The sequence below is a fragment of the Bos javanicus genome, chromosome 6 (assembly GCF_032452875.1).
Source record: "Bos javanicus breed banteng chromosome 6, ARS-OSU_banteng_1.0, whole genome shotgun sequence".
NCBI lineage: Eukaryota > Metazoa > Chordata > Mammalia > Artiodactyla > Bovidae > Bos > Bos javanicus.
In genome coordinates this window covers 70,441,865-70,583,586 of record NC_083873.1, presented here as the reverse complement: position 1 = coordinate 70,583,586, position 141,722 = coordinate 70,441,865, and the positions used below count along the sequence as shown (strand labels likewise).

Sequence of the window (141,722 nt, the reverse complement as noted above, 5' to 3'; positions counted from 1 at the left end):
TGGACTTATGGTGTCCACTCCAGTATTCTGGCCTGGAGAATTCCATGGACTATATAGTCCATGGGGTCACAAAGAGCTGGACACAACTGAGTGACTTTCACTGGATGGTGCACGCTGTGAAGGCCTCTGTGTCAATATTAAAGGTCAATATTAAGGTCAATATTAAAACTGAGCATTGAAGAGTCAAATAGCTCCACTTTGAACTATTCAACATTAGCAGCACTGCAGAGATTGGAACTCGGGTGAAGAAAACCATTCACACAAGTAAGAAGGAAGCAGCCTGTTAGGGTGACATCCACATTTCACCTAGTATATAGTATCTGAAGAAGGAAGTCTCCCTATTATCTGTGCATATCCAACAGTCTGAACTCAGTTTCCTCATCTGTAAAATGGGTCTGCCCCACTGGTTCTTATCAATGCATTGTTCTGGAGGTTGAAATGGAAGTACTCTGCCCTCCGTTACTTACCCTTAGTCCTTTCCTTTTAATCCACCCTGAGGATTCATTTCTGCCTCTTCCAGAGATGTGAAACTATGGATGTAGCCATAGAAGTCGAAGTCAATTTTTTAAAAATGTTATCATTCTGTCCCTCATTTTCTCATTTGTGAAGGGAGGGGAAAAAAAATCTTTTTTGACTGTGCTGTGCAACTTGTGGGATCTTAGTTCTCCAACCAGGGATCAAACCTGAGACCTGGTAGTGAAAGCATGGAGTCCTAACTGCTGAACTGCCAGGGCATTCCTGAGGAGGAAAATTTTCTAGTAAAATCTCCAAAGTTTCTTCCAACCTCAAAGAAAAAAGAGCAGGCAGTCCATTCAAAAATATTGGTTGCATGCTTCAATGCCATTCTCCCAAATCATCCCACCCTTGCCTTTTCCCACAGAGTCCAAAAGACTGTTCTATACATTTGTGTCTCTTTTGCTGTCTCGCATACAGGGTTATCGTTACCATCTTTCCAAATTCCATATATATGCACTAGTTACTGTATTGGGGAGAAGGCAATGGCACCCCACTCCAGGACTCTTGCCTGGAAAATCCCGTGGTAGGCTGCAGTCCATGGGGTCACTAAGAGTTGGACACGACTGAGCGACTTCGCTTTCACTTTTCACTTTCATGCATTGGAGAAGGAAATGGCACTCCAGTGTTCTTGCCTGGAAATCCTAGGGACAGAAGAGCCTAGTGGGCTGCTGTCTATGGGGTCACAGAGAGTCGGACATGACTGAAGTGACTTAGCAGAAGCATACTGTATTGGTATTTTTCTTTCTGGCTTACTTCACTCTGTATAATAGGCTCCAGTTTCATCCACCTCATTAGAAACATGTATAAAATCATATGTAAAATGAATCACCAGTCCAGGTTCAATGCATGATACAGGTTGCTCAGGGCTGGTGCACTGGGATGACCCAGAGGAATGGTATGGGGAGGGAAGTGGGAGGGGGATTCAGGATGAGGAACACGTGTATACCCGTGGCGGATTCATGTTGATGTATGGCAAAACCAATACAGTATTGTAGAGTAATTAGCCTCCAATTAAAATAAATAAATTTATATTAAAAAAATTAAAAGAAAAGAGGCCAGGAGTTAACATCCCAATAAAAAGCCATGATGCCTTAAAAATAAATAAATAATAATTTTAAAACATTAAAAAAATATATATATTGGTTGCAGAGTCTTGACCACCTTTGGAATGAGAAACAATGTCTAAGTAAACTCAGCCTAGTATACTAATATAGTATATAGAAGCAGGTATTCTGGGGTTGGGTATCTCAGGAGTTGGGGCAGAGATCTTGGCATGTTTCTGAAGCATAATCAAATGGGTGTGGATAACAGAGAAGTCTGTCATCCTGCTCATTATCTGGGGCCATATTCCTAGGAGGCTGATTCAACTATTCACAGCCAAGAACATCTTTTATCACAGTCTCAAGTCTCCCATCAGAAACCTGCTCCTGGCATGTCACCTACACTGCTGTAATGCTTTCAATTCCCTGGATCATGAATCAAGTGACTACTGTCAAAAGCAATGAAGTTGCTCATTGTGTATTTTCTGGAAGGGTCCCTCACCTCTCTTTGCATCTAATTTCTTCTCTTCTCCCCTTCTTGCCTTACTCCCAGAACCCTCTACAATTTTCATCATCCCTTTTCTCCCCTACTTCTTTCTTTCCTCTCCATTTTTCCCTTCCTCAGCACATCTCCATTTTCTATACTTCAAAGCTTCCACTGGGATTGACACAGTCTGTTTCACTCATGTTTCCCTCCTCCTCTTCCTTCCCTGTCCCATTCCAGTTCCTCATCACGGAGGACAAGAGGACTGTGTCCAAACTGCGACTGAATATAATCTACAAAGAACTTAACAATCTAAGCCCCACAGCCACAATGCACTATATTCTAGTACAATATCAGCAGATCACAGGATCAAATATCATGCCCTTATTAGGGTACAGCATTGTTGTTCCCCATGGAGAATTGGCCTCTGTCAATGGAATCCTTTGATAGCCATAATACAGAACTGGATAATGGGCAAAGAGAAAGAAGATCACAAATTGGAGGTTACAGGAAAGAAGGCAGAGAGAAATCAAGTTACTCTAAAAAAATGTGAGGGAAGACAAAAAGCTAAATGAGATGAAGAAGAATTTTATGGGCAGAGAGGCTGTTGGTGACTGGACAATCAGAGTAATATGGGGTGCAAGAGACTCAGGTGGAGAAAAAAAGGGAGATGAGTAGTGTTGCTAAGTTATAAGTTGGATCCTCAAAATCTTTTTTTAAAAAGAGATGCAGTTTAGAAGCTGGGTTCCTTCTTGATTCCTTTCAGCTGTTTGATCTATAAATCCTTGAATGAAAGTCTCCCTAGAAGCTGAGACAGGCGGGTCAAAGAGCCATACAGGTTACACACCAGAGTTCATGGAAATATTGAAACTTCTGAGTTGTCTCTGAATAAAGTTTAGACCACTGAGGTTTAGAAAGAATGATATTTGCAGGAATTTCCCCTACTGTACTCACTCATCAGATTTTTCAAAGGGCAGTCATTTCAGCAGAATAAGAAAGAGATAAATGGCAGCCTGTGCATTTGATATTTGATACATTCTTCCTCCACTGAGAAGTTAATGCTTTAGTTCTAACTTACCTGAAGTCATCAGGAGACTTATCAGAGATGTCAAACTCCCATGCTATGCTGAAAGGAAGTAGGTTTTAGAGGCAAAAGGAGAATTGTGTCTCTCTCTGTAGTTCAAATGGCATTCGGAAATCCAATTAATGTTTGGTTTTTAAAACAGAATCAGTAACTGTGTTCAAAACTGCCGACTGTTCAGTTTGATAATAAAACAGGCTACTCTAAAGATGGCTTATAGTCATTAGGGAAAGTCTCGCTCTGTAGAATAAACTTTCTCTTTGGAATAATAATATTTTATGTTTTATGATTTCTTTCATCCAAGAATTTCAAAGCATTTTAAAATAGTTTGGGGTGATGGGAAATGTAATGCTTCATAACTTAAGCTACATATGTCAATACTTTGCCTGGGGACAGAAATTAATTATTCCATGGAAGTAACGTTGGTACCTAATTTTATTGCATTTATACTATAAAAGTATCATTATTAATAATTATGACAGCTATTATTTATTGAAAGGAGAATGCTTGTGTTAAATGTTTTACATGCATTATCTCATTTAATCTTCATATAGATCTAAATCTAAGGTCATTTCAGTATGATTCTTTGAGAAAAGTACTACTTTTATCCTTCTTTCACAGATAATGTAATTTGGGTTCAGGAGGTTAAGTAACTTGTTCATTGTCATAAAGCTAGTAAAAATGACAGTGTGTCATTAGTGGGTGAGGATTAGTTAGCAAAAGTTCTGGTGGTCAGTTTCCTTTCCAGTTGTCATCTGAATGGTATTTTATGCAGCTTCTTAGATCATGAAGAGATGGTTTTCTTAATCCTAGGACTGTGGCCACAGTCTTTGCTGATCCTTGAATGTGTCAAGAGTTCTGTTGTCCCTTGACACCTAGTAAGTAGAGAAAACTCAAGGGTGATTAAAAATATTGTAAATCACACCCCTTCTCAACTGTCAGCCAAGTCTCTAGAATTACAACTACAAAACGTACTGTAGCCAAAAATTCCAGGATTTCAAGATATAGGGCCTTTACCTTTCCCCTGGATTGTTGCAGTATTCTCCTCCTAATTGGTCTCTCTGCTTCTATGCTTGTCCCCTGCAACCTAATACTGATTGAGTATTCGGAATAATCACCTTAATATGCAAAACCAAGTCAAGTTCCCTGCTTCAGATTCCCCAAATGGTTTCTCATCATATTTAGAATAAAACCCATGGTTAAATGCTCTCCATGATCCATCCAAGCCAAGCAATAATCTGATCTCATCTTAACATCCCTGTCTTCCTGGCACACTCCATTTCAGCTTGATGCACTCAGCCTTTTTCAGATCTTCAGATACACCGAGTTTGTCCTGCCTAAGGGTCTTTATACAGGCTGCCACCTCCTACTGAAACCACTCATCCCTGCTCTTTTCCCAACTCCTCCCTCCTGTTTCTCAGGACTCAAACGTTACAGTGAGTCTTCAGTGATACATACATCCCTCCCCACCACCATCCACAGACACACACCACATCAAAATTTCATCCTTGCTACATTTTCTCCTAATACCCTGTGTTTTTCCTTCATACCTCTTATTCATATTTATCATTTTTTTAGTACTTCTGTATCGAATGAGTGTCTCCACAATTGGGCTATAAGCTTCATGAAGGAAAATTCCTTATTTCTTTGATGACCATTGTATTTGATCACCAGTGCCTGAGAACTTGTGTGATCATGTTAGGTACTGATGAAATATTTGATGTTGAGTAACTCTAAGTTTGATTCCTTATCAATCACCTAACTTCTATGTGACCTTTGGAAATATATTCAACCTCTTTTCTAAGTCTCAATCTTTTCATCTGCTAGATAGATTTCATAATAACCTTGTCACAGGATGTATAGGGAGTAGATACATGATAATATATACAAAATGCTTTGTAGACCATTACAACTTTTATTATAAAATTTCAAGCTTTAAATCCAGCACCATCTCTGTGGAACAAAGGGCATTCCCTCTAGTCTAGTAAGCTAAACTTGCAGGAGGAGGAAAGCTGTGGACAACACGTGGGCATTTTTCACAAGGCTTGTAACTGGGCCCCAGGGCACTCAGAGGCTCAGTAAAGAATGAAATTAATGCAGCTCTTCCTCCAAGGAATAAACTGGTCCCTTGACTGAGCCCGTGTGTTCATGTTGCTGACTTGGGCATCATAAACTCAGCCACCTCCTATCTGGCCTTTTGTCCTCTTTCCTAATTGACTTCTCCTCCAAAGCACACAGCCAAATGGAAACCCACAGGGGGACGTGTATGGACAGAGCACGTGCCCTTGCAGGATGAGAGTGCCTGGTGATTATTTTAAGGAACAGAAAAGTGAAGAAGCTCTGTGGGCACATAACACATGGTTCTCACCTGTGCTTAAGATAGACCTCACTCTCTTAAATGCTTAGGGAATGAAAGGCTGTGTTCAATGTAGGCTAAAACTTTTCCCAGGGGTTTTATGAAACTCTTCTTCTTTTTTGTTGATCTAGATTTTATAGAAGCAGTAGTATCAGTAACTATGTTAGGGGAAAGGTCAGGATGGCTAGAGTCCATCTTATATGGGAAGGATCAGAGTAGGTGGAGGTCACTTGGGGAGACCAAGCTATAGCGTATTTGTTTTCCTTTGGCTTCTTTCTTCTCAGCAGTGAGCAGATTAGTGACCTAGGTATAAGTATCCTTGGAACCTTTGAGAAGTTCTCTAATCTATTCTAGTATTTTGAGACAGAGTGTCTCAGAGCAGACTACATTCAGAGGTCTTTCATTTCCCATGGTTTGTCTTCTGAAACAGGTGAGAAAATAAGCCTCATTACAAGTGGTATTCCAAATAGCTATTTGGGATTCTTAACTGGTATTATGTGACTGATGATGGAAGTAAAGTCTGATGCTGTAAAGAGCAATATTGCATAGGAACCTGGAATGTTAGGTCCATGAATCAAGGCAAACTGGAAGTGGTCAAACAGGAAATAGCAAGAATGAACATCAACATTTTAGGAAACAGCTAACTAAATTTAACTCAGATGACCATTATATCTACTACTGTGGGCAAGAATCCCTTAAAAGAAATGGAGTAGCCATCATAGGCAACAAAAGAGTCTAAAATGCAGTACTTGGATGCAATCTCAAAAATGACAGAATGATCTCTGTTCGTTTCCAAGGTACACCATTCAATATCATGGTAATCCAAGTCTATGCCCTGACCAGTAATGCTGAAGAAGCTGAAGTTGAATGGTTCTGTGAAGATCTACAAGACCTTCTAGAACTAACACCCAAAAAAGATGTCCTTTTCATTAAGGAACTGGAATGCAAAAGTAGGAAGTCAAGAAATACCTGGAGTAACAGGCAAATTTGGCCTTGGAGTACAGAATGAAGCAGGGCAAAGGCTAACAGAGTTTTGGCAAGAGAACACACTGGTCATAGTAAACACCCTCTTCCAACAACACAAGAGAAGACTCTACACATGGACATCATCAGATGGTCACTACCAAAATCAGATTGATTATATTCTTTGTAGCCAAATGGAGAAGCTCTATACAGTCAGCAAAACAAGACCAGGAGCTGACTATGGCTCAGATCATGACTCCTTATTGCCAAATTCAGACTTATATTGAAGAAAGTGGGGAAAACCAGTAGACGATTCAGGTATGACCTAAATCAAACCCCTTCCAATTATACAGTGGTAGTGACAAATAGATTCAAGGGATTCGATCTGATAGAGTGCCTGAAGAACTATGGACAGAGGTTCATGACATTGTACAGGAGGCAGTGATCAAGACCATCCCTAAGAAAAAGAAATGCAAAAAGGCAAAAGGATCATCTGAGGAGGCCTTACAAATAGCTGAGAAAAGAAGAGAAGCGAAAGGCAAAGGAGAAAAGGAAAGATATAAGCATCTGAATGCAGAGTTCCAAAGACTAGCAAGGAGAGATAAGAAAGCCTCTCTCAGTGATCAATACAAAGAAATAGAGGAAAACAACAGAATGGGAAAGACTAGAGATCTCTTCAAGAAAATTAGAGGTACCAAGGGAACACTTCATGCAAAGATGGACTCAATAAAGGACAGAAATGGTATGGACCTAACAGAAGCAGGAGATATTAAGAAGAGGTAGCAAGAATACACAGAAGAACTCTACAAAAAAAGATCTTCATGACCCAGATAACCACGATGGTGTGATCACTCACCTAGAGCCAGACATCCTGGAATATGAAGTCAAGTGGGCCTTATGAAGCATCATTCTGAACAATGCTAGTGGAGGTAATGGAATTCCAGTTGAGCTATTTCAAATCCTCAAAGATGATGCTGTGAAAGTGCTGCACTCAATATGCCAGCAAATTTGGAAAACTCAGCAGTGGCCACAGGACTGGAAAAGGTCAGTTTTCATTCCAATCCCAAAGAAAGGCAATGCCAAAGAATGCTCAAACTACCACACAATTGCACTCATCTCACACGGTAGTAAAGTAATGCTCAAAATTCTCCAAGCCAGGCTTCAACAGCACGTGAACTGTGAACTTACAGATGTTCAAGCTGGATTAGAAAAGGCAGAGGAATCAGAGATCAAATTGCCAACATCCATTGGATAATCAAAAAAGCAAGAGAGTTCCAGAAAAACATCTACTTCTGCTTAATTGATTATGTCAAAGCCTTTGACTGTGCAGATCACAACAAACTGTGGAAAATTCTGAAAGAGATGGGAATACCAGACCACCTGACCTGCCTCTTAAGAAATCTGTATGCAGGTCAAGAAGCAACAGTTAGAACTGGACATGAAACAACAGACTGGTTCCAAATTAAGAAAGAAGTATGACAAGGCTGTTCATTGTCACCCTGCTTATTTAACTTATATGCAGAGTACATCATGAGACATGCTGGACTGGATGAAGCACAAGCTGGAATATAGATTGCTGGGAGAAATATCAATAACCTCAGATATGCGGATGACACCACACTTATGGCAGAAAGCGAAGAAGAACTAAAGAGCCTCTTGATAAAAGTGAAAGAGGAGAGTGAAAAAATTGGCTTAAAACTCAACATTCAGAAAACTAAAATCATGGCATCTAGCCCCATCACTTCATGGCAAATAGATGGGGAAACAGTGGAAACAGTGACAGACTTTATTTTGGGAGGCTCCAAAATCACTGCAGATGGTGACTGAAGCCATGAAGTGAAAAGATGCTTACTCCTTGGAAGAAAAGTTATGACCAACCTAGACAGCATATTAAAAAGCAAAGATATTACTTTGCCAACAAAGTTCTGTCTAGTCAAGCTATGGTTTTTGCAGTAGTCATGTATGGATGTGAGAGTTGGATTATAAAGAAAGTTGAGTGGTGACGAATGGATACTTTTAAACTGTGGTGTTGGAAAAGACTCTTGAGAGTCCCTTGGACTGCAAGGAGATCTAACAAGTCCATCCTAAAGAAAATCAGTCCTGAATGTTCATTGGAAGGACGGATGCTGAAGCTGAAACTCCAATACTTTGGCCACCTGATACGAAGAATTGACTCATTTGTAAAGACCCTCATGATGGGAAAGATTGAGGGTGGGAGGAGAAGGGGATGACAGAGGATGAGATGGTTGGATGTCATCACCCACTCAACGGCCATGAGTTTGAGTAAGCTCTGGAAGTTGGCGATGGACAGGGAAGCCTGGCGTGCTGCAGTCCATGGAGTCGCAAAGAGTTGGACACGACTGAGTGACTGGACTGAACTGAACTGGTATTAAAGGGGGAAAGGTATTTTTTCAACCTTATGAGGAACCCCAGTGTCTACTGGCCACTGGGAACACGTTCTTTCCTTTCTACCACCCTGCAACCCCATCCCAGGACTGTTCTGACCTAGGACCCCATCGTCTCCTGCCTGGGCCACTGTAACAGACTCCAAAGAGTGACATGACCCAATCCTGCAGGTGGCTCTTCTGCTTCAGGCACCTCTGCAGTGCCCCCTTGCCTTTGAGGTAGAATCCATGGCATCACTTGGCCTTCAAGGCCTGACTACCTCACCAGCATCAGCTCTTGTAATTCTTCTCTTCAATCACCAACTCCCCCCAACCACCACATCTGCCCACCTCAATTGCTAGCCATTTTTCTCGGCCAGTAGGTCCAAAACTGACCGGGTTCTCTCTCAGGACTCTGGGTTTTCACACATGCTATTGTCCATGAATTACAAAGTCCATCTTCTCACTGTTGTTTATTCCAAATATTTTCCGAGCCCCGACACTGTGCCTAGTATTGTCCTTGATAATGATAATGAATAAAGCAAAATTCCTGCCTGAAGAGATCGTAGTCCAGTAGGGCAGATAGGTGAGTAAACAAGTTAAGTAAGAGTCCAAATGCGATAAAGGGAAATAGGTACAGTCGAGGAAAATTTCCATCAGAAGGAAACTATAAGCAGAAGAATACAAATGATAATAGTTTGTTTTTATTGAACATTTCCTTAGCTCTGTGCTAAGTGCTTTGATGCTTTTGAACTGTGGTGTTGGAAAAGACTCTTGAGAGTCCCTTGGACTGCAAGGAGATCAACAGTCCATCCTAAAGGAAATCAGTCCTGAATATTCATTGAAGGACTGATGTTGAAGCTAAACTCCAATACTTTGGCTACCTGATGCGAAGAACTGACTCATTTGAAAAAACCCTGATGCTGGGAAAGATTGAAGGCAAGAGGAAAAGGGGACAACAGAGGATGAGATGGTTGGATGGCATCACCAACCCAATGGTCATGAGTTTGAGTAAGCTCCAGGAGTTAGCGATGGACAGGGAAGCCTGGCGTGCTGCAGTCCATGGGGTCGCAAAGAGTCAGACATAACTGAGCAACTGAACTGAACTGAACTGACCTGAAGTGCTTTAGGAATATTACCAAATTTACATAAGAATCCAATGAAAAGGATGCTATCAGGAGGCAGGGGAACATAATGGTTTAAACACATAAGCCAGACCTTGGTTCAAACTGCCTCTTTCATGTATAATGTTTAGGGCTTTGGGCAAGTTATTTAATGCCCAAGGCATTGCCATCATCTTTATAAAGAAGATGATAAGTTTAAAATACATCAATGTTGATTATGTATATTAAGAGAGAAGACTACATGTAAATAGCAGGGTGCCTGGCACTAACTAAGCAAGGATCCATTGAAAGTTGGCTATTACGAATATTCTTCTTCTTGGTCTACAGAGAGTTTAAGTAACTCTCCCAAGGTCACACAGCTAGTAAACGTCAGAGTCAGGATGCAAACCCAGAATTGTCTGAGTCCAGAGTGCAGGCTCTAATCCAGGATGCGAGCCTGTATAATGAGAGGAATTTGGGGATGAGTATTTGAAAGTCCTTGCCGAACTAGGAATCATGGAAAAAGGAAAAGGTTGTTGTATGGAAGAAATCAATACAATATTGTGAAGCAATTTTCCACCAATTAAAAAAATTTTTTTAAAATATCAAAAAACAAAAGATGGTGTTGACACAGCACCAGCTTGGGAAGAGTTACTTGGATCTGAAATCCGCAAACCGGTGCATCCTGCCTAGAGAAGAATGTGCTGAGGCTGATCCAGCTCAGGTACACAGTGCACATGCAGGGCAAGCAGCAGCAGTTCATACTGGGCCCAAGGCTAGCTGTGCCGGGCTGGGGTGGCCTCCAGGAATGCAAAACCAACTCTCTCCTCCCTCCTTCCCTTTACCCAGGCAGCTGCTGCTACTACGATCTACCTGACTGCAAAACAGTTGCCTCTTTAAGTACCAGCTGGGCCTCTCCCTGCTACTCTGACCTGCTGTAATAGGAGCTGGAGGGATGCATCAATGAAAGAGCAGAGCCAGACCTCCATTCAGCAAACTTTAATTGCTCCAAAGGAGTGGTTGTGGGGTGTCTATATAAAAAGCCCTAATTATCTGTTAACCCAATGAAACAAGTTTCAAAGGGCCCATGAAGACCTATTAACCAAATGTGTAATCTGTAATTACAAATCATCCATTGGGCAATCAATGGACATTTTAAGCCACCATTCGAAAGTTTATGCCCTTCCATGGAAAATGGTTTTCCTGAAGCCTTTTATGTTGTTTTTAAACTGAAATACACATAAAAAGTTGATCATGGGTATGGAACCATTTTTATGGAACTCACACATCAAGATGAAATACCTGATCTCTGATGAGTTTACTGAAATAGACTATGACGTTGATAACAGTCCCTGAATCATACTAAAGGCAATGGATTTGAGACCTTGAAAATTGAAATTGAGTCTATGGTAATAAAATGCTGGTTATGACCCAAGAACTAGCAGCTTTCAGTGTGTCCCAGCCATGAAACCAGACCACACAGTCCAGGCAAAATGACTCGGGTTCCTGGGCTGAGTGACACCCCTGTGAGGTGGTTTCATTCATATATTCATTCATTTGGCCAACAAGTTGCTCCCACTGTATTGTGTATTGGTGAGATTAGATGGACAAGGTCCTGCTCCCATGGAGGTTATATTTGGAAGTAGCAAGAGATAAGTAAATGGATATGATAATTTCAGAGAATGGTGGCTACTGAGAAACTAAAAAAGGTAATGGGACAGTTATTACCCAATAGGAGGCTGGAGAGGGCCTGATTTAAATGGAATAGAAGGCTGATTTTGAGAAAGTGATTTTTTTTTTTTTTAAGCTGGAGACAAAATGATGGGAAGGATCCAGAAACATCCAGATTGACAACAAGCTTGCCACGTAAGAGAAATAGAGGCCAATGTGCCTGAAACATAGAGAGCAAAGTGGTCTAGTATAGCAGTGGAGGGACCGGCAGGGACTAGCTCATCTGCAGATTTGTCATAGAAGGAGTTTGTATTTTGTTTTTCATGCAGTGAGAAACTATATGAGCATTCAAGTAGAGTGATGAGATGGAAATATACATTTTAAAAGAACATTCTGGCTGCTGAGTGGATAATAGATTATGTAAGAGCAAGAGTAAACAGGGAGACAGCTAGGAGGCTAATGCAATCATCCAGATAAGACCAAAAAAAAAAAAAATGTGCTTCAATTACAATGAGAACGGGGAGATGGTGAGAAGTGGCTGGATTTGGAATCTATTTTGGCATCAGACTCAAGAAGACTCAGTTTATATGGAAAATGAGGGAAGGTGACAGATGAAGACTAACTTCTGAGATTTTGATCAGAGCAACTGGGTGGATGATGAAGGTAGTCACTAAAATACGGGAAGATAGCTGAAGAGGAAATTTCAGGAATAGAGATGAGGCCGTCAACCGTTCTGTTTTGAAAATGAGTTGCAGTGCCTGTTGGACTTCTAAATGAACATGTCAAATTACACTGAATGACTTAGAGCCCAGAGGAGAGGTCAAGGTTGGAGCTTTAGTATATTGAAAATCATCTTCATTTTAAGAAAACTGAGGCTTCGGAAGGTCAAGGGACTTCCGTAGGACCACAGAGCTTATCGGCCCCCAGGATGTGGTCTCCTGCCGTCTCATCTGCCACATCCATAGCCCCCAGGCCTGTGCTGTCAAACCTCCAGCCACATAGACTTTCACTCCAGTTCTCAATGGTATACAGTTGTCTCCTGCCTTGGAAATTTATGCACAATCTATCTTCTGCATGTAGTTTTCCATCTACATCTACCACAATGTCACCTCTTGGGAAAGCTACTTCTGACCCCCTGAGATAGATAACGTACCCCTAAAAATATGCATTTATGGTTCCTTTTATGTGTTACATGTCATAATCTAATTTGAATATGCATGATTATTTGATTAACTTCTGCTTATGTACTACAATAACAAGCTTCATGAATGGTCTCTTACTAGTGTTTACCCAGGAGCTGGGTAATCAAGAAATCTAAGTTGAAATTGATTATTGATAAATAGTGGTAATCAATAAGTATATGTTGAAAGAATGAATTATTTTTTTAGAAAATTAATTATTAGATAGATGAATGATTTTATTATCTGGATAATGTTGGGAAATTATTTAGCTTATCTCCATCTTCTACCAGATGTGTAAAATTGAAATGAAATTTAAATTTTAGATTTTAGATTTAAATTTTAGATTTAAATCTATACAACAAAGATCTACTATATAGCATAGGGAACTATGCTCAATATCTTGTAATAATCTATAATAGAAAAGAATCTGAAAAAGGATATATATATATATATATACACATAACTGAATCATGTTGCTATACACCTGAAACTAACAAAACATTGTAAAAGAAATTAAAATGGACACATATTCTTTGTGCTTTTGGAGATGTTAAAAGGCTAAAGATAAAGCGCTTTGCTAGCTTAAAAATAAGACATATAAATACCGGGTATTTTTAAATCCAGAGCAAATACCAAAACATCAATTAGTTAATAGCCACTCTATTTTACCAAACCTTTGCTTAGAGTTGCAAGTAAATCCATTTCAGCGGATTCCCATTTTCCTTCCCTCTATTTCTTTGTTCATTCACTTTTAGGAGAGAGAAAAACTTTTAGAAAGTGTCCCAACTAAGAGCAGCCAGGAATGTCCCAAGTAATCCTCAAATAACTGTAAAATTAATCTCCAGCCAGAGGTTAGAAAAGCTAACTGCATTTTTCTCTCCTGTTACTTTTTTCGTTGATGACCAAATGACCTGGACCCAATAAAGCCTTCATAGAGCATCTGCGGGCCATGAGAAATAAAGTGTCATTTGTAACTGAGCCAACTGTAACTAGTCCAGCTACCCTGCTGCAAAGATCATGTGCAGAGGGAGAGATCCTGAAACTACATGAAGAGTGAGACAGTGGCCCAGCCATCCCAGCATTTCAGCTGAGCCAGGTCTTCCTGCCATCCCTACCAAGTTACCAAAAAGTGAGAGACCAAGGCTGGAGATGTCAGTCTACCAGCCCCTCAGGACTATAGGCACAGCTGACACTGTATATGAAGCAGAAAAACTGCCAAGTCAGGCCCCAGAATCATGAGAAATAAAAAACTGTTGTTGCTTTTAACCTTCAATTTGTGAAGGTATCTGTTAAACATCAATAGATAACAGAAATAGAAATTGCTACTGGGAATGGGATGCTCCATAACAAAAGCTTGAAATACATGGCTTTGAAACCAAATGGCAGGTTGATACTAGAAGCACTTTGAGAATACTTTTAGTAAAGGTTGTGTGGACACTAAGAGCATTTTTTATTAGAGCCTAAAGAAAAGGTGAACTGTGTTAATTAGTTGTAGAAATGTTGGTGAAACTGTTACCCACTGTCACAGGGAAGACAGGAAGGGTATGTAATTAATTAGTAGTTGGTCAAGGAAATTTCCAGGCAGAATGTTAAAAAGTGTCAGCTTGTTTTATCTAGCTGCCTATGATAACATAAGAAGAGAGAGTTTAACTGAAGAAGGTATCACGCAGTTTTCATGCGGAATTTAGAGGAAATACAGAGATCCCAAAACAGTTTTTTTCAATCTGAAAAAGGTTCTGAGAAATTAAAAAATGTTCTCAAGCAAAGATCAAATCCAAGTTACTGCCAGTTAAAAATGGCCTCAGGGTAAATTCAGATCAAACACAGGGTAAGACTTTTTGTTATGACTCTCAGGAAGATATAAGGTAGTCCCTCATAGATCCTCCCAGCTGGAAAAAAAAAACAACAAAAAGACTTTTATTTTTTGAGCACTGGGAAACAAAGGAAAATTTTTTTGTGTGTAAATGGTGAGAAGAAAGAGATACTTCATAGAAACTCATTTGGAAGTAGAAAGCAGGATGAAAATCCCTGAGAAATGAAGAGACCAAATAAGAAATAACCACCTAGGTGTTGGAGATTCCTTCTCAAAAATATTCTGTTCTTAACTCTAGAAGAATACAGAAGACTCAGCACCTATTGTAGTGTCTAACACACAGTAGACAAGCAAGAGCTTTTGCCAAATGAATGTATGAATGATTCAAAAATATTACAATATTAACTGCAAAGGATAAATGGGAATAGACTAACGCTCACAAAGACCTAGCTTCAAATCAGCTCATTGGATTAAGGTGATCCAACCCTAATCTAACTGCTTGCAGAAGCAAAGGCAAACCTTCAAAATATATAATGCAAAATCTGATACAACTAAAAGAGGAAACAGATTCACAAACACAGGGAAAGATTTTAACACATCTTCCTAGTTATTGACAAAATGAGTAGACAAATATAAATAAAGATATAAAAAGATTAACAATGCCACTAATAAAACTGACCTAATTTATAAATATGTGCTGTATTGTGCTTAGTCGCTCAGTCGTGTCCCACTCTTTATGATCCCATGGACTGTAGGCTGCCAGGCTCTTCTATCCACGGGGATTCTCCAGGCAACAATACTGAGTGGGTTGCTATGCCCCTCAAGAAAGTAGAAGAAAGAAAATGATAAAGATAAGAGCAGAAATTAATGAAAGAGAAATAATATAAAATACAAGAGATTAAAAGTTGAATCTTTGAAAAGACTAAAAAATTTTATAAACTTCTTGATGACTGATTAAGAAATAAGAGATGATGTTCAAACAAACAATACCAAGAATGAAAACGTGATGTCCCTTACATTTCACAGACACTGAAAATATAATAAAAGGATATTATGATCAATTTTTTGCCAATGAGTTCAAAAATTCAGATAAATTAGACAAGTAACTAGAAAAACAAAACCTACCAAAGCTGATCCTGAAATAAAGAGAAAATGTAAACAATCCTGTATCTGTTAAAATCACTGATTCTGTAGTAAAAACCTTCTAGATGGTGTCTTCAGTAAATGCTTACAAATATTTAAGATATTTAAGGAAGAAACAACATCAAATTTAAACTCTTCCTCTTCCCAACTTGTCTCGTTAGACCAACAAAGCTTGGATAGTAAGTCCTAATAAGCACATTACAGGGCAGGCCAGAGTGTTTCATAAATATAGACACAGAATCCAAAGAAGGTGATTAGCAAATTGAATGTAAAAAAGAAAATACATCAGGACCAAGCTGGGTACATTCCAAGAATGCAAAATTGATTTAATATTTGAAAATCAATAGATGCAATTTACCACATTAATAGAACAAAGGAAGAAATAATATAAATTATCTGAATAGAAGCAGAAAAGGCATTTCACAAAATTTAACAGTCATACATAATAAAAACCCTTGCAAACTACAAACAAAAGTACACTTCCATAATTTAGTGAAGTGTATCTATAAAAATCCTACAGAAAATATACCTTGAAATCAAGGGAGAGAAAAACTGCCCACTTTATTACTTTGATTCAACATTATATTGAAGGTTCTAGCCAATATCATATAATACATGCAATAATGTAATAAAACAAAATAAAAGGTAAAAGGATTGAAAGTCAAGAAATAGAACTGTCAGTATTTATAGATGATGTGATTTGTATTCTTACCCAAGAAATCTCCATATAAATTTATAAATAATAAGTTAAAAATTTAGTAAGATTAAAAAATAAAAGGTCAACATAAACAATTATTTGTATTTTTATATACCAGTCACAGTTTGCAAATGAATTTTTTTAAAGATCATTTACAAAAGGATCAGAACAAATACCTAGGTATAAATATAATAAAAACTGCTCAAGATATACATCCTGAAAATTATAAAAAGTTCCTGAGAGAAATTAAAGACATTCTAAAAAATTGAAGCATATGCCAATTTTCATGAACCAGAAGATCAATACTGTAATGATGTAAATCTCCACAAGTTGATCTGTAAATTTAATGCAATGTCAATCTAAATTCCCATAGGTCATCTCATTAAAATTGACATGCCAATTCTAAATTTTATATGAAAATACTAAAGATCATGAACAGCCCCTTGAAAAATTGTAAAGAAGATCAAATTTAGAAAACATGGATTATCAGGCACCCAGACTTACTATACGCTCTGGTAGTAAAGACTATGTAATATTTGCACAAGGATATACAAATAAACCAAAGGAACATAATTGAGAGCACAGAAGCAGATCTATACACATATGAATACTTTATTGACAATAAAATTGGCAAAGTAGAGCAGAGGGGAAAGGCAAGTTCCTTTCTGTAAATGGACCCTAGTCAATGAAATATCCATTCAGAAGAAAATGCTATTAATACTTGACTCTTACCTCACATAAGTATCATTTCCAGGTGAATTCTAGTTTTAACATGAAAGGTAAAAATTTTAGAAGATAAAATATGAAAATTTTTCACGGCCTTGAAAGAGAAAAAAAGCCTTAAACAGAACACAAAGAGTAATAATCATAAAGAAAACAATTACTGTATAGATTGTATTGAATCTCTGATTCATCAAAAGATACCATTAAGGGAATGACGAGGCAAGCAACAGAATAAAAGATATTTACAATATAGAAAACTGACAAATAACTTAGTCCAAAATAACCATAGTCCTCTTACCTGTCAATAAGAAAATCTCAGAAAAAACAATAGAACAATACCAAAAGACAAACAGAAATATTACAAAAGTGGAAGACCAAATAGCCAATAGGACTAAGGAAATGTCCTCAATAGGAAAGATGCATATTGAATCCATAATGAGGCTATATTATTAATGTACCAGATTGGTCAAATCTTTAAATTATAGTCAGTAAATTATAAGTTTTAGGTGATATGTGGAACAATGGGAGCTCTCACATACTCCTGGTGTGAGTTAAATTAATATAACCACTTTGCAAAAATATTTGGCAAAATCTACTTAAGTTGAACATACTCAAAGACTCTGATATAGAAATTTCACTTCTGGGAGTATGCCCAACAGAGGTGCATACTTTTGTTCAAACCTGTTCAAGGCTGTGCTTATTGTTAATAGTCCCAAACTACCAACTCAAATGTCAATCAATTATAAAATGGATATATTGTGGTTGCATTTTTATATGGAATATTTTACAGCAGTAAGAATGAATGCACTACATCAATAATGTGGATGAAACTTAAAATTGAGCTAAGATGGTTAAGAATTCGCCTGCAATGCAAGAGACCTGGGTTCTATATCTGGGTTCGGGAAGATCCCTTGGAGAACAGAATGGCTACCCACTCCAGTATTCCTGTCTGGAGAATTCTGTGGACAGAAGAGCCTGGTGGGCTGTAGTTCATGAGGTTGCAAAGAGTTGGACATGACTGAGTGACTTTCACTTTGCCAGCCTGGGACAGATGGCCTTCCTGTGCCTTCAGATGTGGGTCCTGAGATGAGCACATCACCACTCAGTAGCAGTCCAGTCTGGAATGCAATCATAAATCCAACCTTTGGGAAACATCACTCAAATCCCAAATGAGGAATAACCTACTAAAAAACAGGAGGGGAGATAATAGTATTCATCAACATCAGTGTCAGGCAAGACAAAGAAGGGCTTTGTGGAAACGTTCCAGATCAAAGGAGACCAACGAGTCACAATCAGTTCAGTTTAGTTCAGTTGCTCAGTCGTGTCCAACTCTGCAACCCCATAGACTGCAGCCTTCCAGGCTTCCCTGTCTAAATGCAATTCCTAATTCTATACAAAAGGGGTACAACTGTGAAAGGCATGAGGTCAAAGGAACTAATAATTGAAAAACAGACGGTAGTATTCTCATGAAAGCTGTATGAAAGTGTTTAGGTATAAAGAATCATAATGAACACAAATTACTTAACTAGTTCAATAAAAATTTTATATATGTATAATGTGTGTATATGTGTATATGGAGAGAGAGAAAGAGGCCATAGAAGGCAAATGGGGCCAGTATTAACAACAGGTGAATCCAGGTCAAGGATTGTTAATTGTGTTTTACATACTATTCTTATTCTTGCATATTTTCTCTAAATTTGTTTTGAAATAAAAATTTTCAAAATACATTGACTTATTGGACAACTTCATTGCACTGACACTAGTTGACACGGATACTGAAGTTACAAGTGTTATAAATAAATCAACAGTTGAGCAACCTGCACAGCCCATTCTATTCCATTCTGTGTTACTGAGACATGTACCACTTCTAATGGTACAACCAGATTTCTTTAAAAAAAACAAATATATATATATTTGTGACCCTATTAGACTCCTGCCAGGAGAATTAGCAACAACTTGCAAGTCCCTTTTAATATCCCTTAAGTCTGGAAAAGATGTAATGTCTGGGACACTTGAGAAATTTTCAACACCATTTATCAATTCGATCACTGAGAAAGTCCTATGCATGTGCTGACCCTGGTATTAGGCACCAAGGCTAGTGCTGAAAAATAAAGAACATATATGCTTCCTGAACTCAAAAAGGGAACTTAAGAATATAACAGGGAGAACAAGATGGTGGAGGAGTAGGTGGATGTGGAGTATATCTCTCTCCACAGATACATCAGAAATATACCTTCAGACACAGAAGTGCATGCAGAACGCCAACTGACAGTGGACAGGGGTACCTGACCAGTGGAAAGGAACATATAAAACATGTAAAACTTGGTAGGATGAAGGAACTAGGGAGAAAAACAGGAGTGTTAGCAGGGCTGGACCTGCCCTCGGTGGGTGGGGGAACTGAAGCAGGGGTCTGATCCCCACATCAGGGCAATTGTCTGAGTCAGAGGAGAAACATTTAAGGCTGAGAGTAAAACAGCTGATCTGTGGCGGCCTAAATGGAATGAGAATGACAGTCCTTGCCACAGCCATACCCCCTGGAAGGCGCAGCAGCTGGGAGCTGGAGTTTAGGGATTGTGGAGCAATCCCAGGGTGAGGTCTGCTGTTGACTGTGGACAGACAGATCAAGGGGATATGAGGGAGGAGATTGTGGTGGGAAGTGCTGGTGGAGGAAAGCCAGGCAGCCATGGAAGCAAGGTGATACTGTTGAGTCGCAGGTAGAGGGTGGAGACATCACCATAGCCTCTCATCCCACACACCAGCACCGGCAGCTGAACAATAGAGAGGCTGGCCCATCAAACACCTGACATACTGAACTACAGAGTAGGGCCCCACCCAGGGTGCTCCTGAACTACAGAGTAGGACCCCAGCCAGGGGGGCCCTCCATGTGCCTGGCATGCCAAACAACAGAGAAGGACCCCAGGCAAAGGAGCCCTCTAAGTGCCCAAACAGGAGGAGCTATGGAGAAAAACTGGCCAAAGAGGCCTTCTGATTGCCAGCTACAAGAGGCTTGAAAAAAGACTCTGAAAGGGCCTTAACACCTGTGGTAGAGGCAGTCCATGTCCTTGGCACACTTGGCACAGCCAGGGTCCCTGCAAGCCAAGCATCTGTGCCACCTTCATGCCTAACTCTCACTGGGGCACAGCTGCTACAGGCAAAAAAAAGTCTTGTGTCTACTCGTGCAGGGTCACTTCGGTCATGTCCAGCTCTTTGTAATCCTGAAGACTGTGGCCTGCCAGGCTTCTCTGTCAGGGAAGGGGGGTTCTCCAGGCAAGAATCCTGGAGTGTATTGCCCAATACCTGGTGCTGCCAGAAGCCCTGCTACCCAAGCAGCTGCACCACCTCCACACCGGGCCCTCACAGGGACAAACCCAAGCCCTCCAGGACAGCCTCAGGAGCAAACCCCAGTGGATGGCCCACATACACAGGTGGAAATAAAACCACAATGGAAACCCAGGGGCAATGTGGCTAAGGAAGAAGACCCAAAACCTTTCCACCACTTGTACAAACTGCAAATTAAATCCACACGATCAATTAGGCAGACTCTGTATCTATGGAATACATAAAAGGACATTGAGAGCTCCCACAAAAGAGAAGGCACTAGTTCTGATAGCTGTGGACATTGGAGGGAAGAACACACAGGAGTAGGACCAGATTAGAATATAGCTGCCCGCACAACAGGTCCAGAGATCAGCACAGAGTTGGAGGGCATCCTAGGGAGGCAAGGTGGACTGTGACTCCCGGCAAGGGAAAGGACTCTGACAGCAGTGACAGCAGAAAAACGTTTATTATTCTTATGTTTTGACTTGGTTCACAGATTCTTTTGTACTTTTTTTTTCCCCTCAGTCACATTTTTTATTGTTGTTAGAAACCTCTGCCCCTGAATTGGACTTTAGCAGTTCTGTGGAGTTCTCCTTTTTTTTTTTTTTTTCTTTTTTTAATTTTTTAAACCTATTATTATTTTTTCGACATTTATTCCTTTGCTTTTCCTACTATTCTTTTCTCCTTTCAGTTAATCTTTAACATATATAAATCTTCTTTATCTACCTCTATTTAACTTTGCATATCTCTTCTTTCTTTCCTTTCCTCTCAACATGCTTGTTAGTTTTATTTTCATTGCTTTATTCCCCACTTGGCACCTTGCTTTAGTTTTGTTTTCTAGTTTGTGCTTTAGTTAGTTTTGTTCTTAACTGGTAGATAAAAATTTTGGCTTCCTTTGTTTGTTGGGTCAATCTATTGTACTTTATGTTTGTTGGACTGTTTTGATTTTGCTTATGGGTGTATATGTGTATATTCAGTCACATTTTTTATTGTTGTTATAAACCTCTGCCTCTATGTTGGGCTTTTGCAGTTCTGTGGAGTTTTCCTTTTTTTTTTTCATTTGCTCTTTTTTTCATTTTAATCTTTTAAACCTGTTATTATTTTTTCTACCTTTATTCCTTTGCTTGCTTTTCCTACTGTTCTTCTCCCCTTGCAGTTAATCTTTAACGTATATAAATCTTCTTTATCTATCTCTATTTAACTTTGCACATCTATTCTTTCTTTCTTTCCTCTCCTCTCAACATATTTGTTAGTTTTGTTTTCATTGCTTTATTCCCCACTTGGCACCTTGCTTTAGTTTTGTTTTCTAGTTTGTGCTTTAGTTAGTTTTGTTCTTAACTGGTAAATATAATTTTTGATTTCCTTTGTTCGCCAGGTCAGTCTACTGTACTTTATTTTAGTTGGACTGTTTTGACTTTGCTTGTATATGTGTGTATTCCATTATTTGAATTATTATTTGCCTGATTTTGCTACTGCCATTTGTCTGGGGTTCATCTTTGGTTTCTCATTTTTGGGTATTTGTTTTAATCTCACTTAATGCAATAACAAACCACTTGTGGAATCGTCATACCTTACCAGAAATCAAGACCTGAGCCTCTGGAGTGGGGGCACTGACTCTAAGACCCTAGACTACCAGAGAACCAACCCTAGGGAATATCAAATAGTGAGAATTCACACATAGAAAACCACTTGAATACAAGACCCTGTATCATCCAACCACCAGTAGCACTCTATGCAGGATGCCTCTTCTAAACAACAAACAAAACAAAAATACAAACCAAATCATCAGCAGACAGGATTACCACCTCACTCAGCCTTGCCCATCAGAGGAAAAACAAACAAACAAACAAAAAAACTCAGCACAAATCTCACCCTATATGAAGCTTACACAAATCACTGGACCAATCTTAGGAGGGCAGAAACCAAAAGGAAGAAAGAATTCAACCTTGAAGTCTGGGAAGAGGAGACCTTAAACACAATAAGCTAAAAAAATAATGAAAAGGCAGAGAAATACTACACAAATGAAGGAACAAATTAGAAACACACAAGTCCAAATAAATGAAGAGGAAATAGGCAAACTACCTGAAAAAGAATTCAGAATAATGATAGTGAAGATGATCAAAAACCTTGAAAACAAAATGGATAAAATGCAAGAATAAATTAACAAAGGCCTAGAAGAATTAAAGAATAAACATACAGAGACAAACAATACAATTACTGAAATTTAAAATACTCTGGAAGGAATCGGCCGAATATCTGAAGCAGAAGAACAAATCAGTGAACTGGAAGGTAAAATGGTGGAAATAACTTCTGAAGAGCAGAATAAAGTGAAAAGAATGAAAAGAACTGAGGATAGTCTCAGAGACCTCTGGGACAATATCAAACACACCAACATTTGAATTATAGGGGTCCCAGAAGAAGAAGAAAAAAAGAAAGGGTATGCAAAAATTTTTGAAGAGATTATAGTTGAAAATTTCCCCAACATGGAAAAGGAAATAGTCAATCAAGTCCAAGAGGGACAAAGAGTCCCATACAGGATAAACCCAAGGAGAAACATGCCAAGACACATACTACTCAAACTAACAAAGACTAAACACAAATAAAGAATATTAAAAGCAGCAAGGAAAAAGCAACAAGTAACATACAAGGGAAACCCCAAGCACTTAATAGCTGATATTTCAGCAGAAACTCTGCAGGCCAGAAGGGAATGACAGGATATGTTTAAAGTACTGAAAGGGAAAAATTTACAACCAAGATTACTCATTCAAATTCAAAGGATCTCATTCAAAATTGATGGAGAAATAAAAGGCTTTTCTGACGAGCAAAAGTTAAGATAATTCAGTACCACCAAACCAGTTTTACAACAAATGTTGAAGGGATTTATATAGTTAAGAAATACAAGAGAAGAAAAAAAAAATCTACAAAATCAACCCCAAATAATTAAGAAAATGGCAATAGGAACATATATATCAATAATTACTTTAAATGTAAATATATTAAATGCTCCAACCAAAAGACATAGACTGGCTGAAGAGATTCAAAAACAAGACCTATATATATGCTGTCTACAAGAAACCCACTTCAGACCTCAAGACACATATAGACTGAAAGTGAGAAGATGGAAAAATACATTCCATGTAAATGGGAAGCGAAAGAAAGCTGGAGTAGCAATCCTCATATTAGACAAAATAGACCTTAAAATAAAGAAGATTACAAGAGATAAGGAAGGACACATAATGATCAAGGGATCAAACCAAGAGGAAGACATAACAATTTTAAGTATCTATGCACCCAACATAGGAGCAATACATAAGACAATACATAAGTCTCAATACATAAGACAAACACTTTGCGACCCCATGGACTGTAGCCTACCAGGCTCCTCCCTCCATGGGATTCTCCAAGCAAGAGTACTGGAGTGGGTTGCCATTTCCTTCTCCAGGGGATCTTCCCGACCCAGGGATCAAACCCAGGTCTCCTGCATTCCAGGCAGACGCTTTAACCTCTGAGCCACCAGGGAAGCCCAAGACAAACACTAACAGACATTAAATGAGAAATTGAGAGCAACGCAATAATAGTAGGAGACTTTAACACCCCACTCACACCAATATCAAAATAGATCATCAAAACAGAAAATTAGTAAGGAAACACAAGTCTTAAATGATACATTAGATGAGATGGATCTCATTGATATCTTCAGGACATTCCATCCAAATGCAGAAGAATACACCTTCTTCTCAATGCACCTTATGCAGAAGACTACACCTTCTTCTCAATGCACATGGAATATTCTCCAGGATAGACCACATCCTGGGTCACAAATCAAACCTCAGTAAATTTAAGAAAATTGAAATCGTATCAAGCATCTTTTCTGACAACAATGCTATCAGACTAGATACCAATTACAAGAAAAAAACTGTGAAAAAATACAAACACATGGAGATTAAACAATGCATTTCTAAATAACCAACAGGTTACTGAAGAAATCAAAAGGGAAATCAGAAAATTTCTATAAACAAATGACAACAAAAACATGATAACTCAAAACCTATGGGATGCAGCAAAAGCAATTCTAAGAGGGAAGTTTATAGCAATACAATCCTACCTCAAGAAAAAAAAAAAAACATTGAATAAACAATCTAACTTTATACCTAAAACAACTGGGAAAAGAGAAACAAAAAAACAACAAAATTAGTAGAAGGAAAGAAATCATAAAGATCTGAGCAGAAATAAACACACAGTAAATGAAAGAAACAATCAGATCAGATCAGATCAGTCGCTCAGTCGTGTCCGACTCTTTGTGACCCCATGAATCACAGCACGCCAGGCCTCCCTGTCCATCACCAACTCCCGGAGTTCACCCAGACTCACGTCCATCGAGTCAGTGATGCCATCCAGCCATCTCATCCTCTGTCATCCCCTTCTCCTCTTGCCCCCAATCCCTCCCAGCATCAGAGTCTTTTCCAATGAGTCAACTCTCCGCATGAGGTGGCCCAAAGTACTGGAGTTTCAGCTTTAGCATCATTCCTTCCAAAGAAATCCCAGGGCTGATCTCCTTCAGAATGGATTGGTTGGATCTCCTTGTAGTCCAAGGGACTCTCAAGAGTCTTCTCCAACACCACAGTTCAAAAGCATCAATTCTTCGGTGCTCAGCCTTCTTCACAGTCCAACTCTCTCCTCCATACATGACCACAGGAAAAACCATAGCCTTGACTAGACGGACTTTGTTGGCAAAGTAATGTCTCTGCTTTTGAATATGCTATCTAGGTTGGTCATGACTTTCCTTCCAAGGAGTAAGCGTCTTTTGATTTCATGGCTGCAGTCACCATCTGCAGTGATTTTGGAGCCCAGAAAAATAAAGTCTGACACTGTTTCCACTGTTTCCCCATCTATTTCCCATGAAGTGATGGGACCAGATGCCATGATCTTCATTTTCTGAATGTTGAGCTTTAAGCCAACTTTTTCACTCTCCACTTTCACTTTCATCAAGAGGCTTTTGAGTTCCTCTTCACTTTCTGCCATAAGGGTGGTGTCATCTGCATATCTGAGGTTATTGATATTTCTCCCGGCAATCTTGATTCCAGCTTGTGTTTCTTCCAGTCCAGCGTTTCTCATGATGTACTCTGCATATAAGTTAAATAAACAGGGTGACAATATACAGCCTTGACATACTCCTTTTCCTATTTGGAAGCAGTCTGTTGTTCCATGTCCAGTTCTAACTGTTGCTTCCTGACCTGCATACAAATTTCTCAAGAGGCAGATCAGGTGGTCTGGTATTCCCATCTCTTTCAGAATTTTCCACAGTTTATTGTGATCCACACAGTCAAAGGCTTTGGCATAGTCAATAAAGCAGAAATAGATGCTTTTCTGGAACTCTCTTGCTTTTTCTATGATCAGCGGATGTTGGCAATTTGATCTCTGGTTCCTCTGCCTTTTCTAAAACCAGCTTGAACATCAGGAAGTTCACGGTTCACATATTGCTGAAGCCTGGCTTGGAGAATTTTGAGCATTACTTTACTAGCATGTGAGATGAGTGCAATTGTGTGGTAGTTTGAGCATTCTTTGGCATTGCCTTTCTTTGGGATTGGAATGAAAACTGACCTTTTCCAGTCCTGTGGCCACTGCTGAGTTTTCCAAATTTGCAAACTAAAAGCTGGTTCTATGAGAAGATAAAAAAATTGTCAAACCTTTAAGCCAGATTCATCAAGAAAAAAAGAGAATAATCAAGTCAACAAAATTTGAAATGTAAAAGGAAAGGTTAGAATAGACAATGGATTATAAGAGACTATTATGAACAACTATATAGCAACAAAATGGATAACCTGGAAGAAATGGATAGATTCTTAGAAAAGCTCAATTTTCTAAGACTGAACCAGGAAGAAATAGAAATTATGAACAACCCAGTTACAAGCACTGAAACTGAAGTTCTGATAAAAAATTTCCCAAAAAACAAAAGCCCAGGACCAGATGGCTTCACAGGAGAATTCTATCAAACATTTAGAGAAGAGCTAATGCCTATCCTTCTAAAACTCTTTCAAAAAACTGCAGAGGAAGGAATACTTCCAAACTCATTCTATGAGGCCACCATCACCCTGATACCCAAACCAAAGATAACACACAAAAAAGAAGAATACAGGCCAATACCACTGATGAACATAGATGCAAAAATCCTCAACAAAATTTTAGCAAATAGAATTCAGCAACACATCAAAAAGCTCATACATCATGATCAAGTTGGGTTTATTCCAGGGATGCAAAGATTCTTCAATATATGCAAATCAATCAATGTGATACACCATATTAACAAATTGAAAGATAAGAACCATATGATAATCTCAATAGATGCAGGAAAAGCCTTTGAAAAATTCACCCATTTAGGCACCCATTTATTCACCCACAAAAGCACCCATTTATGATTAAAACTAAGCCTTTGACTGTGTGGATCACAATAAACTGTGGAAAATTCTGAAAGAGATGGGAATACCAGATCATCTGACCTGCCTCTTGAGAAACCTATATGCAGGTCAGGAAGCAACAGTTAGAACTGGACATGGAACAACAGACTGGTTCCAAATAGGAAAAGGAGTATGTCAAGGCTGTATATTGTCACCCTGCTTATTTAACTTATATGCAGAGTACATCATGAGAAACGCTGGGCTAGAAGAGGCACAAGCTGGAATCAAGATTGCCAGGAGAAATATCAATAACCTCAGATATGCAGATGACACCACCCTTATGGCAGAAAGTGAAGAGGAGCTAAAGAACCTCTTGATGAAAGTGAAAGAGAAGAGTGAAAAAATTGGCTTAAGGCTCAACATTCAGAAAACTAAGATCATGGCATCTAGTCCCATCACTTCATGGGAAATAGATGGGGAAACAGTGTCAGACTTTATTTTTGGGGGCTCCAAAATCACTGCAGATGGTGACTGCAGCCATGAAATCAAAAGACGCTTACTCCTTGGAAGGAAAGTCATGACTAACTTAGATAGCATATTCAAAAGCAGAGACATTACTTTGCCAACAAAGGACCATCTAGTCAAGGCTATGGTTTTTCCAGTGGTCATGTATGGAGGTGAGAGTTGGACTGTGAAGAAAGCTGAGCACCGAAGAATTGATGCCTTTGAACTGTGGTGTTGGAGAAGACTCTTGAGAGTCCCTTGGACTGCAAGGAGATCCAACCAGTCCATTCTGAAGGAAATCAGCCCTGGGATTTCTTTGGAAGGAATGATGCTAAAGCTGAAACTCCAATACTTTGACCACCTCATGTGAAGAGTTGACTCATTAGAAAAGACTCTGATGCTGGGATGGATTGGGGGCAGGAGGAGAAGGGGACGACAGAGGATGAGATGGCTGGATGGCATCACCAACTCGATGGACGTGAGTCTGAGTGAACTCCAGGACAGGGAGGCCTGGCGTGCTGCAATTCATGGAGTCTCAAAGATTCCGACATAACTGAGCGACTGAACTGATTCAGGAAATAGTCATAAAAGGAACCTACCTCAACATAGTAAAGGCCATATATGATAAGCATAGAGCAAACATTCTTCTCAATAGTGAAAAACTGAAAGCATTCCCCCTAAGTTCAGGAACAAGTCAAGGGTGTCCACTTTCACTGTTATTATTCAACATAGTTCTGGAAGCCCTAGCTACACCAATCAGAAAAGAAAAAGAAATAAAAGGAATCCAAATCAGAAAGAAGTAAAACTCTCACTCTTGGCAGATGACATTATACTGAACACAGAAAACCCTAAAGATAGTATCAAAAAATTACTAGAGCTAATCAGTGAATTTAGCAAAGTTGCAGGATACAAAATCAATACGCAGAAATCACTTGTACTTCTATATACTAACAATGAAAAATCAGAAAGAGAAATTAAGGTATCAATCCCATTCACCATTGCAATAAAAAGAATAAAATACCTAGGGATAAACTTACCTAAGGAGACAAAAGAACTGTACACAGAAAATAAGACACTAATGAAAGAAGTCAAAGATGACAAAAACAGATGGAGTGATATTTCATGCTCCTGGGTAGAAAGAATCAATATTGTGAAAATGACTATACTACCAAACACAATCTACAAATTCAATGTGATCCCTATCAAATTACCAGTGACATTTTTCATAGAACCAAGACAAAAAATTTCACTATTCATATGGAAACACAAAAGACCCTGAATAGCCAAAGCAGTCTTGAGAAAGAATGGAGCTGGAGGAATCAACCTTCCTGACTTCAGATTATACTACAAAGCTACAGTCACCAAGACAGCATGGTACTGGCACAAAATCAGAAATATAGACCAATGTAACAAGATAGAAAACCCAGAAATAAACCCATGGCTACCTTACTTTTGACAAAGGAGGCAAGAATATACAATGGGGCAAAGACAGCCTCTTCAATAAATGGCGCTGGGAAAACTGGACAGCTACATGTGAAAGAATGAAATTAGAACACTGCCTAACACCATATACAAAGATAAACTCAAAATGGATTAAAGACCTAAATGTAAGACCAGAAACTATAAAACTCTTAGAGGAAAACTATAGGCAGAACACTTGATAACATAAATCAAAGCAAGATCCTCTATGACCCACCTCCTAGAGTAATGGAAATAAAAACAAAAGTAAACAAGTGGGATCTGATTAAACTTAAAAACTTTTGCATGGCAAAGGAAATTGTAAGCAAGGTGAAAAGACAACCCTCAGAATTGGAGAAAATAATAGCAAATGAAACTACTGACAAAGGATTAATTTCCAAAATATATAAGCAGCTCACACAACTCAATACCATAAAAACAAACAACCTAATCCAAAACGGGGGGGAAAGACCTAAATAGACATTTCTCCAAAGAAGACATACAGATGGCTAACAAACACATGGAAAAATGCTCAGCATTGCTCATTATTAGAAAAATGCAAATCAAAACCTCAGTGAGATATCACCTCACACCAGTCAGAATGGCCATCATCAAAAAGTCTACAAACAATAAATGCTGTTGAGCCTGTGAAGAAAAGGGAATGCTCTTGCACTGTTGATGGGAATGTAAACTGATACAGCCACTATGGAAGACGGTATGGAGATTCCTTAAAAAACTAGGAATAAAACCACCATATGACCCAGCAATCCCACTCCTGGGCAGATACACTGAGGAAACCAAAATCGACAAAGACACATGTATCCATTGTTCATTGTACCACTATTTACAATAGCTAGAACATGGAAGCAACGTAGATGTCCACTGACAGATGAATGGATAAAGAAGGTGTGGTACGTATACACAATGGAATATTACTCAGCCATAGAAAGGAACGCATTTGAGTCCATTCTAAATAGTTGGATGAACCTAGAACCCATTATATACAGTGAAGTAAGTCAGAAATGAAAAGATAAATATCATATTCTAATGCATATATACAGAATCTAGAAAAATGGTACTGAAGTATTTATTTACAGGGCAGCAATGGACAAACAGACATAGAGAATAGACTTATGGACATGGGGAGAGGGGAGGAAAGGCTGAAATGTATGGAAAGAGTAAAATGGAAACTTACATTACCATATGTAAAATAGACAGCCAACGGGAATTTGCTGTATGGCTCAGGAAACTCAAACAGGGGCTCTGTATCAACCTAGAGGGATAGGATGGGGAGGGAGATGGGAGGGAGGTTCAAAAGGGAGGGGATATATGTATACCTATGGCAGATTCATGCTGAGGTTTTACAGAAAACAACAAAAGTCTATAAAGCAATTATCCTTCATTTAAAAAATAAATATTTTTAAAAAGATTGCCAGGAGAAATGTAATTTCAGATATGCAGATGACACCACCCTTATGGCAGAAAGTGAAGAGAAACTAAAGAGCTTCTTGATGAAAGTGAAAGAATAGAGTGAAAAAGCTGACTTAAAACTCAGTGTTCAAAATATGAAGATCATGGCATTCGGTCCCATCACTTCATGGTAAATAGATGGGGAAACAATGGAAACAGTGACAGACTTTATTTTCTTGGGCTCCAAAATCACAGATGGTGACTGCAGCCATGAAATTAAAAGATGCTTGCTCTTTGGAAGAAAAGCTATGACCAACCTAGATAGCATATTAAAAAGCAAGAGACATTACTTTGCTGTATAGTCAAAGCTATGGTTTTTCCGGTAGTCATGTATGGATGTGAGAGTTGGACCATAAAGAAGGCTGAGTGCTGAAGAATTGATGCTTTTGAACTGTGGTATTGGAGAAGACTCTTGAGAGTCCCTTGGACTGCAAGGAGATCCAACCAGTTCATCCTAAAGGAAATCGGTCCTGAATGTTCATTGGAAGGACTGATGCTGAAGCTCCAACATTTTGGCCACCTGATGCAAAGAACTGACTCATTGGAAAAGACCCTGTTGCTGGGAAAGATTGAAGGCAAGAGGAGAAGGGGATGACAGAGGATGAGATGGTTGGATGGCATCACCAACTCGATGGACATGAGTTTGAGTAAACTCCAGGAGTTGGTGATGGACAGGGAAGCCTGGCATGCTGCAGTCCATGGGGTTGCAAAGAGTTGGACACAACTGAGTGAACTGAACCGATAACTGAGGACACTGGAGCTCAAAGATCTTATGTAATTTTCTCAGAATCATACAACTAGTAATTAGCAGACTCAAAAGTCCAGGCAAAGCTGTCTGGTTCCAAAGCTCATCCTGCCAATTTGTATCTTCAGCCTTAACTACTCTCCTGAGTCATACCTGGAATATACAGATGTCTGCTTTATATTGTCACCTGCACGATGATGGGCATCTGTAGGCATCTCTTCCATGTCAAAATGAGCATGTCCAAAATGAAGTCTTGATGTTTCTCCTCCCTCTTTACCCACCGAGTCCTCTCTTAGTAACTTTATCACTGTACACCAGATTTTCTCAATGAAAAACTACAGTTGCTATTGATTACCTTCATTCCCTAATCCCATAATGCTAATTCATCAGCAAGTCCTGTTCACTTTGTGTCCAAACTACATCCTGAATCTAGCCCTCATGTACCACCTTCACTGTAAGCACTCAAGTCAGCACTGCTCCTGCAGCAGCCTCCTGCTTTCCCCTCTTGCCCCCTAAACCATCCACCTGGCAGCCAGGATGACCCTTTAATAATGTAAAGCAGATCAAGTCACTTCCTACTGAAAGTCCCTCAATGACTTTCCGTTGCACTTAAAAAGCTAACTCTTGCATGACAGAGGTAGGCATCAGTTATTTCTTTGGTTATCCAGAATCCTATCCTACTTTGCACGCTAGAGACATTCCCTGACTTTTGGGTTTTGATGGGTGATAGATTCTACATCCCACTCAAGAATGCATCAGATACTCACTTTCAGACTCTTTTGTGAAGTGAGTAAGTGGCCACTTAACCAATCAGCTCTCCTTGTCCGCCATGATGGTTATCTTTATTTGTCAAACTGACTGGGCCATAGGATGCCCAGGTATTTGTGAACCATTATTCTGGGCGTGTCTGTGAGGGTGTTTCTGGATGATATTAGCATCTGAATCTGTAGGAGTAAAGCAGATTGCCCTTCCCAGTGTGCATGCTCAGTCACTTAGTCATGTCCAACTCTTTGTGACCTCATGGACTGTAGCTAGCCAGGGTCCTCTGTCCATGGAATTTTCCAGGCAAGAATACTGGAGTGAGTTGCCATTTCCTCTCCAGGGGATCTTCCCGATTCAGGGATCGAACCCAGGTGTCTTGAGTCTCCTGCATTTGTAGGTAAATTCTTTACCACTGTACCACCTGGGAAGCCCCCTAGACCTCACTCCATCACCAAAAGCTTTACTTGACCAATTGGCTGAGAAAGGAAGAATTCCCTTTCACTGCCTGTCTTCGAGCTTAGACACTGTCTTGCAGAAGACTGTTCTTCTTCTGCCTTCAGGCTTAAACTAAAATTTATTCCATCTGCCCTCTTAGTTCTCTAGCTTGCCAACTACAGATCTTGGCACTTCTCAGCTCTATAATCATGTGACTCAATTCTTTATGATAGAACAGATGATTGGTAGATAGACAGATAGACAACTCACATCTTACTGGTTCTGTTTCTCTGGAGAACCCTAATATGCCCACATAACCACCATAAAGAGTCTGCCCACAATGCGGGAGACCTGGGTTCGATCCCTGAGTCGGGAAGATCCCCTGGAGAAGGGGGTGGCAACCCACTCCAGTATTCTTGCCTGGAGAATCCCATGGATGGAGGAGCCTGGTGGGCTATAGTCCATGGGGTCACAAAGAGTCAGACACTACTGAAGCGACTTCACTTTCACTTTTCACTTGGTGACTACAGGGACCCAGTGCAGATGGCAGCATCAGTGGCATTGGCTGCCATCCAGTGGAGTATCCAGTGACAGGGATGATGGCAGGAGCACCATGTTAGTGTCCAGCTGCAGTCCCTTGTTCTTGCCACTTTTCTACACCTGTCCCTGACAATCCTGTGGGCTATCCAAGTTCCTTACAGTAAATTCTTTTTCTGATATAATTATCCAATCATCCTCTATTACTTACTGTTACTTACAGAAGGGTTTATAAATGTGGCTAATGAAAGCTGGTCACTGCCTCCTCCAGTTTCATCACATACCACCTCCCCACTCAGTCCCTACACTCCACCCCTTGGAGTCTTTTTCCCCAAACTCTTCCCATTTTGATTCTTGGGTCTTCCCTGGGTATACGTAGAGGCTCCTTCTTGTTATTAAAGATTCAGCTCAATGGATCCCTTTCAGGGAGAACTTTCCTGACTGTGTGACTTAACACAAATCCTTCTTCATCAAAGTGCGTTTACTGATTAGTTTTCTTTTTTGCAGTGGTAACTACCTGCAAGTTTATTAGTCATGCTTTTACTTGTTTATGGTCTACCTCGCCCATTAGAAGTTATCCCAGTGGAGCAGGGACCCCTTCTGTCCTGTCAGTGCTCCCTCTGCAGAACATGGAGTGGTGTCAGGCACATAACCAACCTGCAGGAATCATTTGCAGGAGAGAGAAAAGGGAGGCCCCTTGAGGGAGAGTCATGGCAGCCAGATTTCTCAGAGGGAAGGGATCACTCTTCATGCTTGAGCATTTGATTTCTAAGTGCAGTAAACTCATGAATTTTGTCCTTCTGAGGATCCAAGCTTTGCCCCCTCAGGGTGTCAGCAGGGGTGGTTCTGTCCATGTGGATTGCTGCCATTTAAACCCTGAAAACCGCTGGAGTGTTTGACAGTAAAAAGTTAGCAGGCCAAAAGCCGCAATCACCCCGAGCTACAAATGTCATCAAGAGAGCCCTGGCTGTGTTGTCAAGAAAGGGCACCCGGGGATACTTTTCACTGAGAAGCAACAATAACAACAACAACAAAAGATTTATTTCTTTGCTCTGGTCTGTCTTCATCTCTTCCTATGCCTTTTGCGTAGGAAGGGGCGCGAAGAGGAAGGGGGACAAAAAGCAGAGGAGGGTCTGGTTTTCCAGGCTTTGGAGCAATGTCTATAGGGCCAGCTTGGCTGACATGGGCAGAGGGAGGAAGACCAAGGTTACAGGGAAAGGAGGAGGGGAGAGAAAGGGTGGATGAAAAGAACAGACCTCAGAGAGCTGAAGGGAGCTGGAAGGAATGAGAGGAGGGAGAAGAAAGGACAAGGAAACAGAGGGAAGTAGAAGAGGATGGAGAAGGGAAAAGGAGAGCAAAGGAGGAAAGGAAATGAAAAGGAGGGGTGGGGAAGAGCATGATGCTGGGGAAGGGCATGAGGCTGGGGAAGGGAAGGCAAATTCCGGGGACTGTGGATCCCAGACCAGGTTTTTATTTTGTCTTTGTTTTCTTGAATGCTGATAAGAGCAAGTTCCATCTGGGAGTTACTGAAAAGAACTCCTGTGCCTTTAATCTGGATCCCATCTTCCCCTCCTTTCTCTACTCCTTCCAGTGAAGTGAAAGTTGCTCAGTTGTGTTTGACTCTTTGCAACCCCATGGACTGCAGGCCGCCAGGCTCCTCTGTTCATGGAATTTTCCAGGCAAGAATACTGGAGTGGGTTGACATTCATTTCTCCAGGAGATCTTCCCAACCCAGAGATCAAACCTGGGTCTCCCACATTGCAGGCAAATTCTTTACCATCTGAGCCACCGCTCCTGTTCAGTACCCATGGTAAGCAACAGGCCCATGTACTGCACTGACCCACTGACCTTGCGCCAGTGATTTACATGTGTTGACTCATTTTTGAAAAAACTTTATTGAAGTATAACTGATTGACAATGTTGTGCCATTTTCTGCTGCACAGCAAAGTGACATGGTTATACACATATGTACATTTTTTTCATATTACTTTCCATTATGATTTATCACAGGATACTGAATATATTTGCCTCTGCTATACAGCAAGACCTTGCTGTTTATCTATCCTATATATAATAGTTGGCATTGGCTAAAAACCTTTGTTGACTTTTAATCCTCAAAGCAACCCTATGAGGTAAGGTCAGTACTGTCAGCCCCATTTTTTCAGATGGGAAAACAAACACAGAGGGGTTACCTAACTTGCCAAAGTTCACACAGCTAATGAAGGGAAGGAGCTGAGGTTTGATTCTAAGCAGTCTACCTCCAGAGTCCACCTTCTCAAATATCCACTCATTTACTACATATTTATTGAGGAGCTACTATATTCCAAGCACCATAAAGTCTCTTCCAATCCTCCAGGCAAAGCTAACTGTTCCCATCTCTTTGCTCCCAAGACACTGTGTGTACCCTGATCCCACAGTAATAAGTTGTACATATGCGATCTGCCACCCCCAGGAACCCATATATTTCTTGAAGTCACCATCCATGCCTTGTTTTTCACCCAGCCCTCTGCTTTCTACAGAGCAGGTACTAAAAAAATAGTTGTTGCATAATTGTGATTCAGTGATTGATTGATCAATATTATTTGGTGTGACTTTGGAAATAGTGCCCCCGAATTTTAGAATTGCAGGCTTCAGGTAGGGAAAATGGTAAAGCAGCAGTTAAGGCAGCTAAAAGATAAAGTATATATGTGCCTGTCTGAGCCCTGATTCATCTACAGCAAAGGGGTGCAGCCCAAGGCAAGATTGGGGTGAGGGAGCGGGGAGCAAGCAAGAGTGATCTTGAAAACCAGGGTAGGAGGCATTTTGCTACAATTCCTAAGGAGCTGTGCACATCTCAGAAGGGTTCAGTTCTGATGTTGTGTGTCTGGGTTCTGAGTCAGGGCTGGGACTGCACTTATTATTTGCTTACATCTAAAGGGCCTGGGTGGAATGCCACACAAGAGAAAGGTCATCACCTGTTCTCAGCTGATTCTGAGAATCTGAATTGCAGACCCTAGAGATCAACCGATCCAGTGGTTTTTACAACTTTTTTCTTGCTTTGGGTAGCAGACCTTTCTTCTAACCAGATATATAGATCAGATAAACATCAGGTAGCTCTGGGTAACTCAAGGGCAGGGACTCAAAGTCCCACCCACTCCCATCCCCATGTTTACTGAGTATTTCAAAAACCACTGATATATCATGACCATCTCATTTCAAAAATGGTTGAGTCCAACCCCACAGAACTTAAATGACACCATCTGAAGTTACCTCAGTGCTGAACAGCCTTTGGGTGGGGTTCAACAGATCTGAAGAAGTTTCCTCCATTATGTCCTTCTGCTTCTTTTGTAATAAATACAAGTGCACTAAAAACAATGATGAGAATGGTACCCTGTGATGTCCAGCATGTGGTTTGCAGGGCACTCTTCTGGAGCCCATGGCTGAAATGCTGCTGCTCATTGGGACGTCAAGAGACTTTTTAGACAAATAACGAATCCCTGAGTTATACTCAGTGCACTTGTCGACTTGTTGGCAGATCGACAAACTCTTTTTCAGATGTGGCAGTATAATTTGTTGGAAGATTAATTTGTGTGACAGGCAGGAGCTGCCAGAAGACAACATTCCCTCCCTTTTGGAGCCTTCATTTTTTAAAGCCTCGGTTCATAGAAGTCATTAGGCTAGCTTTTCCCAGAATGAATGAGGAGACAAGTGGGGACCTGCCAGGGAGGCTGGGGATATAATTGGGGAGACTGTTGGAGACTCAAAGGGTGTAGGAAATGGAAAGCCTGGCCCCCAGGTATCTAGACCCTCAGCCAAGAAGACCAGGAATTGAGTATCTGCCTGCTAACACTTAGCCTGGATTATCTCATTTAATTCTACAAACAACCAAAGAGCTAGAAATGGTTCTTATTTCTATTTAATAAATGAGGCAGCCGAGACTCAGAGAAATTACATGACTCACCTGAAGTCTTAGAGCTAACAAATAGCAGAGCTGAGATTAAAATTCAGGTCTTCTTGACTCCAAACATTCATCACTATAATGTTCTTTTTACAATTTTCTTAATCTAAGGTAGAAGCTGATGGAATACTCCAAAGTATAATTTGGCAAAAACATTTCTGGGGTTATGGTTCAACATAGCCTGTCCATGCAAACAACTTTCTTATGTTCATGGAGAGAACTTACCTTTCGTAGGAGAGAAGAGATGAACTTATTATCCTTTAGATGATTGTGCATAAGCATTTTTTCCAACAACTAGTCTTCTGATGGATTCAGAATGTCAGGGAGTTGGAGGTTATACGGCTTGACAGCTATTGGTGTGCAGCTATTATATTTTGATTGTTGGTTATAAGCAGGCTAATGCTTAATTAATCAGCCCAAACAGGGGTAAGGATTGACATTCTTATGAGTAGGGGAACTGCAATCATTGGAGAACAGTTCAAGGAGGAAGTGATAACTCATTGCTATCTGAGCAGTGAATATCTAATGTAACCCTGGTGTGGTCTGGCTTTATTTTAATCATGGGCAGCTGAACTGTAGATGCATGTGTATGATTGGAAAATACCTCCTTTTCTTTCAATTTCCTTTAGACATCTAAGAAAAGCTAATAATCTTCCTTTTAAAATTCACTGAATAAAAATCAATCCAGGCACACTAATGCACCTTCTACTTTCTTGGCCTCTTTTTACTTACTAAAGGATATTATACTTTCAGATTTAATTAACCTTTAATGAACACACACACCTTACCTGGCATTGCTCTAGGCCTTCTCATATGGATCATCTTTATCTAATAAATTGACTAAAATCTATTATCACGTACTTCCCCAATTCTGTTTTTAACCCAAACAAACAAATGCATGTCAGCTTCTACATTTGTTAGAGGTAGGCCCCAAAATATAAGGTCTATAAACTGTTGGTAGCTAAAGTGATATTTCTTATCTGAAAACGTCAGGTTTTTGGTATGTCCACGCAATGCAAAATTTTAAGCTTCATTTACATGTGGTGATCTAGAGTGATAATCATGATACAGTATAAGTTAAAAACATAAGTTGCAGAATATATAATAATCCCATTTCTTTAAAGAACAAGAAATACATATATAAATATATATGCAGAGAGAGCTAGATAGATGATAGAGGTAAAGATATATATTTGTATAAAATAGAAAGCTATGGAAGGAATCATATCAGAATTCACATTGTTGACCTAAGAGGGATTAACAGTTAATTTGAAAGCAACAAATTGGTTGCTTGGTGCTGGAGAGAACTGGAAAACTTGCAGACAAGGAGGGTGTAATTCCTCCAGTATCTTCCTGTTCAGTCAAGAGTGTCTGTTTAATGGCTGAAAAATGCTACCCAAATGCCCCCAGACAGGAAACCTTCTAGTAAGAGGAGCCATCAGCTAGTCAACCATGTGGAAATGTGACAGAATTTTAAGCTACTGAACTGTAGGGAACTTCTGTGGTTTCCCAAATGTGGTCTGTGATGGATTAGTCTGGAGTGACTGTAGAGAAGGGGAATAAGTCTGCCAGGCACACCTCTGGTTCCCCATTGCCATGGAATGTTTTGCTTCCTAGAATTTCCTTTTAACTGGGGATTCAGCAGCAACCCAGCAAAAGAAGTTGAAAATTTCTGATTCCATTGAAAGAGACTTTGGAGCCAAACAAAATTTGCTTGAATTCCCTGCATCTTAGTTTCCTCATTTGTGTAATGGAGACAAAAAGTCCTACCTCCTAGGACTGTTGTGAGGATATGATGAAACAATGCAGGACTTCCCTGGTGGTCTAGTGGCTAAGACTCTATGCTCCCAATGCAGGGGGCCCAGGTTTGATCCCTGATCAGGGAACTAGATCCCAAGTGCCACAATTAAGACCCGGCACAGCCAAAGGAAAAAAAAAAAAGATGAAATAATGCAAGTAAAGTGCTTAGTACTTAATAAATGGTTGTCTAAAAGGAAAAAAAGTTCACTTGAGCTGTAAACAGAAGAACATGTAGGGCAAGTGATGGGCTTGGAATACCCTTCACAGTATCATTAGCTTCAACTTTCCCTGCCAGCTTTATACATTATGCATTTCAGAGACCTGAGTTAGCCTGGACTTGTGGTTTTTACCCACACATGTTGAGCACCTGGGGAATTCCTCCTTCTCATCCTGGGGACTTCCACCTCTGCTGTGACTCACGAATAGATACCTTCTTGTATCTGAGGCCAAGGAAAAACATGTGAGGCTTTTACTGAATGAGGCTAACCCACGTAGTCTGTCTTGATTGAAAAAGGACAACAGAGGCAGTTTGACACAGTGCTTTAGAACCACACTCCAAAGCCAGGCTCCCTGGATTCAAATTCTGCCTTGGCAACTTACTATGTCAAGTTACTTGACCTCTCTATGCCTCAGTTTCCTCATCTATAATATATTAAACATGGTCATTGAGAGGATCATATTAGTTAATGTATGTAAAGCACTTAGAACATAATAAGAGCTATATAAAGGTGTTATGTGGGTTAACAAATAAATAGCATTCCCCATACCCATGTCCAGGGAGACATCACTGATCGACAGCAGCATTCTGTTTCACTGAACCTGTCTGAGGTTCTAGTATCCTTCTCGAGAAAGCCACTTGAAGAAGTTACTGATAGATTAGGTCACCGAATGAATACCATTTTCACAGACTAATATCATATCAACTGGATGTAAGCGGTAGAGAAAGTCACTTAACCCATTCCAGTTTTTTAGACCACCCACCCCCTCAAGAGTAAAGCACACCCTGATTAGAGCAAATGATGCCATATAAGGGAGGTTTGGCACTCAGGTCTGGTGACTTGTCACGTCAACACAAATGTTTTCAGCTGCCCTAGAATGTCTATTCACATCCTGAGACAAATAACCACTACAAAAGTGCTTGCCTGTCCTCATTCTTCATTAGCTATAGAACAAAAGCAGCTGCTAAGCCACAGACCACAGAGAAAAAGGTCAGCCTCATACAATACACCAGGGTCTTGCTGATGTGTTTGAAAAAGCACGCACACACTTCAAAGCCAACGGTGGACAGAGACACCTAGAAGAGCCACTTGAGAACATGCATTTCAATTAGAAGCCTTTACCCTGAGGATCCAGCCCTTGAGAGGTTAACACCACCTACCCCCACAACCCCGTCAAATCCACATCATGAAAGCTGCATTTAACCAACAAAAAGTGGAATCGACAGTGGAGGAGACATATGGGCGACAGCTTGTTAATTTATAAGCAACAATAACAACTGTTGGAGCAAAGGAAAGGTGGTATTTTCACCCCCACTCTCACTGATCTGCAATTCCTGATTTGCCCTCTTTCTCCAGTGCTTCTCTGCATTTCAGACTCCAGCCCCTGCTGCAAACACTATTATGTTTTTCTCACAAGGCTGGAATGAACAAGACTGTTCTTTTAAATACAAAGGGGAAAATGTCCTTGAAGGATATGAGTAGGGTCACGTGGTACATAGGTGAGAGAGCAGACCGTGAACCTGGGAAATCGGTGGTTGATTCTGGAGCCTCACATTAAGTTTGACTTCAACCACCATTCTCACCAACATTCAGAGGAGATGGTATTAACAATAGGGAGCAAAATGGGTGATTCACTTTCTCTTTCTTTGTAAAATTGAAGGTGAAATGAAATGGCTAAAACCTCATCCAAAGCGCAGAGGATACACAGAGCTTGCCTGTCTATATAACCAACTAGTTTATAGTGACGTTGCTGTTTAAAATTCAGAGATCAAACGAACTAGAGCTTCCTCTCAACTCAACCGCTCCTAGCTGTGGGGTTTAAAGCAAGACAGCGAGCCTCTCAGAGGCAGTTTTCTGATCTTTAACTAGAGATAAATCATACCTACCTCCTAGTGTTATTTTGAGGCTTAAATAAGGTAATCTATGTAAAACATCTGTTGAAGGACAGGGAGAATAAAAAATATCTATGAACTAAGAAGTTATCCTGAGACCAAAAAATGAGTCAGGCAGCTCCATATAATCATTGAACCAATTTATTAAAGAGTAACTTACAGGATGGATTGAAGAAGGAAATGGCAACCCACTCCAGTAATCTTGTCTGGAAAACACCACGGACAGAGGAGCCTGGCAGGCTATAGTCCGTGGGATCACAAGAGTCATATACAACTTAGTGACTAAACCATCCACCACTACAAAGTGAATATATGCCTAAAGATAATGTGTGAAAAGGATATTTGCCATATACTAGCTAGTTTTTTGGAGAAGGCACTGGCACCCCACTTCAGTACTCTTGCCTGGAAAATCCCATGGACGGAGGAGCCAGCTAGGCTGCAGTCCATGAGGTCGTGAAGAGTCAGACACAACTGAGCGACTTCACTTTCACTTTTCACTTTCAGGCATTGGAGAAGGAAATGGCAACCCACTCCAGTGTTCTTGCCTGGAGAATCCCGGGGACGGGGAGCCTGGTGGGCTACCGTCTATGGGGTCGCACAGAGTCAGACATGACTGAAGCAACTTAGCAACTTAGCAGCATAGGATGGATTGACCAGACAAAGATCTGGAAGCATTTGCAGTGCACCCCACACTGCTGAGGGGCCACTGGGACAATTTTATACATAACCTAGGGTATGGGGGTACTTGCTTGGCATCAGAGAGTGAATTCCTAAGTGAAGATTTATGAAAGGGTAACTAGTCTAGTGGGTACTGGGAATACAAAGGCCTTTGTCATTGTTTGGAGACTCAGAGCATAGAGGCCACCTGGTTGTAATGGTTATAAGGAATAATATCTATTAACTACAAACCTGTTAGCAACAAAGAAGGGATTTACCACAGAGCACAGTCCTGGGTAGGAACAGTGGAAGGACAGGAGGAACTGTGTGGGTCCAAGATGGTGTCAGTTATGTTAACCAGCCATACAGCATCCAATATATACAGACCCAGGTACATAGTAGGCATTCAACAAATGGTAGCTTTCATTATCATCATTAACATCGTCTGCATCATCACTCTTAATATCCAAACAAGGCAACCTATCAATTATCACTGTTATTTGATCAAAACATTTAAAGATCCCAGTGATCTAAATAACTGAGTGCATTCTATGGGAGTCAAAAATGTGGTGTCATCTTACAAGGCAAGAGTAATCAAAAATTAATTCATTAAAATTAGTTGAATACTCATTAAGTGCAAACAAGCATGAGATAAATTTTGGAGAAAATGTTCTAAAACTATATCATGGGGATGGTTGCACAACGCTATAAATTTGAAAAAATCACTGAATTGTACACTTACAATGAGCCGATTTTATGGTATGCTAATTATACTTCAATAATGGTGCTTAAAAAAAAAAAGTTCTCCTTGGGCAGGAGCTGAAGGGGGATTTAGATAACAGGAAGAATAAAAATTACCTTGTAATAGTATAAAAAGGCAAAAAGAAGGGAAATATGAAAGATTAAGTGACACGGAGGGTAGAGTGAGATGCTCTAAGATGCAATGAATTGGAATTCTAGACGGATAAGAGAAATAGGATGGGCAGAGGCAATTTTAAAAGAGCTAAGAAATACCCCGTATCCATGAAAAACATCAATCCATAGATTCAGAGTCCAAAAAAATCTCAATAAGAAATAGAAAGAAATTTCATCTCTGGCTGTTTCTGTTTTGTAAGTTCATTTGTATCAATCAGAGCTTAGACATTTCATAGTGAAATCAAAGACAGTGTTAGAAGCAATAAAGAAAAAAGATAACTCTCTTCAAAAGGACAATATATTGATCTGACTTTTCAACGACAATAGAAATCAGAAGAGGGCATGGAAATAAGGATGTTGAAAATTTTAACTGCTATTCTTGAGTTTTAAATCCAGTGAAAAAATTTTTCAAGAATGAAGGTGAAGACATCGCCTTTAGACAGCAAACACAAGAAGACCTGACATCTACAGATCTTCACTGAAATAAAGTTCCTCCTCTGGTTTTTTACAGTCATCAAAACTCTTCATTTCTTCCACATGCTGGAGCTTGACTCCTCAAATCTAGACAAGGGTTATCAGATTTAGCAAATGAAATATAGGGACACCATTACATTTGGATTTCAGATAAACTACAAATATTTCTTTAGTATCTATGTCCCCAATACTGCATGGGACATTTAACTGGGTGTCTTCTATTTTATCTCACAACCCTAGTCCATACTGGGAGAGAAATATCAGAGACAGAGTTGGAATCATCTTACCATGACAGCCACATCCCAGAGATGATATGAAATAGATCAGGGGTTGATGGGAGCATATCAGATGAGAGAAGACATAAAGGACCAGACCTTGCGCAATTCTCATCGTTGAAGGGGTGATGGAGGAAAACAGAGCAGGAAGACGAAGCGGGGTAAGGGGGGCAAGTTCCAAGGAGGAGCATAAAGTTTCCTTCATTCAAGAAGTACTGCGCGTCTTCTACAGACCAGGCACTGTTCTAAATAATAAAATAATTGAAAAGTGTGCTCTGAAATTGGCATTTTGCAGATCATTTTCTTAGTTTTTCAGAGAGCCAATTTCAGTACACTAGTGAGGATCAGGCCACCTGCTACAGTACAGAGGGTTTTTGAGACACTTCTGTTATGGACTGAATTGGTATCCCACCAATTCATATTGAAGTCATAACAGTAACTTCCAGGATGTCAAAACTGACCTTACTGGAAATAAGACCATTGCGGACATAATTAGTTAAGATGAGGTCATAACAGAATAGAGTTGGCTAACCCAACATGACTGCCATTCTCAAAGAAAGAGAAAATTGGACACACACACACACAGGGAGAACACCACGTGAAGAAAACAGAGATCTACAAGCCAAGGAACGCCAACGATGGCTAGTGAACCACAGGGAGCCAGGTGACAGGCAAGAAACAGACGGACAACCTTCAGAAGGAATCAGCCAAACTCTGCCAACACCCTGATCTAGGACTCCTAGCCTCCAGAAGACAATGAATGTCTGTTGTTTCAGCCTCCCAGTTTGTTAAATATCATTATGGCAGGTGTAACAGACTAATACACTTTCCGTTACAGGTATCCACTGGAAGGCTGCCCAGCTGGTACTAGCCAGGCTGGTCCCAAGGCCCCTCCTGGGAGTGCGTGTGCAGGGTTTCTTCATGGAGAGGCTGGCCCTGCTGGGCCCTCCCAAGTTCAAGTCTAGGGTGTAGCTCTCCTGTCTTATTTCTGTACCTCCAGCCCAGGAGGGTCTTTGTAGCCTCCACACTGCACAAGAAAGAGAACTTCTGTCTCTTTCCCTTCCTCCCCAACCCTGCCCCAGCTACCCAAGCCCTCCTTTTCTCTACTTCTCTTCTCCTCTTTCCCACAAGGCAGCTGGGTGTTACTCGGTGAGGCTGCCAGAAAGAAGTTTCTTAGTTCCCCTTCTGTCTTCTCCCCAAAGCCTCAGCCCTAGGATGAAATGAAGCTGCCTTTCCAAGGTGCTGGTCTGGGTAAATGTTGTATATTTCCCGTCTTTCCAAGACCCATTTCCTCCCAGACGGCTCTCCCTTACTCTGTGCTGATGGAATGTTTAATTATTCATTCAAAAAAGATTAATTAATCACTCATGAAATATTGTGCTAGAAGCCTTAGGAGCATCTGAGAACATCTGTTTCTCAAGAAATCTTGAAATGTGGTGATCATTTAAGGGTGACGGGTGAATCTCTCCTTAGGCTAACTCCCACTGACAAGTACAGGCTTCCTAGAGAAGCTGAGACTAAGGCATCTCCATGGGACAGAGTGCTGTGATAGAACAGGGATGACTACACGGACACAGATGGGGAGATGCCAGCATGCTAAGACCAGGTACTTGTCACCGTGGAGGTGCAGAGACTCCACAGACCACTGAGTGAACTTGGGCTGGTCTTCACTCCTAGCAACTTCTCAAGCAATTTAACCTCTGGAGTGTCTACTTAAATATTTTAACAAGTGAATGATAACCTGTGAAATCAGAGACCTTAGCCCATATAGGTATGCTAATTCTAACACTGAATATAGTACAGGTGGGGAGGAGCTAACACAAGAATCAAAATAATTATAGTACCAGGCAGAATAGATTGTAAGAGCAAATAAAAAAGGATGGGTACCAAGTGTCATGGGGATTCAGAGGCAACTTCCAATGAGATTATTTGCCCAGTCCTGAAAGCTGGGGGCTTGCTGGGAGAGAAGAGACAACATGAAGTCGGAATGAATGGAAACACAAGTGTGGGGCACGTTTATGAGTCTATGGTAACATGAGAGAAGAATGGAGGGAAGGCTGGAGCAAAATAAGAGCCTTGAATTCCTGGTGATTTTAATAAAATTTTAATAAAACAGAGACATCGCTCTAGCAAAGTCAAGTTTCACGGCAAACGAGTAGTTTTGTTTGCACTTTAGAGGAAGACAGTAGCTAGAAGCACATTTCTGACCAGAGTTCTATGTGGGGTACCTGCTGGGTTACGTTGGTAGTTGGTACAAGAGCATCTTCTTCCTTCTTAAGGAGCCTAATCAGTCATGACCAAAGTTACCATTTTTGAGTGCCATTTATGTAATAGGCATATGAACAGACTTCAGTTGAGTATAATGAGGCAGTCACCACTGTTACGGGAGATGAGATTTCAAGAGCTCATCTGTTCAGTGTCACAGAGCAGTAAGAGGTCGGGACGAGGCTGGCACCTTTGAACCCACAACATTGACACCAAGCATCTACTTGATTAAAGCTGGGTCAGTGAAGGAAACACCTAGACTAATAGAACAGGGGCTCTGGACTGCTTCTAACTCGAGAGTGCACATACAGGAAAAGTCTAAATGACACTGAAAATATGTATAAAGGATTTTCCTGTTTTGTGGTCAATTAGCATTCATTCTTGTCTGTAATACAATAATGGAAAATGCTTAACTGAAATGTGGGTCTATTTTTCATTGATTATTGATATGTTTCTGGTCACACCATTCCCCCTCAAGACTTTAAAAGGATTCCTCTTCATCACAGGTCACCTTTAACCCCTCTTCCCTCTCCTTTCAGGAGTTACTTCTGCAGGAGTAGATGCCATGACAGTAAAGAAAATAAAAACTGATGGTATCTGGTGTGCTTACCTCATTTTTAATAGAATTTTGTGGTTCAGGGTGAGTCTTTATTTTAAGCTGGAATAACTCTTAGGCTCTATGCAGGGTTCACTGGTCTGGACAGCCCTCCTGAATACAAAGGATGCGCCAGTCACAAAACATACTGAATTAAATAATACAAGTCACCTCCCTCCAAGCAAATGATAGAATTTTGTCCCAGAAACAAGTGAGAATAAAGACTAAAAGGTGGAGCACGAACATCTCAGGATGGATGTTCAAAATCTAAGCCAACAAGAATACAAACCATTTTCTCAAGATTCCTCATGTCAACCTTGTGAATTACTGAACTTCACTGTTCATATTAATTTTTAGACAATCTCTTTCAGGAGGAAACAAGCTAGTTATATCAGATTGAACCACATAAAATTGCTGCTAACCAAGATGGGTCATTTCACATGAATCAACTTAATAATCATCCCAGCAATGTTTTCTATATTACTTTTCAATTTAAATGGAGATCCTGGGTTGTAAAAATAAAATGAGAAAACACAGCATATACAAATTCTTAATAAATGTTTATCAAATCTTTAAGTATACAAATCCTAGTGATCTGATAGACTTGCATGTACTTTACACACTTTACACACACGCATGTGTGCATGTGCTCAGTCGCAAGGTTATGTCTGACTTTTTGCGACCACCAGGCTCCTCTGTCCACAGTATTTTTCAAGAATATTGGAGTGGGTTGCCATTTCCTTCTCCAGGGATCGAACCCAAGTCTCCTGCATCTCCTGCATTGGCAGGTGGGTTCTTTACTTATGAGCCATCTGGGAAACCTCACCTTACACATACTAGGTACAAACCATTCTAATGTCAGGGTGAATGCACTTTAACACTTTTAACACTTTCAAGTTTAATTTCACTGACTCTGAAATAATAAAATAAAAATTCCATTTGACTTTATATTTACACTTTTATTAGAATTCTTTAGAACTGTGAACAGTTGGACAACATATCAGGAAAAAAACACATAGAACATCAACAACCTTTAAACTTGCACCGCTTACATATTTACACATAAAGTTACTGTATATATAAAAAATATTTTCAAGGACTCATGGGATTGGGAATATTCAAAAGACATTATTGCTACATTTCAATATTTACAAAAAAAAAAGCCACAAAATAATTTCAAACATAAAGCTACTGCAAAGAAACATCAGATGTAAAAAAAAAAAAAAATTATAAAAATATAAACTTTCAAGAATATCCAAGACAAAACTCTCAGTGAAGTGCCCCTGAAGTACCTAGACATCTACAATTAACAACCACTTTTCTTACTATAACCAAAGTCAATAGAAACGCAAAGAAAATTTTCAGACAAAGTGTGGCAGACAGCAAAAACGTCTTACATTAGCAACAAAACGCCCCAACCTGTTACCTTTGGGAAGGTGCGAGAGCATAGAACTCCAGTGCAAATGGTTACTTTCAGATAAATGGCCACAGTTCTCTAAATGAAAGCAAAGACACCTAGGAGGGGAAAACCGTGAGGGCAGCATACCTGAATCTTGCGAGACAACATAAACCCTGCCATGTACCCATGGACCTCTTATAATTGGGTAGAGGCAAAAAACAAACAAACAAACAGGTAATACTAAGAATAATATCCAGGCTACAGCCTAAAGGGTAGATAGAACTGAAATATGTTTCAGTAGGAGAGTAGCATTAATAAGGTCTAAGGAACAGGTACAGTATGTTGAGTATAAGTAACAGAGTGCCTTAAGTGCAGGTGGATTGCAAATAAATATGGACTTAAGCACTCCTCTATGTAGGCTTTTGGTAAGCTTCCCTACACAGCAAGGTGAAGTGAAACAAAAGCTGGGCTGCTGCTGAAAGCCAGGCTACTTCTTGGGTGCTGAAGGACCCTCCTGGGCTCAAGGCAAGACTACTCCCAAAATATTTTGTCTACAAGCATACAGACACACGCACACATACACACTTATATAGATACTGGCCAGGTGTCCAGGACATGCCTGTGATGGAGGCTGAATCTAAAGTTTATTTTTGGCTACAGAAGAATCCAAACTAAGATAGCACTGGTTGTCACTCCTGCCAGAGTCATGCAATAAATCACTTTTTCAAACGGCATCAAATCCACTGAACACGATGACATTCTGAAGCTGGTCGGCTTGTTCTGGACAATCTCTAGAGCAAGTTCATCGGCTACAAAAGGAGATTTTTGTTAAGACTGTGCTTGGCAATAATTTTTTTTTTTTTAAAGCACTGTTTCCTTCAAACTTGTTCTGGCTCATCAGTTATTCCTATACACAGCAGACTCAAGCCAGAATTGTATTCAGAAACTACACCTTGTGGGTTTTCCCCCCTCAAATATGTGAATGCATACAATTTATAGATGAGTATATACAAAATGTGGGCTGGGAGGCCATCTCTCCAATTCAGCTACTATCAGTGAATTTGATTTAGAAACCAGGTCAGAAGCACGAAGGCTCATGCCCAGCAGTCTTTATTCAGGCCTGGAGAACATTTTTCCATGGCCTATGTCTTACTCCCAGCATGAAATACTGGATTTCGTGAGCCCAGATATTCATAGGCTTCTGGCCTTTGAATAACATTCTATTTTCCGCATCAAGGGATAAGGTTTCAGCTTCTAGTCTTGCTACATCATCATACCATCATGGATGATTATGAGGAATGAAGGTGACTACTGCTATGTACTCAAAACTATCAACTACATTTTTCAGATAGAAATTGGAGAAACCTTGGGAAGGACTCAGTGTGTCTAGTCCATCCCACCCTCCCTTTTCTCCAAGTCTGAAGTTTCCTTGTTAGCAGGGGCTAGTGTGCTATTAGGAACATAGGCAGCTTGATGGTAGCTGATGACAAAAATCATCAGCCACTAAAGGGTGCTCATAAAGACAGGATTACATCAGGGTGTCCACTACCCTGGAGTAGGATTCGAGTGGAAGGAAAACAAAGGAACCATTGTGAAAACCAAAAGAGAGGGGGGTCGGGGTTGTCAGGAGACCCCCGGATGCAGACTGCTTCAGACATCTTCGTGGACAAGCAGAGGCTGCGTGGAGGAGGCGCTGCTGCCCACAGAGTTGATGCGCACAGAATGGTCCACGGCGGGGTTCTCCCGGTGGGGGCTGCAGTTTGCTAAGTTGGAATAAATCTGAGGAAAAAAAAATCCACAGTCAATACGCCAGTCCCCACAAGGAACAAAGGGGCACATGTGCAGCTTAGGAACTGCAAATAACTTAGGAAGATTCTTACAGCCAGGAGGTTGACAAGACCTTACAGCCAAGAACCAAATCACACTGACCAAGGATAAGCTTTGTTTTATCCCTCATTTTCCCGTGGTCTGATTACGTAAGAAGTGATAGTCCAAAGTGTGCTTTTCTGCTGGAATGCATCCAGGAATGAGAATGACCTAACTTTTTTTAAAAGGTGCATAAACTTCTGTAGCCAATTCCCATCTAATGGCTGATATCATTCACTAAGAAACTGGTGGTTCTTCCATTGAGAACCAGGCACTTGGGTGTGAAATGCTGTCTAATTTGAAATGTGCTTTGACACCCAGAAGAGCGAGCTTCAACCTGAAAGTATCAATGGTATAATCTTAAGAAAAGATAGCTCCGAGCACAATCCAGAAGAAAAAAGCAGCTTAAAAAAAAAATCTGAGTCGAAGTAAGGATCACTCATTCCTCCTTAAAAGCAAAAGAAATCATGAATTTGAGTTTTGAACTCCCCGCTTCTCAAATCACTAGGAGGGATCCCTCAACTTCAAGCAACTCTTCATTCTCTACGGTTTGTGGCCATGAAAGCTATCTGCCATGTTCTGGTTATTTACTTGAGCAGAAGGTTTATTTTACTGCAGGGAACAAGCTGTCTTTTCTACGTGCCTTACCCCAACCCTCCAAAGGCTGAATGGCCTGACACGTGAGACAGAGCAGATGCAAAGCCCCATGACCAACACTTGGGGTGGAGAAGGAAAAGTGGCAAATCCTTATGGAAACTTCTAAGCCCACACTTCTGAGTGTCAAGCCCTCTACTCTTTCGCCTCTTCATCTCATATCCCTTGGCTCAGAGTAGGGGGCTAGGCAAAAAGAACTTGCTTCCATTGCTTCACTTTCCTACTCAATTTATAGCCTAAGCAAAGGAGAGAAAGGGTGGGTAGCTTAGTCCTCACCCCCAGAACCTGAGAAGGAGGACATGCTTTGGAACCAAGAGAATGGAGGTCCTGTGCCTGACTGGAGTATACTCACATGATTGGTGCTCTCTGAGATCTGCTTCTCAATCAGCTGCACAATCTGCTTAAATGTTGGCCTTTTCAAGGGATCAGCATCCCAGCAGGTCTTCATGATGTCATACCTGCAAGACCAAGGCCAGTTATCACTCCTCAATGCCTTTAACTGATCTGCAGGTATATGCCATTCAACAATTTTGAACATAATTCCAGGGTTACACAACTGGACATATTCAATGACATGGGTATAAATAAAACTGTGTGTACTGAGACTCTGCCTAAACTCTATGTGGTAGCGAGTTTTATGAAACTCAGTGACCGAAATAACATTTGCCCAAGATGTCATAACAAGGAACCAAATGACATTTTAAGCTATGCTTAGTGAAAACCCTCAATATACGAGTTTCTGTTTTTAAAAAAGGAAAACAAAAGAGGAAATGTTATCTGAAGGAAGGACATCTGGGCCCTTACATTTCCGCAGGTGCATGCTCGGGGCTGAGCATTCGGAAACCTTCCTTGATCATCTTGTAGAACTTAGAATCGACTGGCATTCCAGGGTAGGGGCTGCTTCCTGAGGCACAAACAGTTTGCAAATCAGCATGACAATCAGCAAGGAGAGCACTGGTAGCACCTTAAAGAAGATGCTGAGTGTGATTAAGGTGTCTTTGGCAAGGCTCACTTTACCTAAAGAGAACAGCTCCCACAGAAAAATCCCATAGGACCAGACATCACTTTCAAATGTGTATACACAGTTGAAAATACTCTCTGGTGCCATCCACTTCACAGGGAGTCGAGCCTGCAATGGAAGCACAAAAGATCCAACAATGTTAATCACAAACCTAAAAAAAAATCAAAACCTGAATAGAAAATATTCCTATAGAGAGGTGGGGTGAGAACTTGATGGGCATCTCACAAAGACCTTCTACCCATATGACCTCAGAGGACCCTGATTGCCTCTGAGAATTATGTTATGTGTGGTTTTTTTAGTTTGGGGTGGTTTTTCTTTTGTGGGGTGGAATAGGGTATGCGTGCCAAGCAGTGGGCAGGACCTCAGTGCCCTGACCAGGGACTGAACCCAGGCCTTGTCAGTGAAAGCCCAGAATCCTAACCATGGGACCAGCAGGGAACTCTTGTGAATTATGAATTTTTACTTTTTTTCTGACTACCTCTGAAATAAGTGGATCACCAGTACAGCTGACCCCTGAACAATGAGGGTCTGAACTGCATGGGTCCACTTATACACGAATATTTTTCAATAATAAATGCTACACGATCCATGCTTGGTCGAATCCAAGGACGTGGAGGAACCATGGATATGGAGTTCTGGCTTTCATTTATACTGAGATTCACCCCTGCCTTGTGCAATGGTCAACTGTATACTATCTTCTGGAGTGGGTTGCCATTTCCTTCTCCAGGGGATGTTCCCTACCCAGGGATCGAACCTTGGTCTCCTGTACTGCAGGCAGATTCTTTACCGTCTGAGCCACCAGGGAAGCCCCAATACTATCTTCATTTTCAAGATGGGGGTCACTGAGTCTGTACAGCCTGGTGGTTACGAGCATAGTTGTCAGAGACAGATACTTGGGTTCTAACCTGGGCTCCACCACTGGCCTTGTGTAACACAGAGGTTAGTTACCAAAGAAGGTTAGTTACCCTTATCTCTTAATAGAAACGTGGCCTCCCAGGGTAAGGACTACATTGCCCAGCTCCTTCATAGCTGTGTGCAGCCACGTGGCTCGGTTTTGGCCACTAAGTATTACATGACAGCTTTTGGAAAACTTCCTTAATATGAAGTTAGCATGTGTCCTGTGGCCTTTTCCTTCTCGTCTCTTCCTCCATTGTCTTGCCTGCTGGATCTGTTGGCTGGCTTTCTTGAGGCGTCTTGGACCATGAAGCTAAGGGCCACACCAGGAATAGTGTAAAATGGAAAGGTTGAGGAATTTGCTCCCTGGTATAGAACCTCCATACCAGGCCTGGCCAGCAACTCCTATCCTTATTTTACTTTCCTCTTGGGTGTTCTGTCAAATACAGCCACAATTATCCCTCACTAACACACTGGGAACATCACATACATCTGTAATAGAAGCCTCAGGATATTCTTCCATAAAGCAAAAATTGTACCTCAAATTCCATGAGTTGTCTTGTGGGTTAAATGAGATAATGTGGGTACCAGTGCTTAGTTCAGTATGGCTGATTCACTAGGATCTGAAAAATTATCCTGTACAACCAACCACTTGATAAGACAGTAGTGGCTTATGCTGACTATGACTATTTCAGGGTGGTGAGTGGCAGATTCAGAGTTTAAATTCAACAGTTGAACTTCACATCCTGAACTCCTTCCGCTAACATCCAGCCAAACTTTCTGTGACTATTCCTCTTAGAGACATTTCTGGATTCTTGGATCTTAATTTACCACAGAAAGCTAAATCAACCCTTCCCATAATCCATTTAGGACCCAAAACTGGGAAGACAATTTTTTTCTGGTCTTAAAGTTATTTTAGTCAGTAGGAAAAAAATAAAAATGCTTTCCAGTATCCCCTCCCAGATTTTGTGCTCAAGTTCTTATAGGGGCTCTTAACTTGAGATCTATTAATAAAAGGTGTCTTGAAATCAGAGGTGCTGGGGTCATCTTTACCAAATACGACACACCCACCAAATGACAGAACCAGGTTCGAACTCAGCAAGACTGGGCCCGGAACCCATTAGCCTTTTGTCAATATTCAAAGGCCTGGATAGAGAACCACCTTTCATTCTTCCTTCCAGTAGTGCACCAGGATGGTGGGGACTTGGTGTTATTAACACTCCTAGCCTTAGTGAGTTATTATTATAGAAACGCATGCTGTCATCAGAAAGTAAACCCAGCAACATTTCTACAGAAACCAAGTCTAGTACAGCCCACCCACAGAGACGCCTTAGTGATGGAGAAGGAAATATTACATTATGTGTAGGCACACAAATAGCTACCTCTAGGAATAGCTCTGGACTGGAGCTATGAGCCTGGGCAAATAGATGGAGAAATATATATGTTCAGGACTACTGGCTTCCCATACTAATGGGATATTGCTCTGGGAATCATAGGCTCTGGTTTCAGCCTCTACTGATCCGTGTCATCTCAGACAAATATCACAAAATACACTGTGCTTTTAGTTTCCCCAACTTTTAAAATGTGAAGACACTGCATTCTAATGCCAAGGGGTTGCCCTGATGATAACAATGAAAATTGGCAATGAAATAGAGCACTTTGAAATAAAATCACTATGTTCCATAAGCCAATTATTCCTTATGAACGTCTTTAAGAAGCTCTCTTGATTATAAGATCCAATATTCTATATACCTAATTCTGAACATTATCTTAGATTTTAATCTTTTTCATATAGCCTCTCAATCTCAAAATAAAATTCTCCTGCTGTGACCTTCAGGTCCACATTTGTTTCACTTGAACAAAATCGAGTTCATTGCTATTCTCCAGCTATAATGAAAATTAAGGCTATTTCTGTTTCTTTCACATGCCCCATAATTACACAATTAGAATTAGGAATTCTATTATTGGAATTTTGCTAAAGTATATTTAATTTGACTGCTAAAATGCATGATATCGCAAAGGTAGGATTTGCATTATGAAAATCATAAAAAGACAATATTTTTTAAAAATTGAAACGAAAATCTTTTGTTGGACTGTCAAGAGAGAGTGAGTACTCACGTTTCCTTTGACCACATAATTAGAATCATTCTTGATGTCTCTGGCTAGACCAAAATCACAAATCTTTGTGATTCGACCATGAGTAAGGAGGATATTTCTGGCTGCCAAGTCTCTATGAATACACTATTAGAAGAGTAGGAGACAAAGAAAACCATTTAAATTTATTTTAAACTTTTTAAACAGTGGAAGCTATATTGAATGCTAGAATGCTGCTTTCGTTATACAGAGCCAGTAGCTTTGCTTTACATTTAAACCATTCGGTGCCCCAAAAATAAATATCTAGAAGGCGCTCTGAATGGTGTTCAATTTGTGTTTTACATTGTTAGGACTTTAATTACTATAATTGCTTTCAAAACCAACTTGAATAAATGCTTTCCCCCCCCTTAGGACTGCTTTCCTTTTACATGCTTCTCTTTGAATATGTCCTTTTAAAAAGAGTTTCTAAAATGTCTACAACTTGAATTTGACCCCCTCAAAGGACAAAGGGAAGAGGCTCTTTATTTCAGCCATCCTATATCCTCTTTTAGTTTGGTAATTGTTCGGAAATGTCACCAATGACACTTAAGGGTAGGATCTGTAACCTCATCCTATTCTGTTAGCCTGGTTTCCTAAGAAATTCCTCTCACCCTTCTAGAGACCATCTTTCTTGTTTTGGTTCCTTCATTCTCTTCCTATCCTCAACCTTTTGATCAAATGTTTATTACTCTCTCTCGATTCCTTACTTCCCCAGCACTTGGTAAACCATACATGCAATATTTGAAGTCTAACTTCAAAAAGGCTCAAGTATATGCTTCATCAAGCACTGCAACTACAAGAGATACCCTTTCCTTTGGCTGATAAAATAACTACCTCTTTATTTTCTAAGAGCAGCTCCTACATCCTAAAAGCCAAATTCTAAATGAATTCATTGCATATAAAAAATATATTCATAGAAAGCTCATTTAGACAGGCTTGCACTTTAAAACTTATGAGAACAGGAATTTCAAAGAGACAGCAGTTGGAACATGAAGAAACTATATTTCCTCTGCTTTTGGTTACCACACTTCAAGCGACACTCTGCATTCTAACTATGGCTCTAAATACTCCTTGGGGGTGGTGGGGGCAGGGACAGGACCCTTCTGAGAATCACCCCCACTTACATTCTTTGAGGCAAGGAACGCCATGCCTTTTGCCACCTGGTAAGAAAAGCTCAGCAAGTCCTCCAGGTCCAGGGCCAGCTCATCATCTTCCATGATAGCAGGAGTCACGTCTCTTTCTATGTATGAACCTGTTAGGAGAAGAAGGATTTTCTTAGCAATTAAAATCTTAAAGACAAGGAGAGTAAAAGACAGTGACAACACCACCAAGGGCTGGTAATCAGGGAACTGATGTGAACTTGCAGGCAAATCCTCTCCCCAGTGTTAAGGACAGGAAGGTGCTGAATCACAAAGTTAATATTCCCAATCCTGGGCTAAGTTACAAAATCTTTAAGGAAGAAGAATGGTGGATGAACACAAAAGTCTCATATTTTTTTATATGTATCTGATGTATTTTGATATTCATATGTTATCATATATGCAACAAGATGCTCAGATACAGTAACACAGGCTCTGACTCCAAATACCTGCTTACCCTGAGCCTATTGTAAAGAAGAACCGGTTACTACCAGGAATGATGTTAGATTCCATGGTGATATGAGAAACTCTGAGTCAGTGAGGTTGTTCTTATTGTTTGATAGGTACCTACCTATTCTTGCAGATCTCCTCTTGTCTGCCTTGGTTGGTACAACATAAGAAACTCCAGGTTTCATGTCCATGTACTCATTAGTACTATCATTGCTGGGAGAAATGAAACGTCCATCAAATCACGAGTAAATAAAATGGGAGATGGGGGAGCATGTGAGAGGCAGGCTATCTCTCCACTCCCTTTTTTACATAAGAGGCTGATTTATTTAAAGAAAGTATTGCCAAGTTTAAATGAAGAAAATCTTATTCAGTAAGATATGAGTTTTTAATATTCAACATTTGGGTCCAATCCCTAGGAATTAGATGGCCTTTTTTTGTATTCAACTGTAGAGGGGACTCTGGTTAGAAATGTCCTATCTCTCTACACCAGGGATTTAATGAGAAACAGAGAACCAAAACCATTATCCCACATCACTTCAAACTCTCTAAATTAGCCTCAAGAGAGATAAGATGAAAGAGACAAGAAAGAGACAAAGAACCAGAGCTCCTGAGATGTGTTATTAGTGGGGGAAGACAGGGATCGTTAACATATAGCGACTGATGGAAGATAGTTTAAAAAAACCAAGTTTGGTTCAGATAAACACCAATAATTTGGATGATTTTCTGAACCATCTGGACCTCTTGAATCTGTAACATTTGGCTGGAGAGTCTTCAAGATTTCTAGTACTTCCTGCTTCTGATTAGCATAGAAACACCATGACAACAATCTCCTTCAGAGCGTGCTGGTGGTTCCAATCCCATATGGGATCCCAAAGCACAAAAAACACTACATAGGATTGAACTACTTAGGCCATTATTTCAGAAAATCAAAAAATATATGTGAGGCCAAGGTTTAGAAATAAGGCGAAGTGGTTCATTCATTCACATAAAGAGCATATGTGCTAGAGAAACGACCAAAGGTGGTTTGGTTTACATTGTATTTTACTGCCCCTTGACACCACTCAAAGTTTACAGGATCGAAAAAAAATAAAAAGCTTCATCTAGGGTTTAAAACTTCAGCCAGAGGTACAGAAAAACCCTTTAAGAGGTAATCACCCATCAACCATATTTACTGAGGTCTCCTTCAGGGCCTGGGGTTAAGTTCAGGAGACAAAGTCTTGCCTTCTCAAAATACAGGGGATATGGTAAATAAAAAGGAAAGAGGAAACCCATCACACAACTGCAGAGATAAAATGTATAAGGGATTAGGCATGATGACTATGATTCTGTCGGGCTGCATAAATCTAGAAAATCTTAAATGGTGGATCTTAAAAGAAAGAAAAGGCAAAAGATGGCAGAGAATTCTATTCTGATTGTAAACTACACCAATTCTTCTTAAAGGAACTTGAAACTCTTGACATATTCAAATTCAGAATGGTATCAAGGATAAAAGAGATGAAAATAAGGTGCAGAATTTTTAAAAATGTGCTACAGTAGTTGTGCCTCTTGATAACCTAAGTTAAGGAAAAAGAGGGCAAGGAATACAGAAATAATTCGGAGGTAGATGGTGAGAAACCTCGGTACAGAGAGCTGTTTGGAGCTCTCTGCCATTCTGTTAAAGGAATTCACTGTGACAACTTGGCAGCCTTTCCCATGTTCCCTATAAACAGTCTCTCACTCTAAAGATGCATATAGGACCCTATTGTACAGTATAACGAGAACGACACACAGGAAAGAACCAGGGTAAGAGAAACAGGTACAGAAATCATACAGGACCCTGGCTCAACAGTATAAAGAGAACGACACACAGGAAAGAACCATTCCAAGAGAAACAGGTACAGAATTCATTCAACTAAAGAGAACTAAAGTTCAGAAAAACACTAAAGATACATTTATAAAAATCAACAAAAACTTAAGTTCAAGACTATCTGAATCTGTAAAAACAGTTTGAACTTTCTAAACCATTAATCACATTTAAATGATTTAATAATTCTGATTTTGCACCTCAAAGTACCTCAGTTCACTTTTTTAAAGAATCAGCCTTGATTGCAAACCCTTATGACCCCATGAACTGCCTATCAACAGCTATTTATGTAAATCAGTCTTACCAGGAAGACTCCTTTGAATGAAGAAGGTTCTTATAAAGCGCCACTTCGGCGTGATCTTCCTGCTTTGAGCAAATAAATGAATCACGTTTTCTTCTCAAAAAATTCAGAAGATCACCATAGCAACAATATTCTGTAATGACCAGGGTGGGCCCTATGAGCATTTAAGAGAAAGTTAGAGGGAGGTAAGATATACAGACCACCCAGTCTTCCATAAAAATACTCAGTGGCAATCACAGCCATTTACATTCAGGGTCAATGTTAAGCCTACCAAGTACGAGTACAATCCTATCAATGAACATGGCTTAGCAGAACGCGGGATTCTGTGGAGTAAAACTAAACAACCTTTGTAACCTGAATTTCTGCCTGATTAGGGGTCAGGTGTGACTGCTGGTTTTAGACAGGAGTTACAGCTTTCATCATTAGTTATCAAGCTTCCTACGTGAGTCCTCTGATTCACTTCTGTTTACAGAGGGGGCTTCACGCCTTTTGTAATGTCATTATGGAAATGATGATGAGCATAAGCACAAATGGCAGCATAATAGGAAAAGCAACCATGGGAACCACCAGCTGAGACTGGAAGGTGGGAGAAACCCTGAAAAGCAGGGCCATCACGTGTGTTTGGGGCTCTATCAGTTGAATTTGTTTTCTTTCCCTGTTGTAAAAGCCTAAAAAACTATAGCTCTGAAGTTATTTAACAGACAACTAATTAACTCGGGCAAAAATCTCTCATAAACAATTCATGATGTCGGTGAAGCAACATTTATGGGGGCTGTTTTAAGAAATTACAGAAAGCTGTCAACTTGACCGTGGATCTCTCCAGATCTTGAGGAATGGCTCATTTTAACACATCTTTGTTCCTTTAGACCAAAATGTTTTCTGGAAACATCGTAGAAAGCCTTGATGGGAGGACTAATGAATGCTTCAAAACTGGAAATTTCTTATTTTATCAAAGTGAAGTCTTTGCTCATTTGGTGTAGATTTGAGGGCTGGTAGGCTTGGAGGCCTATTTTTAATGATAGCATGCAGATGAACATTAACTCTTTAGTGGCTAAAGAGTCATCCAGCCTATATAAAAGCTTGCAAGATAAAAGAAAAGCTTTCTGGAGGAGATGAGACATTCTCAAGATATTCAAGAGGTCAATGCTGGTGTGACATACACGACAGTAACTAGGTATGTCCTGGGTGTTCTACCCCATGATGATAAACACAAAATGTAATTCTTAAGAACAAGACACATGAACCTGGGTCTCCTGCATTGCAGGCAGATTCTTTATCATCTGAGCCACCAGAGAAGCCCCATATATTCTTATATACATGAAAATATACATTCTTAACATTCAGGGGGTCGGGGGAAATCCAGCAAGAGGTTAACCATTTGGGTCAAAATCCTGCAAGGAGCTTATAATCAAGCATTGTCAAAAATCATATCAAAATCTCCCGCCTTTTGATAATTTGACCAATTACAAGAGGCAGGTTGGCCACAGCCTTACCTCCAATGGTGCACGCTCCCAGAAGATTCACAATATTCATATGATTACCGAGGTAACTCAAGACTTTGAGTTCAGACATTAGGGCTTCTCGTTCTGTTAAATGGGCGCTTGCTAAAATTAAAAACATCTTATTTTAGCAAAAAGCAAATCTGGGACACTGACGGTGAGCACCCATAACAGCCTGCAGGAACTTACGTTTGAGCATCTTGACAGCAACAGTCATGGCTGCATCTGATTTAATTAAGCCATAAGCGGTGGCCTCAACAACTTTCCCGAAGGCGCCAGCACCCAGGGTTTTCCCTGTAGGAAGGAAGACAAGGGAATAAGTGGTGGTGGTGGAACTGAAGAAACATTTGTGTCATTTCAAAACCAATAAAGGAATTAGGGACAAATGTGTCAAGATACACTTCCCTAAAGTGTACTTGATGCCAAATCTACCAAAGGCAGTGAAATCACAGAAAAAAACCTATTGTTTCAAGTGAAATAAAATAAAGAAAGTTATTGGGATTCCCTAAAGGCAATGCGATGTGAAAACAAAAAGGTGTCATGGAAAACCCCTGTAGTATACTGACCAAAACTCAGCCTGTTCCTGGGAAACTCCCATTTGTGATCATAAGGAAGTTGTGTTGGGTCTATGTAAACATAATTGTTTCCATTTATCTCCTCGACAACTTTCCACTGTACTTCATACATGGGTTTCTGTGGAGGGAGAAAGAGAAAGGAGTCATCTTTTAATGGTTAATGGTTCACCATTACAGCATTTGAGGGAGAGAACAAATAAATGGTTACCTGCAAATATTTGTACGTAAGAATCATCACGAAGATACACATTAAACCAGCTGCGATCACAAAACCAATCAGCAACGGCGTGAACAGGGTGTGAGCATGGATTTGTTCTAAAATCAAAGAGGGATGTGGAATCACAACCTATTAGCTGCATCAGATCATCACACAACACCTCTCACCTCCAACTCACCCACCTCCCGCACTACCTACCGCCCATCACAGTAGGAGTCAAACCAGGTGCATCTGAGCTCCCTGCCTTGGCTATTATTTTACTCTAAGGATCTTTTAACATAAGCACTTTCAACCAGAAAACTGTGGGAAAGAAGCTGAGATTTCCACAGCACAAGAATAACGTTAGGCAGATTTTCAGTAAAAAGTGACATCTGAGTGAACTTTGCACTTCAGATTCCTGCCTTGAACTTTAAGATGTTTCCTTTATGGATGTTTTATTACTTTATTCTTTATGCTTTCCTGTATTTCCCAAATTTTCTACATGGAGCATTGAGTGTCTTTCACAACTGAGAAAAACATTTTTTAAAGTGTTCTTTTCATTGCCCTGCCTGGAAAAAAAACATCCATGATGAAGAACAATATAAGACTCTTCCCCTCATCACTCAAATACTGAACAAATACCACTTTTTGGCACTCGTCTTTGCCAACTGAAGAAAACACAAACCGAACCCTACGAATGTATGCACCGAGTTCTTTTGTCTTCCAACTTCATACCAATTCATCAATTTGTCTACAGGATCATTTAACTTATGTTGGGAGAGCTAGTCATTCATGAATCAGATTTTAAAGATGTTAAAAGAAAATAGCTCATTAACATGATTTCACAAAAGTTAATGTTAACTTTCTAACATGGTATCTGGTGATATGTTAAAATAGCTGATTTTAAGTAACAATTTAAATAATTTTTAATTGAATTTATATTTTTTAATTGTCCTTAATTCTGATTCTGTTTGGGTATAAGGTAAATCTACTTCCCCTATTTTATTTCTCTACCCTTTTCTAATGGAAACAGTTGGAAATACACAATTTTATATATATACACACATGCACATGCATACACACATATATACATATGTGCACACACATAATACATATAACACATAAAGTGCATGGTTACTGCACACACTTTATTAACAAACTAGCACAGAATGAAACTTAGTACATTTGATGACAATCACATGCGTAATGTAGATATTACCGGAAATGACATGCCAGTGATGGAATGGACTTAAAAGTCATGATTGACATGGCAGGCAGAGTCTAAACATCCCCTTAAATTGGATTAAAAAGAAATATACCTTTGCTGTTACCTTTAAATGCAAAGTTAAAAGAGGCAGAACTCTTGCCCACATCGTTATAAGCCCTGCACTCCACCGTCCCATTGTGTTTGAATGTGCTGTCATCAATGGTGCTATAAACCACTAGTTTTCCAAATGGTGAGACAGATGAGTTTTGGATCTGTACATCCACTGGCCCAACGGGAACAGAACACCTAGGTGGGAGAAACAGCGGCCCAGACTTACTCTCAGAGAAAATCAACTGAAGGCATCAGATACGGCATACTTTTAAAACCAAGTCAGAGATTCATAATCAGATACTCCCTTTTACAAGTTGAAGTGTGATGACAAATGAACATGTCTGTGGCACTGAGAGCAAGAAAAGCACTTGGAAGAGGAGGAAGAGAAGAGGTTTTGTGGTGAGACGTGGGTTTGAAATCCGGACTCAAACACCTACTCTGTTGACTTGTGAGTAGTACTTAAAAGTCTCCAAGACTCAGTTCCTACAGCTGTAAAATTGGGGTAGTAATACCCATCTTGGAGGGTTACTGAAAGGATTAGAGATGAATTCAGTAAGATGGCTGGCTCCCATTCCTGCACAGCAGCCATTTATAAATAGAGTAATTGTGAACAGATGTATGCAGGGTTGAAAAGGAAGACGGCGGAGGAGGAAAGCAATAAAGTCTATAAGGATGAAGACAGGGCCACCCCCACACCCCGGAAGTGAGGGTGCTTTGGCTCGAAGTGCCATGGAGGGAGATGGAGATAGTGCCTGCTGGGTTGAATGAACTCCAGGTGGCAAAGATCATCAGGAACCAGACTCAGATGACTGTATTTTAAATTATCCCCCGCACATGCCTAGCAATTTTGTTCCCATACCTGGCTTTCTCCCTTAGCTCGTAACACCTGCATATGGTAGTTGTCAGTCTTCTATCCATCTCTACTCACTAGAATATAAACTCACTAATGGGACTCAGATGTGTTTTGTTCACTAGACCCATGTCCAGCATACAGTTGGTATTCCATAAACATTTTCTCAGCGAATGTCTACAACTCCTGGGGCTGTGTCCCCTGTGGGCAAACTTTCCAGGGGTCTTGAACCTCTCTCCTTCTCCCCCAAAGTAAACACTCAACTAAAACCCAGCTGAAAACAACAGTCTTATGTAACCTCTCCAACTTGCTGTTTTTTTTTTAAAGAGCTATTCTGTGAAAAATAAAATTTCTATTATTATTGTGACTACTCAATTGTGATGTTACACTGGGCTTTAAAGCCTGAGCGTAAAATAGCATTTGATGGATAAAAACAGTGAAGCTGACCCCATTTTCATCTTCAGGTAATGCGAAAGGACAATTTAAGGCTTAAGTGTGGATTGTGAAAGAGAGGAAGTACAATTCCAGATGCGCTCCACTCAGGGGCTGAGCACCTCATCAAGGAGAAAACCTTTTTAAAACATGTAGCTCCCCAGCACCATATGTATGGTAATTGTGCGATCATTACTTTTTTGGTAACTTGGCAATTAACTTCTGAGGTAATTTTTTTCATGATAACTACAGTCACATTTCCCACACATATTACCTCCTGTGTATATATTGGAAATCTAATTACTCTGTCCTGGGAAATTGCTTTATCTACCTGCAGGCTGGAAAGTGCATGATAAATCCAAAAGATAACCACCAAAATAAAGACGTCGTTCAGTAATCATGTTTCAGCAAACAAAATTAATGTCTACCAAGAAAAATAGAGCAATTATGCTCTCTAAAAAGCCACATGGATAGAAAAAAATTAATCAAAACAAAGTTTAAAAAAAAATACTTTGAAAACATATTTGAAATTCAATTGAATTGCAGTCTTTTCCTGATGAGTATTAAGTGGTAGCCAAAATAATCATCTCACCTCTGCTCAGTTCCTGGACAAAAGTACCAATCGATGGTTGGCTCCGGGAACCCTGCGGCCACGCACTGTAGCATGCCATTCACCAGCCTGTCATGCGTTAGGATTTCTGGTTTTGCTGGAGGAAGAGAGAAGCGGCCATATGTCAGACTGCTGGAAAACCTCACCAAGGCTCCCTCCACAATTTCTGAATTTTTAAAAACTTTCTCAAAGCTTAAGGGGACCCTGAGGGAACATGTTGCTCAAAGGGGAGAATGTGAACCAGAGAATGGAAGGTACAGGTAGGCGGATGTGAAGGTTTGACCAAGAAAAAGGCTTTCCCGGTTAGAGCTACCCAGCCCCTGTGTGGACTGTTCATCCTGTGGATGTGGGGGTCTCTGAGCTCTCCCTGCCTCAGGGATGACTGAGGTTGCAGGACCACCTGGCAAGGTTTCTGTCCCCAGGGATGGGGAACCTGAAAGATGGGTTCTAATCAGGATTCCAGGGTTCCCAACTGTCTAACAGGTGAAGATGCTGAAGCTCCAATACTCTGGGCCACCTGATGCGAAAAGCTGACTCATTCGAATATACCCTGATGCTGGGAAAGATTGAGGGCAGGAGGAGAAAAGGGTGGCAGAGGATGAGATGGATGGATGAATGGCATCACCGACTCAATGGACATGAACTTGGACAAACCCCAGGAGATAGTGAGGGACAGGGAAGCCTGATGTGCTGCAGTCCATGAGGCTGCCAAGAGTCAGATGTGACTTAACAACAACACTGTTTATTAAAGTATTCCTGCCATCAGGATCTCATTGGAATGTCAAGTTATTGCAGGAACTAGAAGAAATTAGGAGGGGTTACGGGAAAAGAGAAGATTCTCCCCCCTCGGAAATGTCCCCCCTCCTTTTTTTGATGGGGGTGGAAGGGATGGTGCAGACAAGGAGCTGAATCACCCCTTTAAAGAGAAGCCAAAACATCAGAGTAAAACACAGTATGGGCTTTTAACTCCCAACTTTTATTTCAAATGCAAAATAGGAATAGAAAATTAGAAGAGGAAACCAGCCCAAGAGTTTTACTCATACATATGTCTAAACCTGAGTACAATCACTGAAAAAGTAAACTGTATCAGCAGGAATGCTCTCATTTGACATTTCTGTGTAACTATAATAATCAACTGATATTCAATCAAAGGTACCCTGCAAATTCTTGAGATTAGTGAACAGAAAAAGAACTTACATTCAGCTGTTCTACTGGTAATACACTTGAAGGATTCGAACCCTCTGAGAATGAGTAAACCACACTGGAAGCATCTGATGGCAGGGACGGTGATGAGCTCATCCCGCATCCCTGGTACAGCATCGCAGGTGCCGACCCCAAGCCTGTGCACAGAGCTACGGGTGGCCATGCGTGTGGTAGACAGAACTGTACCCAAGCTCTGGCTCTTGGTGGATCTCTGCTCTCCACCAAGTCTCCGGGTAGCCAATGGGAATAACAATAGTAACAACAGGAATTCTTCATAGTGATGTTATGACAATGAAATGAAATGATTCTTGACAAAGAATCCAGAATGATTCACAGAAATCAAACAGTAAAAGCATTAATTAATGGGACTTCCCTGGTGCTTCAGTGACTAAGACTCCATGTCCCAGTGCAGGGGGCCTGGGTTTGATCTTTGGTCAGGGAACTAGATCCCACATGCTGCAACTGAAGATCCTACATGCCTTGACTAAGACCCAGAACAGCCAGTAAATAAATTTTTTAAATATTTTTTAAAAAGTATTAATTACTAATTTATTACTCATTTATTATTTTTTCTCCTTAGAGTACCCACCTTCCTAGGTTAATCAAGTTTGGTACCAATTAAGTTAACTGTATTGGTCATTCTAAATATTCTCTTCAATATCTAAAGATACTAGATATTGAAGAGAAACTGCTTAAGACAGCATGATAACATGTGTTTTAACCCGAAGAACTGGGAATTTGACATTGATTACATTGCAACTGATAGAAAAAATAAATATATTTGGTCAGAGGAAAAGGCCAACAGGTCAGAAACTAATTTCTTCGAAGGAAGGTAACGCTGATAAATGACATCTTTGTAGAACAACCTCTCAGCACCTCATCTCCTTGCAGGCAAAATGGCTTGGCAGGGATCAAAGTGTCTGCATGCATGGCACACCCACCTGTCATTCAACCTGGCCCTGCTGACGGGCAGGCCATTTGGCTAATACACACAAAAGAGCAACACTCCAAAAGCAATCTCAAGGTAGGGGCATCCTTGAGAGTTTGGATCCAATGCCAGCTTTCACAAATAGAGCAAGAAGACAAGCCATCGTCTTGCGAAAGCATCCATCTGGCAAGTTTCATTTAATTATCATGGGCAACTGTGTGACCAGGCTGAAAAGTAGGACATAACACAGAAAATAGTGGAACTTTAGGAGAATGCTATTTGCTGAAGACGGCAGGCGCCATACGGCAGGTCTCTCTGGACTCAATTCAAGTGTCATCTCCTTTTCCTAGCCATCCTCAACTCTCCAAAGCCAAGTTGGTTGGTCTCGCTTCCCTACTCCCGAAGCACTTCAGAGCACCTGACGCACTTCTATAATATCCTGGTCTGCCTCCATCCGACTGTTCTCAAGGGCAAGGACCATGTCTTACTGATTGTACTTCTGACTTCTAGCAGAGTCTGACCTATGGCAGACACACAGTAAGAGCTGTTAATTATTAAGTCCTCCCAAAGAAACAAGTCCTTCAAATTCCAAAGGAATTCAATTAGTGTCACAAGCAGGGACCTGGAATAACAGCCTATGGTGACTTTCCTGTTACACCATTTTGCAATAGTGGGCCACGAGATAAGAAATCCGCACATAAACCTGGCCATGTGGATTTTTTTCTTCCATACTGAGATTAACGAGGAGAGAAGGTCCACACACAGATAGCAAAGACAACTGGATATAAGACAGATTTCCTCATAACAACCTTCTTCTTGTCATTCATTGTTCCTAATGCTATATGCTGGATTTTTAGTGGAATTAACTATTACTCAGTAGGAAAAAAAAGAGGGGGCTGAAAGGGTGCATTATGTTTATAGTTGTTATATCTGGGTAGTAGAGTTATACATCAATATCTGTTTCATTCTTCTGACTTATTTTCTAATTTTTTTTATAATGAGCACAGCTAATAATAAACTTATAAAACATTTTTAATTTAAAAATTGGAACAGCTGAAAATTACATAATCAACTACATTTACCTTTGGTTACAAGTGCCCTAAGATCCAAGCCTTCCAGCGTGACACCTGGTAGCAGTTATACAATGGCCAGGGCTGGCAAACAGTGTGGTCCGGCTGGCCTACTTGTTCCTGTGTGCTGGTTAATCAGGCACATTTTTAAGCTACTATCCCAACTATAACCTGAGGCAAGCCAAGCAGCTTTTGTCCTGTTGGCTCGTAAGCTGGCCAACCAGGCTCAGAGGGCCGCTCAAACCTCAAGGTGAATTTGAAGCACAGAGAGATGAGGTTAAAAAGCACATTCCTGGCCCACCTCACCTCCCCCAAGATTAAGTAATTTGAGAATCTGACCCAGAATGGGGTTATTTTAGAGAATCTTCAAGGGACCCCATCAGGGCCAAGACAAGGATGTGGCAAGAAAAACACCGAAGGTGAGGAATTTAAGAAGGCTCTCATCCTCCAGGCCCTGTAGATTCAGGTAGACACCAAGAGTGAGCACCTCCTTAAATTCTGCACCCTAGGCATCTCTCTTGCCTCATCCTAATTCCAGCCCTGTCCCTAATGCTGGTGACAAGAGACTTCATTCTGAAAGGGCTAAATTACACGAGTACAGCTTGGGCTATACGTGGCAAGTTGCACAAGAACATGTTTAATGCATAAAGAATGAGCTAGGTATAATTCTGATTCCTAAAAATGAAAATCTGGGCTCATCTGCATTTTGTAAGTGCCTCAACGCACCGTCTAAGTCATTAAATATACATTTTGCTTTTAAAGATACATAACTCCCTGCAATTCACCAGGTTAAATCTGAGCTGTGTTTTCTTAGATATTCTGTAATCAGCAGTATACCAAATGACACATTCCCTAAATCCTCCCAAGTTGGAGGTTTAGATAAGCCTAAGAGGTGTATAAGTTATGTATTTCCTGTAGAGATAAAAAAATAGCCTTGTCTCCTTTCAAAGCACTGTGGACCTGAGTCATCTGGCATCTCCGACAACACTGATCAGCTTGTAGGCAGATTTCAGAGTGCTTGTAACTCTTCTGAGAATTTAGTGCTCATGCAATTAAAAACCCCAACCATTTGCTGATTTATCCCACAGATATATGATCTTAAAAAAAATTCCTTTTCACCACCATCAAGTCCGTAAGGAAGGCAAGAACAAGTTGAATTTTAAAAAATACAGCACAGATAATAGGAGCTGGGGGGCTGGGGGTGGGAGGAGGTATACAAGTAACTGGTGCGAAAGAGATGAGCATAGTTTTTGGCTTACCCTGACTGACTCCACCAACTCTTGCTACAAACACACATCTGCCTACACTCTCTAATCAGCAAAGAACTCAGACTTTAGTGTCCGTGTGTGTGTGTGTGTCCGTGTGTGTGTGTGTCCGTGTGTGTGTGTGTGTGTGTGTGTGTGTGTGTGAACATGCGTGTGTCCAACTCTGCAACACCAGGGACTGTAGCCTGCCAGGCTCCTCTGTCCATGGGATTTTCCAGGCAAGAATATTGGAGTGGGTTGCCATTTCCCTCTCCAGGGGATCTTTCTGACCCAGGGATTGAACCTGTATCTCCTGCATTGGCAGGTGGATTCTTTACCACTGAACCACCTGGGAAGCCCAAGTGCCCATATAACAAAAGACTAAATGAAAAGGAACCACAAGGACGAATTTGTTTTTACAATTGCAGGTCTGATGATATTTAACAGCAAGACAGCGATGCTTTGTAGCAATTTGTCACTATCCTAATTTGGATCTGTGTCAAATCCACATTCCTGCCATAATATCATTATAATATAGGAATTTAAATCAACTAAAAAAGTATTTAAAAACTCCAGTTAACTTTTACCTATAAAAGGAGTATTATACTTAAAAAAAAATCTCCAGAACATATATTTTGAAGGTACATTTTGGATACTAATATATACAAAATAAACTACAAGATCCTACTGTATAGCATAGGGAATTATATTCAGTATCCTGCAATAAATCATAATGGAAAAGAATATGAAAAAGAATATATACACACACTCACACACAGAACCGAAACACTTTGCTGTACACCAGAAACTAACAAAACACTCTATATCAACCATATTTCAATTAAAAAAATGAAAGAAATTACATTTTGTTTTATACTTTCTTAAAGACATCTACAAACTGGTGTGTGAGTACTTTAACAGAAATTCATTTAACCAACTAAACAAAACTTCCAACTACAGTCTTCTGCATCGAGTTATGTTTTGCGGAATGTCCATCATTAAAAAAAAATCATTCTCCTAATAAAGTGATGTCCTAAATAAAAATTATGCAAACTTTTGATGTGAAAGGTGAAACTAAATATTCTACATTTTAGGGGTTATGAGTCTCTCTTACATACACTCAATTCTGCCACAAATGTAGCCACAGACATGTATGCAAATGTGCAAGGCTGTGTTCCACTAAAATTTTATTCACACACACTGAAATTTGACTTTTTCACATCTCACAAATCTTGTTTTTTAAAATCATTCCTACTTCCCACCCATCCCAAAGAAATAAAAAAAAATTCTTAGATTATGAGCCATTCACAAACAGGATACTTGTAAAATCTGGCCAGAAGGCTACAGTTTGTCAATCCTTATTCTAAACAGCCATCAAAAAGATCTCCCTATCCTAGAAGTTAGCTTTACAAAAAATGATGAAACTACTTGGAGAAAGCCTTTCTCAGCCAGAATCACTGTGCTCAATTTACAAGAGCACCATCACCAGTGACCCAGGGGTTGGGGTGCGGGGATGTGTACACATGTTACAACGCAGTCCAGCTTGCTGCCTAGGAGTGCAGACATGTGATAAGGTGCTATTTTTCTACTCTGTATAAGTAGTGGATTCATTTTGCCACATTAATTTAGAAGTGGAAGAGAAGGGTTAACACAATGCCCGTTGAAAAATTACATACCTATTCTTGGATTAATTTAAATTTCCACTATACATTATAGGTGACCGTGTATACATCTGTAACCGAAGGGGACTAATTTGATGTTAAAACACATGGGGCTCAATTGGAAAGGAAATTTCCACAGAGCAGCAGTTCCACTCACATGAAAGCGACTACTCAGGCTATTTTTAGAAAAGTATGTCCCAGGGCCTGGGTCAATTCTAGCTGAAGTTTGAAAATGAAAAAGTGAAGTGTCTCAGTCGGGTCAGACTCTGACCCCATGGACTGTAGCCCACCAGATTCATGGAATTCTCTAGGCAAGCATACTGGAGTGGGTGGCCATTCCCTTCTCCAGGAGATATTCCAGACCTAGGGAATGAACCTGGTCTCCTGCATTGCAGGTAGATTCTTTACTGTGTGAGCCATCAGGGAAGGCCCAGGAATACTGAAGTAGGCAGTTACAAACCTCTTCTCCTGCTTTCGCACCATAAACATGAAATAATGGCCAGATCATACCAACAAAGGGCCTAACGATCTAGATAGGTTATCCTGTTCTCCAATCAGTTCAGTGATTGAATCAGATCAGATCAGATCAGTTGCTCAGTCCTGTCCGACTCTTTGCAACCCCATGAATCGCAGCACGCCAGGCCTCCCTGTCCATCACCAACTCCAGAGTTCACTGAGACTCACGTCCATCGAGTCAGTGATGCCATCTAGCCATCTCATCCTCTGTCGTCCCCTTCTCCTCTTGCCCCCAATCCCTCCCAGCATCAGAGTCTTTTCCAGTGAGTCAACTCTTCACATGAGGTGGCCAAAGTACTGGAGTTTCAGCTTTAGCATCATTCCTTCCAAAGAAATCCCAGGGCTGATTTCCTTCACAATGGACTGGTTGGATCTCCTTGCAGTCTCCTTGCAGGGATTCTCAAGAGTCTTCTCCAACACCACAGTTCAAAAGCATCAATTCTTCGGCACTCAGCCTTCTTCACAGTCCAACTCTCACATCCATACATGACCACAGGAAAAACCATAGCCTTGACTAGACGAACCTTTGTTGGCAAAGTAATGTCTCTGCTTTTGAATATGCTATCTAGGTTGGTCATAACGTTCCTTCCAAGGAGTAAGCGTCTTTTAATTTCATGGCTGCAGTCACCATTTGCAGTGATTTTGGAGCCCAGAAAAATAAAGTCTGACACTGTTTCCACTGTTTCCCCATCTCTTTCCCATGAAGTGATGGAACCGGATGCCATGATCTTCGTTTTCTGAATGTTGAGCTTTACGCCAACTTTTTCACTCTCCTCTTTCACTTTCATCAAGAGGCTTTTGAGTTCCTCTTCACTTTCTGCCATAAGGGTGGTGTCATCTGCATATCTGAGGTTATTGATATTTCTCCTGGCAATCTTGATTCCAGCTTGTGCTTCTTCCAGTCCACCGTTTCTCATGATGTACTCTGCATATAAGTTAAATAAACAGGGTGACAATATACAGCCTTGACGAACTCCTTTTCCTATTTGGAAGCAGTCTGTTGTTCCATGTTCAGTTCTAACTGGCGCTTCCTGACCGGCATACAAATTTCTCAAGAGGCAGATCAGGTGGTCTGGTATTCCCATCTCTTTCAGAATTTTCCACAGTTTATTGTGATCCACACAGTCAAAGGCTTTGGCATAGTCAATAAAGCAGAAATAGATGTTTTTCTGGAACTCTCTTGCCTTTTCCATGATCCAGCGGATGTTGGCAATTTGATCTCTGGTTCCTCTGCCTTTTCTAAAACCAGCTTGAACATCAGGAAGTTCACGGTTCACATATTGCTGAAGCCTGGCTTGGAGAATTCTGAGCATTACTTTGCTAGCGTGTGAGATGAGTGCAATTGTGCGGTAGTTTGAGCATTCTTTGGCATTGTCTTTCTTTGGGATTGGAATGAAAACTGACCTTTTCCAGTCCTGTGGCCATTGCTGAGTTTCCAAATTTGCTGGCATATTGAGTGCAGCACTTTCACAGCATCATCGTTCAGGATTTGGAATAGCTCCACTGGAATTCCATCACCTCCACTAGCTTTGTTCGTAGTGATGCTTTCTAAGGCCCACTTGACTTCACATTCCAGGATGTCTGGCTCTAGGCCAGTGATCACACCATCGTGATTATCTGGGTCGTGAAGATCTTTTTTGTATAGTTCTTCCATGTATTCTTGCCACCTCTTCTTAATTTTTCGCTTCTGTTAGGTCCATACCATTTCTGTCCTTTATCGAGCTCATCTTTGCATGAAATGTTCCTTTGGTATCTCTGATTTTCTTGAAGAGATCTCTAGTCTTTCCCATTCTGTTGTTTTCCTCTATTTCTTTGCATTGATCGCTGAAGAAGGCTTTCTTTTCTCTTCTTGCTATTCTTTGGAACTCTGCATTCAGGTGTTTATATCTTTCCTTTTCTCCTTTGCTTTTTGCTTCTCTTCTTTTCACAGCTATGTGTAAGGCCTCCCCAGACAGCCATTTTGCTTTTTTGCATTTCTTTTCCATGGGGATGGTCTTGATCCCTGTCTCCTGTACAATGTCACAAACCTCATTTCATAGTTCATCAGGCACTCTATCTATCAGATCTAGGCTCTTAAATCTATTTCTCACTTCCACTGTATAATCATAATAGATCCCCCAAATTAGCTACACACCCAGCCAGACCACCAAGTTTCTTAGGAGACATGAAAGAAAAATCATGCCAACACACCTAAATTTTTTCAAAATATAAGAGACTCAAACTCCACTTTAAAAGTAGGTTGCCATGATATTCCTTTATTCTTCCAGTTTAAATGTCTATAGCAATTCTTGCAACCACAGAGATCCTCTACATAAGGAGAAGATATTAAAGTGTCACATCAAAAACAACACTCATAATTCCCAAGCAATTTAAGAACAAAAACTCATTTCAAGTTCAGGAAAAGAAAATAAAAACAGACTTCAGATATTGTCAAGTATCTCAAATTACCTATAAAAAAATTAACGTAGAAAGACAAGAAACTATTTTTACATAGATTAGCTACCCATACTAACATTATTTCTTAATTTGGAACTGTCCTGCAAGCCAGCACAGCTTATCTTCCTAGACATATGTTCAAGATACAGGAGCATGAAAGACAATGACAGATGATAACCTCATTGACTTCCTGCCACTAGAGTAAGGTTGCTCATTTGAGATTAAATAAGATAATTATAAACTTTAAATAATCATTTAACAGATTTCTTTTAAAATTCAATCACATCATTTCAGAGTTCCACCTCATACACCACAATGTCTCAAAATGGTATCAGATACTGGTATCTGATGGTTAAGGAAATCATGAAATGGTTAAGGAAATCATGAAATATCCATGCAAGGAGAAAGCAAAGTGATATTTGGGCTTCCTGGGTGGCTCAGATGGTAAAGAATCCGCCTGCAATGCTGGAGACCTGGGTTCAATCCCTGGGTTGGGAAGATCCCCTGGAGGAGGGCATGGCAACCCACTCCAGTATTCTGGCCTGGAGAATCCTCATGGACAGAGGAACCTGGTGGGCTACAGCCCCGGGGTCAGAGAGTCAGATACGACTGAGCAACTAACACAGCACTGTAGAAGAAATATCACGGCATGGAAAACGGCTCACAATGCGTTCACCGTTCAGCACCAAAACACAAGGCGATGCAAAAGAACTTCATTTTGTCATCCCCCCCAGAAAACGTTTTTTTAAGTGGTCTGTAAAGATATATATTAAGAGATATATTAACACTGGTAATCCATAAAATGTAAATCAACTTTAAAAGGAAGAATTTAAACTTATTTCAGTCTTATTTCTGCCTACTTATAATTTCCAGTTATCACACCTGTCATATAACAATTTTGTAATATGAAAACATTGTTTTAATCTAAAAACAAATGTGTATAAGTGTTTGCACAAACCAGGCCTCATTCTGGGTATACTGTGGTAGTCTTACAGCAAACTCAGAAAAGCAAGTAAATAAATCAGAAAGGAGTTCTGATTTATTTAGCACTTATCTTTGTAGCACTAGCTTTATTTAATGTTGAAGAACTCCAATAATTTAATACAGAAGTAGGTCGAATAGAATCCACCTAACCAGAAAAAAGAAAAGAAAAATACTAAAAAGCAAAGCCTCTCAAGCAAAACTTGGTAAGTGTGTTAGCATTAAGTCTCAAAATTTTAGCCTCTAACACAAGTAAGATTTGGACACTCAAATGTTTGGAAGGTCCTATCACTTTTAAAAATGGTTAAGACGTTAGAAAACATGTCTATCTTCCAAAAACGCAAAGTCCTAATGACTCTGCTCTCTTGACTCATGAAGATCTGGAAAGATGCCCCAAACCCGATAGTATTACTTTTACCCTAAATATAATCACTGAGACTTGCAGCCAGGTGGGTGACTCAGATGGCTGGCAAGCAGGCTATCCAAAGCCATCTAGCTACAAGGCTGTCCTGACAGCCCTACACTCACCTGTGGCAAATGGTGGGCTGCCCAAGGTGTTGCAGGGTATTCCACACTGGGGAGCTTCTCCTTGGAAGGATGGTCTAGCCATCCATAACTGGATTTAACTATGACCACAAATGGGCTTCCCTGGTGGCTCAGTGGTTAAGAATCTGCAAGACACGTGGGTTCGATCCCTGGGTTGGGAAGATCCTTTGGAGAAGGCGGCTTCCCAGGTGGCTCAGTGGTAAAGTAATCTGCCTGCTAATGCAGAAAACACAAGAGACGTGGGTTCAGTCCCTGGGTTGGGAAGATCCCCTGGAGAATGGAATGGCAACCCACTCCAGTATTCTTGCCTGAGAAATCCCATGGACAGAGGAGCCTGTTGGGCTACAGTCCAAGGGGTTGCAAAAGAGTCAGACATGACTTAGCGACCACAAATATATAAAAAGCAGCCCAGATTCTGCAGATGTGGTCAAGGGGAACATTCCCATCAAAAGGCCTCATTCTGAATGATTTATTACTTTGACTGATTTGGGTATACTGTATGATCTATAAATAATCACTTATACCAGACAGGATGTTAATTATGCGATGCAGTGGTTTAGAAATAATACATTAGTTAGCATTTCCTTAAATTGTTTCAACCCCTCTGTTAACACTTTGCCATAAATGAAGGGAAACTGGTGATTCTGAGAATTTCGTGTAGAGTTCAGCAGTCATGTGGATATCCAATGGAGCTTAACATCATTTGTGTTCCATGTAAGCCTAAAGATGAAAAGCAAGCCCTTTCATTCTCCAGACTTTTCTTGTCCTGCTGGCCATTACGCACCACCACCTGAGTACCACCATTCTTTCACTCAACTGGTGAAAGTGTTAGTCACTTGGCTGTGTCCGACTTTTTGCAACCCCACAGACTGTAACCCGCCAGGCTCCTCTGTCCATGGGATTCTCCAGGCAAGAATACTGGAGTGGGTTGCCATTCCCTTCTCCAGGGGATCTTCCTGACCCTGGGATCAAACACGGGTCTCTTACATTGCAGGCAGATTCTTTACTGTCTGAGCCACCAGGGAAGCTGAAACAGGTCTGTCATTAAAGGACAGATCTTTGAGATTGAAGAGAAAACTCCAAATACCATTTGCTACAAATTTTAAATTCATAATGTGGATCTGGAAATGCTACCAGATAACATTTTATTGATGTAATGCTACTAGTGTCAATCTAGGTTATTGGCAAATCAAAACTACAATGAGCTATCACCTCAAATCTGTCAACCTGGTTATCATCAAAAAAATACAAAACAAGTATAGGCAAAAATGAGGAGAAAATAAAACTCCTGGTTCCTTAACATAACAGGAAGGTGGGAACATAAATTGCTATATCCATTATGGAAAACAACACAGAACTTTTTCTTATCTACAAGGATATCTGTACTCTCACATTCACTGTAGTGATTTTTACAACAGAGTATGAAAACAATGCAAATCTCCTTCAGTGGATGAATGAATAAAGAAAATGTGGTGTGTGTGTGTGTGTGTGAGAGAGACAGAAAAGTCGAGAATCAGGATTAATTAGGGTTAAAATACATGTTTGGCCTTTTATTTGTCCTAGATCTGATGAAAGCCTTTATTGTATGACATTTATTATTACCAAGGAGATTAAGTTTCTCTCCCCCCGCCCTGCCTTTTTTTTTTTTTTTTTTGGCTAATTTGTAAGATTTCTCTAATTTTATTTTTTTGCATTTAAAAAAAAAATTTAACCTTTTTATTTTCTATTGGGGTATACTCGATTAACAATATTGTGATAGTTTCAGGTGAACAGTGAAGGGACTCAGCCATATATGTATCCATGTCGTGCTAAGTCGCTTCAGTCGTGTCTGACTCTGTGCGACCCTATGAACTGTAGCCCACCAGGTTCCTCTGTCCATGGGATTCTCCAGGCAAGAATATTGGAGTGGATTGCCATTCCCTTCTCCAATATATGTATCCATTCTCCTCCAAACTCTCCTCCCATCCAGGCTGCTACATAATATTGAGCAGAGTTGCATGTGCTATCGGAGAAGGCAATGGCACCCCACTCCAGCACTCTTGCCTGGAAAATCCCATGGACGGAGGAGCCTGGAAGCCTGCAGTCCATGGGGTTGCTGAGGGTCAGACACGACTGAGTGACTTCACTTTCACTTTCCACTTTCATGCATTGGAGAAGGAAATGGCAACTCACTCCAGTGTTCTTGCCTGGAGAATCCCAGGGACAGGGGAGCCTGGTGGGCTGCTGTCTATGGGGTCACAGAGAGTCGGACACGACTGAAGCGACTTAGCAGCTGCAGCAGCAGCATGTGCTATACAGTAGGTCCTTGTTGGTTATATATTTTAAGTATAGCAGAGTATACATGTCCATCCCAAACTCCCTAACTATCCCTTCTCTCCAGCAACCATTAAATTCATTCTCCAAGTCTATGAGTCACCAAAGAGACCACAGATTTCTCATCAACCATCACAGGCTACCTAACCTACAGAATCTTGGTGTTACCACTTTTTCTCACACCTGCAGGAATCTTGGAACGGGTAACACGTATTAAGAAAACACCTTTGGTTAGTTCTATAGTTCCTAAAACCCTAGTTTTCAATTTTGATCTGAAATGGAAACAAATGGCCGTTTTCAAAGACATGAAACTTCCTTTTAGAATGAAGAATCTGACTTCTATATACATCTTCAATAAGCAATTCAAGAATAATTATAGCAATGCAAGTTCAAGGCAAGGAATCACTGATTTTTTTGTTTGTTTTGTTTTTTGGCCATTACAAACCACCTTTAAGATCACTGAGTCAACAGACCCATGCAAATCATGCCTTGTTAAAGAAGCTAAAAACAGTACTAAAACATTTTAAAGTTTAAATGTATATAGCTTTCTCTTAAAGCCTCCCACATAAGTGATTAAAACACAAACACACACATGTACAACATTCTCAAATTTTCAAAGCAAATGAAGTCTTCAACTACCAAATATTTAACTACTCAAAATCAAGGATTTCCTTGAGCATTTCTCATGGCTGAATCTATTAAGCAAGTATGTATCCCTGTCACTAAAAGTAGCCTGAATTTCTACACTAACAGCATGCATTTATTATTCTGATTTTTATTCATTCTAGTTTCTGCAGAGCACAGTTCCTTTCACCCCTGGGGCTCAGCTTACAGAATAAACCATGCAGCAGATCTACATATGCATTTGCCTTGCTAAAATAATATGTCAAAATGGACACAACTGGTCCAAGTTTAAATTTTAAAATTATTTTTAGCTTTTGATTTTAAATTTAACATAAAAAATCTTGCCCCATGATAGCATCAACTAGTTTTTTTTTTTTTTCAATCCAAAAAATAAAAAGTCAGCAAAGAAATTAGCTAATTATATCTGTGAAGGGCAACTGGGACACAGTTCCTAAGAAACAGATAAAGTATTCACACAAAAATGCTACCTCTGTCAAAGCATCTAGAGATCAAGAACTCCAATGTGTTAGGTAAGTGAAGTAAATGCCTTTAGTCAGCTTAGTGTCTGTAATAAAGCGACTTCAGTGAATAGACCCCTGAAGAGCTCAGCCAACGAGAGAAGACACTGCACACCGTCATCCTTGTGCCCAGTGCTTGAAGCAGGACCTCAGCACATGCTGAGAAGTATTTGTGACCCAGGCCCCAGGATTATAGGGAATCCAAGAAACAATCATTTGGGAAGGTTTAGGCCATTTCCTCTCTAGTCTCAAATAGGCATGAGTTCACCAGTAGAGGTGATTAATATGGATCCTGTCGGATGGCAAATTAGGCTGGTAAGTAAAAACGTAGCAATTTTGTCACCCAGAGAAAAGTAAGGGTGACTTCAGAGATGTCTTTCTAAGGTCAATGACTCATGACTGACTGGTAGGCCACACACTGGCAAATGGAAGCAGGAAAAAGGGGGAGAGAGATCTTCATGAGCCCTTGACCTTGAAGCCAGGGAAAGAGATGGATACAAATGACACAATGTTAGAAAATTCCCAACAACGAAGCTTCTCAAAGTGAGGCCTGTGGAGTAGACCATGGCCACAGTCTGCTAGTTCTGGTGCATAGCATGTAAGCACAGAAGCCAAGACTAAGCACTGAGAAGGAGCACTTTCACTTAATTATATCTGTTGAGTCTAGTAATAAAAAAAAAAAGATCCATTCTGGGATTTTATATATCTTTGTTCTTTTCCATCTCGCTATTCTAGTGACCGGTTCTTTCTGTATTTTGTTAAGAAGTATTGATTCAGAACAAATTGGAAACTACAAATACACAAGGTCCTTGACCATAGTTTGAGAAGCACTGCACTGGAATGCCTAAAATAAGGTTTTGTATAGACAGTAATGCATATGATGTTTGCAAGGATATTGATTCACCTGCAATCATCTCTTCAATTACTTGAACATGAAGATTTCTCAGAAGCAGGCAATTTTGCCCATGTGTAATACACTAATCTCTGATTAACATCTGAATTAATCTAGAGATACCTGAATTGCAGGCCAATGAGAATACCATGTAATCAAAACTCTTCTGAAGAACTGAGATGTTAATTAACATGTTTCCCTTGGAAAAGCAGTTTTGTGGTCATACAAATTTGAGATATATGCTCAATCTCACGCCTCCTTCTGAGCAGGCAAAATATACATTAGTGTATTAAGGATGCTGAGAAAGTCTGTAGCTCAGAAAAATCTGTATACAGATATGATGCTCTTTATCTAAATACATGTTAACACCTTGTTCAGGAAATACAATTTTGGAAATGCTGGAACAGACAAAAGACTCCAGATTACCAACCAAAAACCTGTCTTGAGTATCACTCGCTAGCTGTTTCCATTTGTAAGGGGATCACGCTTCCCACCCCACCATGCTGGTGAGCAGCACCATCAGGGAGGTAACGATGGAGAATCACTCCACACAGCAAGTTGGAAGCTCCTGGAAGATGGGGAACTGGCTCCCCTCCTGCAGCCCAACACTTATGAAGGGCTCAGCCATTACTGAGCTGTTTTCCAGGGAACGTTCCAGATTGTCATCTCACTCCACCCCCCATACACCCTGGATAGCTAATTCTGCTGGTCATTTTGTGGACAGTCCCTTGGGATCCCACGTCTTTGGAGGCCTCCAGCCTTTGGTCCCCTGCTGGTGTGGTATGGCAGGCACCTGATCCTCTTTCTGGGAAATGTAGGTGACCCCACAGTAGAGCCAGGAGCAGGTCGTACACTTGAGAAAAGCCCCAGCTAGTGAGGACAGCCCCTGCAGCTCAACCTTTGTACAGAGATGTTGTGGGACGTGGACCACACAGGGCTCAGATGTTCAGGTGTCCACGGCCATCCTCCCACCTTAAACCACCTGCTCCCTTCTCCCCCAGTCCCCGCATGGCACACAGCAGGGACACTCTGAGCTGATCAATACTGCGTTCATTTCACACAAAATAATACCCTAACCCTGAAAGAAAAGGTGCTGTAACAAAGAAATCGTTTGTCGGGGCTTGATAGCACCTCTTTCCCACCTAATACCATAATCCAGCTCCTATTCAACCTCCAGCTCCCCATCTCAGCAATCAATAATAATACATTGTCCCTCAAACTGTTGTTATTTTTAACTTCTATGTCTCTGCTGTTGACTTCAAAGGGCAGCACCCAGCATCTGAGCGCCAGCTACAAGGTCATGTGGTCAGCGAATTGTAGGACAAGGAATTGGTTTTTGTACACATCCTTCCAACCACCAAACCACGAGGTCTTTGTTAAGGTCAAAATTATCATGAAACATTATTGACCCAGTACACAATGAACTCGGGGCGGCAGCTGTTGCAAACACCAGCCACAACTTAAAAGAATAAAAAATAAAAAGATAAGGAACCATTTGTTCTACTCACTGTTCACATAAACATTAAATGTCACGGAAGAATTGACATCAGAATTGGACACGTGAAATGTGTAAGTGCCTCCTTCAGTCCCTTTTAATCTGGTTAGATGAAGTTCATTTACGTATCTACAAAAAAAGAACAACCCATGAGTCACCTGTAGATCACCTACCTCAAAACGTGTGGCTTTTTCAGTTTCCATCTGGAAATCCATGCCTGTTTTGGAAAACTACGTCCCATGTAATTCAGTGTTAACAAAATCCACGTTAACAAATGCAAATACACACATATATTTCATTGAGACAAATGCCTGGTACATGAGAACAGAGTGGGGAAAGGCTTTCTCGCCATAAGGCAACCTCACCCTCATCCTGCGCTGTCCTTATGGCCAGCATCCTTCCCCGCCCTGGTCCTCTGTTCAGCCTCCCTTCTCACCAGTGTCCTGAACTCACTTGCCCTACTTTAACAGCACCTGCCTGGCAAAACCCCAGGCTGGCAGGCATCTCCATCAAGGTGTCTCAAAGCAGACACTTCAGGGCCATGCAGCAAGGTCAATACCATGGTCCTCACCTTCATTCTGACAACACCAGCATCTCCTGGTTCTCCTCCTACCCCTGCCGCTTCTTCCAAGTGTCCCCAGGAGCATGTGCTACCGGGGCTTCTGTTTTACACCAAGGTTATCACAGGTGGCTGTGTTCAGCACCACCATCAGGGAGTTACTGACATGGGCTCCAGTGTGGACAGAGCACTCTGGGTGGCCCTAGACCCCCAAGGGCCACAATCAACTCTGCACTGGGGTGGCTTGTTCAGTCTCCTGTCACACTGCATACATTCCCTGGGCATTCACGCTCCTCTGAACTACTTACTGTTGCTTACAACTTTCAAATCCTGACCTCTAGTCCAGACCTCCCTGTCCTACGCCTCTTTCCTCTCCAGGCCATTGTTCATGGCCCCCAGTCCAAAGCACCCCTAGGACGGGGGTGCTCACCCCCGTCACCGGCTCACCGGCATCCTGTTTACCTCCTTTCGCCCTCCCTACCCTACTTCCCCAACTTTCTGCCAGGTCTCTCTCTTCTTAATGAAGCCCTTGCCTGTGAATCCCACTCTCAGGAGCTGCATCCAGGGAACCTGACCTACAAAACATCCTACCTGAGTATCTCCACTCAAGATCCCACAGGCAAGTTCAAATTCAACAAACCCCAAACTCAGGTCACTCTCCCTCCCCCTGGAATGGTATCACCTCTTATCATCCAATCTGGCTGCCCCAGCCAGACTCCTCCCTCTTCCCTGCCCCTTCAGTCACCGAGTCCTTTAAGGAGGAAGCCTGGACAGCACCCAATCCATCCTCCTCCCTCCAACCCTTAGACTTTGGTCCAGGACAGTATCCACTCTCACCCATATTTTTACAACAGCCAAGAGCTCCCAACTAGGGGGAAAAAAACCACCAATTGTAACTAGGCACCAACCTCTTATAAGCCATTGGCTCTTGATGAGATTACTTAACTCAATGAAGTCTCAAATTCCTCTTCTATAGAAAGGAGGGAAGTAAGCATGCCTCCTCATAGCATTTGTGAGGACTAAATTTATTGAGTTAATGTACATAAGGGAATGAGAACAGCGTATGGCCAGAAACAAGCACATACAACTTATCTGAGAATCGAATGAGAAGTCTGATGTAAAAGAAACTTGGGTTCATTGCTTGGCCCAAAGATGCTTAACGATTCTTAGTTTCCTTCTAGCTTTAAAAATGTAACTAAAGGCACTAACATGCCTCTTTCTCTGAAAAGAATTATTTACTGTGGCCCTAGTATATGCTAGTCATTGCTCTGAACTATCTTCAGAACTCCAGGACAGGACTCTCCTCTAATTTACAAATGAGACAACTGAGGCATGGACTTTTCTGTGTGTTCTAAACACACAGCAAAATGAAATGATGAAGACTCAGGGAGCAGCCCCAAACTTCCTTCTGTATCAGCTGTCTTCTCATACATTGATGGTTACATAAATAGGATGAGGTAGCAGTTAAGAATCCACCTAGACTGCAGGAGATGGGATTTCAATCCCTGGGTCAGGAAGACCCTCTGGAGAAGGGAATGGCAACCCACTCCATTATTCTTGCCGGGGAAATCCCATGGCCAGAGGAACCTGGTGGGGCTCAAGCCCATCGGGTCAAAAAAAAAAAGTGGGACATGAGTTAGTGACCAAACAACAAGTGCAGGGGAAAGGTAGAACTGCATAATTGCCAGTAAAAGGCCCTTTTCTTACCTGATATTACTTTCATTTTCAGACTTAGGATAATCGTCCCACTTATCAGTGGAGGTTCTGTTCATATATATCCATTGTCGGTGTACAGGTTTGGGATATGCCTCATATTCAACAACCAGATCCACATTCTCTCCATCATTTACAAATACTGTTGTATTCATCATAGGGAAGATATTAATGAATCCTTTATCTAACCACAGCAGAATGAAACGGAAAGAAACTGTTACCTGCAAAAATCTTAACAAATAACACAGCTTCATTTTTGGGTTATAAAGGTAACTGCCTGATTTCCAGTATTAACTGGTAGTGCCAAGTAAGCTGGTAAAGAATCCGCCTGCAATGCAGGAGACCCTGGTTCGATTCCTGGGTTGGAGAGATCCCCTAGGGAAGGGATAGGCTACCCACCCCAGTATTCTTGGGCTTCCCTGGTGGCTCAGATGGTAAAGAATCTGCCAGCAATGCGGGAGACCTGGGTTCGATCCCTGAGTTGGGAAGATCCCCTGGAGAAAGAAATGGCAACCCACTCCAATATTCTTGCCTGGAGAATCCAATGGAGAGAGGAGCCTGGCAGGGTACATACAGTCCATGGGATCACAAAGAGTTGGACAAGACTGAAGTGACCTAGCACACACTTAGCATGCCAAGTAGGAATTTTAACTAGCCATTTTACATTTTGTTTTGCTCTTGGAGAATCACAGTCATAAATGAGAAAGGACACACATTGGAAATGTTTATTCTTTTATTTTTATCTCTTAAGCAACTCTGTTAAAGATCTATCACCATGGGATAAGTCTTTTAGACCTACTAGTCCTGATGCATATTATGCTAAAAATTATTTGGACTAAGTAGCCTATTCCTAGACCCAATATAATTGTATATGTGATAAGAAGATGTCATAAATCAAGGAGGGGAAGATAGCCCCAATATTCAATAAAAATATTGCATTTTAACAATTAAGCCATATTTTTAACTAAACAACAAAACTGACTTCTATTAAACTTTGACCAAGCTGGGGGTGGGGGTGGGGGCAGTTTTCTAGGCTTTTTAGAAACAATAAAAAAAATAAAACTTATAAAAGACAAATCTGAATACATAAATGTTTTCAAATGTCTACATATAGAAAAATTAATTAAGGTAATAGGAAAAAGAAGACATGAAAATATACAAGGAAAAATAAACTAGTAATTTAAATAGGGGATCCCTTTTCACATATTAAAGACAGCAAAACTTCAATAGAGCTGTTAAAAATAATGTATATCCATTCTATGGAAAACTAGCAAAGCTAATTTGAAATAAACTTAATAACTTTGCAAGTGTAATTAAAATAGCATGCTGAATTACACATTTTAATTTGGCAGAACTCCTTTAGAAAGCATTTATAGATAAAAAATTATCTATTTTTCAGTTTAATCCAGAGAACTCTTCTTAGTGAGGTAGATAGCTACATGCAAAATAGAAGTGCTATTTACCCTAGTCATAATAATCTTAAAAATGAGAAAAGGGAGAACTGGTTAAGTAAATAAAGCAGCCCTTAGAAATGGTTATATAATAATACAATGAAGAGCTTGAAAAAGACCATAATAAAATAATTGCCAATATTATATTTATAACCTTTTATGAAATGTTTACTATGTGCCAAGAACTGCATTAAGTTCTTTAGCATATTCTATTTAATAATTATGACAAATATTTAATCTTACAGCAATACTGAAAGTGAACCTTGTAACCCCTGATTTATAGATGAGAAAAGAAACCAAGTCCTGGAAAGCCATATAGCTGGCTACCCAAAGGCAGAGACTAAACGTAATGTACACAGTGAGAGGCCAAGGCTGGCTTCTTACTGTAGCATACCCTAGAGTCTCCACATACTTTAAGTGAGAAAGAAAACCTAAGATTACATGTATAATTAAAATCCTGTTGCAGTTGGAGAAGACTCTTCAGAGTCCCTTGGACTGCAAGGAGATGATTTTCCAGGCAATAGTACTAGAGTGGATTGCCATTTCTTCTCCAGGGGATCTTCCCAACCCAGAGATCGAACCTGGGTCTCCCGCATTGTAAACAGACACTTTACTGTCTGAGCCACAAGGGAAGTCCATAAACCATATACCAAACCCTAAAAATGGTTATAGCAAGTTATTGGAATTATGAAGGAGTTTTAATCTTATTGTTTTATTTCTTTTTCAAAATTGAAGATGGAATTATAACATTTAAGACTGTCATCCACTATCTCTGGTACTATTTAAATATATTTACACCCCAGGCTTCCCTAGTGTCTCTGTCGGTAAAGAATCCACCTGCAATGCAGGAGACACAGGTTTAATCCCTGGGTGGGGAAGATTTCCTAGAGAAGGAAATGGTAACCCATTCCAGTATTCTTGCCTGGAAAACCCCATGGATAAAGGAACTTGGTGGGCTACAGTCCATGAGGTTGCAGAAGTTGGACACAACTTACAGACTAAACCACCACCACTTACTGAGTAGATATCCTCCAGAGAGTATCTAACATGCAATTGGTACCCCACATGAGGTTGCCATTAGAATATTTACTATATAGTTTCCTACAGATTCAGAATAAAAAAAAAAATGGAACCCAACTGTCATCAATGGAAAAACATTTTTCAGGTGAAATTTTAAAAAACATCCAAATGAAATCAAGTTGGAAACCAACAGCTTGTTCTAATACCTGAATCATAAATGATGCCCCTCTGTCATTCTTTAAGCTAACTTAAGTTAGTTTTGAATAAATAAGTTTTATCTGAAAGCTACATTAAATTTTCAGGTACTCAAGGTCATAAATTCAAAGATAAAACACAATGCAAAATATAGAAATATTACAGGCAATATTATTTGCACTGATTTCTGTCACAATCATCATGAATAAAACACTGGTTCCTCCGGAGTTTTCTACAGTCTAGTCTGGTCAATATAGTTTTATGTCCTATAATAGAACAGAGTTTCAAATTCATGAAGTGTAAGAATTATTAGAATCAAAAAATCCTATCTGGCTTGTTATAAAGGATGGTTTAAGAAACTGATGAGACATTAACAGTTAATCAAGTACAAACACTATATCAGGCACATCTATAAAATCTGTTGCTTTTCTCCCTTCTACAGCCTTGGGAGTTAGAGGTTGTGTGTCTCGTAAGAGAAAATAGAGGCAGAGTTAAAGTGGGGTGCATTTGAAATTTAAGTGGTAGAGCCCCAACTCAAAACTAGGTAGGGGTCATCCTAAAGTCTTGTGCTGCGCACCACTCCACTCTGTGTCCAAATTCTACTCCCAGCCCCTAAAGATCACTTTTCTCTGTCTCTTCCTGCTCTTGTCCCATCCCAACCCTCTCCCGAAACAGTACAGATTCAGATTACATGGACCCAAGTCTTTCCAGTTATACAGTTATATTCTTGGAAATTGATGAGTGGATTTTAAAAATCTGATTACATACAACAATATGCTCAAAACATCCTTACTAATTGCTTTCTGGAGCTGAAGCTGATATATCAGCATGCTCCCTAATCAACTTAGCAAATTAGCACTTATGGAGTTTAATATTTTAAAAGCATAGCCTTTTATTCAAATTAATAAATGGTTCACAATCATGTTTAGGGACAGAATAGTACCCTTTCTCTGGGCTAGCTCTGTAATTGCAAATAAAGCGTCTTTTTCACGTTCATTTTGGTGAGACACTTTCAATTACAACATGAGCAGAAACAACTAACTCATATGAGATAATTGTGGGATAAATTGCAAACCTCTAACACTGCTACATAAATTATTGAAGAAATATGGGGGGAAAGAGAGAAATGAAAACAAATATATAATTTTATTATTGATAAAATTACGAGGAAGAATTTCACCACCCTACAAGTACTTAATCAAAATCAAGCAATGAGAATACGGTGGCATCCAAAAAAAAAAAAAAAACCCAAGAAAGTAGATTAAATGCAAACAATACTGAGAGCCCAAAGAGTGTAAAAGAAATAATTTTAAAATTACTATACTTTCCAGTAACTCAAAAACATCATGTACTTTACCACAGTTTACTCTCATTAAGTAGATGCTTGGGAAATAAGTATTTAGTAAGATTGCTAGATCAGGGAAAACTAAACCAGTTGTGTATACCAGTTATGATATAGGTTAGGGTACAGGTTAACATGTTTGTTTATGCTCTGTAGAAACAAGAAGCCATGCCCAGTGAGCTGCCTTCCTGAAGGTTTATGTTATAGCCTATAGGGTCAGAGGACAGGGTAAGGTGAGGGGCATACTGAGAAGGAAAAGTCAGTTCAGCCCTTTCTGCTGCCAAGTGACTACAGCCCAAGAACTGTAAAACAATAAACCAAAAGGCCAAAGGACCTCACCAAAAGATCCAGAGAAATACATTAAGGTCTAAGCATACGTCTTTCTCCAAAGAAAAAAGTCTCCATCCATTTCCAAACTCAGGTCATTCAGCAAGGAGTAAAATTCTGGGGAAAGCTCAATCTACATTTGTTGGGGTAGGGGGGTTAAGCAGAGAATGACATGTTCAAACACCTTCACAGTTACAGCTTTTCCACTTGCCTCTATTAAATGGGTAGAATTTGCTTTTGTGCTCTGGTTGGAAGATCATTTTTTTTCCACGTATTCATTCATTCAGTGATACTAAAATCCCTAAAGAATCTGTTAACATTCCATTAATGTAAAAAGGAAACTATCAGGTAATTTCTTCATTCACTATGCCAAGTAATTTACCCATTCCCAGAGATATTTACCTACTACTTCTAAGGTTGTTGTGACATTTGCTGATCCAAAAGTGTTATTGGCATAACACATGAACACACCGGAATCATTCACTCTTGCTGAGCTGATAGTCAACCTTTCCTGACGGAGATAACTGAAGTCACCCTGATGCCAGCTATTCTTCTTCGTCTGTGCTTTAGTCTGCTGCTCTCAGAAGGGGAGGGGAAGAAAGAAATCAAAGATTACCATACAATTTATATTCAGGATCTTTCCTAGATAAATTAAAAATAGCAGCAATTAACTTCTCCATATTAGCATTCATTATACACTACTTAAGTAAGAATAATAAAACATCACGACAAGTCTGTCATTGGAACACTTCATATTACAGGATTATATTGAAAGATAGTCATTATTAATGATTGGGAAAAAACATGAAAATTCATTTCTTAATAATCACAGCATACATAATTCCAAATTCTCTGCAGTGCTCAACATTTTTTTTTAAACAGTGCCAAATTTTAAAAGCTAGTATATAAGAAATACTACAGGATACTGATATTTTACAAGTCAGCATACCTGCATCCTATCAATATTTCCTGTTTTATATACATATTTATGTATTTTCTATTCTATAGCCCAGTGATTGAAAGAAAACACATCACCACTAACAATCATGTTCTATTTTATTAACATTTATATTATTTTCATTAATAAAAATAAATTTACAATGTCTAAGATTAACTTGAAAATTCATCCTATTGTTCTTATCCAGCAGAATGTTGGCAACTATTAAAGAGCATTCAGAAGTACACAAGACATGTAAGACCAAACCCCAAATTATTTACACATGAGCTGAAGAAAAAAGGTTGTGCATTTACCCTTGTGATATCACCATCCTACTGCTCATATCTGTCTGCACATAAGACATGGAGAGAGTTCTTGTATGGAAACCTCATGGGGAAAAAGCCATAATATAAACTACAACCATCTCTGAAAAAATGAAATGGAATAGCATAGAGTTTTCTGCATCTTCCAATTTTTTTTTTTTTTTTACATGAACACATTCCTATTACAATGGGGAGGGGTAGGAGGGAGAGGGGAAACAACTAAAAAAACCCAAAACAACAGCGGATCTTGACATGGAACAAGATCAAGGGTGACTCCCTGTACAGGCTGTGGTGGACCTATTAGCATTAGACCATTTTGACAGTACTCTAAAGCAGAACAATCCTTCTGGAAAGCAACTAGGAAGCATGTTCTGAGCCCTGATCAACTCCAGCAAATTTATCTCAAAGAAGCAACTCAACAGGAAACAAAAGCTTCAAGATATTTGCTGAAGTGAAAAACTGGAGATGACCTAATGTGTACCAGGTATCAAAAAGACTATGAATACACGAAAATTAAAAATGCTTATTTTATGTAAAAAATGTAAAATGAGTATACCTTAAGACAGTAACCATGTGTTCATACATATGCATGGGGACAGAGAGAAAAGAAACATGGAAAAAAATGTGGGCAATATAGCATTTATAAGGACTAACCACACGAGACTGCAAGCGCTTGAAATGCAAACTGAAAGGTGTTGTAAATATAAAATATGTCCCAGACTTTAAAGACTTAATATGAAAGAAAGTAGTATAAAATAACCCATTAATAATTTTAATTACATGATGAAATATTTTGGATACATTGGACTAAATACATTAAAACTGATTTTACTTTGTTTTAGTGTCATGTGCCTACTAGAAAATTTTAAATTACATAGGAGGCTCACATTCTATTTTTATTGCACAGTGCTGCTAATGTACAGTGGCAGAATTATAGCTATTTCTCTTTTTTCTCATGTTATTATATTTTTAGAAATTTTTTTTACACTAAAATAAGCACACATAAAAGCTGACTGCCAAAGCTAAATGTTTTGAAATAAAAAGAAGAGAAACCTGTTTGGTTAACTAACTGTGAGATCTTGGCCAAGTCAAGGATGCCACTATGGTCTCAGATTTTATTTCCAAAAATGAATAAAAGTCTTTAAAGGCCTGTCTAGTCTGGAGCACTGTGTCGACTTGAAGATACTCCCTTCTAAGAGATTCTTCTAATAATTGGCAGAAATCTAACATTTTTGCTGCCTAACAGCAATTGTTAAGAGACGAAGGGGAAATGACATTTTTCTCTGGCCTCTCCTAGTCCATCATGTTACAGACTTCTCCTCTGTAAAGGCAGAGAGACAATGGACAGATCACATACTATATTCCACATTTACCGAATCTTCCCTCTAGTTCCTGCAAGAGCCCAGGAGTCCATTGTTAGGGAGCTAAACAGGACAATGAATACACTGGTGTTAGAAGGAATAGTTTGTCGATAATTGATACAATATCAACATCCAAACCCGGAGGCCATAATTTAGGATACTATCAGAGATCATGATTAAAAGCAGTAAAAATATGAGAGTTTATAAGCCTTAGAAAAGCTAACCAAGATTTACAGTGTTGAATAAACTCCAAGATCCTCTTACATTTTAAAACAAACAATTGAAAAAACTCTCCAACACTCAATTCACCCTAAATTTCATTGTGAGTTAAACTTATTCTAAATGATTCAAATCAAATTCTACAGATTTTTAAAATAATTTGATAGTGCTATAATAGCACTAAGTATTCCAAATTAAGCCAAAGGAAAATCAGTAAAAGATTCATGGATGAACTCTGGCATTCAGCCATGAGCCCCATCTGCAAGTCACACGTTACACAGTGTTTGCACGTGATTTGGTTTTCCTTAACCCTTGGAGGTACGCACTGGGATTTCCCCAAAGAGCTCCCAACACTGCAGCCTTATCTACCAGCGCCAGTGGATTAATTGGGAATGGCAAGCAGGGCTCCTGGGAAAAAATGGTTCAGAACAAAACTGCCTGGGGCAATTTATTTCTCATCTCAGAAAGGCTAATTTTCAAGTTATACAGAGGCTCAGCTATACACAGTCTAAACTGTTCTCTCATCTGAAATCAAGGATCATAGAAAGGCAATTAATATGGGATTGTGTTCTGTAGGGTTAGTCAAAAATCCGTATGTAAGCTATTGTTTTTATTAGGTTATATGATATGAAAATTAGGACTTCTTTCTCGGAGACATTGGTTCCATTCTCCTAGTCCATGGCAGACTTCACTTAGCAAGGTATCATCCATCACAGGTCTGCAGGAACACCATCATAATGCTTTGCATTATGGTAATCGCCATGGTTACTTATTTAGCATAGGATTCTCTAAACAGGCATAAAATTGCCAATTCAGAGCATGAGGAGGAAGAAGAGGAAGAGGAGGAGGAAAAGACAGTATTTTCTTCCTTCCAATGTAATATATATGTGTGTACTGAAGAAAAACTACTATGATAGCAAATTAGCAAGATGGCCAAGATTATGCAAACAGAAATTATTGAAAACTCAGTCAATGGGAATCTTAAAAGCAAAACTCTAGGGAAACTGGACATTTCAAAGTCCTTGCTATTAATGTGAGTGAATTCAAAGGGAAAAAAACCCTTCAAATATAACTAGTCAAAATTTATTAAGATATGCCTAACACAGTATCTGACATACAGTAGACATTCAATATGCATTTGTCAAATGAATGATAACCTAAACATGTCCAAATGCTTCATATTGAAGATAACCATTTTATTAATAGCAACTGAAACAAATAGAAAACCATTAGCAATCTGATCTCAGGTAAGCAGTCTCAAAGGAGGAAATCAGACCCATATACAAAGAAATCCATTTCTCAAATGGACAGGCCTTTTCATGGGGAAGGGAAGGGCTTCCTGGTTAATATCTAAGATCACGTTTCTTAATATGGAAGGGGAAAATGGCAACTTTTCACAGTACTTTAAATAATCTGGCCTGAATAGTTTCCATAATAGCTTTATAAAAATTAAGGTAGCTATTCACTGAACTGTTAATTTTTAAAAATATTTTCCCCGCTAAAGTCATTCAGAGAAACAGTATAGAGTAATAACAAGTCTGAAGTTTTCGATTTTCTCAAAATAAATGTACAAAATGACATTTGTTTGTTACTCATAATGAATGTACACGTCTGCATATGGTGCTATGCAATGGGGAAATACGCATCTCAACACACTCCAGACAGTTCCACCTCTGACAGACACACCAGCTGAGCCATCCTCAGGATGATTAATAGACTCTCTCAGAATTTGAAAAAGAATGCATATATATGTACTACTGAATCACTTTGCCGTATAGCAGAAATTAACACAACATGGTAAATCAACTAGACGTCAATAAAATACATTTCTTAAAAAATAACACTTTAAAGAAAAGCCTTCAAACCTCCCACACAGCATGATACATTGAGGAAAACGGAGCAGACAATCCACTCACCTGGCTGTTTTCCTTTATCCACATAGAGTCCACGGAACTAGACACGTCTTTAATCAAGCATGTCACTGCAAATTCCTCTCCTTCCCTGAGAAGATAGCTGGTTTTGGACACAGACACAACTGGCACAGCTTTGATGGCTAGAATAAAATGAAAAGTGGCCCTCAAACAACTGGTTGCACTGTAACTTAACTTCTTAACTTACCATTTTTCCTAAGCCATGCCCAGCTCACTCTGTGGTCTTTTAAGCAAAATATAAAGTATGGCACTAACCAATCTGTATTACTTGTGTACCTGAAGACATCAGGAATTAAACTATGCGTCCCCCAAGTAAATTAATTAATATAGAGTGAAAAAGAGAGAATGTCTACTTTGAGATGATAATAATCCTGAACAAAGCTAGGTAGAAACCCTAGCATAGTGAAGCTGCCTTTATCTTTACTTCACGTGATGGTTTCATAAGGATGTGACCAACAACTAATTACATCCTTTTAACCAAACAGGCAACTTTCCCATGTACTGTAAAATTAATATCTTGATTATTTCTTAATAACAGGTTTTAAACAATCAAACTTTCCTTAACTCCAAAGAGAATCCTTTTCAAAAGCCTTAACGATAACTACTCAATAGCTAAATGCCCACTGGTATTGAGTTAGATATTCTCTGAAATACAAAATTCTAGGTATCCACCAGCTACCAAAATATTCTACCTCATGTCAAATTCATAACAAGGTCCATTGTTAGCTGGTACTTTCCTTCTCAGATTGTGAACAGTCTAAGAAGGCATTAAAATTAAATATTTAAGGAGGAAGTCAATTCACAGATCAATAGTAAATCAAGGAGTGAATAATCTGTATGCTAATCTTTTCAAACAGTGTAAGGCTTCCCAATAAGTTTTCCTTGAAAAGAACACTGTGCATTTATGAAACTTTGGGATGTCCTGATGTCAGTAGGTTTAATGACTGTCCCCAGGACCATCTAATTGCTCATCCCTGGTAGACCCACCCAGCTGGAGGCGGGTCTTGGGCCAGTCATGTAGTATGAGGACTGTGAAATAAAGAATTTACAAGCAGCTGGCATTATTTTGAGGCTGGGAGAACCGATCAGAGCAGCTGCCTGAGTGACCAACATACTAAGATGGACCAGCGAGAAGAGAAGTCTTAAATCAATGGATGCTCCGACACCCAGCAGAAAGCAAACAAGGGCCAGTACCTGCCCGCACTTTCAGAGTGAATTTCTTCGACAGCATGGACTTGCCCCTCTGATTCGCTGAGCAGTGCAGACAGAGCCGATGGTACTCGCGCTTCACATTTCTGATTGTGATACCTGCCTTGGGGTCGGCCACAAACGTCAAATCCTTGGGGAGAGGTTTCCCCTCACACCCCGTAAGAGAGTAATTGGTCACCTCGGGGTCTGTCAGGGGACAGCGAACCAGCGTGTCGTTTTCTTCTTTCCCGTACAAGGGAAGGTCAATCAGGAAAAGCTTCTCGGGGTCTATGGCATAACCGACAATCAGTATTTCAAACAGCACATATATAAAATGACAATGAAAACATTTTATAAAGATCTAAGACGTTGCCTTTCAGGGACTTCCCTTGTAACCCTGTGGTCAAATGCTTCCACTGCAGGGGGCACAGGTTTGATCCCTGGTTAGGGAATTAAGGTTCTGCATGCTGTGTGGCTTGGCCAAAAAATTAAAGAAAAATAAAATGCTCTCTCACAGCAAAAATCCCCAGTAGCCCAAATGGCTGCCGACTTTATTCTTTGCAAATGAAAGTAGAATTTATCTGAACTATACTAATAAGGAAAAGGTGGCACTTAAACCATATGTCAGGCACTAAGATTGGACCATTACACATTCACCTTTCTCATTTAATCCTAAAAACACCCATCATGGATGCATGCTGATGTATGGCAAAACCAATACAATATTGTAAAGTAAAAAAGAATAGAAAATAAATAAATAAATAAATTGCAATGATCTAAAAAAAAAAGAAAAACACCTATCATGTGATGGGCACTATCATTATCACCATTTTATAGATAAATCGAAGTCTCAAAACTAGCAACTCTCCTTAAGTGATGTGGCCCAGAAATGGCTAGAAAGAACTCAAACTCGGGTCTGACTGATACCACAATCTGAGCTCTTAAAACTCTGGGAATATTTTACTATAATATTTATAAATATAAATATTATAAATTTTTAATTTTTATTTTAAATTTTATTTTTAAATTATGAATATTTAAACATATAAATGTTTTATAATATTTATGAACATAAATATTTGTAATATTTATTATAATATTTGCTTTTTTTCTAAAATGTATAACACTGCAAAGAACATAGGCCACGAATAGGCAGGCTGATGACATCTAGTAGTGTGGGGAAAAGTGTTCTCCACTAACCCAAGTGACCTTCTTTCCAGAGTTCACAGTCTCCAGGATCCTCCAGCTTCTGAAAAGAGTCTAGAAAACTATCAGGGGGCCACACAGTACAAATAACACGTGGTCTGTGCTCTATTCATATTCCTTGAAAGATATGTATAAATAGAATTTCTGGAAATCAAATAAATTGATATGCACAAGGGAAGCTTATGAGGTTCAGAAATGCTGTGGCAAATACATGATTGTCCAAACCAGGACACCTGGACATGAAAGAGGTACAATTAGCAATTATGCTGGGATGCCTGGCATGGACTGGGAAAGCCTTAGGCCAACTGGGACCTCTATACACACCTCATTCTGTACACACAATATGCTGCCACCTCTATACTGTGTAACAATCATACAGACACATGGTTGAGCCAACGGATTACACTTAAAAAGTTTTTTCATCTTTTGGCCACACTGTGCAGCATGCGGGATCTTAGTTCTCCAACCTGGGATCGAACCCGTGCCCCCTACAGTGGAAGTGTGGAATATTAACCACTGGACCACCAGGGAAGTCCCTAAAATGTTTTTTAAAATGTCCTTTCTACATGCAAATTGAGTGCGCCACAAAAATCAATAAAATAATTGAAATCCACTTATCATATAATTTTGACCAATTTTCAAAGAGTTTTCTTAAACGAATTATGCACCTCCCAGCCTAACTAATGTATTCCGCAAATAAATTACCTCATAATGGCTGAAATATAGTTCGAGGCTATCATTGGTTATTTTCCCACTTATTCTTTCTCAGTCATTTGAGCTATAGCTCCCACAACAATGCCCCGATTTCCTTCACTGCCATAAGACAAACTATACAGGCATCTAAACATCTTAAACCGGTAATAATTAAACACAGTTCCAAGTTATTGAGGATGACTTCCCCTATCAAGAAAACCTGAGCGCTCTGTCAGACTGATTTGGCTAATGCAGCAGTTTCCCTATTTATTCAGACGTCTACCCATCCTATTAATAAGCAGAATGACACTTCATTACCACCTGGAAATTACAGAGTACCTTCTTGAATGTCAAAGAACAGAACACGGGTGGCTCAACAATTATGGAAACATACCCAGAGGCTAGCTGTGGTTTGTGAACGTGTATTTCTTTTCAGCTATCCACCCAGGAAAAGATAAAGTAAGGAGAGGCAGTTTCAGTTTCATGGCAACCTTCTCACAGCAAACAGGAGAGTCAATTTTACTAACCTTCCATAGAGCTAGAATGTGCATTAATTCTGTCTCCCTGAAAACAATTATATAAGGAGGACAGAGCAGGTGATCTTATCCAAGTGTTGCTGTGAGGAACTGTAACTCCAGAGGTTGCTCAGATCCACAATCTAGGACAAATTTATTGGATCTTCTTCCACAATACCATAGATGAGGTTGCAATGACAACCTCAGTCCAGGTACAAATCCAGGACGAGAACTGAAACTATTTCTCCTCCTATAATTTTGATATGTCTCTTAAGCTTTAAGTATTCTAGTTTTTACACCAACAAAAAGACCCCTCCCCTATCCCTTCCCCTGGCCCCACCAGGAAACCTTCTTCTGACAAGCTTATTAAAAGCACAAACACAGATGAATCACTGCATTCATCACAGGAAATGAGGTACAGAAATCCAACCATCACATTTTCCTTTTATTTCTCAGAGGTCACAATTTTTTAAATGAATAAACTGACTACTATTAAGAACCCAGGAAGGACAGAGGGTGCTTAACCAACTGAATTGTTTCTGGAATTTACTGTCTAAATGTGGATCAATTCATTTGAAGCTTTGGTCTGTTTGGGGCCTTTAGAGGCCTTTAGTTCCCTGAAGTGTTTTTACTAAGTGGGAATATCTAGGATCTCAAGGCATTAAAATGCTGTCTTCCCAAAGGGCCTAATTTATTCTCAGGGTTTACTGACACCACCAGGACAAATGGGCTAAACCATATTGTAACCTCATTAGGAAGAGCATCACAGCCTTACAAGACCTTCAGCTGGAGTCATACCCGAAGCCACTATGCATCAGAAGATGTGGGAAAACTAACTAAGAAAACTGTGTTTTATGCTTTCTAGACCCAGCCAGTAATATTTTATCCATGACTCAGCTATCTATATGTCATCCTTAATTAAGGACAGGATACAAAGTTCTCTAAGCATAGCATCAAAGAAAGCTGAGCATTTACCTCTAACAAACACATAAATGGAACTGCTCAAGCCGCCTTTATTGGTGCACGTGTAATTGCCTGTATTTGTGGCCTCTGCTTTCTCGGTGATCCATTCCGGGTTTGTTTTCTCACTCAGTTGACCCAGGATCTCAAAAGTCCACTTGACAAATCCTGGATCAGTGCATAACAGCCTAATCTCGTCGCCAACGCTGACAATTAACTCTGATTTTGCTGGGTGGATAGATGGTAGAGACAGTTCCCCTGGACTCACAGATGGCTGAGAAGAGCCTGCCAAGAAAAACGAAAATCGTGTTGAACATGATCTTTTTCTTGGGCGAAATAAAGCATTTTTTCCAATATTGATTTCCATCTTCTGTGTACTCGACAATAAAAATAGGACAAAGCTGCCCAGCTATTTATGGTGAGAGAGTTCTGTTTAAAGTTTCTAAAGTTCATCTAGAAAATTAAGTTATTTTCAGCAACTCTCAATTAATCCTGAGGGTCACCCTCAGTATGCAAGCCAAGACTTGCTGGATGCCATGGCATTCTCTGGGTTAAACATACAACGGGGTCAAGTTTCCACTCTGAACATGGGCCACTGCAATGACACTGACATGCTGACACCCAGTCTAGAAACAACAAAAACAAAACCTCCCACGATTAAACAACACAACAAAAAAACTACCGGCCCATCGCTCTTTAGGCAAAATATCCATGATCATGATAGCCTGGCTTTTCTTACAGCTTTGTGAATTCAGTTATTTCTATGCAATTGTCTTTATTCGGTGATGGTCATTTAAAAAAAAAAAAAAAAGATCTTTGTGTTTCAAATGATAAGGCAGAAAATGAAAATCTTATTTTAATGATCAGATCATGAGATTTCATAGCAGACGTTGGGTTGCAGCCTGATCAACCTAATGCCTACGGAGATTTGCTACATAGCAAACTAAAGATACAAAAACTAAAAGAAGTGCCTAAATAGCTCAGTTGGGAGAGTGTCAGACTAAAGATACAAAACTAGAGACTCTGAATATGAAACTGGAACCTTAGAAAAGCACAGCAGCCAATCCATTCATTCATTTGTGCATACAAGTATATACATGCATCCGTTGCATGAAGGTAAGTATCTGTTCGTTACTTATGAGCTGCAAAAGCACTGTGTTAGATGCTGGGAGAAAATCCATGTAGACGGGACACACAGTCCTTACAGTCCTTACAGTCCAGAGCTTAAAGTACACAGTGTTCAATGTCAGAATAATGCAACATAGGTACAAGACTTAGCTTCAGGCGACATAGAAAGAAGTGGGCTGGATTTCCACGATATCAGAAGAGGAGAAAGAGCAGACACACAGATACCACAGACAGACACCAGAGACACTCGTGCACAGTGAGATACCTGAGGTCAACTAGACTCAAGATCAGTGAAAAGTTCTGGCCAGCCTCAGGTCAGCAGAAGCCACAGAACTCACAGTTAAGGATTTAAGACAAAAGAGGACGATGTGAGGCTGCCAGAGAAAGAGCACACTGGTGGTGATGGTGCCATGAAGAACACAAAAGGCTGACTCACGTACGATCCGGGTGAGGGGAGCGAGGGCGCCAGGATAACAGAGCTCCCTGGGGGGTTTTCAGTCACTTCTGCAGGATCATGGGGGGAATGGTTCGTGTGCTTGGATTTGTGCCCCCCTCCACACATACAAGGTCAGAGACAAGAACTGACGTGGGTTCTCAAGGAGCAGCAAAAGCGTCCAGGCCAGTGGAGGAAGCGGCGGGTGGGAGGCAGGGGCAGCCAGAGAAAGCCACAGCAGGAGTCTCTGCACACGTTCAGGGCAGAGATGGAGATAAGGTGAGAAAGGGGCAGAGATGGGAGAAGCAGGACACCTGCTCCCAGGTGCTGCATCTGGCCAGCAGGTGGACTTACCACGAATTCAGATGGTGAGAAAGGGACAGGCGGGAGAAGCAGGACACCTGCTCCCAGGTACTACACCTGGCCAGCAGGTGGACTTACCACCAATTCAGATGGTGAGAAAGGGACAGGCGGGAGAAGCAGGACACCTGCTCCCAGGTGCTACACCTGGCCAGCAGGTGGACTTCTCACCTGATTATGTGAAATTCAGATGGTGGGGAAAGAGCAGTATCTGTGAAGTTATAAGACAGTATCAAATAATCTGAGGAAACGGTTTTGTAGAAAAAAGAGGGACACAATGAGTACTGGTCGCAGAGTTCTTCCAGCTAAGAGTGGGTAGGAAAGAGTCAAGACAGATTTTTTTTTAATGGGACCATCAGAAAGGAAGGGGAGAGGCTAAAAAAGACAAGGGAGGCAACACATCAAAAGGTTTCCAAGAGAAGGTGGGTGGGTCCCAGGGCAGATGCTGAGCAGGATCAAAGGGAATGAACATAGGTCCCCAGATCTGGTTAGGAAGACACCACAGGAAATCCAATTTCAGTTGAGTGGGAATTTCTGCTGGCTTCAAGGTTAAGCCTGCAAGTGTAGACCTCCTCCTGGAGAATTATGGCAGGAGAAAGCACAGAAATAGATCTATAGTTAAAACTTTAGTAGTAGTTAAAAGGTTACAAGTTTATATAAAAAATAGGAGGCATGCTGACATCTGAAGATAGCAGGAACAGAATCCATGGAGAGGGATGGCCCAGAAGTACTCTACAGAAGGGCTGAAGTTGCCCCCTGAAGGTGTGTATAAATCACCAGTCTCAAGTTTAGTTATCCAGACAAATATTTCATCTGGGTGCCTTCCAACCATGCCATCAATTATAGCCCCATGATGTCACGCAAAGTACACCCCAGATCAGAAGATGCTGGGCAGCCTTGAGTCACAGAAAATTCAACAATAAGGTGAATTAGTCATCACATGTTACCGAGCACCAACAGAAAGAGAAGTGCTATGGGCCAGACTGTGTGCCCCCAGACTGAAGCTCTAAATGATGGAACCAGACTATGGAAATGAAGTGGTTGGGGTGATTTTTAGTCATACAGACTGTTAAATAATGAAAATGGGCACAGTGGTAAGTGAAGATGCTGGTTTTTCAAGTATTTATCTCCTTTCAAAACGAAGTACTTTCAATTTAATCCAAAAATTCTTAAGAATTTATATTTCAAATGTATTTCAATCTGGGCTTCCATGGTGGCTCAGTGGTAAAGAACACAGCTGCCAACGCAGGAGGTGTGAGTTCAGTCCTTGGGTTGGGAAGATGTCCTAGAGAAGGAAATGACCACCAGGTTCCTCTGTCCATGGGATTTCCCAGGCAAGAATACTGGGTGTGCTGCAGTATTTCTTTCTTCAGGTAGTTATGGTGAAAGCAGTAAGGCATCCTAGGTAAGAACTTGACTTTTTTTTTTTTTTTTTTTTTTTTGAGGTTTCTAATTTTTTTTTAATTGAAGTATAGTTGATTTACAATTATGTATTAATTTCTACTATAAACAAAGTGATTTGGTTACACATATATTGGAAAAGGTCAGTTTTCATTCCAATCCCAAAGAAAGACAATGCCAAAGAATGCTCAAACTACCGCACAATTGCACTCATCTCACACGCTAGTAAAGTAATGCTCAAAATTCTCCAAGCCAGGCTTCAGCAATATGTGAACCGTGAACTTCCTGATGTTCAACCTGCTTTTAGAAAAGGCAGAGGAACCAGAGATCAAATTGCCAACATCCGCTGGATCATGGAAAAAGCAAGAGAGTTCCAGAAAAACATCTATTTCTGCTTTATTGACTATGCCAAAGCCTTTGACTGTGTGGATCACAATAAAACTGTGGAAAATTATGAAAGAGATGGGAATACCAGACCACCTGATCTGCCTCTTGAGAAATTTGTATGCAGGTCAGGAAGCAACAGTTAGAACTGGACATGGAACAACAGATTGCTTCCAAATAGGAAAAGGAGTTCGTCAAGGCTGTATATTGTCACCCTGCTTATTTAACTTATATGCAGAGTACATCATGAGAAACGCTGGACTGGAAGAAACACAAGCTGGAATCAAGATTGCCGAGAGAAATATTAATAACCTCAGATATGCAGATGACACCACCCTTATGGCAGAAAGTGAAGAGGAACTAAAAAGCCTCTTGATGAAAGTGAAAGTGGAGAGTGAAAAGGTTGGCTTAAAGCTCAACATTCAGAAAACGAAGATCACGGCATCCGGTTCCATCACTTCATGGGAAATAGATGGGGCAACAGTGGAAACAGTGTCAGACTTTATTTTTCTGGGCTCCAAAATCACTGCAGATGGTGACTGCAGCCATGAAATTAAAAGACGCTTACTCCTTGGAAGGAACGTTATGACCAACCTAGATAGCATATTCAAAAGCAGAGACATTACTTTGCCAACAAAGGTTCGTCTAGTCAAGGCTACGGTTTTTTCTGTGGTCATGTATGGATGTGAGAGTTGGACTGTGAAGAAAGCTGAGCGCCGATGAATTGATGCTTTTGAACTGTGGTGTTGGAGAGGACTCTTGAGAGTCCCTTGGACTGCAAGGAGATTCAACCAGTCCATTCTGAAGGAGATCAGCCCTGGGATTTCTTTGGAAGGAATGATGGTAAAGCTGAAACTCCAGTACTTTGGCCACCTCGTGAGAAGAGTTGACTCATTGGAAAAGACTCTGATGCTGGGAGGGATTGGGGGCAGGAGGAGAAGGGGACAACAGAGATGAGATGGCTGGATGGCATCACTGACTCGATGGACGTGAGTCTGGGTGAACGCCGGGAGTTGGTGATGGACAAGGAGGCCTGGCGTGCTGCGATTCATGGGATCACAAAGAGTCGGACACGACTGAGCGACTGATCTGATCTGATATATATTCTTTTTCTTACACTTTTCCATTATGGTTTATCACAGAATACTGAATATAGTTCCTTGTGCTATACAGTAGGAGCTTGTTGTTTATCCATCCGACTTACTTCCCTCAGTACAGTCACATCTAGAGATAAGACTGTCCAGATTTGCATCTGCCAGGATGCAAGTGTGTGATCTTTAAGAAAGTTACCAAGCATCTCTACCTTGGTTTCCTCATCTGCAAAGTGGGGACAGTAACAGCACCTAATTCATAAGGCTGTTATGGAAAGCACTCAGAATTGTCCTCAGGCATGCAGAAAACACATAATACATACAAGACACGATTACTCTAAAAACAGTCTCATCTTCCCTCCAATCAGTCCTGACATTTCCTATGGAAGTAACTGGACACATCATTTCCCAGATTTCTGCCTGACTTCTCCCTCCTTGGCAATAAATCATACCAGTCATTCCCCAGAGCCTGTCACACATCCCTGTATGCCTCTCCACTCCTGCTGCCCTGATCCCAGAAGTCATTTACTATGTCCAGAATGAACAGCCGTTCCTGAAAGATACCCATGCCTCCAGCCTCCACTCACCCCACCCTCAAATCATCCTGCCTCATAACCCTGATATCCATCAGCCTAAAACACTTTTTCAACACCCCCAACCCCAGCCTCAAAAACCCTAACAGAGGCAAGCAGCAGCTAACACTGACATCATGCACAGCTTACAAAAGCACTCTCATGGTGTTTATTTCTAGCTGTTTCCTCTGGACCCAACCTGCCTCTCCAATCCTTTTAGCCTAAGGATCCCGCGAACGCTCTTCATTCCATGCTACGCCCACCTCTCTGCCCATGCACCCAGGACATAACTACTCCATCAATTTGCCTCCTTATCAGGAAGAAAGCCCAATCTTCATGGATATTGTTTGCTCTCTAACTATTCCAGGTCACAACCACCTGTTCCAAAATCCTCAGCTCCATCACCCATTTGGCTTCTGGTGTACAATAGTGGTCTATATCTAGATCTTACCTCTGCCTACTCTGGGGTATTAGGGCCCTCAGAACAGGATCATAAATTGTACTCCCTCCCCACCCGAGCACAGTTACATAAAAATTCCCTTCAATCACTGACCATATAAAAGATTGGTGGAAAGACAGGTTCCAAAACACGTAGCCCCAGTAACAGATGTCAACAGTCTATTGACCTATTCTCCAAAGGAGGACAATGTCTATTCTGCTGCTCTACTAAGAAAAAGTAATGGCTTGATTCATCCATTAAAATTACTATAGATACCACCGAAAGAAAAGCTTCCAAATTTGAGATCACTAGCTTACACTTTCAGAGAAGGCAATGGCAACCCACTCCAGTACTCTTGCCTGGAAAATCCCATGGACGGAGGAGCCTGGTGGGCTGCAGTCCATGGGGTTTCAAACAGACACAACTGAGTGACTTCACTTTCACTTTTCACTTTCATGCATTGGAGAAGGAAATGGCAACCCACTCCAGGGTTCTTGCCTGGAGAATCCCAGGGACGGGGGAGCCTGGTGGGCTGCCGTCTATGGGGCCGCACAGAGCCGGACACGACTGAAGCGACTTAGCAGCAACAGCAGCTTACACTTTACTTTTAGAGTTTAAAAAAATAAATTTTTAAAATAGTCACCACCAGAGGCATTCAGGGTTTTCTTTTCAAAATAAAGTATAAGTTCAACCCTCAAACTTGAGCATATACTAGAGCGTGGCTGTGGATATTATTCTCTTTTCTCCAAACTATCTTGAGTGCTGTTATAATGTTCTCTCTCTCACACACACACAAAGATTAGAGGTTCATGTTAAATATATATATATGTACATGCATATATATATATATATACACACACCCACACATATACACATACAAACATGCAGACACATATATACACACACACACACACCTTTATATTTAAAAGTCAATATCAGTAAATTAGTCCAACTGAGCTTTGAAACTGCTCTGGAATCATACATTTTGAAATGTATCTGTATATAGCAAGTTCTCAACAAACATTTGCTGAATGAGGTTTTATCTATGTCAGGACCCTTTGCATTTGAAATGTACTTCCCTAATGATGTTTGACTAATAAAAACACTGACTTATTTTCTGTTTCCTGAATATGTTAATTAATAAGTCCCCCAAATATGACAGATGGCAAAACCCACCATTCTGAGGACCAACTAGTCTAGTGAATGATGGCTGGGGGCTAGGAACTCCAGCATCTATTCAGAAAATATTCATTCCAGGTATCCTGCTAAGTGCTGGACCTAGGAGACAGTCCCTGCTCTCAAAAAGCATAAATAAGAGAGGAAAAGGGCACTTGAACAGTCAACAATGCAAGATTTTAACAGCAGTTCAAAACAAATACCAACATACCCTCTATAACCTTTGACCAGTATAAAATTCAACCACATCCAAAAGAATTGAAAGCAGGAATGCAGATACCTGCACACCAACATTCATAGCTGCAGTGTTTACAATAGCCAAAAGGTGGAAATAACCCAACTGTCCATCAACAGATGAACGGGCAAACACAATGTGGTGTATACACAAAACAGGAGTATTATTCAGCCATAAAGAGGAATGAAATTCTGACATGCTGCAACATGAACTTTGAAAACATTATGCTAAGTGAAATGAGCCAGAAACAAAAGGTTAAATATTGTATGATTCCTCATATATGAGGTACTAATAATAGGCAAATTCATAGAGACAGAAAATAGAAGAGAGGTTGCCAAGGGCTAAAGAGAAGAAGGATTGGAGAGTTATTCTTTTAATGGCTACAGAGTTTCTGTTTAGGATGATTTTCTTTAGGACATGGTGACGGTGGCACATCATTATAAACACACTTTAACAGCACTGAATTAGACACTCTCATGCAGAGTTGACTCATTGGAAAAGACTCTGATGCTGGGAAGGATTGGGAGCAGGAGAAGGGGACAACAGAGGATGAAATGGCTGGATGGCATCACTGACTCAATGGACATGAGTTTGAGTAAGCTCCGGGAGTTGGTGATGGACAGGGAAGCCTAGAGTGCTCTAGTCAATGGGATCCCAAAGGGTCAGACATGACTGAGTGACTGAACTGAACTGAGACACTCCTAAATGGTACTTTTTATATTATGTATATTTTGCCACAATTTTTTAAAAACTTAAAATCAGTAATTCTTAGATTTAAAATCAATAAATCAATAATAATTAAAATTGATCTAATTTAAAATCAAGGCCCAGGTAAAGCCTCAAACTTTCTCAGGCTTCTTGGCTCTTTCTTATCTGACCACTCGAACCTTCAGTAGCAGCCTCTGTGAGCCCCCCAAATTTATCTTAAATCCACATCACTAAAAATTAATCAGTTAATATTTTTATTCATTCCACACAGTTGTGCTTAAGGGCATGAACACCACCTTTTCTTCCTAGCTTTCTACTACCTTATAAAGTAGGCATTCATAGCAGAAGCTCTTTAACTCTCTGGGCTGAATAACCCAGAGTTTTAAATCACACTGACTACTGCCCAAGAGACTTGAATGTTCAAGGCTACCAGATTCTTCTTCCATCCATTTTTCCTTCCCTCCTCATACTATCTGAGTCCTTTGGTTTTATTTTCAAACCTGTTTATAGAATTTGGACTTGACAGTATATTATATATAAATTGTGTGTGTGCTAAGTCGTTCAGTAGTATCTGACTCTGTGTGACCCTATGGACTGTAACCCGCCAGGTCCCTCTGTCTAATACTAGAGTGGGTAGCCATGCCCTCCTCCAGGGAATTTTCCCAACCCAGGGATTGAACCCACATCTCTTATAACTAAGCACATGTTATGAAAGTTGATGAAATATGAGTATGTGTTGGGGGGAAAGCTGTCGATTCTCTGATAACTAAGCAACACTCTACAAGGGTGGCTCAACTGAAAAAAAAAAACCCACAAGTACTTCAAGTTAAATGTGGGTGAAACACGAGAAGAGTGAGAGAGGGCCTCCAATTTGCAAACATGGGGGGATTCTGCATTCCAAGCTAAAATTAAAAATTGCAGACTTTGTTTTGTGGGTGTGAAGGACAGCAGCTCAGAACGGTCTGAGAATGCCCATCAGTCAACCCAAACTCAGGAAAGGTTCTGCTTCTCCATCAAAAAGAACAAAGCTATCAATCTTTCTTTTCTTAAGCAAAATAAGCCCATTCAAGGTAGACCTGTTATTTTCTGTAATCTTTAGATTAAAAGACTCATCGAGAGTCCACACTGGGCTTCTACAGAAGGCTCTTAATGACCTGCGTAAGTAGGGGTGACTTGCTTGAGCACAGGAGGCTCCCCAAGCATCTACAGTAGTGGTTGGACCATGTCAACTGTTTATTCAAACAAGTCTCACTTGTCCTCCTTCACAAATAACTAAAATATCCTTCACAAATATCTAAAGCTGCAAAAACCAGATTGACAGCTTAAGTTCAAAGTAAGGAAGTCATTACAAAACCTTCTCCTCTTTGGACACAAGTATAAGGACCCAGGTAAAATAATGGCATTGAAGAAGATCCACGTAGAGAGGCTATTTTCTAGTTTGGGGGAAGTAAAGCTGTGACAAAGGCAAAGTGCAAAGCTCTACTGCAGTTCAGCTACTCTTTGGTTCACATACTATTCAACCACAATTCGTAATAAAAGAGCTAATGATTTGTATATCCTACTGTTTCTGACATACTTTTATATTCCCACAGGAGTAAACTGGATAAAAATCAAGATGGAAGGATTGTAGTAATTGCCCACAACACCCATGAGGCTTTAAAAACAAGTGGATCATACTGGAAATAGAATAGAGCTGGGGGAGGGAGGTATGAGCTCAGTGAAAACCATACAAGTCATAAAAAAATGCTCTTGCCCAGTGGCAGGGAGAGTGTGAATCCACTCTGGATCCCCACGCAAACTGAAGGAAGCCCTGCCATGGAGGACCCCAGCATGGTCCCCATCCCACAATGGTGAAGCCATGCCACCAGAACCATTAAGAAGTCACTGTTATCAACATGGATCTATTGCATGATTATTACCATGGTAGTGAACTAGATGGAACTCAGTTTTGTAAAGGAGACAAATCCAATGCAAATGAAGCAAAAATACTGAAAGATGACAAACAGGTCCCAAGACTCAAAGGAGGCAGCTGTCATTCTGCCTAAAAGGAACATGAAAAGCTCCACGGGGAGGCACTGTGAAAGCTGAGCCAGGAAGACTTTGCGTCTTTGTATGTGTCTGTTTGTATGTGTGTTTGAGGAAAAGTTCATCCTATGAGGACCCCACCCCACCCACTAAACAGTGAGCTCTCAGAATCCAAAGCAAGGTTTGCACCCATCTCTCGCCTCAAAGCCTCACGGGGTACCAGGAATACAGAAAGTGCTCAGTAAGTGCACAGTGAAGGAATGACTACATGCAGGAAGTGCAGAGCTGCAGGACTGGGGAAGATAATTTAGGACGTCACCTTACAGAGCAATGCTTTTCTCATCTAGAAGACTGCATAACAGTCTTCTTGAAGGTCAATTTCACTCAGTGACAAGTAACTGCCAACGTTTGTTTTATATTACAATACATACCGTAAAACAGAAAAAAAATCAAATGCATCTTTTCAGGGGTGGGGGAAACATGAGCTTTCAAAGAAACTGAACTACATCCCAACTACACACTTCCAAACACATCACCCAAATCCTGAGGATCTCCAACCTTGAAGAGCACCTCCACAGGTCAATCTGAGAACAGTCCTAAATGGATCATGTGAATTCCAATTTACAATTGTTCTGTTTCTGATGGATTTGGGGGATAGGAGAAAAGTTCAGTTATCTTTAATTTTGTAACATAGAGATTTAAAGGACTCAACCGAGTAGAACTCACTGCCTAAATCTACTTGGTTTTGGACTTGAGATGAATAAAAAGTAACTGACACAACTTTCTTACCATCCTTTTAAGTCTCTCACTGTAATATTCCCATGTTTGGGGACTGAAAAAACATTTCCTTGGTACAATGGAAATTTGTACTTAGCTTTTGAAAATAAAAGAAATTTTCTCTCTGCATGCTAGGTCTTGGTACTACTTTAGGTCCAGGATATTTAGGGATTACACAAAATCTGTTCCCATGTTTGAGACAGTTTACAGTTTCAAGTAATAGCAATAGACGATTGTAAAATGATCAGCTGTTTGAAAGTCAGTTTAAAAATCACAAAATAACAAAGGTTTCCTGCAGCACAGCTTTTTTTTTTTTTTTTAAGTAACTCAAGTGTCTTTCAATGTTGGTCTAAAGATTATAAATTAATTGAAAGAAAGAAACCAAAGGACAGAGAAAGAAAAGCTGGAGTGTTAGTCATTAATCGCACAGAGAAAGGGCTCAGAAACAAAGCCAGCGCCTGAAACGTGTGTTCATAGATGCAACGGTAATTGAGCGTCTACTATTTCGCCTGGGTGGGGCCAAGGACCAGGAATACAGAGCAGGGGATGGCAGCCCAGTGGGGAAGCTGGACTCACACAGATAATGACAGTACAATGAAGCAAACATAGGCAAAAAGGGCGATGGGGGGGACGGTAAGAAGAGGGGTCAGAAAGGATTCCTAGAGCTCGGATTAAAGAATGTGTGTGACCTGGCCAGGCTGCATGCAGACAGAGAAGAAGGTCTACCAGGTCAGGGACCACAAGAGCTAATGTCACAGAACCAGTAAGGTGCATGCTTAGAAGTCACGTGTTACTCAGAATCCCTGCAGCATCAGGGTGTGTAAGGCCAGGGACCCAGTAGGGTCTCTGTCATGTTAAGGAAGTGAGCCTGCCCTGATGGGGAGCTACTGGTGCATGTTTTGGGGGGACCCCTCTGGGAGCAGGGGAGGACAGTACTGACAGAACAGGACTAGACACAAGAACAGCCAGGAGACTGGATCCAGACAGGAGCTAATGAGAGCATAAGCCAGGTGTGGGGATGGACAGGAGAGATGGGCTTACTGGGTGAACATGGGGCCTTGCGATGGGCTGGATATGAGCAGTGAGGAAGTAAGAGGAAGGAGAGAAGACACCCCAGTTTGGGGCTTACACCTATGAGAAGAGAGGGTGCCAAAAGACTAGAGGGGGATAAAACTGATTTAGAGATATGTGGACCAGCAGGTGGTCGCTAAAAGGTCCCGCAAACCGAGAGGGGGTGGTGGGGGAGATCAGGGCCACAGACATACTCGTCAGCACCCAGTGGGTGGTCAGAGGGTGGTATGAGGGGTGTCCATGAAATCATCCACGAAGGTAGTGGAGACTACAAAGAACAGAGGGGCCAAGAAAAAAGTGACAAGGCCCAAGGTGGCTGACTTGATTGGCAAGAAAGAAGCAGGAAACTCCAAGCTAGATGGTGAGGAGAGACTCCCAGAAGGATGCTAGATTCTCATGGCAGCAGGTGAGGGGAGCAGAAATGGTCAGAGAACCAGTCTCAAAGTCTTCAGCACAGAATTTATCACCGACAGTAGGGAGGAGGGATGAGTCATAGAACTTACACCACTCATTGGCACCCCTGACTGCACACCAGCACCCCAACCTCCCAGCCCTACATCACGCCAATTCCAGCAGAATCTCTGATGGTACTGCAGTCATAGGATATGGGAGAAGAGGAGCCCTGACTGCATGGCAAGGGAAGGAGGGGCAGGCAGGGAGGGATGAGTCGGGGAGATGAGGGAGGAGGACTCCTGAAGTCAGTGAGTAAAGGAGGCCCATGTGAAAAGGTGGGAGGATGAATATCCGCAGGAGCAGGCAGCCAGGGTGAACAGCAAAGGAAGAGGGAACGGGAAGAAGAGATAAAGAGGAGAGATAGCAGAGAAGGTCCGTAGGCAGACCTGATGGAAGCACCAAGGGAGCCACTGCCTGACCTCAAGGGCTGATGAATGTGGCCACGAGGTGCATGAGGCAGAGTAAAAACATTATTACTTTTAAGCCCCTCTTTCTTTGGACCTGTTCTTTTCAGAAAAATATCGATGCACAAAGGAGCCATGAGACCACCGTGGGTCCCACATTCTGATGGACATCTGAGCAAGAGTGATTCATTCATGCTAGGAAGGGATGTCCCGCTGCGAACGGGGGTGCCCTTCTCCAGGAGGCAGGACTGAGCGACACTATCCCCACCACTCCCTTCACTGGCTCACCCTTCTGCAGGCTTTCAGCCTGGGTGGATTCACCTGTGGTTTGGGCTCTTCCTGCCTCTGCTCCCGAGAGTGGTTTCCTCCTGGGGCCAGAGTCAGCCCCTCTATTTTCTGCCTTAACCACACGGACTAACCCAGAACTAATAAATCACCTGTGCTGCTCACACCTTTCCTGCAGTACTGGCATTTTCTGCTTTTCTGGCTGTTGTTATGATCCTGGGCCAAATCATGCAGGCCTTGTGCTCTGCTATAAAGCATGTCCCCACTCAGATCCACCAACAGTCCCCAACTGGGAGCCTCCCTGTGCTTGAACCCCCAACTCCTTTGTTCCATCAGTTCTCCACTCACAATTGTGCCATCTGGTGGCAAGAGAAGACATCCTTGGGCTGTTTTTGATGTTTGAAAAGCACAGCCAAGATCAAGGAGATGTTAGATGTTCTGCACACCTGTAAGGAAATATACTAAGAGGACTCAGCATCAAGGATTCGAGCTTCCAATAAATGCCTTTTAAAGATACAACACCTGTCAAAGCTTTTCTCCGGTTGGAGGCGACAAGCAAAGTTATTAATTGGCTGGTGTCTGCTAAGATATTTAATATCTGCACATTTTAGATGAAATGTGTAATTGCATATTTTTCCTCTGAAGCAGTTAGTGAAGGATGTGAAGAAAAAATGTAATGTGGGGACATAGAGAAACTCTAGATTCTAAATCTTGAGCAAGTCCACAGGCCTGTTTCCTCTTCTGAAAAACTAAAAAGAGGGCATCGAAAGCCATCCAAAGCTCTAGGATCTGTACCTAATCAAATACTTAGGCCTTAAAAGAGTCATGATAAAAAAAAAGTAAAAAAAAATTCAGTAGCTAGACATAAAAAGTACTCAACTATTTGTGGCAATAATGAACAGCAGTGATTCTCTTATTATATAAGTAATATAATTAATTGCCTGCTTTGTTTGAACACAGAATTAGAATAAGGGCCTAAACATGGAATTCAGTCCCTAGCTCTTACATCTTACAAAGTGAACAGTAAGCATGTGTCATTCATTGGACAACGAAAGGAGGGTCCTTCTCATCTTATTATCCTGCAAAATCTCTTCTAGATACACACACATCCTCCACAGCAAAGGCTTTCACAAGGCTACTTAATATATTTCCTACTCACTTATCCTAAGAAAAATACAACCTGATGTTTGAGGAAGCAGAACTTCCCCTTTTGATCTTAGACAAAGATCTGCAAGGCCATTATGAAGTGTGTCTTTGGGGAGTCAGATAAGGTCTGGACTTGACAAGCATGATGTATCAGGATCCACCCGTGCAGCAGAAAAGAGGAACTTCCTCATTTCCAGTGGATTTGCCCCAATAGCCTAGTGCAGCTCCTGTTGTAAATATGTAGATTTCCGTGTTTTGAGTTCTGGAAAGCACTTCCAGAAAGAAACACCAGATAAGAAACAGAAGGACTCAAATCAATAAGCATCAGAATAAGACCCTTACCATCTGTGAAGTCTGGGGTTGGGGGTGGAGGTGGGGGAGCTCTTGATTTCTTTCAATGTTAACTTCCTTGACTTAAAGAACAAATACTAAATATCTTATCAGACACAATCAATAACTTTGCTCATCACCTCCAACCTGAGAAAACCTTTGACAGATGTCACTTCTTTTAATGGCAAAGTAAAAAGGAACAGGGCAAGAAGGGCATGGAAGGTCGGCCATGCTAGTCAAAGGCTGGCTTCACCCCAGACCTACCAAGGGCCAAGGAAAACTGACATGCACGCATCTCACTTCTCAACAGAGCCCCCTGGCTGCACGCTTCACAGAGGGCAGAATAGCCAGACCCTTGAAGGGACCTGTAGATGGACCTGTCAGACAGAAACTGACTTTGTGTCAGCGCTGTCCTGGACACAGACAGAAACTGACTTCGTGTCAGCGCTGTCCTGGACACATGTGGTTGAGAGTGAGTGTGGGCGTAGAGTTCTAATCTAATCACCACGCCTGTCTGCCAGCCAGGAAGCTGACAATTCCTCAAAATGCCAATTCCCAGGCTCAAATGGGGAAATGAGCCGGAGTTAAAAGCAAATGAATGCTTATACAAAATAAAAATGTGACACTTAGAAGTTCTAGTTTTAATTCTACAATGACATCAAACTGTTACCAATAAACAAAGGACTGTAATATATAATGTAAATATATGCCAATAGGGGTATTTAGAACATTTTCTGCTGGCAAAATATATGGAACATAAAATCTATCACTTTAACCATTTTTAATTAAACAATGGAATGGCAGTAAATATATTTACAATGTCATGTGACCACCACCACTACCCATTTCCAGAGCTTCTCCATCATTCCAAAGTCAAAGTCTAAACCCATTCAGGAATAACTCTCCATTATACCATCACTCCCACACCGCAGCCCCTGGTGACCACCGTTTTACTTGCTGTCTCAAAAATCTGACTGCCCTAGGGATCACACATAAGTGGCAGCCCCATACAATACTTGTCCTTCTGTGTCTCACTTAACTCAGCATAAAGTCTCCAAGGCTCACCTACGTTGTTAGTGTGTCAGAATTTCTTTTTTAAGGCTGAATAGTATTTCACTGTGCGTATTACATTACATTTTAGTTTCTCCATTTATCCTGACGTTTGGGTTGTTTTCCTGAGGCGCTTTTTAAACTCTGTCTTCAAATGTGATCTATATTTTTGAAAGAGCTCTCTCTGCTTTTCTAGCTTGGAAAAATGCTTGGAATATGTGGCTTAAATAGATGTTTAAGCTAACTGTCACCATAATGGGTAAATCAATGTATTTAATTAGTGATTATACTCTGAATTCTGTTTTTAATAGACCTGTCAGACAAGGGAAATTGCACCTTCCCCTCTATCCCAAACACTAGGAGGACAGAACTTTTTCCTTTTGTTTCCACTTTCAAAATGTCGTTTTATAGCTGGTTTAAAACAGAGGAAATAAAAAAAAAATTATTGATTTTTAAAAAAAGGAATTTTATCTGAAGCACTTGCCAGAGAAAAGGTAACCAGCATTGGTTGTGTCCAGTTCTTTGCAACCCCATGGACTATAGAGTCCACGGAGTTCTCCAGGCCAGAATACTGGAGTGGACAGCTGTTCCCTTCTCCAGGGGATCTTCCCAACCCAGGGATCGAACCCAGGTCTCCCGCACTTCTGGCAGATTCTTTACTAGCTGAGCCACAAGGGAAGCCCCAACTCTCTTGAAAACAGAAGTCAAAAGGAAGGGGTCAAATAGTTTATCTGCAGCCCTGAACAAGGTAGAACGAACCCCATTCTCCCCCTTTTTCACAAAGTAGAAACATATGAGGAACCCCTTTTTATTTGCCTGTACTAGATGCCATGGCAGAGAAGGCAATGGCACCCCACTCCAGTACTCTTGCCTGGAAAATCCCATGGACGGAGAAGCCTGGTAGGCTGCAGTCCATGGGGTCGCTAGAGTCGGACACGACTGAGCAACTTCACTTTCACTTTTCACCTTCATGCACTGGAGAAGGAAATGGCAACCCACTCCAGTGTTCTTGCCTGGAGGATCCCAGGGACGGGGAAGCCTGGTGGGCTGCTATCTATGGGGTCGCACAGAGTCGGACACGACTGAAGTGACTTAGCAGCAGCAGCAGCAGGTGCCATGGCACCCCACTCCAGTACTCTTGCCTGGAAAATCCCATGGACGGAGGAGCCTGGTAGGCTGCAGTCCATAGGGTCGTTGAGGGTTGGACACGACTGAGCGACTTCACTTTCACTTTCACTTTTTACTTTCATGCATTGGAGAAGGAAATGGCAACCCACTCCAGTGTCCTTGCCTGGAGAATCCCAGGGACGGGGGAGCCTGGTGGGCTGCCATCTATGGGGTCACAAAGTCAGACATGACTGAAGTGACTTAGCAGCAGCAGGTGCCATAGAAGAGGGTCTACTGGTTAGATGCTGGAGAGAGCCCATTTTCAGAAAGGCAGTTGCATGGGTTTTAGGATCTAAATTAAAGGACTGGGACTAAGGCTGAGGGCAAGAGTGAGCTGAGGCTCCCTGCTTGGGCCCAGGCCCCAGCCTGGGAGCGGGGCGTGGGGGGGGGGGGGCGGAGGTGGAGGGGTAGAACCACATGGATTGGGGCCAGAAAAGGAACTCAACCTGGGTGGCCTCCATATTCTCATAAGTCCAAGGCTGAGGCTCAGATGGGTTTTCAGGGAGGCATATTAGCAACTTAACTCTCAAAAGAGTCAAAAAAACTAATATGTATATACATGGACAAAGCAAATGAGGCAAAATGTTAATCCGTGAATCTAGTTCAAGAGTATCCTGAAATTCTTTGCATTCATCTTGCAACTTCTGTAACTTTATTCAACAGTATTTTAAAGTCTAGAAACCAACTCAGAGACTGGGGATGACTCTGCTTTTCTAAGCTTGGATGAGCAGGGGAGGCCACAGGAATAAAATGGAAAAGGTATGGGTTTTAGAGATTCCAAGTTGAGTGATATGAAACTTGGGAAGTTACCTCACCTCTCCAAGTTTCAGAGTTCCAACATCTATAAATCAGTAGCGAGCTACATCAGGATTTAGACATTATCTCTAAATCCTATACCTACCTTATGGTCAATAAATGGTTGCAAATGAGAAACAGTGTTTATGATGTTTGTTCCAAAACCTACTGTGTTTATTCCATTTCACTTTACCTATCAGGAGTTTACACTGGGTATGATAGTATGCTGAGCCCCAAATGTAAAATAAACACAACAATCCATTAATTGACAAATACAGAGAGCAGATTATCAGCTTCCTATATTAAAAGTAAGAGTCTCAACAAGCCACTCTAGATCTTGAAACCACCATCTTTAAAGAGGATTTAAGTTACTTCCCCGGCTGTCCAGTGGTTGAGACTCTCTGCTTCCACTGCAGGGCGCAACAGTTCAATCCCTGGTCGGGGAACTAAGATCCCCTGTGCAGTTCAGTTCAGTCGCTCAGTCGTGTCCAACTATTTGTGACCCCATGAATCACAGCATGCCAGGCCTCCCTGTCCATCACCAACTCCCGGAGTTCACCCAGACTCACATCCATCGAGTCAGTGATGCCATCCAGCCATCTCATCCTGTGTCATCCCCTTCTCCTCCTGCTCCCAATCCTTCCCAGCATCAGGGTCTTTTCCAATGAGTCAACTCTTCTCATGAAGTGGCCAAAGTACCGGAGTTTCAGCTTTAGCATCATTCCCTCCAAAGAAATCCCAGGGCCGATCTCCTGCAGAATGGACTGGTTGGGATCTCTTTGCAGTCGAAGGGACTCTCAAGAGTCTTCTCCAACACCACAGTTCAAAAGCATCAATTCTTCGGCACTCAGCCTTCTTCACAGTCCAACTCTCACATCCATACATGACCACAGGAAAAACCATAGCCTTGACTAGATGGACCTTTGTTGACAAAGTAATGTCTCTGCTTTTGAATATGCTGTCTAGGTTGGTCATAACTTTCCTTCCAAGGAGTAAGCGTCTTTTAATTTCATGGCTGCAGTCACCATCTGCAGTGATTTTGGAGCCCCCAAAAATAAAGTCTGACACTGTTTCCCCTGTGAAGCATCCCCCAAAAACAAATGAGTCCTCACTCTTAATATGTGTATTTTAAATAAATTATACCCATTGATGCTATTGCCAACCCTTCCACTAATTGTTAGCAAGGCTTACTTAGTTTCTGATTTGAGGCAAAATGCTCCCACTTTGAAGCTATCACCTCTGGGAGGTAACTCGCATATTGTCACCTTCTACAATAGGAATGAAAAATCCTAGCTTATCTAGGCCAACACTAATTGACCAGAATGAGGCAAAGGAGTGCGTGTCAATTCTATCAAACAGATCTGAAAGTGGCCGGGGAGAAAGATGGTGCCCCAATATCAACTTCTATAAGCAGAGTGAGCAGGTCTTCCTGGAAGCCCTGAGGGGACAGAGGACAACAGTCATTTCCCTGAAACCCCCCCAGGTGCCACCTTTACCACTTGGGCTACTGGCCTGTGTATTATGAATATCTCCACGATCAGAGGATTTCTCCCCTTTTCCACATCCCTGAATGCATAATACTCAAGAACCTCTCTTGGGTGTCCCATAAGCCAGATTCCAAACTAGAAATCATGAGATTCTGCTCCCCTGTGCAAAGGACTCCCCCTTCCAGCAGTAGGATTAGATGATGGTGGCAACTGCTCTTATAAATAAAACGCACTAGGTGACACACCATCAAAATTGCATACATTAACCACCCCACATGTCCTAGGAATAAAAGGGGACTACTTCTCCCTACCTTTCATTCATTCATCCAAAAACTTTTCTTCAATGTTTGCTATAGGCTGCCCCCTTGGGCAGCAGTGAAAAAGGCAGGGTCTCTCTCTCCCTCATGGAATTTATATTTGGCTGCACTGGTCAACCAGTATTGTCCAATCACACAATTACAGTGTGCAGAGTGGGGAGACATGCATCATACAAGGTGCCCTGACCTGACCTACCCTGGGGGATCAGAAAAGAAACATGCCAGGTGGGGTCTGAAGGGCACCAGGAAGCAGGGAGAAACTGGTGCCCCTGGCAGGGGCAGAGGGGCAGGGAGCTCCAAGGAGCAAGGACAGCTTCAAGCAGTGAAGCAAGCACTGAGAACAGAAGATGAGGCAGGTACTGTGTGCAAAGTAGAGATCAAGTGGAGCCACTGGAAGTCTCGGATGGGATCTACATGGACAGACTTTATTCCAAAAACACTGAGAAGTCTCTCAAAGGTTTGAGTCAGAGAGGAACACAATCACACTTATTCCTTTAAAATACAATCCAGAGGGGCCTTTCCATCACCGTTCCCCCACCCCCACTTCCATGAACGACTTTTTTGCAGCCTCTACCAGGGGCATTGTCCCCGAGAACTGCAATTGTCTGCTTTCCTATCTGGAGCAACTGAAACACCTATCCATCTTTTCAGTGCAACAGAAAGAGAACAGAGAATTGCACACTGTTCTAACATTCAAGAGGCTACATTAGCTTTAATTTTTTTAACTATCTCAGCCCAACACTGTAACAAAGCTCAGTCATTTTTATACTCAAGACTGGTGGTTTTAAAACTTTAGCATATACCAGATACAGCTGGAGAGCTTGGTAAAAGGGACCACTGGGCCCCATCCCTAGAGTTTCCAAATTTGGTGGGTCTGGGGTGGGAATGGAGTCTCTACACCCCTGAAAAGCCCCAGGTGATGCTGCTGCTACTACACGTCTAGGACCACACTTAGAGAACCAACCATCCCCTCCCCAACAAAGCAGTCAGTTACTAGGAGAAACCTATGGCATTAGTGCAACAACAACAAAAAAAATTCTTTTTAACCAGCATTAATCTGGATCTGTATCTTGGAATTCAAAGCGAACCTGCAAAAACAGATTTTCTTGAGTGAGCAAATCTGCCTGGCTTTTACACCTAGAAATCGGCCTCGTGCTGGGTCCCCCTGACAAGCTTTGGCAGCCACTCGGGCACAGATTTCTCGAATACCCAAGCTTTAGAAGTGGGAAATATTGCAGAATTCACCAGTCACAGCTACAGGACTCCGGAAGAGTGACACAGGGTGGCAAATACAACTTCTGCAGCACACCAGACCTCAATCTGGTGCATGACATGCAAGAGCCCACCTCCACAGCCCAGGCTAACCAGTGATGATCTCAGGGCTCCCACCTGCAGTGGGTCAAAGACAACAGCCCAAGCCTCTCCTTAGACTGTGTGTGCTCCTGCACAAAGTCCTGTGAAATGCCAGGCACTGTGAGTAGTCAGATACCATTCACCAATTTTCTAAATTGCTAATCAGATAATTGCTGCAATCATTAATTCTGCAGCCATTCTACATTTGAATACACAAAATAAAAAATAATTAGACCAAAACAATCACATTGGTCTAAAAGCACACTAATGGACAAAATTAGTTTATTCAAATTTGTTGCAACATTTATCAAAAACACTTGGCTGGTCAATCTGCTTAATGAGTATTGACTTTTCCCTTAATTTTTCTTGGGTGACATTCACTTAGAGCAATACATTAAGCCTGCTACCCTTTGCAAAGGATTCTTAAAGACCAGCTCCATTTTGAAATTTCTTCTTCTCAATCTCTTCATAGAAAACCAGAAGGAAATGTCTGAAAATGATCTTGTTCTATTTTCCAGAATTTTTTAAAAAAAAGTTTCTACTATGCCCATTGAGTAAGTTTTACTTCTTTAGAATAATGGTTGTTCCTTAATACAGGAGGAAAAGGGGGCCAATTCTAAATTGTCACCTTTTAGCATGTAATTTAAATCAATGGCCAATTGGAGGAAACTCAAGTTGGAGAAAGGAAATTTCGTATTTTTGGAAATCTAAATTAATATTATGTCAAATCCTGGCAGCATTTTTTTCAAATGACTATAATTAGAGATATGCAAATTCTGCACTGGGGGGAAAAAAGCTGAAAGAGAAAAATGCAACTAATTAAGTAATGATTTTATCTTTATTAGATGGTATTAAAAGTGCAAATGTGGTTTAATCCTTTTAAAACTATAAAATAGAATTGTCTCCTTTAGAACTCAAGGAATATCAACCCAAACAAATAATGGCAAAAGTGGGGTGGCTTTTTACACCTTTTCCTCAGAAACAACAGCCCAGAGATGACTTACTGGTCCTCAGATAATTTCAACCATTACATTTGTAACACTAAGTTTAGAATATGGCTTAGGTAGCCCATAAAGTGGCCAGTTTTCAGATAGTTAGAAGCACTAACTTTTCTATCACACATTCTTATATTTTGAAAGAAAATTACTTTTAAATAAGGCAGCTATTATTAGTGATTTAATGTTTTAAGACTTTGCTATTTTGCTAGCAGACCCAAAGGTTACCAATTTTATGTTAAAAAGCCCATAGATATTCTGGCAAGACGGTGGTGGGAGTGTAATTCATCGAATCTCCCCAATTCATCCTAACCATAAAAACAGACAAATAGAGCAGAACCAAAAACCCATGGATAGCATCTACAACAAACCCAGGTGATACGGTATCCCCGTGAACCGTGTGTGTGAAGGAAGTGGGCACAGACTACCAGGAGCTTGAAGAACGGCCACTAGGTACTCACTGGAAAGCTCCAAGTCCCCATTCTGGAACACCCACAGAAGCTGGCAGAGTACTCTGCAGGTTCCAACTTCCCTAGTGTAGAGGGATTGTGTCCCATGTACTTCTACCGTGCTGGAATGCTCTGGAGGTGGGGGAGGTCTAATCCTTATGAACTAACAAAGTCAAAGCTCCACACTGAGGAGAAACTAAGGATGAATCCAAGGTGAGTAAATTGGGGCAAAGGAAAGATTCAGTCAGGTAAGAGCTGGGGACACAGACCAAAAAGTTAAGATCTTAGAAGTAGAAAAGTCAAGTCCATTTTTTTTTAGTTTTTTATTATTAATTTTTTTTACTTTACAATATTATATTGGTTTGCCATACATCAAACCAGAATTGAAAGAGACACGTGTACCCCAATGTTCATTGCAGCATTGTTTATAAAAAGTCCATTTTTTTAAACCACTTCGTGAAAACAATGTAAGTGGGTTCTTTACAACTGTGAAGCTAGAAGAGCTATAATGGTTCTACGAAGAGTACCAGAAAACTAAAACTAATAGTGAACAACAGAAAGAATCACAATTGAATCCAAATGTTTTATTTTAAAAAAGCGTAAGGAACAGAATCACATCCTTAGTATAGACAATACAATCAAGCCAGAAAGACACATATGAAAACTATTATACTTCAAAAATGAGCTAAAAGAAATAAAAAAGTTTTAAAGAATAGACTAAATCCGAATTTTAAAGTCATAAACGAGCTGACTGATTGAATATATATATATATATATAAAATGGAATCACTTTGTTGTATACCAGAAATTGACACAACATTGTAAATCAACCATACTTCAATTAAATAAAAAAGAAAGAAAATGAGCTGACTGGAGAAAAGATTTGAAAAATGGAGATAAAAAACTAAGAAAAATGAAAGAAAAAAATCATTTCAGAAATAAAGGGTAAATAAAAAGAACACAAGAGCAAATAAAATTAATAATGCCTCAAAAGAAGTAAAGGAGGAAAATGTTTTAATTCTATCAAATTATGAAGATATCAAAAGGATTTGAGAGAAAAAGGTCAAAATAAAAGATGGGCAAAGAAGATCTAACATGCACACAATGGGAGCTCTAAACGCCAAGAAGAAAAATAGAACCAAGAGCAAAAGCTGCACTGTAAGTAAATTTAAATTTATAGTTGAGCCCAGGTTCCCTGCATTGTCAGTGGATTCTATAGCATCTGAGCTACCAGGGAAGTAGCACATTATTGTCCTTGGGGGGAAAAAGAAATCAACCCAGAGGATCTAACAGTACAGAACTACTAGACTTCAAAGAATAAAGGTAAAAAATAGTCCTTTGGGTATCTAGACAAACATACAAGCTAAATATGAAGGAAAGAAAATCAGATTGCCAGCAGACTTTGACAACACTTTATGGCAAAAGACAATATAGTAAAATATTAAAGATCCTTGAGCAAAGGAAAGATGAGCCAAGGATTTATATCAAACAACCTGACTTTTAAGTATAAAAAGCAAAGGCTACAGACAAGCTCCTGTGAACATAATTCAGGAACTACTTCCCATGAGTGCTTTCTGAGGTACTTTAGAGAATGAGCTACAGAAAACCAAAATGTCAGGAAAGACAAGACATAAGCCGTGGTGGCAAGCATTAAATATACATTTACTTGCAGAACTAAGATTAAATGATGATTTAAAAAGGAAATAGCAGAATATGTGACTGCTATATATTGTGATAAAGTAATTTTGGTGTCGTTTCAGAAAAGTTAGGGGACAGAGGAGTATCTGCAAAGCAGAATATGCTTGCTGACTGCCTCATAGATAGTAACTGGGAGTACAAGAGTATCTCTTCAAATCCCAAGCTAGGAGAGAAGAGGGAAAGGACAGACTAGTAACTAATTTAAATGTTGCTCACAGAAGGCAACCAGTAGGAAATTGGGCCCAGAAAGAGTGAACCAAGAGTATTATATAAAGGTATCAGTGTAAAGGCAACCATTAGAACAAAAGCCAAAAACTTTGCAAGTACTCAACAGTATATCCAAAACAGGGAAAGAAAATAAAATTATAGAGGAACACACCATCTATTGACGTTATCTTGTTAAAAAAGAAATCAAACCCGAGTATAATCATACCTCTATGTGACAAGTCTTACAGGAAGTTCAGGGAACAGAACATGTCACACAGCACCACAGGAATGCAGGCAGCAGCATCTGGACTGTGGAAAACTGCACGGGACAAACCCTCAGTTTCTTCAACACACACTGGGGAATACAGCCGACAAACTAGAAATGACTTAAAGGCCGTATCAACCAACTGACAATGTGGCTCTTGTGCAGAGTCTAGCAAAAATTCTTATGTTCACATATGTTTTCATATTTATTTTCAATAAGGGAAATGTAAATCCTGGATACTCAATGACATTGTGGAACTTTACTGATTTTTGAAGGCTGGGACACTGGCATCGTTATGTTCAGAGAAGGGAATCCTTCTATTTTAGAACTACATACTGGAAACATTCACAAATGAATTTCTACAATGCTTGAGATATGCTTCAAAATAATGGGAGGAAAAGGTGGGATGGATTCCCTGGCAGTCCAGTGGTTACGACACAGGCTTTCAGTGCCATGGACCAGGGTTCGATTCCTAGTCAGGGAACTAAAGATCCCACAAGACACACAGTGCAGCCAAAAAAGAAAAACAAAATGGGAGGACGAAGTAAAGAAGAAAGACTGGTGCTGATCCAACTGCTGAAGCTGGATGATGGGTATATGAGGGTTCGTTACACTTGTCTCCATGTGTGAGATGGCCCCATAATTATTATATATATGCCTGTGTACATGCTATGTCAATTCAGTCATGTCTGACTCTCTGTGACCCTACGGACTGTAGCTAACCAGGCTCCTCTGTCCAAAGAATTCCGCAGGCAAAAGTTCTACAGTGGGTTGCCATGCCCTCCAGGGGATCTTCCCCAGCCAGCGATAGAACCCACATCGCTTAACATTTCCTATATTGGCAGGTGGGCTCTTTACCACTAGCACCACCTGTGAAGCCCCACTATATATATACATATATATATATATATATATACACACACACACACACACACACACATACATACACACATATACACACACACTCACATTTCTGTGTATTTTAAAGGTATATATTTATATAGTCTTTAAAGTTATTGTGAGATCCAATTCCTTCATCTTGAAATAAAATGGCTGCTAATAAGTTTTCAAATAACCCAGGAAATAGCTGAGAAGTCACAGGCCCCTCTCTTGTTTTCTTCAACCCTTCCCTAATCAACCGAGAGCAAACTTAATAAGTCTATTACATTTAGGCCCTGATGTTCTCACCCAAAACAACAGGTACTAATGAAAGACAATGACACTGGATTTTATTTCTACTCTCAGCTTAGAAACACTAGTCTTCCGTCTAGACTGCTGCTGCTGCTAAGTCGCTTCAGTCGTGTCCGACTCTGTGCGACCCCATAGACGGCAGCCCACCAGGCTCCCCGTCCCTGGGATTCTCCAGGCAAGAACACTGGAGTGGGTTGCCATTTCCTTCTCCAATGCATGAAAGCGAAAAGTGAAAGTGAAGTCACTCAGTTGTATCCGACTCTTAGCGACCTCATGGACTGCAGCCCACCAGGCTCCTCTGTGCATGGGATTCTCCAGGCGAGAGTACTGGAGTGGGGTGCCATCGCCTTCTCCGTCCGTCTAGACTAAGTGCTTTAAAGCAACTGATTTCATAATTACTTAAGCACCCGCACTTGTATACCTAAGGCTGTGAGTTTCATCAGAATTGTTAACTGACACTGTCCCAAGTACCTGAGTACCCGCCTGAATGCCGTCATTAAGTAACCACAGCTGTAGTCAGTGGGGAATGCCCTCTCTTCCACACACAGCTCCTGAGGGTACCACTCGCTGTCCCCAGTCTTGAGGACTACCGCCACCAAAGGCAGCACGAGTCCTACTCCGCGCCCCCAAGAGCGGAGAGAGGAGGAGCTTTCCTGTCCTGTGTACCCAGAATATCCATTCTCACTGGGGGGAGTCCTTGATTTGAAACTGGAGGGCTTATCACTTCATGGACCTCTGAAAGTTCATCCTAAGGCTAAAATGCAAAGAAGTCATCCTGTCCTCTCATCCACGCTACTGCAGTTAACAGCAGAGTGGAAACAGCATGCCCAGCATGACAAGACAGTGGCTGAACTGTGTTTTAGCTTCACCACGACCTGCGTGCTTTGTCAGACTCGAAGCGCTAAATATAGGTATCATTAAAAACTGAAGATGGTCAATTTAGACAAGAAAAAGATGAAAGAATGTGAAAAGGAGGTACAGAGCCTCCGTCCTTGGAGACAGACTGGTGAGCATTCAGCCTGCATCCCTGAAGCATCTCTCTCAGCTGTGAAAAACCATTCTGGTCCATTCGGAGGAAAAAATGGTTCCAAACCTACAGACGGATGACGGACTTTTGGCACATTCAAGTCTCCGCAAACTCCTGAGAAGTGAAGACATTCCCTGGCGTTGTGGACACTTCTGTCACCCACTCTGCTACCCGGTTCATCAGTACAGTCTCATACCTGCTAGAGAGGCTGAAGCTACAAAGACTAGAGCCATGACAAGCTGGGCGACTCGTAGGTGCTCAGCCCTTTGAGGGCACCACAGAGGCAGACAGGGCTCAGGAGACAAACATCTCACAAAGCTCTTCCTGAGTTGAGGCAACCCGTTTCCCTCCCCACTCCCATCTCTCTCCATTTTGCCTCCTCTGGCCCCTCCTTCCCTGTGACCAACCCTCTGAGAAATCTTGCCTTTCTTTACTTCCTTCTTTAATTGACCCTAATGCAAAACTGAAATAAATCTAAATAAAGCTGCTTTCTCGAGGAGAGCCCCTAGACTTTTTCTTTCTTCTGGGCTCTTTGTAAACCTGGGCTCATGAAAGGAAAAGAATTTGTTACAACATAAGCCCCAAAAGGACAAGGATCTTTGCTTGTTCATGGCTATGTCCTTCCACCACATCAATAATTATTTGTGAACAAATCTACAAATTCCTGGTACATGTAGGGTCCATTGAAAAGATACTGAAGGGACGAAGAGAATGAAGCTGTAAACCTTAAGCACTATAGCTTTATGCCCAGAGGTGCTGTTCCAAGATTCCCACATGGAGAGAGAAGCCACCTGCACCTGCCTGGATTGTGTTCACCTGCCTGGAGTGTGCTCACCTGCGTGGAGTGTGCTCACCTGCCAATGGCAGGCTGCTCACTACTGTAGCACTTTCAGCATCCTGGCCAGCCTCTCCTTAGAAGGCACTCATTCTGAAACTAAAGGGATCATTTAAAATAATATCCCTTGAAAATGCTGGAATGGAAATTAGGCTACACATTCATATCTCCTTAAAAAATTCATAAACCCTTCTACATATGCTAGTTTATTTTAAAAGACTGGAAAGAAGAGTTCTTTTTCATGAAAGTGAGCTAGAAACTTGCCTACAATTTCCCTGTAGTAAATACACTAACTATACTAAAATAACAAGAAAAACACTTAAACACCCCAATTAACTGTTTTCAAGTGGCGATTCTAATGACGTATTTTTAGAGAAAGGATCCTAGTTTAATTTAACTAATGACGAAAAGCCTAAAGCCTGTGTGGTTTTACCAGGCTGTTTCTTGAGATGAAAATCTTCCATCAGTCATTAAAAAAGAAATCTACATTGTGAAGAACATGATGGAAACACATTTTTAACATTTTACAAACTATAAAACACACTTTAAAAGGAGCCATAGTCTTTCCAAGTAGAATAATTCTCAATTTTTTAAACCATTTAGTCTTGTTTTCTTTAAAACATATCCTAGCCAAGTAGAAAAACAGCCAAAGGCCACACAAAACCACTAATATTTTCCCCAAAAGTCAAATCTACATTAGATCCGTATCTATAAATACTTCCCTTCCAATAAAAAAGAGACACCAAACAATTAGCAAACCTGGTAACGCCTCCTTTGTTTAAACCCTGCAAAGCAATTCCTCTGCTAAATCTGCATAGGCCACTATATCTAACTTACTGGCAGCCCTGACTGTTTTCAAGAATTTTAAAACGTCCTTTGAAATTATCTGAGTCACCTGGGGTAAAACCAAATTTTTTTTAAGAGATACAAAGGAAAAAGTAAGGACTTCTCCTCTTTTCATTTACCCTATTATTTTTTAATCTATTAGGTCAAGTACAAGGCATTCCCTGGAAAATACCATCATTCACATCTTTATCTCAAATAATAGATTTCCACCTCTCACAAACAGCTACCTCTTCCCCGAGGATCACTGCTTTGGAAAGGGCAGTAACCAGCACCTCTCATTACCTTTTAATTACCTTCTAATGCAGGGCTAGGGAATCCAGAGCAGATCAGAATTCTTTTCAAGGCTTGAGGGTTTTACTTGCTGCTGGGTTTTTTTGTTTGTTAAATAAATGAATTTATGCATATTTATGCATAAATTTATGTTACACACTTGAGTTACCATTATAATAAATATTTAAAATTTGTTAATAAGCTAAGACTCAAAGATTATCTCTTGCTACTATCAGATGTCGAGCATACAAAATCTGTGACCTTGGCTGGGGGCGGGGGTGGGTAGGTAGGAAGGTAGGGGAGGTAATCAGCCCTGGACTTAAAAGCAACTCCAAGTACATATCCGTGGACCTACTCTGGATGGGCACCATGCATACCGTGTGTGTATATGTGTGTACGTACACACGCGCACGCACGTGCCCTGCGCATAGTGTATATGTGTGTGTTCATTGCTCAGTCGTCTCGGACTCTTTGGGACTCCAGGCTCCTTTGTCCAGGGGATTCTCCAGGCAAGAATACTGGAGCAAGTTGCCATTTCCTCCTCCAGGGGATCTTCCCAACCCAGGGATTGAACCCAAGTCTCTACAGTCTCCTGAACTGGCAGGCAGGTTCTTTACTACTAGCACCGCCTAGGAAGCCCACAATATATGTAATACCATGCAAAAGTGAGATCCACACTCTTCCTAAAATTACTTCTCTGAGTAAGCACCTACTTGACCAGATGACACTTACAAAAACCTCATCACATATGGCATTATAGGAAATACTGCAATTACTGAAGAAAAATCCAGGTGCCCTAAAACTTATCCTATCTCGTATTCTGTTAGTCTCCACAGAGACTGTTTTCTACTGGAGTCTTTCAGCTAACTGTCACTCTCTGCTTCTATTGTTCACACCCTGACCAATTGTCCCACTCTTCAAGGTTTAACTTGGCTTCCAAATCTTCCTTGCAATCAGCCATTCTACCTGAAAAGTGAAACTTATTCCTTCAGCCCAATACAATACAATATGTGTCTTACTTAGCTTCTGGACCCGAACTGTTATTTAAGTCTTATTATAAATTTTACTACATTAGCATCTACCTAGCACTTCTGTTTCCATAGATTCCCGGCTCCTTCAAGGCAGGAAATCACATCTCAGAAATCTTCATGCATGACGACATGACAGGTGTAATGATGTAATCAACCAGAGACTGCTGAATTGCAGTTCCATTTCTACCACCTTCCCCTGCTGGATGGTCAGCTAATTTAGCAACTGCCACTGAACCATGAACACCAAATGGCCAAAGGCAAGGGGCAGATGCGAAGGGAAGTGAGAATGCTGGGCCAGCCCCAGAGCAAACAGTCCATCCCTGAGTAATCAAGGGGAAAGGGCTCCTTCATCCTTACAGACCTCAGCCTGCGTGCAGCATGGCTGACTGTGTCTCAGGATCACCAGTCGGTGGGGCAATCACAGAGCACAGCCATTCTTAGGTCAGGGCTAATTACGGCTGATTATAGATTACTCTAGACCTCGAACTTCCTTGTTTTTATTCTGGCCCTCAGCTTAAGCTATGGCACTGTACAATTCATTCTGTGGTTATTTTCACCATCCCTACCTCCAATACATCAATCAATAACCCAATTTTAGGTGCAAGTTCTTTATTGGCTACCTTGAATATAACCCAAAATTGTGAAGATCCTGTTAGTCTACTCAGAATTGATGAGAAACACTCCACAGCCACGGCAGTGAAGAGAGAAAAGGGGCTAGTTATTTTATTTACCAAAGATTTCAGGTAGGCCCCTAAAAGGTCATCATGCCAACTGAGGGGCACAGGACCTAACTATTTAAAGACGAAAATTACTTACTTGGCTTTTGTCATACCTGCAGCCAAGATCCTATAACTAGTTCTGGTAACACAATAAAGTCTTTCCAACCTTTCCAACCAAAGGATTTTCCACACACACACTCAAAAACAAAAAAAAACCTGACTTCCCTTCTGGGGCAATTTAAACTAGTCTTATTTAGTCCCATTCTTCACTTATATTCTGCAAATATTTGAAGACTGTCATTCACTAAACCTCCCTTCACCTTATCTTCTTCAGGCTTAATAAATCCAATTTCTTTAAGTTGCTTTCAAAGGGCCTATTTCCCAAAGCTTTAATCAACTCTATATCCTCTTCTATACCTAAAACATCCATTTTATTCTCTGAGAAAACCAATAAACATACTTTTTAAATGGTCTAATGCAGAGAATAAATGCAGAATTATCTTCCTGTCATCAATTTCTTTTCAGGAAAATGTGCTTTTCATTACATGACTGGTACAGAACACACAATTCTTTCTAATCCCCAAATCCTACTGTAACATTACAGAGCCATGTTCTGTTGACCTTTGGAGCTTAAGTTTTGTTTTCCACTTGGACCTGACCCTAAGAAGAATTTCATTTATATCTATCGTAGTTTCTGTGAAATTGGGTTTCAAGAAAATGCAGTCTGTAAGTAACCAAAGAACAAACATAGCATCCCATGCCCTCTTTCAAAAGGTCTCATCCTCTTAGCTTTATTTCTGTTAATTCCATAGCACCCCCAGTTCTGTTACCACACCCACAGTAACTCCTGTTCCCCCTCCTCACTATCTCACCAGTGACTGGCAAATCCAAGATGCCTGTAAATTGGCCAAGTGAATGAACCAAGTCTGCCACCTTTATCTTCCTCTTATTTCTAAAGTGTTTCTCTTTCTCTCCAGAGCATGCACCCCAACACCCAAGCGCTCAGTTCTTCATCCAAAGACCATCTAATCATCTAACGAGTGTGACTGATGGACCCCTGCCCAGCTCCCCACGAACATATAACTCCTCAGTCAAAGGCTTAACTCCACTCTAACAGAGGCTCCGAAACTCTCCCTTAGATATTTGTACACCCATGTTCATAACAGCATTCTTCACAATAGCCAAAAGGGGGAAGCCAAGTGTTCATTGATGGATGAACAGATAAACTGTGGTAGACACGTCCATGTACATGCACTGCCCTCCTTAAAAAGGAAGGAAATTCCGACATGCATACCACATGGTGGTGCAGTCACCAAGTCGTGTCTGACTCTGCAACCCCATGGACTGTAGCCCACCAGGCCCCTCTGTCCATGGAATTCTCCAGGCAAGAATACTGGAGTGGGTTGCCATTTCCTTCTGCAGGGGATCTTCCCAACCCAGGAATCGAACTAGACAAATTCTTTACTGACTGAGCTATGAGGGAAGCCCTGAACCTTGAAGACAGTATGCTAAATGAAATAAGCCAGTCACAAAGACAAGTACTGAATGATTTCTCTTATGTGAGGTCCACAGAGCGTCACAATCATACAGACAGAAAGTAGAATGATGGTTGCCAGGGGCTGACGGACTGTTTCATGGGTTGAGAGTGCTAGGTTTTTGTAAGATGGAAGTGTTCTATCTTAAATAACAATGTGAAGATAATACCACTGAGCTGTACACCAAAAAATGTTTACGATGGTAAACTTTACGTGTATTTTACTAAAACTTACACACACACACACTCCTTAGTTTCAGCTGCCCACAGCAAGGGGGTGCCCAAGTTTTCGGAGCTGGCTGGGGAGTGTGCATCAGGACAATATGGTGGAGCAAACAGCCCTGGACTAGTGAGCAAAGTTGGAGGGCCACTACTGGGTCAAGTCTACCATAGCCTTGACTACAAAAGTATTTTGCAGAATCTGGACCAAACCCAAAACTAAAACGACCCTCCCCCACCAATGATCCTTGAGGCTAACCAAAGTCCACCTTTCCAGCCTCTTCCCTCCAATTCCTTCCTAGTCCTAACACGAATTAAATCTTCAAATAAAATCTTAATCTCTTGCTCCCTCTTCCAGGAGTTTTTTTTCCCAATACAAGCCTCAACTACAGACACTCTGCCCTCCTTTAAAGTGTAGAACTTAATGTCAAATATTATCTCCCATATGGACACTTTTACTGATCCCTGATCTCTATCACATGCCCACCAAGATGTAAACTCCTCTCCTTTGAAATATTGCCTGGGTACTCTGCACTTATGACACCGAATTCTACTTTGAATTGATGGTTCTGCTCTCACTTTATTCCTCCACAGCTCAGGAGTCCACACGTACAGTACCTGCAAGGACCAAAGCATAGGGATTGATCATCCTTTGCTAAACTGAATCTGAAACGTTGACTGAGCAAAGCTCTATACAAGTGCTGGAGAACAGGCGAGAGTTTAAACTAGTATTGACTGAGCACTGCTGTGCGTCCAGTAGTGGGGGCAACGGACAAGCCCAGCTTGGTCCTTCAGCAGCTAGAGAAGAACCTCTTACAGTCACGGAGCAGCCTCTCCCTCTCAAGGCTTTCAATGCCACTTTGCAAGGCATAGGGTTCAGGGACCCTCTGTGAGCTACATTTACCTATTCACATTGAGAAAATGGCCATCTACAGAACTTTCCCCCCCTAAACTTTTATCCAGAAAGCTGAACCCCCTTTTATAGAAAGCAGCTATGAATAAGGTTAAACAGAACCAGGGAGAGAACTATGCACAACGCTAACTGAATCTTTAAAAAAAAAAAACAGACAGACATTAAATGGATAAGCTTCAGGACTTCCCTGGTGGTCCAGTGGTGAAGACTCCATGCTTTCACTGCAGCGGGTACAGGTTCCATCTATGGTCAGGGAACTAAGATCCCACATACCTCTCCATGAGGTCAAAAAATATATATAAAAGTAAAAAAATAACAATAAATGGATAAACTTCATCTTGATCTGGGCTTCCCTGGTGGCTCAGATGGTAAAGAATTTGCCTGCAATGTAGGAGACTCGGGTTCGATCCCTGGGTCTGGAAGATTCCTTGGAGAAAGGAATGGCAACCCACTCCAGTATTCCTGCCCCATTCCAGTATTTCTGGAGAATTCCATGGACAGAGGAGCCTGGTGGGCTACAGACCACGGGGTCGCAAAGAGTTGGACCTGACTTGATTAATAACTTGTCTTGATTAATACTAAGACAAACCCCTCTATATAACCTGGTTTTAAACCATTTCTTAGCTCTTAGGAAAGCTAAGAGACAAAGCTGAAAAAGAAACATTAAAATCAGCCTGATGGTGGAGTTCCCATGCTTTCCCTGTAAGGGACGCTATGCAAATGTGTTTTGTGCATAATCTAATTTTCTCCTTTTAGTAGCCCTATGCCATCATTCCCATTTTCCAGGTGAGGAAATGACGCTTGAGCGAGGTGAAGGGTCTCATCCCAGGCCACAGAGCTGGCAAGAGGTAGAACTGAATAAAAACCCAGCTTGTCAATTTCAGAGCCCAAGCTCTTAACTCCACATACGCTGAATAGCAATTTCACATAAACTTTAAAGTTTGAAAAAGCCTTAAAAACATAGCTGTCAGAAAGGTATGCAGCCAAAGATACCTAGCAAAATCATTTCATAACTAAAAGGTAAGCACTAAGGCTAAAGCATAAGATGAATGGAAAAAATTAGGAGGGATAAATATTTTCACTGGAGAAATCTGGGTTTTTTTTCCTCCTGAGGAAAAAATAGTCCAAGATCTGTTCAATCTCTAAGACTAGTGATTCCCAACTGTTATGTCAAAAGCTATATAAAATTCAAGACAAAAATTAAAGTTCATTTCATTTTAAAAGTTGTCAAAATCTGTTGGTATCTACATGCAAGGATTATAAAGAGAAATAGTCAAATTCTACACACTTATGAAGTTTCTTCATTTGTTAGGTGGCTATCCAATCCCAGATCCTGCACCAAGTATTTTCACAAGAATTTGTTTCTAATCTTTAAAGTAATCATATTAGAGAAGGCATTAATCCCATTTTAGGGATATCAATAATTTCTAATTTATGGATAATACTTATGTATTAAACTTGACATGTATTGAGTTTGTACCATGAGTGTGCCAGGCAGCACCATGCTAAAAACTTTATATGTAGCCACATTCGTACTGACACAGAGAGGTTAAATAATTTTCCCAACGTCACACAGCTAAAACTAGGATGAAAGAAGGAAACTCAGCAAGAGGAAGCAATTCGTTCAAAGGTCACAAAGCTGTCAGTCATGGAGTCAGCAGACTAAGACAAGGCTGTCTTCATTCCTTAGGCCTGTGCTCCTTCCACCAGGTACCTGCAATATCCCACCTGTGCTCACCAGAGCCCAAGGCTAAATACCCAAAAGCCTGACTGGCAGTAGAGAGGGATTGTCTAGAGCAACAGGAAGAGCTGAGGTCCCATGTAAAAAGCAATTTTCAATTCAAGAGAATTGAGAAATCTAGATTTTGATACAAATTCTCCATATTTTAAATACTTCCCCAGTGTTTTCTATAAAAAGCATTATGTGAGCCAAATAAAACACATCCAAGTAAGGGCTATCAGTTTACAATTAAGTGTCTGAAGTCAAAAGATGGGCTGTCTCAGGTCCAAAATGTCAGAAACCAGAGTTGCTAAGCCAGGCTTATTCACAAGTCCTCTCTACTTTCAACAATGATTTACACTGAATTCCCTCTATTATTCAAACTTTTACCTCTTCACTCTGGATTTGCAGCCATGAAAATATCTATTCAAGTTACAGAGACCACGTGTGAAATTTTGCATGCCTAAGGTTTCTTCAAATGTCTTTCAGTGCCTGCTTTTAAAAAGACACCGAACACAAACACAGCAACATTTAGCACTTCCCCAGCCTATCGGCTGTTAAACTAAATTCATTCTGGAAAACACCGCTGCAGCCTTGACCACTGCCTTGAGGGGTTCCCGCACTGCAGTCCAGCTTCAAGAATTCCGCTCAGGACACTACGGCTCATTTCCTGGTATCCTTTAATCAGCTGGGGAGACTTGAGGAAATGAGTCAAAATCCTAAGGGCAACTTTTAGCGGCCGTCAACAACAGCAGCAAAATCCATCACCACCACAACATCTGTACATAAACATGCTCCAAGGGAAGCCCACAGAATAACTTGGCACACCATTTGTTCGGGGGAGAGAAAGGTTCTGAGTGGTGAACTGCATTATAGCTCATGGTGCTCATCTAGGGTAAACGGCCAATGGTGTTATCCATCACTGGGGGATTTCTCTCACAAGTTCACCACAAGTATACAATGCAAAGACCACTTTTTATTTTTTTTATAGTGGGGATGGAAAAAAACTTCAACTAACTTGCATCATCATTTTAGAGACAGCGCATCTTCATTTTGGAGGGATTCTAACTGGAAGAGGACAGTTCACACCTAAAGCCCTCATGCTGTGCTAAGTCCCTTCAGCCATGTCCAACTCTTCTCGACCCCATGGACTGTAGCCCACCAGGCTACTCTGTTCATGAGACTCTCCAGGCAAGAATACTGGAGTGGGTGCCCTCATACCCAGCGTCAAAAGGGGAGCTATCGTACACAGGTATCATACATAGCCCTGGGGAGCTATCACTGAGTGACTCCCTCTTCGATGCAACTTCCCTCAAATTAAGAACTCTAATTCAGACACCCTGTGACAGGCAATTCAAGGTCTTTTTTCACCAACATTGGGAAGGTAATAATCTTGACGAGCCTATATTCCCAGAACCTCCAACAATGCCTAGCATATGATATATAATAGTTTCAAATAAATCTCACTTTATAACTGACTGAGAAATCATGTGAATGGATATACACCTGGGCAGATGGGGCCAATCTCAGGCTTCACCACTGATTATTGTGGGAACTGGCTTATTCTCAGCCAGTTTCTCCAGATTTGGTAGGGATGGTAACAGGACTACCTCCAAGACTTATCAAGAGGACTGGAAATTTCAGGCAATGGAACCCAACACAGGATCTGGCACTAATGCGAAATTTAAGGCACACTAGAAAAACATGTTGCAATAACACAGCATGAGTGACTTATAAAGTCTTGAGGAAAAAAAATGTGTGGATGGGTGGGAGAGACCAGAAAGGGCATAAATGAAGTATCTGGGTTTCCTGTATAAAAGCGTCATGTTATTTCCAGCAGGATAATAATCCAGAATGTTCTGTGTCCAGCTGCTGAGGATGACTCTAGCCTCACACCTGCAGGAACGAGGGCAGGGTATGATTCACTATTCCTTGCAGGTTCATCCTGCTGGGTACAGGAGTTGTAAACACTGCAGTGGAGGGGGGTGGGGGGCGGAAATGGAGGATCCTGCAGAGTGGGCATCTCCTAGCCCTCAAAGAGAAACTACAGGCAAGCATGTGAGAGAACACACACCTTGCTGCTTTAACCAGAGGCAGACGAGTGGGGTACTACCAAGGAGTCTCTGTGACCAGGAGAGGCAGTGGAATTTCAAGAAGGCAGGAAGGATTCAGGGTAAGAGTTCAGAAGTAGACAGTCTATGCTCAGGACACTGAAAGAGGAGACTTTGGGACCCAAAGAATCCTTCATGGTGCAGACCCCTCACTACCCCGTGGAGGACGCTGTGCTCCCCTGAATTTAAGGGACTGGCACAATGGCACGCAGCCAATAAAAGCTGAGAAAAGAACCAGAAAGGCAGCACGAGCCTTTGTCACTATCCCACACTGCCCCCCGCAAGCCAGACCTTAAAATCCCCTCTGCCAAAAAAATTCTCTAGGATGGAGCAGGCTAATTCTGAGGAAGAAGGAAGCTATTCATTTAATTTTCCAAAAAATGGGAAACAGTCTGTGTGGTGGTTCTCGTGCCCCCATCAGGTCCAGTGCACATGTCTTAAATGAAATTAATTAAAATGTCAAGGCACCAAGATGTAAGGGACCAAACATCTCATTTGAAGCTTAGGCGGTCAAATCAGCCACCGGAACCCGGCCACTCGTCATGATCCTTCCTACCTCTCTTCCCCCACAGGAAAGCCCTCACAATGCCTTAAGATTTTATGGGAAAACTGACCAGCAGTCAGAAAACTGACGAGGCAGTTCCACAATAGTTCATAGCGATGCTTCCTCTGGAGCCCTTGAATTCCAGTTCAGACTCACTTTCTATCCTAACATCATCAAGTTAGCCTTAAGGGTTTAGAAAAAAAAAAAAAAAACGACGTGGGAAATAGCAGAGCTTCAGGGGGTTAGCTGGGCGATTTGCACTCGCTTGCGCACCAGAGACACCCAGAAAAAGAGAGAGGGGGCAGGAATGTGATTGAGGGTTTCCAGGAGTCTACAAATCCTCCTACTCCACCTGAAGACCCAAGTTCCCGCGCAGATATAACCGATTTTCACAACAGCTTTAAGATTTAAGTAAGATTTGCTGAAAGTTCCACTCCATCTCCCACCCCCCACCTCGGGCAGCCGTTAAGTAAATCACGCGAGAGGCTGTGTTGCGATTCTCAATATTCCCAAAGAAAACAGGGACCTGCGATTAGAGGTCGCACACACCGAAGGTGCTGGAAGAGCCCAGTCAACCTGGCCGGGCACTCTGGCCGGGCGTGGGCGGCGGCTGGGGTCGGGGACCGCAATGTTTATGCGCGCCATCCCTGTCTCCCGCGGGAGCAGGCAGCAAACGCAGCCACCAGCCGCTCCGAGGCGCGTTGCAGGAAAGAAACGGCACGCGGCAGAAAGGGGCGAGCCTCGGGCACGGGATGTACAAAAGCAAAGTCTGCAACCTAGCGGCTGCTTTCCACACCCCTGCCCAAGTTGTCTCCGGAGCCGCACCTCCAGGTTCGCGGGCACAGAGCCGCACGCTCCCCCCTGCTAAAAGCATAACTGGGGAACCCGAGGACGCCGCAGCCTTCGACTCCGGTCCAGAGTGGCGCCTGGAGCAGAGGAGGCAGCGGGTGCGTCCCCAGCTCTGGGGCACAAAGAGCGCCGCGGTTTGGAAAGCAGCCGCTGCAGAGCAAAGAAAAGGCTCTCCTACAACTTCGCCCTCGACGCGGCTGAGAACCTGCGGGCCGGTTCTCACGCACAACTTTTAACAAAAGGATGCAACCGCCGCGCCTCAGCCGGCGGAGATAACGCGCTGCGTGAGAACTCCCTCGCCGCCCGCCTCTGACCCCGCTCAGCTCGCCCTCCTCACAAAAGCAGCCCTAAACTCACACACAACCCGCTGCCCTCAGCCTAAGCCCCTCGCCGCCCGCCTTCCTGAAAGACTCGCAGCTCAGCGCCCCCACCACCGGCTGAGGAGGGCTCCCGGCGCAGGTGAGCAGGGCAGGGCGCAGTAGAGTCCCGGGGCCGCCCCGAATCTTCCCGAGGCTGAAACGCACCGGCAGCCGGCTCTCCCCAGCCACCCCAACGTATTCGGACCCTAACGGGCACAGGCTGCGCCGGGGGGGGGAGCGGGGAGGCGCGGTCCGAGTACCCGCAGCGTCCTCCCACCTGTCTGGACGAGGAGCAGGAGCAGCAGAACGAAGAGGAAGTCCCAGGCGCCGCGAGCGCCTCTCATCGCGGTGGCTGCGCTGGGACCGGAGCTCTGTTCCACGTTCCGGCTCTCGCCCGAGTGCCGGGAGCGCGGCAAAGCCGAGCCCCCAGAGCCGCGAGCGCCAAGCCGCGGCCGCTCCTCCCAGCGCCCTCCCCCTGCGCGGCGGCCACGCCCCTTCTGCGCGCCCCTCCTCGCCTTGGTCTGGGTCTAGCTCCCTGGCGGCGGTGTCTGACCCCTGTTCTTTCGAGGTGCTGATCCCGGGGGACTGAGCCCGCGGGGAGTGGTTGGGCACGTCGGCCCTCGCCCCGCGCTCACGACCCCAGAGCCCATACATCTCTCCACCTCTCCTCCCCGGTGATGTTCCCGGACGAGAGTGGTGTTGCCCGCCGCGCGCTTTGTGAAGCTGGGCACCACGCGCACATCAGGGGATCGGCCCGCCACCTGGCAGATGCTCCCCAGACAATAAAGGTCCGCCACCGCCCCTCAAGCAAGCTCCCGAGGGAGGAGGCTGGACGCCGCTGGTGGTGGAGGGGTGCGGGGAACAGGAATTTGGGGGGAGCGGAATTGGGCCCCGACATTCTTCTGTATTCCTGTTGTTCTAGGAGGACCAAACGTGGCTCCAGGAGCTGCGGTAGAAGGCTGAGCCCAGGCGTAGGTAATTTTTAATGCTCAGTTTCTGCACCTGCTCCTCAATCTGTAAGGGCACAGTTGGTTTCTATTGGTCGGCTTGGCCTCTGCCGAGACCTTTCTGGAGACTGGGGCTTTGGGGGTAGGGAGGGGCCTTGTGAAGTTTACTCTGCGAGCTCGAGTTTTCAAACCCTTTTGCGCCAAAGTTCTTGTACTTTTAAGCCCTCTGAGCGTCTATTTTTTTTTCCCCTTGTACTCTTTCTGTGCCTCTCTATCAGAAGGTAGTTACAAGGGTGGGGATTCTTGTGTTCCTCTTAGCTGCCCTAGCCTGTACCAAGAGCAGAACAATAGTAAAATGATCCTCTTAAGCCAAGGTTTTCACGGCCTAGGAAGTGCTTTACCCAAGGAAACAACAGTATCTGTGTAGAGTTTTATAGTTCCTCCTTATGCTGAATGTTATTTCATGCTCACAATAACAGCTTTGTGAAGTAGGTAGATTTATTATTTCAGTTCTAAAAGTGGCCCAAAATCACACAGTTAAAAGAGGGGAGACCCAGCCATTATAAGATTGACTCCAGGTATGATGAGTCTTCCCTCTGCATTCTAATAAATCAGTAAGACACCTCTCCATTCTCTTCAGAATGGAAAATAAATGGAAAGTGCCCATAAGAAAGAGCTGTGGAATAATTTAGATGCATTTAGACTCTTCTCTAAAGTAGCAGCCAAAATTTATCATTAACCAGTTCTCCTCCTCCCCTTATTTCATACTGAAAGCTCCCTTGTTCCATGTTGGTAGGGCCTAAACTGGTTTAAGAAATGTAACTTTCAAAGTTAGCTAATCACTTAAAAATTATCACTACTCAATCAATATGATATATGATCACCTCTCTTTAAATATATTTATTTATTCAGTAAGCACTTAAGTGTCTATGGAGAGCAAGGAGGAACTAGGCACTGGGAGGACTATTGTTCTTAGACAGGTGTGGGCACCCCGCCACAATCCTTAGAGTCAAGTGTGGGAACCCACAGTCCAATGTCCTAGCAAAAGGTTCAAGTCACACAGCTATGGGATGACTGAAATTCAAAGGGTACTGTACTCAGGACCATCAGACCACATCTTTTTCTGAAAATGACAGAGATATAAGGTACCACTCAGAGCAATGATAAGTTTCTGGGATCTTGATTTATTTCTAAAATCATTTCATAGTGGGGAGAAAAATCACTATGTGTTAAAATATCAACATTATGCCTGAGACAGAAAATTTACAATTTTCTTCTTCAATCAACTGATATTGGAGAGGATAACAAGTCTTCAGAAGATTGAAGAGAAAAGAGACCATACTGCAATTTAATTCTAGGCAAGAAACTTCTATCCAGAAAAAAAAAAAATAGAGAATTATACAATGCTGGACTATCATTCATGTTCTCTCTTCAAAAACACCTATGAGCATCTAGGTAAGCATATGCTACAAAACCAATAAGATGGCGTCTCTGCCTAGAGGATTCTCATTCCAGGAGGGAAAACAGATACCCCAATAAGAAACTAAAATATCTGTTAACAGGGTCCATGTTCAGCCTGTATATACCCAGGGTGGCCATATTTGTTGGGAGAATATTGAAATCTTTCTGTACTCCTGAGAAAAACAAAACACTATTTCCCTAAACACCTTCTCATCCCAACTCCCCTTAAGAACACCCCAAATCTCCTCAGATATAGCAATTAAAGGTTTAAGGCCAGGCATGGCAGAGAACCATCAGTCCTAGTGCCTTTAGGGTTATTAGCTATTTTTCAAAATATCCTCTGCTAGCTCTGTCCTAAAGGAGGCATGTAGAAGGTGCTATGAGTGAAATGCCATGGAATGCACTAGGTTTTAGATCGTGTCCAGTAGAAACATTTACAATAATGGAAATAGTTTACATCTCATGTGTGAGACCAGTTCTGCACTATTTTGTGATAGCCCTTGCACCCTTTCATGAGTTATACTTTATATATTTTTATTGTTTTCATGATTGTATTAGTGAGGGCTCTTGATTGCAAGTTGTAGAAACTCAACTCAAACTGACTTATGCAAACAAAAACATAAAACCTATTAGCTCAGATAACTGGAAAGTCCAGGGATGATGATGTTCCAGACTTTCCTAGGTCTAAGAGCTCAGTCATCAGGACTTGAAGATGTGTATGTCTGTGTGTACACGCATGTGCATACACACATGTATTCTTTTTCATCTCCATCCTTTAGCAATGCTTCCCTGTATTGCTTTCCAGACTTCATATGCAGCTCTAGACTTACAGCTCATTGCAGATGCAAGCAGAGTTTTTCTGCCCTCAGGAACATCTCCTACAAAAGTGCTGACTTGGCTTAAGTCACATGCTCATCTAGAACCAGTCACTGAAACCAGACAGATGGAACATAAGGATCAGCCAGGCCTGGGTCACATGCCCCGGCCTGGGTCACATGCCTATCCCTGGAGCCAGGGCTGGGGGCCCACTTCATCCACATCACAAGGCTTCAGAATGTGGAGGGCTGTGTTCTCAAAGGAAAACTGAGGAGGAATGTTGCTGCACAAAGAGAACCAGAAAGGTTCACTATAGCCTCACACAGCCCAAATCTGTAATTTGAAATTTTTTATATTTCTGATTGTAGAAGTAAAGATGCTTACTGTAGAAAATTTAGAAAATACCAAAAAATGATAATGAATGAAACAAAACAACAATCACCCAAGGTATAATTACCTAAGAGTTCATTTTGTTATGTTTCTTTTGAATCTTCTCTGTTTATTCTAACTTCTTTTTTTCATTGTATGATTTAAGATTTTACAATATTTGGTAGGTTTCTATCTAGCTTTTTCACTAATCATAACACAAGCATGGTCCCAAATCATTATCAATTCTTTGGAAACATACCATATAATAGTAATATAATGTTCAGTCAACCCTATATATGTACCATAATTCTGGATGTTTCATCATTCCTTTATTTTTTCCAGTTTTTTTCCTATCATAAATTACTTGGTGATGATCTTGGTGAATAAAACGTCCCTGCCTCTAATCACTTATTTAGGATAGATTCCTAAAGATGGAATTACTACATTGAGGGGACAATCATTTTCAAATTTGCTCCCTGATAGTCCCTATTTTTCCAGGAATGATTTGAAAGTCGATCAAGTGGGAGAAATGAGTATATGATCTTTATTGGTAGATTCTGTTTTCATGATAATACTCAGAGTTAGTGAGGACAAAAGAAGATGATGTGTGCTCTTAGTACAAGCTTTCATGCAGTATTTGTTGAACACCTACTATGTGCCAAGTGTGCTCTATTTGGTGCTAGGAATGTGGAGTTGGACAAGACACAGATGCTGTCCTCATGGGATTTGCAGAGAAAGAAGAGGGGCACATCAGGGGGGTCAAAGATGAAATTATTATACGTGCTCTAAAAGAAGTCTGCCCAGGGTGATTTTGAATGCAGAGGAGATCCTTGATCATATTGTACAGTGGCCTCATGAAGCTCCCGCAAAGAGTTGGCAGATTCTGAGGCATGCAGAAGAGAGGAGGGCCAAGAGGGAGAGGGAGAAAGCAGGCGTTCAAAGGGCTAGAGGCCGGAACCAGCATGAGGCAGATGAACCACGCTGTAGTTCATCACAGCACAGCTAGGGAAGGGTGTGTAGTGCAGCACAGCTAGGGAATCAGGGCCTTACAGGAATGGGAGACCACAGAGATAAACAAGAATCATTCCTGCCAAGAACCATGAACTTCATCCTCTGATGAAGAATGAAGCTAAGAAGAGTCACTACAGGACTACTCTGGGGCCAGATGTGATTAAGATTTACATTTTAGAAAGATAGTGGGAAGACTCAGTGAAGGGTAAATGAAAAGGAGCCAAAACTTGAGAAAATAGTCAGGAGCCTAATGTGGTGATCCACAAGAAGAGTGGTGAACTGGATTAAGTTAATGGAGGTGAGAATGGTGAGAAAGGGTGAAAAAGAAATACCGAGCAGACCTTAGACCTTGATCCCCAACTGTGCTGTGAAAGGGGAGTGGAAAGAGGGACGGATTTCTGATGTCAGTTCCAATGTGCTTCCCTTCAGCAAGACACAGAAGCAGGCTTATAATGGAACGTGAAGGATGTGGAGTCGGGCCTGGTGGGTGTGAGATGCCCATGGATACTGTGTAAGCTAGACGTGCAGTCCTGGAGCTCAGCACGGGTCCTGGCCATAGCGAAGTGGTGGGGGCCGAGGGTTTGGATAAGATCACCCCGATGGAGTAGATCACCCCGATGGAGTGTCCCTCGGGAAGAAAACAGGGGGCTGATGTCATACCTAGGGAAACGCTCACATTTAAGGGATAAGCAGAAAAAGTTCTGACAAAAGATCCTGATAAGCAAGGGTCAGAAAGGCAAAGAGAGAGAGCTATGGCTCAAGGAGATTTCAGGGGCGTGGGTGTGTTCAGGTGTTGCCTATCTCTTAAGAAGGTCAAATAAGATAGAAATGCAGCAGTTGCCTTGTAATCATAATAGGAAATCGCGACACCTCAATTCAGTTCAGTTCAGTCACTCAGTCGTGTCTGACTCTTTGCGACCCCATGAATCGCAGCACGCCAGGCCTCCCTGTCCATCACCAACTCCCGGAGTTCACTCAGACTCACGTCCATAGAGTCAGTGATGCCATCCAGCCATCTCATCTCTGTCGTCCCCTTCTCCTCCTGCCCCCAATCCCTCCCAGCATCAGAGTCTTTTCCAATGAGTCAACTCTTCACATGAGGTGGCCAAAGTACTGGAGTTTCAGCTTTAGCATCATTCCTTCCAAAGAACACCCAGGGCTGATCTCCTTCAGAATGGACTGGTTGGATCTCCTTGCAGTCCAAGGGACTCTCAAGAGTCTTCTCCAACACCACAGTTCAAAAGCATCAATTCTTCGGCACTCAGCTTTCTTCACAGTCCAATTCTCACAGCCATACATGACCACTGGAAAAACCATAGCCTTGACTAGACAGACCTTTGTTGGCAAAGTAATGTCTCTGCTTTTCAATATGCTATCTAGGTTGGTCATGACTTTCCTTCCAAGGAGTAAGTTTCTTTCAATTTCATGGCTGCAGTCACCATCTGCAGTGATTTTGGAGCCCCCCCAAAATAAAGTCTGACACTGTTTCCACTGTTTCCCCATCTATTTCCCATAAAGTGATGGGACCAGATGCCCTAATCTTCGTTTTCTGAATGTTGAGCTTTAAGCCAACTTTTTCACGCTCCTCTTTCACTTTCATCAAGAGGCTTTTTAGTTCCTCTTCACTTTCTGCCATAAGGGTGGTATCATCTGCATATCTGAAGTTATTGATAATTCTCCCGGCAATCTTGATTCCAGCTTGTGCTTCTTCCAGCCCAGTTTCTCATGATGTACTCTGCATATAAGTTAAATAAGCAGGGTGACAATATACAGCCTTGACGTACTCCTTTTCCTATTTGGAACCAGTCTGTTGTTCCATGTCCAGTTCTAACTGGTGCTTCCTGCCTGCATATAGGTTTCTCAAGAGGCAGGTCAGGTGGTCTGGTATTCCCATCTCTTGAAGAATTTGCCACAGTTTATTGTGATCCCCACAGTCAAAGGCTTTGGCATAGTCAATAAAGCAGAAATAGATGTTTTTCTGGAACTCTTGCTTTTTCCATGATCCAGCAGATGTTGGCAATTTGATCTCTGGTTCCTCTGACTTTTCTAAAACCAGCTTGAACACCTGGAAGTTCACGGTTCACGTATTGCTAAAGCCTGGCTTGGAGAATTTTGAGCATTACTTTACTAGCATGTGAGATGAGTGCAATTGCGTGGTAGTTTGAGCACTCTTTGGCATTGCCTTTCTTTGGGATTGAAATGAAGACTGACCTTTTCCAGTCCTGTGGCCACTGCTGAGTTTTCCAAATTTGCTGACATATTGAGTGCAGCACTTTCACAGCATCATCTTTCAGGATTTGAAAGAGCTCCACTGGAATTCCATCACCTCCACTAGCTTTGTTCGTAGTGATGCTTCCTAAGGCCCACTTGACTTCACATTCCAGGCAACACCTAGCAAGTTCCAAATTCTTTATGTTGATAGAAACTAACTCATTTCAACCTCACAGTAACTCTACCAGGTAGGTACTCTTGGTACCCTCAGTTTATAGATGAGGAAACTGAGGCTCAAGAAAGTTAAGTAACTTACACTAAATTTACACCAGGATTCAAACCCTTGGCAGGCTGATTCCATACCCTGGTACATAATTCCTGTGATAAGTCACCTCCCTACTCAACCTCAAGGTTATTGGTGACTAAATCCATACTCTCTCACTCAGACACACACCTAGACACACACACTCACACACACACAGAGTTTATGACACCAGAATTTAGGCTGCAGTGGGTTGAATGATACATTAGGGGTGAAGAGATGGAGCCAAGGATTTATTGCTAGATACATTTTCAAGAAATTGAGTGGTATAAAAAAAGGAAGGGATGAGGCAAAGGACCACAGGGAGATTGGGAAGCCTTGAGCAGTTTGTAGGGTGAGGTGAGAACACCAGAAGAGGGAGATTTGAAAGATCCAGCTGGTGGGAAAGGGGAGATGAAAATAGAATCTAGGGAATTCCCTAGTGGTCCGGTTGATTAGGACTCAATGCTTTCACTGCCAGTTGGTTCGATCCCTGGGCTGGAACTGAAATCCCACAAGCCAGGCAGGCAGAGTAGGTAGAGAGAGCCTCTCTGTGTTCAATCACTCAATCAAGTTCCGCTCTTCGTGGGCCCATGGAGTATAGCCCGCCAGTCTCCTCTGTCTGTGGGATTTCCCAAGCAAGAATGCTGGAGTGGGCTGCCATTTCTTCCTCTAGGGGATTGGGGGTCAATTTTTAAATCCTGAAGTCATTTAATGTATATATAAATATATACATATTCATGTATTTTAGTACTTAGTACTTATATAGTTTGGAAATTAACACACACACACACACATATATATATATATACTTTTTATACTTAAAAGATGAAACTAAAAGATTATTATACTTAACAGCAAGTACTCTTCCTGGGTCTCTGTA

General features: G+C 41.2%; 1 protein-coding gene across 2 annotated transcripts; it reads right to left on the bottom strand.

Moving 5' to 3' along the window:
• Positions 1 to 46,745: 46,745 nt before the first annotated feature.
• Positions 46,746 to 134,181, bottom strand: KIT (KIT proto-oncogene, receptor tyrosine kinase). Of its 2 annotated transcripts, none has more exons than XM_061420190.1 (21): positions 134,001 to 134,181; positions 95,370 to 95,639; positions 91,987 to 92,268; positions 90,778 to 90,914; positions 86,424 to 86,595; positions 81,681 to 81,870; positions 79,428 to 79,543; positions 62,970 to 63,084; positions 61,109 to 61,290; positions 59,790 to 59,896; positions 59,573 to 59,699; positions 59,196 to 59,300; positions 59,001 to 59,111; positions 57,511 to 57,661; positions 55,485 to 55,576; positions 54,899 to 55,026; positions 53,760 to 53,882; positions 50,744 to 50,855; positions 50,531 to 50,630; positions 50,079 to 50,184; positions 46,746 to 48,985 (listed from the first exon to the last, which is right to left on the bottom strand). In XM_061420190.1, exons 1-21 carry the CDS (start codon positions 134,065 to 134,067, stop codon positions 48,857 to 48,859), a joined length of 2,922 nt encoding a protein of 973 aa, XP_061276174.1. In that variant the 5' UTR covers positions 134,068 to 134,181; the 3' UTR covers positions 46,746 to 48,856. The 2 variants fall into 2 exon arrangements, with proteins under 2 accessions (XP_061276174.1, XP_061276173.1); XM_061420189.1 differs by having other exon boundaries at positions 61,097 to 61,290; positions 134,001 to 134,167.
• Between the last annotated feature and the right edge of the window lie 7,541 nt (positions 134,182 to 141,722).

Excerpts from the sequence above, each read along its gene's own strand:
- KIT (XM_061420189.1), bottom strand. The coding sequence starts at position 134,067 with ATGAGAGGCGCTCGCGGCGCCTGGGACTTCCTCTTCGTTCTGCTGCTC. Across the intron at positions 59,301-59,572 it reads CAGGAACAGGCTGAGTTTTG|GGAAAACCCTGGGTGCTGGC; the intron begins GTCAGTATACTA and ends TCCTTCCTACAG. Across the intron at positions 50,856-53,759 it reads ATTATGTGGTCAAAGGAAAC|GCTCGACTCCCTGTGAAGTG; the intron begins GTGAGTACTCAC and ends CTTCCATTGCAG.